We start from the raw sequence: 131871 nt of genomic DNA, 5'->3' as shown, positions 1-131871 counted from the left end.
TGTATGAAGTTTAATTTATAAATCTATTATACCAAATTTAGTATTGTATAGTGTGAGAAGCTTAGGTTATAGATCTATTATAAAACATTTATTATTCTTATAGTGTATCAAGTTTAAGTTATAGATATATTATACCACATTTAGTATTGTTATAGTGTCACACATTAGGTATATAAATCAGTTATACCACAACTAGTATTGCATTAGAGTATCAAGTTGATGTTATAAAACTATTATAACACATTTAGTATTGTTTTAGTATAACAAATTTTGTATGTGAATCTATTATACCACAATTAGTGCTGTTCTAGTGTAGCAAATGTAGTTTATAAATCTATTATACCACAATTAGTATTGCAATAATGTATCATATCGAGGCTATAAATCCATTATAACACATTTAGTACTATTATAGTGTAATATGTTATTATACAAAACTATTATACCACAATTATTATTGTAATAGTGTAACAAGATGAAGTTATAAATTTATTATACCATAATTAGTACTGTTACAGTGTAGCAAGTTTAGCTTATAAAACTATTATACCACAATTAGTATTGTAATAGTGTAACATGTTGAGGTTATAAATGTATTGTAACACATTTAATACTGTTATAGTGTAACAACTTTAGGTTATAGAACTATTATAAAACATTTAATATTGTTTTAGTGTAACATATTTAGTTTATAAATATATTATAACACATTTAGTATTCTTCCAGTGTAACAAGTGTCGTTTATAAATCTGTTATAACACGTTTACTACTACCCTATTGTAACAAGTTTAGTTTCACACTACACTTACCCCCAGTGGCTCAGCGGTACGTCTGCGGACTTATAATACTAAAGACCGCGTTTCGACACCCATGTTGGCCAGAGCACAGATAACCCGTTGTGTAGCTTTGTGCTTAATTCAAAAACAACAACTACGTACACTAGAAGAATACTAAATGTATTGTATTATATTTAATGTATACATTTCCGTTAAGTGATTTAAAACGTACTTTTAGGACATTCTTAACATTATATGTTGTCATACGTCTAATAACACGAGGTACAAATTATACAGATAATTTGAATAATATTATAGCAAATTACGTCGTAAACCTCATTTAATAAAACACACAAATGCTACATTCATATACTTGTTATTTTTCTAAAATTCCTGACTAGCCTAGCGACTGAAATTGTAAACTCGAGGTTTTGTACAACTTTAAGAACACTTTGGTATTTAGTTACTTCCACAACAAAGTATCGAATACATTTCGTTTTTTATTGTGTGAATTTTTTATGTCCGTCACATGTTTTGTCGTTTCCCTGGGGTGACGATACTGTTTTACTTGTTATCAGCTACATGCTTTGTTCTTACTTATATCAAGACAAATGAAGCCTTTTCATTTGATAACGTTGTGATATTTTTCACGAGATCTCACGAGGGTAAACTACGTTTACAAACATATTTAGTAACTCAAGTATAATATTCATGTTATTAACACAAAATGTTTAAATTAACTCCTTACTATTCGTCCGGTAAATAATATTCATATCATAACACAACCTAAAATATAGAAAACCTAAAGAAAAACTTAATAATCACCTCGAATTATTTATTGAGGATAAAAAATAGGTACAATAACAACTGTTCTACTAACTACTCTAACGGCAGGGACTCAACCATACGTCTGTGGGCTGACAGCAATAAGAAACCGGTTTTCGATACCAGTATTGGGCACGGCACAAATACCCCACTGTTTAGTTTTGTGGTTAATCACAAACTAACAAACTACTATATACATGTGTGTGTGGGTATAATATCTCATAATTTACGGTAGTAATATGACAGTTTCACAACAATATATAACCCATTTTGTATCACCACTTCACAAAATGGCATCTGTTTCACTGCATATATAACCCATTTTGTATTACCACCATTACAAAATCAAAGCTGTTTCACCACGGATGTAACCCATTTTGTATTACCACCATGACAAAATCACAGCTGTTTCACGACATATATAACCCATCTTGTACTACCATTTTACAAAATAAGAGTTGTTTCACCACGGATGTAACCCATTTTGTATTACCACCATGACAAAATCACAGCTGTTTCAAGACATACATAACCCATCTTGTACTACCATTTCACAAAATGAGAGTTATTTCACCACGGATGTAACCCATTTTGTACTACCACTTGCAAAACGACACCTGTTTCACGACATGTATACCATTTTCAGTTCAATTTTTTTGATAAGAGAACCAAACAGTTGTTTGGACATGAATATCTTGGTATTGTTACATAGATTGCAGTTTTCATATCTATAAGCATTACTTATTATCTCAAACATAAACACTCTTCGTGGTGTTACATCCAAAAACAAGTTTAATTATTTTCAACATTCATTACTCTACCAGCACCAAAACTGACTCTCAGCCAACGACAGAAATGATGCAACTCTTACTAAACAAAGCTGTCGACAAACACCGTTCCATGCATCAGAAGCAATAAAAATCATGAGTTTCTATTGGATTCTGGGGTCTCACATTTCAAATTATTGATACTAAAAACAATACATCAACCCTTCTGTACTCTACATATCCTTCTATACATATCACCAGCTACTCACACCACAAACAATACATCAACACATTCCTTCTATACATATCACCAGCTACTCTCACCACAAACAGTACATCAACACATTCCCTCTATACATATCACCAGCTACTCACACCACAAACAATACACCAACACATTCCTTCTATACATATCACCAGCTACTCACACCACAAACAATACATCAATACATTCCTTCTATACATATCACCAGCTACTCACACCACAAACAGTACATCAACACATTCCTTCTATACATATCACCAGCTACTCACACCACAAACAATACATCAACACATTCCTTCTATGCATATCACCAGCTACTCACACCACAAACAATACACCAACACATTCCTTCTCTACTTTCAAGAATGTAAAACATTGTTGACTGAAGTGCATTGTTTTATAGTGTAAGACATTGTTGACTGAAATACATTGCTTTCAAGAGTGTAAAACATTGTTTACTGAAGTACATTGCTTTCAAGAGTGTAAAACATTGTTTACTGAAGTACATTGCTTTCAAGAGTGTAAAACATTGTTTATTGAAATACATTGTTTTCAAGAGTGTAAAACATTTTTTACTGAAGTACATTGTTTTCAAGAGTGTAAAATATTGTTTACTGAAGTACATTGTTTTATAGAGTGTAGGACGTTGTTGACTGAAGTACATTGTTTTCAAGAGTGTAAAACATTGTTGATTTAAGTACGTTGTTTTCAAGAGTGTAAAACATTGTTTACTGAAGTGCATTGTTTTATAGAGTGTAAGACATTGTTGACTGAAGTACATTGTTTTCAAGAGTGTAAGACGTTGTTGACTGAAGTACATTGTTTTCAAGAGTGTAAAACATTGTTGACTGAAATACATTGTTTTCAAGAGTGTAAAACATTGTTTACTGAAGTGCATTGTTTTATAGAGTGTAAGACGTTGTTGACTGAAATACATTGTTTTCAAGAGTGTAAAACATTCTTGATTTAAGTACGTTGTTTTCAAGAGTGTAAAACATTGTTTACTGAAGTGCATTGTTTTATAGAGTGTAAGACATTGTTGACTGAAGTACATTGCTTTCAAGAGTGTAAAACATTGTTGACTGAAGTACATTGCTTTCAAGAGTGTAAAACATTGTTTACTGAAGTACATTGTTTTCAAGGGTGTAAAACATTGTTTACTGAAGAACATTGCTTACTGAAGAACATTGTTTACTGAAGAACATTGTTTACTGAAGTACATTGTTTACTGAAGTACATTATTTTCAAGAGTGTAAAACATTGTTTGCTGAAGTACATTGTTTTATAGAGTGTAAGACATTGTACTCCGTTTATTTGTTTTTTGTATCAGGTGTAAAATGTTTATTGTTGTTTTGTATCGTGTCATATCTTGACGAGCATTTTGTTAGTATTCAAAAGTATCGTTTTCTTTTCTGAAATTGAAGGTCTTTATTATGGATTGACAAATTAACATTTTATATTAAAGTCTAGTCTGATGTTAACACGTGTATTTGAAACAAGTGATATAATCTTAAATTATTGAACACTTTATCACAATTATTGTTATCAGTCTGTCTGCTGTAGTTATCACACTTTCACGAGGTTAATAAAATTACTCATCATTTGAAAGCTAAAATAGAACTGTAACAAATATAACTTGTGTTCCAGATTATTCAGTGTACTTGTTCTTTACTGACAATGAAACTAGGAAGTAGTAATAAGCTTGTAGCAGCTGATAGCACATATGGAAACAGTTTGTCGTAACATTCCTGGTAACAGCAGCTGGTAACCAGCGGTGCATTTTCATTAACAAAAATTTAAACATTATAATATTAACAGAATAATATCACGCTTCAATTGGTGAGGTAATCACGTACAAACAAAACTTTAATATTAATACGAGACTTAATACATGTTAACATGGTGGGGCCTCTGTTAACAACAAGACGTTAAAAGTGAGAAGATAACAGACCTTGCTTAAATTAAATATTAACAATGAAATTAGTGAGATAAAAATAAAATATTAATTAAAAATGAAAGAGTCTTATGGTTCTGAAGAAAAAATATTCATGTAGGTCCTGGTAGTCCTTAAATTAGTGTTTGTTTTTAAATTTCGTGCAAAGCTACACGAAGGATATCTGCACTGGCCGTCCATAATTTAACAGTCTAAGACTAGAGAGAAGGCAGCTAGTCATCACCCCTACCGCAAACTCTGGGGCTACTCTTTTACTAACGAATAGTGGGATTGACCGTCACGTTATAACGCCTCCACAGTTGATAGACCAAGTATGTTTGGTGTGACGGGGATTCGAACCCGCAACCTTCAGATTACGAGTCGAGCTCCTGGACCACCTGGTCTTAAATTATTTATATGTTACTATAACAACCGGTCACAACCAATATATATATATATATTTCTCTGTAACAAAATACTTTGTCACTCGTTGAAGGCTGCGGTCAGAGGTTCAAAACGTGCGAAGAGAAGCAAAGTGTTTTAACGTATAGAAATATAGTAAATATTTATTTAGTTTATGGTCTATAGTGTAACGCAATTATCGTAGTTATAAGATGATTTGTAATGTGTTCCATGAAACTAATAAAATTATTTTATATTTTATCTGACACAAAAACGTATATTAAAAGAGGTCTTTATAACATCTGATCAAAATGAACCTTTTATAGCATAAACATTGTAGTTTGAATAAAATGAAATGAAGTGGTAACAACATGAAATAAATTAATAATCTTTGTGTCTGACGTCAACAGATATTACAAACTATTATTTTAACAATGGTTATTGTACATGTTAGATCAATGTTATAAGACACATGTGATTTATTATCTTGAACTTTCCGTCACCTATTAAAGCAGCTGAGCATATCAGATGTTGCAAGTAAAGGATACTCGTTGTTTGGCGACATAAGTAATAAATATTTGCTCTCACAGGGAGGTAAGTTTCCTATTAAATAATATTACAAGTGTTTAATACATTTAAATCCATTAGGTTAATAATACAAATATTATTATTTTATGTTTTTGGATTTCGTTGGTAAAATTCTTGTATGTGCAATTTGATTTGTCCATACAAACCATAAACAAGTTTCACACCTGAAATTGATGGAACTAAGCCCACCAGTGGGAAAAAACTAACTACTGTCTTACTTATCATAAGATGGTACAGTGAGAAGAGACTAATCACTGTCTTACTTATCATAAGATGGCACAGTGAGAAGAGACTAATCACTGTCTTACTTATCATAAGATGGTACAGTGAGAAGAGACTAATCACTGTCTTACTTATCATAAGATGGCACAGTGAGAAGAGACTAATCACTGTCTTACTTATCATAAGATGGCACAGTGAGAAGAGACTAATCACTGTCTTACTTATCATAAGACGGTACAGTGAGAAGAGACTAATCACTGTCTTACTTATCATAAGATGGCACAGTGAGAAGAGACTAATCACTGTCTTACTTATCATAAGATGGCACAGTGAGAAGAGACTAATCACTGTCTTACTTATCATAAGATGGCACAGTGAGAAGAGACTAATCACTGTCTTACTTATCATAAGATGGTATTGTTAGACCTATTTCTTTATTAAACACAACGTGATTCATGTTAAACTCTAAGAATTTTGAAGAATTAGTATAATAGTGATCCAACTAAACCATAAGTGCCATATTAGTATAATAGTGATCCAACTAAACCATAAGTGCCATATTAGTATAATAGTGATCCAACCACACCTTAAGTGCCATATTAATAAAAGAGCGATTCAACCACACCATAAGTGCTATATTAGTATAATAGTGATCCACCACGTCATAAGTGCCATATTAGTATAATAGTGATCCAACTAAACCATAAGTGCCATATTAGTATAATAGTGATCCAACCACACCTTAAGTGCCATATTAATAAAAGAGCGATTCAACCACACCATAAGTGCTATATTAGTATAATAGTGATCCACCACGTCATAAGTGCCATATTAGTATAATAGCGATCCAACCACACCATAAGTGCCATATTAGTATAATAGTGATCCAACCACACCTTAAGTGCCATATTAATAAAAGAGCGATTCAACCACACCATAAGTGCTATATTAGTATAATAGTGATCCACCACGTCATAAGTGCCATATTAGTATAATAGTGATTCATCCACACCATAAGTGCCATATTCGTATAATAGTGATTCATCCACACCATAAGTGCCATATTAGTATAATAGTGATTCATCCACACCATAAGTGCCATATTAGTATAATAGTGATTCATCCACACCATAAGTGCCATATTAGTATAATAGTGATCCAACCACGTCATAAGTGCCATATTAGTATAATAGTGATTTATCCACGCCATAAGCGCCATATTCGTATAATAGTGATCCAACCACACCATAAGTGCCATATTCGTATAACAGTGATCCAACCACGTCATAAGTGTCATATTAGTATAATAGTGATTCATCCACACTATAAGTGTCATATTAGTATAATAGTGACCCAACCACGCCATAAGTGCTATATTCGTATAATAGTGATCCAACCACGCCATAAGTGCCATATTAGTCGTTATATTAAATACATATAACTGTAATAACGGGTCACTAGCAATGTTTAATTTGTTTTCTACTGTAAATCTTCTATAAGACACATATGGCGGTTATTAGTTGGCTTGTTATGGAACTAAACAAATTACATTAAAAGAATATTCTTTCTCTATTGAATTTCGCATAAAATTACTGCTGGGCTATCACCGCTAGCCGTCTTCAAGTGATAGGTAGAGGGAAGGCAGGTAACCAATACCACACACCGCCAACTCTTGGACTACTCTTTACCTACGAAAAGTGTATTTATTTATTTTAAAACAACATATAATGTTCTTTCTGATAATCTTGTTGCTATTACAGTATTCTGTGTCTACTAGACGCTGTTACGAAGAGCAGTTCTAAAAATGTTTACAAACCAAAGTCAACCTCCATTGGACACCGTCGATCATGGCCCTCTGTTGGCTTCTCCTGGAAACAGAGATCGATTCTTAAGCTCTGCTGATTCAAGAATTTCCTTTTCCTATAACAAAACTGCTGAAGATTTACCCACTACACAGAAACTGAGCAGAAGACAGATTGTGTTTGTACTTGTACTCGCTTATTGTTACTTTTCAATGGCCTTGTACTCAGCTGTGTTGGCACCTTTCTTCCCCACTGAGGTAAAGTTTTCCTTTTCTATTTATTTCGTTTACTTTGAAACTTGATTTCGTTGTTTCAAATAAACACAAGCAAGCATTGACTATTAGAGTGTAAAACGTCTTAACAGTCCCATCTGGACACCATTCTTTGTGATATATTATTGCCACTTTAATCAAGATAAATATGGCCTCCAATCGTCCCTCATGTCAAAATATTAGAAAATGATACCATGTTAATGTTACTAGCAAGTGTCTACTAAGAATTATTGTGCTTTGAATGACTGATATAGATATCGTTACTATCTAGTGTCGTTCTCCGATATCTAAGTTGTTTCTTCTAACATATATTGTCCTACAAATGATTTTTATAATGTTCCGTCTACAACTGTGTAGTTTGTAACCACATTAATCTGATGAGTTCTGATTCTTTGTACATCAGGCAAACTCACATTTCTTAAATTATTTTAGTTATTTAATGGGTAATCAATTACTAAAACTGAGTTCTTAATGGGCATTATATGAAACCTACTATGAAATTCGTGATAAGAATGAAGTGGGTTTCTCTTCAAAATAAATCGTATTTTAATCTGGAATAGGGTGAAAAACGAGGCCTGTCCGCCACCCAGTACGGAGCTATTATTGGCACTATCTCCTTCGTCATTTTTATCAGCTCGCCTCTTGTACCAAAACTCGTAAGTTGAAACAAATACAAAAGTCTAACATAGCATTAGATTAAGATAAAAATAAGATAGTGAAGACACTCTGGTTTGTTTGAAATTAAGCACAAAGCTACACAAAGTTTCTGTGTGGGTCATCTATAAGTGATGATAAAGAGCTAGGTCTAGTGAAGACCAACCAGCAATAAAACAGAGTAAAGCACAAGATGGGTCATCTATAAGTGATGATGAAGACCAACCAGAAATAAAAAAGAGTAGAGCACAAGTTAGGTCATCTATAAGTGATGATGAAGAACTAGATATAGTGAAGACCAACCAGAAATAAAAAAAGAGTACAGCACAAGATAGGTCATCTATAAGTGATGATTAAGAACTAGATATAGTGAAGACCAACCAGAAATAAAAAAGAGTAGAGCACAAGATAGGTCATCTATAAGTGATGATGAAGAACTAGATATAATGAAGACCAACCAGAAATAAAAAAGAGTAGAGCACAAGATAGGTCATCTATAATGATGATGAAGAACTAGAGATATTGAAGACCAACCAGAAATAAAAGAAAGTAAAATACAAGATAGGTCATCTATAAGTGATAATGAAGAACTAGAAATAGTGAAGACCAATCAGAGTTGGTGAAGAGTAGAGCACAAGATGGGTCATCTATAAGTGTTAATAAAGACATAATATTGTCTAACACTAAACTGAAAAATATAATCAGGTAATAAATACTTGTATGACACAAATTATTCAATGGATCAAGACTAGTACAGAATGACCCTTGTGACAAACAGTCATTCCATACAGCACAAAGACAAGCATATAGTGGGTACAGTAGGACTTGTTTTGTTTGTGAAAAGGTTTGCTTTTTTCAATGCCACTAGATGTAACGACTATAAGTGGTACACCCAGCACTACTTTATCATCTTCAGAACTTTCCAACAGTTGAACACTTAGGTGCTCGTAAGATACTACAGAGAGTAAGAGAATGTTTTTAGTTTGTTTTAAAATATCCAGAAAATGTATTTAAATCGATTGAAGCACTCTGTGAAGAAAGGGTAGATAAAGGAAATAGCATGATCAACTACATCAGTATTATGTTGGAACCCCACTTCAAACAGTTAAGAAATAGCATGATCAGCTACATCAGTATTATGTTGGAACCCCACTTCAAACAGTTAAGAAATAGCATGATCAACTACATCAATATTATGTTGGAACCCCACTTCAAACAGTTAAGAAATAGCATGATCAACTACATCAGTATTATGTTGGAACCCCACTTCAAACAGTTAAGAAATAGCATGATCAACTACATCAGTATTATGTTAGAACCCCACTTCAAACAGTTAAGAAATAGCATGATCAACTACATCAGTATTATGTTGGAACCCCACTTCAAACAGTTAAGAAATAGCATGATAAACTACATCAGTATTATGTTGGAATCCCACTTCAAACAGTTAAGAAATAGCATGATCAACTACATCAGTATTATGTTGGAACCCCACTTCAAACAGTTAAAAAATAGCATGATCAACTACATCAATATTATGTTGGAACCCCACTTCAAACAGTTAAGAAATAGCATGATCAACTACATCAGTATTATGTTGGAACCCCACTTCAAACAGTTAAGAAATAGCATGATCAACTACATCAGTATTATGTTGGAACCCCACTTCAAACAGTTAAGAAATAGCATGATCAACTACACCAGTATTATGTTGGAACCCCACTTCAAACAGTTAAAAAATAGCATGATCAACTACGTCAGTATTATGTTGGAACCCCACTTCAAACAGTTAAGAAATAGCATGATCAACTACATCAGTATTACGTTGGAACCCCACTGCAAACAGTTAAGAAATAGCATGATCAACTACATCAGTATTATGTTGGAACCCCACTTCAAACAGTTAAGAAATAGCATGATCAACTACATCAGTATTATGTTGGAACCCCACTTCAAACAGTTAAGAAATAGCATGATCAACTACATTGGTATTATGTTGGAACCCCACTTCAAACAGTTAAGAAATAGCATGATCAACTACATCGGTATTATGTTGGAACCCCACTTCAAACAGTTAAGAAATAGCATGATCAACTACATCAATATTATGTTGGAACCCCACTTCAAACAGTTAAGAAATAGCATGATCAACTACATCAATATTATGTTGGAACCCCACTTCAAACAGTTAAGAAATAGCATGATCAACTACATCGGTATTATGTTGGAACCCCACTTCAAACAGTTAAGAAATAGCATGATCAACTACATCAATATTATGTTGGAACTCCACTTCAAACAGTTAAGAAATAGCATGATCAACTACATCAATATTATGTTGGAACCCCACTTCAAACAGTTAAGAAATAGCATGATCAACTACATCAATATTATGTTGGAACCCCACTTCAAACAGTTAAGAAATAGCATGATCAACTACATCAATATTATGTTGGAACCCCACTTCAAACAGTTAAGAAATAGCATGATCAACTACATCAGTATTATGTTGGAACCCCACTTCAAACAGTTAAGAAATAGCATGATCAACTACATCAATATTATGTTAGAACCCCACTTCAAACAGTTAAGAAATATCATGATCAACTACATCAGTATTATGTTGGAACCCCACTTCAAACAGTTAAGAAATAGCATGATCAACTACATCAGTATTATGTTGGAACCCCACTTCAATCAGTTAAGAAATAGCATGATCAACTACATCAATATTATGTTAGAACCCCACTTCAAACAGTTAAGAAATAGCATGATCAACTACATCAGTATTATGTTGGAACCCCACTTCAAACAGTTAAGAAATAGCATGATCAACTACATCAGTATTATGTTGGAACCCCACTTCAAACAGTTAAGAAATAGCATGATCAACTACATCAGTATTATGTTGGAACCCCACTTCAAACAGTTAAGAAATAGCATGATCAACTACATCAGTATTATGTTGGAACCCCACTTCAAACAGTTAAGAAATAGCATGATCAACTACACCAGTATTATGTTGGAACCCCACTTCAAACAGTTAAGAAATAGCATGATCAACTACATCAGTATTATGTTGGAACCCCACTTCAAACAGTTAAGAAATAGCATGATCAACTACATCAATATTATGTTAAAACCCCACTTCAAACAGTTAATTTTCACATGCTTGGTCCTCTCCCTCAGAATAACACTAAGAATAAATACGTTATGGTTGTGGTGTATTATTTCACCAAATGGCCAGAAATATATGCTGTTCCTAAGAAATGCTAGAAAGCCAACCCGTCAATGATTGTTTTATTATTTGTGTTGCCTACAAAACTTCACTCAGGTCAAGGATGGAGTTTTATACCACATTTGTTTGTGACGATGTGTTAAGTTCTTTGGATGAAAAATAACAGGACAGCAGCTTTTCTTCAATCTCCTGATGGAATAGTGAAGGAACAGATCTGTATACTTGTGAATCAGTTATGAGGATGAACGTACTAAGGATACTAAATTGAGACATTTCACTCTTACTCATGAGTTATTGAACAACAAAACATGATGCTACAAGCAACTCACTGATATCTCTAGTGTTTGGTAGATAATTTAATGTGACATTGGACATTTTCCACTCATATACTGGGGAAAATATCTCAACAGAGGACATTATTCTTCTCAAAAATGAATCAATGATAAAATAAAAAGACATAACTGATGACACTACGATATGTGCTACAAAGGACGACGAACTTTGATGTTAAGTAGGTGAGGAAGAGCCATATCCTATGGTAAAAACAATTAGAGATAGAATTTGTAGAATCCAAAAGATCAGGCAGCCCAAGCCAGAAGTCATCCACCATTACAATCTTTGTACGTACTGAGAGAATGGTCAACTGATTACTTTAGTTTATCAGAAATAAGTGATCATGCTGAATATTACAGTCAAAATAGGTCTAGAAAAGAATTTTCCAATGTCAAATCAAACTGTTGAAGAGACCGGTGATCCTGTTAAGACCTCTTCCAAGTGTCACCAATGGTGAGACCATCAGTGTATTCCTTCGATCACTAACAGGACAATAAATGAAAATAAAATGCACTGGGTTGTCCCATCTTGTACTAGAAGCAAGTAATTAACTTATTTTATAAACAGACATTTTTAAAAAGCATATAAGATAGCAAATAAGGTTTTAAGTTGTTAATCATAATTTTGTTCATTTAACATATTTGATTAATGATTTATTGGTGGTAACGTTAATTCATATTATTTTGTAAATAGTAACTTTGTAACTAATTATGTATGTTTAATATTAGAAGTGTCAGTATTGTATGCTATATTTTTAATGTTTAAATTTTGATTTTGTAATGTTTGCTAAAGGAGCCTATGTCATAATGTAATAATAATCTGTGATGTCTGTAAATTTCCATAATTGCTAGATTTGACACGAACACTCAAATTTTCTAGATTGGATAAACAAATTTTAATAATATAAAAACATATGCCAGTTATTTAATCTTTGAATTACTTATTTAGTGACTGGGTTAGTTAACTTAGCGTTTTAAGTTTTTTTAGTTTGTACCGTAGATACGAGAGGAATTTTGACAAGTGACTGTTAAGTTTTATTGGCAGTTAAGTCTATCAAAATCCTGCTCTGTAGTACGTTGTCAAAGAAATAAATAAATCGTTACAAGTTAGTGATATGAATTTTGGTTTCTTTTTTTCCGAATAATCAAAATGAATGTGCTCAACAATAGAAACCATTACGACAATATAAAGGACCATAATTGATTGATTCTTAATTTACCTTGTCCAGTATATGTATCAAACAAAACAACTCACCCATGTTACTAACACATATGTAAACCAATAACGAGTTGGTTTCACATTCATTTTTAACAAAATACTGACGAACAAAATAATTAAATTATACAGCCCAATAATATGTTGACAAGTAAACGTAGGATAATATTATCTCAACGATAGTTTTAATTCTTTTTAACTGTTATTTTGATGGATTAAACATATTTCAGTTTTGCTCGAGGTACGACTAATTAATACACTTTTATTTCCAACTAACCACTATGGGAGCCCAAACAGAAGTCACTACTTTGTAAGAAAGTACCATTTAGCGAATATGAATTAAAAACAATAGAGTTAACCTGAAGAAGGTCGAAACATTGTTCTCTGCTTCATTAGTAAAGGTGTTAATACCCATACCAGTTGTCCTGAAATACAGATGTACAAGTTAAGTCTCTCTTTCTCTACATTATTTACATACCAGCCGTCCTGAGATACAGATGTACAAGTTAAGTCTCTCTTTCTCTATATTATTTACAGACCAGCCGTCCTGAGATACAGATGTACAAGTTAAGTGTCTCTTTCTCTATATTATTTACAGACCAGCCGTCCTGAGATAGAGATGTACAAATTAAGTCTCTCTTTCTCTATATTATTTACAGACCAGTCGTCCTGAGATACAGATGTACACGTTAAGTCTCTCTTTCTCTATATTATTTACAGACCAGCCGTCCTGAGATACAGATGTACACGTTAAGTCTCTCTTTCTCTATATTATTTACAGACCAGCCGTCCTGAGATACAGATGTACAAGTTAAGTCTCTCTTTCTCTATATTATTTACAGGCCAGCCGTCCTGAGATACAGATGTACAAGTTAAGTCTCTCTTTCTCTATATTATTTACAGGCCAGCCGTCCTGAGATACAGATGTACACGTTAAGTCTCTCTTTCTCTATATTATTTACAGACCAGCCGTCCTGAGATACAGATGTACAAGTTAAGTCTCTCTTTTCTATATTATTTTACAGACCAGCCGTCCTGAGATACAGATGTACAAGTTAAGTCTCTCTTTCTCTATATTATTTACAGACCAGCCGTCCTGAGATACAGATGTACACGTTAAGTCTCTCTTTCTCTATATTATTTACAGACCAGCCGTCCTGAGATACAGATGTACACGTTAAGTCTCTCTTTCTCTATATTATTTACAGACCAGCCGTCCTGAGATATAGATGTACAAATTAAGTCTCTCTTTCTCTATATTATTTACAGACCAGCCGTCCTGAGATACAGATGTACAAGTTAAGTCTCTCTTTCTCTATATTATTTACAGACCAGCCGTCCTGAGATACAGATGTACACGTTAAGTCTCTCTTTCTCTATATTATTTACAGACCAGCCGTCCTGAGATATAGATGTACAAATTAAGTCTCTCTTTCTCTATATTATTTACAGACCAGCCGTCCTGAGATACAGATGTACACGTTAAGTCTCTCTTTCTCTATATTATTTACAGACCAGCCGTCCTGAGATACAGATGTACAAGTTAAGTCTCTCTTTCTCTATATTATTTACAGACCAGCCGTCCTGAGATACAGATGTACAAGTTAAGTCTCTCTTTCTCTATATTATTTACAGACCAACCGTCCTGAGATACAGATGTACAAGTTAAGTCTCTCTTTCTCTATATTATTTACAGGTTACCATGGCAAAACCAAAGTCACTGATCAACACTGGTATGTTTACAGCAGGAGTATGTGGTATTTTGTTTGGGTAAGTTCTATTGTCAGTGTCTTATTTAGTTTATATTTGTGTTAACCTGTAAATATCCTCTTTTAAACAATCTCTCCGTTTAAGTTGACAACAACAATTACCATAATTGTGGACTTATTTCGTTTTACTTTTGTAACTAAGAACTCGAGTCACAGATTATTTCTACGGTTATGTTCAAAACATTTATTAATTATCTGTAACGAAATCTCAGGTATTTGAAATATTTCGAAAGAGACTTTCTCTTGAGAAAAGAATTCTTTAAAATGTTAAATGATGTTAAACGCTTTTACATTATAATTTTATTACATTTGTTAATTTATGTAACATTTTTATTTTCTTTATACAAGAATTCACACAATTAAACATATTATTTATAATAAACGTCGTCAGTGAGATGAAAGTGATAATCGCTGAGATATAAGCGATCCTTTGTAGGTTTCTAGACAATTCTCCACCCGGAACAACGCTATTCATCTTGGGATTGGCAGTTCAATTTGTTGCGGGTCTTGGAGCGTCCGTTGTATACAACTTCGGATATCCAATAATGGCCAATGAGGTCGCAGACAATAAAGGAAAAGCTACAGTAAGTTTGGTGTCATTTGGCTTACACAACATACATGGCTTAAATACGACATGTACGTATTATTTGTTTATTGTTAGTGCAAGGTCACACTAATGGTTTCTCTGCGGTTTGCTCATTAGAGGAGTTAAACCTCGAGTTCTAATTCTTTACAGAAACTCTCCCGTGCATCAAAGCATCTGCAGTCGAGCATGAGTTTAATATTATTTTCAAATATTTAATTTAGTTAGTGCCAGAATACCTAGAATATTCTAAATTTTATGTTACGAAACTTCAACACTATGGTCCTTTATTTTATGTAATTAGATTTAAACTGTAAAATTATGTTTATTGATGACACAGAATTAAGGTCTGACCTTGTTATAAGAGGCCTGGCATGGCCTAGCGCGTAAGGCGTGCGACTCGTAATCCGAGGGTCACGGGTTCGTATCCCCGTCGCGCCAAACATGCTCGCCCTCCCAGCCGTCGGGGCGTTATAATGTGACAGTCAATCTATCTATTCGTTGGTAAAAGAGTAGCCCAAGAATTGACGGTGGGTGGTAATGACCTTCCCTCTAGTCTTACACTGCTAAATTAGGGATGGCTAGCGCAGATAGCCCTCGTGTAGCTTTGCGCGAAATTCAAAACAAACCAATCATTCAATTATTATTTTTATATTATTATTATGGACTGAAATTACACGTTTTAGTGGCGGAAAGACAGCAAATTATATACGATGTCCTTTCATAGATTGTTGAAACAGAGTATTCATGGTGAAACTTTGTAGAATGGACAGCAACTGCCTGTGTAGAGACCTGAAGACGAAAGGCGGAAGACTTTCGAAATGTCGTCCTCTACATTCGTGTCTCCACAACAGGCAGTTGCCGTCCATTCTACAAAGTTTCATCACATATACGATGTAATTTGTTTGGTTTTTTTGTTTTATTAATTTCGGGCAAAGCTACACGAGGGGTATCATCGCTAGCTGTCCCTAATTTCGCAGTGAGAGACTAGAGGGAAGGTCATCACCACCCACAGTCAACCCTTGGACTACCTTTTACCAATGAATAGTGAGATTGACCGTAACTTTATAACGACCTCATGGCAGAAAGGATGAGCATGTTTGGTGCGAGTGAGATTCAAATCCGCGACTCTCAGATTACTAGTCGATTGCCCTAACCACCTGGCCATGACGGACCATATGATGTCAATAATTATTTTATTCTATAGCACTAAACAGTTATTGTTAAACCTGTCTTTATCACTCAACAACAAGTTAAACTTGTCTAATTTTGCTCACCAACAATAAACTGTGTAAACAGTGTGCAAAATGCGTTTGTTAGCCAACTTTGTGAAAAACTAAAATCGATTATGAGAACGTTGTCCCTAAAATATTTTTGATGAACCATAAATATTTTACAGTTATTGTACAAAAATGTCTCTTTTGCCCAGAAGTATAGAGTATATATAAATATTGTTTAAAGACCTCTACCACGTATATACACATGCTACTTAAAATATATGTATTATGAAAAATAAACACTGTCCTTAACGTACCTTTGCCAAACAGCAAACTATATGTAAACCCAAAAAATGTATTTGTTTCTCAACAATTAGCAATTTATAAATATTATCGTATACAACACCTTTTGCCGTCGAAGCGCCATCTGTTGACCTATCATTTGTGTGACATTGTGAAAATCCGTAGTATAAATGTTGTGTATAAAGTTATTATACCTATTATTATTATTATTATCCGTCTTTGCGTGATGTAACGGCATAGAAATTTTCGACCATATGACATAATAATAATTCATGCATTGTAAACAAGACTGGTAAACAATTTTAATTTAAAAAGGTAGAATAGAGATTGTCACAAAATATAGAAACAATTTGAATCACAATTCAAAGACTATATTTTCAAGCTTTCAACTAGGGGCACTAAAAAGTGAAAAAAAAAAAAATCCTTATTTTGTGTCTGTGTCTACAGTACGTATCAAGACGTATTCGGACAATATATTACTATTATATTTTTACCGGAAACATGTAGGACCAATAAAGAATTATTATGATATAATGTCACATATTTTATCAATAAACTTATAAACGTTGCTGAAACATTATGTAATGTATAAATGTCGTTAATATCATTTTAGAACCTTGATAGAAACATGTATACAAAATATGTGTATACAATTATAAACAAGGGTATTCATACTGGTAATGAAACTGTTTATTGGTACAACTTAATACAGTTATTTTAATCGCTCAAAACTCCAGTTAATGAGTAGTTCTTATAGACTATTAACTGTCAAATATTTATCTTCTTGGTTCCAGTCTCTACTGGAAATGGCTTATGGTGTTGGAACAATGCTCTCGCCCACTGTTGGAGGTGTTCTATACCAGGTAAATTTTCTTTAATTCTCATGAGACTGAAACCTAACATTCATTTAAACCAGTGGTTCCCAATCTTTTTAATGCCCCGCACCCCTAAAAAATGTTCTCGCACCCCACACAGTAATTATTTATTTAAGAATAAAGGTGAAGGTGGCCAAAACAATTTTTTTATAATTTGGAAAAGGAAAAATATTACAACAAATTAAAAGTTGCATAAACCCTACATGGCCTACAAAAAAATAAATTTTCATCCATGTATGAAATGAAATTTCTTTCAATATGAAATGTTCAAATGTTCATAAGCCAACTTAAATTTAATTACTTTTTTGTTCCTGTTTATTTCTTACGAGTTTTTCAAAGCGTGGCACTTTGAAGTATAGAGATAGCAATCCACAAGTCTGCCTGTGCACCCAAGTGATTTTGTCTTGATTGACAAAAGAGCACTAAATCCAAACTCGCATAAGTATGTCGTCACATTTAGTGCGTTTTCACAAAGTCTTGGAAACATGTCCAAACACCAATATTGTTCCAAAATTTTGCTTTCAAACTGCATTTCAAGAACGTGATTTGTGCGCAGTTCAGTAAGATCTTCCTTTAGTTCATCATCATCCGACATATTATCCAAATTGTAGGAGTATGGATCTCGCACCCCCAAGGAAACCACTGACCTAAACTCTACATCTTAATTACACTTAGATCGAAAATCTCTGATAATGAGAAGTGATAATATACAATACTTTCACATTATTTTAACACTGTTATTGCGACGTTTACAGATGAACAACCCTTCCAAAACAAAAAAACTTAGTTTAATTCTTATATAATTATATAAAACTTTAGATCTGTAAACCTATTCGATAGGAATACCCTTTCTTCGTGGCGGTCCAAAATTTTAAACTTACATGGTGTACATATCCTCAATTTATTTTTAACACCAGTTCGACAGTAGTTACTACTATAAAAAAAATATGATGAATGGCATTTCAACTACATTTATTTAGAAGCAAAACTTTTACTGGAATAAATCTTAGGTCAGTAATTCAAAGTCAATAAAAGAGGATAGAAATATAGGCTAAGTGCTATTAGCACTAGTAAAATAATTCATAACTTTAAATATAACAGCTGAAATGTTGTTGTGGCTTATATTTTATAAAACTTTAGTATTGTCTTTATTAGAGGGAGTTTTCTTTTATATAACATGAGTTAACTTTCGTATTATATTTCTGAAAGTTCAGGAATCTCGAAGATTCGTGAAATAGAGTACAATATGGAAACGCCACAACTGAGTACAATGAAATTAGTTAATCAGCTATGTGTCATTTAAAGTATTTTAGTCAATGTGCATTATATACAGGTATTAAAATTAACTTACAGTAACTCACCAAAAGCTAGCCAACTGTAGACGTCAAAACTAAAAGTCTACGTTGTTTCACTGAGACGGTTCTTTTTAAGGTGAAAATAAGGCTTAAGTCCAGTCCTTGTTACGATAATGAATTAGTCTAGTTCTTTTATAACTTTTTCATAGACCTAATTTCGCATATAGTTTTTTACTTTCAAATCTAACAGATATTTACTCATTAATAGTACTACGATTAAAATAAACTTATTTGTGCAATGTCATGGCTAATCAATGGAGTACCGAATATACGTTACATTCGTTGGTGTCGTTATATGAATGAATTAAAATGTAGAGTAGTGGGGTGAAATTATTTTTTTAAATATATAAAATTGTTTGTTTTTTGAATTTCGCACAAAGCTACTCGAGGGTTATCTGTGCTAGCCGTCCCTAATTTAGCAGTGTAAGACTAGAGGGAAGGCAGCTAGTCATCATCACCCACCGCCAACTCTTGGGCTACTCTTTTACCAACGAATAGATAGATTGACTGTCAAATTATAACGCCCCGACGGCTGGGAGGGCGAGCATGTTTGGCGCGACGGGGATGCGAACCCGTGACCCTCGGATTACGAGTAGTGCAGCAACTGTAACTATATTATAATGTTTGTTGTCGATTTAATTATACAAATTATTCAAAACAAACTTAAATGCAGTGAAATTTTGTCATTATTTAGAGTTTGAAAGCGTGCGACTCGTAATCCGAGGGTCGTGGGTTCACGCCTGCGTCGCGCTAAACATGCTCGCCCTCCCAGCCGTGGGGGTGTATAATGTGACGGTCAATCCCACTATTCGTTGGTAAAAGAGTAGCCCAAGAGTTGGCGGTGGGTGGTGATGACTAGCTGCCTTCCCTCTAGTCTTACACTGCTAAATTAGGGACGGCTGGCACAGATAGCCCTCGAGTAGCTTTGTGCGAAATTCCAAAACAAACAAACAAAGAGTTTGAAATTGATTTATAATACATAGAACTCTTTTTAAATTAAAAGTTCAATATTTGACGATCCAAGTGAGATGACTTTGAAATTTTTAATCAAAATGGAATGGTTGTTTTTATTATGTAAGCTGATTGTGGAGTTTGGAAGATCTGGTAGTTCTTTACCAGATCTGCCTGATACTTGCATATAGTTTGTAAGTGCCATTACACGATCCTCAAACCATAGAAGTAGCTAGTAGTAGGTTTATAAACCTGAATGGATTTAGAAACTTGAAAAGTGATTTTAAAATCATTTATAATTTAACCCGTGCGTCATAAGTTTAAAGTTCATTACTTTTATAACTATTGATATGAAACTTTGCTTCCTTGAGAATTCTGTTTTTTTTAAAAACACAACTTATTTGCAGTTAAATTTGTTTTGAAGTAACCTGTATAATTAAAAACAATCCTAATATTGCTGTAATTGTTGCACTGTATCCTACTCCCTTCTTTATTTTTATTCTTTATAAAATGATGGAACTTAAATTTAGAAAATATTATATCTAATAGTTTACCTTGTTTATAAAAGCTTGCTGAAGATGGAATATATCCTGAACTGTTCAAGAAGTATATGTTTGTTACTGTGCATGTTTCTCGTTGTTTTACTGTTCATACATAAAGCTACATTACAGTTCGATGTAGGCCTGGCATGGCCAAGCGCGTGAGGCGTGCGACTCGTAATCCGAGGGTTCGCCCGCGTCGTGCTAAACATGCTCGCCCTCCCAGCCGTGGGGGCGTATAATGTGACGGTCAATCCCACTATTCGTTGGTAAAAGAGTAGCCTAAGAGTTGGCGGTGGGGGGTGATGACTAACTGCCTTCCCTCTAGTCTGCTAAATTAAGGGACGGCTAGCACAGATAGCCCTCGAGTAGCTTTGTGCGAAATTCCAAAACAAACAAACAGTGCGATGAATTTGTTATTAAATATTATAATTTTAGTACTTTTCGTTAATACATACACCAAAAGTAGGTTAAGTTTATATAAGAGAATTAGAATAATTTAATTAAAGTATACGTTAAGGAAGAAAATGCAGTTTACTACAAAACTAGAAAATTTGAATAAACAAAAAACCAAGACATAATAATTATGTGTATTAAAAACAATCGTTACTGATACTTATTATTCCAATATCCTATCTCACGATATCTGGCCAAATAGTTTCTAAATCTATGCACTCAGTCAGTGATACAAAATAACATGTAACAATATAATTACAATTCAAAAATCAGTGAACAATTTTAAACTTTAAAGTCAATGACCTTTAATAAAATTAATGACTGAATATTTGAAAATGTTATTACTTACAAAGCTATTACATTTGCTATTTAGATCTACATAGTATATTTAGTGTTTCTTGCATTGATAGGTTAAGTGTTGAAGTTGTGGCAGTAATGAACGTTTAGAATGTTACAAAATTTCCTAAGCAGAATTTTAACATTACAGTTTCTTTTTAGTTAATGGCGCCGATAACCACAAACTAATCTTAATTTATGAAAATTAATGATAAACTTGTATCTTACATGTTTTGTTTTTAATTATAATCAGTGATTTACTACTAAATAATTATGTTCAATTTTATTCAAAATATTCACTTTCGTGTTCTTTTTGTTTGTTTAGTTTGGAGGCTTCAAAGCACCTTTCATCTTCTTGGGAGTGGCATTGATAACAGGTTCCATATTAGTTTACTTCTTCCTTCCAGATACAGGTAAGACTACTCATTTTAAAATTTGTTTACTATTCTTGAAGAAGCGAATGATAAAACGTAACTTATGGGTATATATCTCAGTCGTATATAAACCCTTAAGGTTTCTCTGCCATACGCTATCTCGTCTTTTAAAATTTTCTCCGTTAAGCACTATCTCGTCTTTTTAAAGATTTCTCTGACACACGTTATTTCATATTTTAACCATTTCCCTGTGAGACAAGCGTCACGTCGTTTCTTACTGGTTTTTCTAGGGGACCTTATATCATCTTCTAATAGTTTTTTGTTTTTTTTCTGTTACGCGTTATCTTATCTTCTGACGACTGCATTACCATACCTTCTCATTTGTTAGTGACTTTTCGAGGCATATTATCATCTTTTAATTGTTTCTCTGTGTTTTTTATCTGTATCTAAAATACAAACATTGTTTATTTATTTAGATGCTTGTTTTCAAATTTTACTATTTTTTCAACTGTAGATACTGAAAGTGGGTGCTCGATGAAAGACATCCTACACCTATCTCAACATTTCGGGTTTGCTTTAGACATGATTATTTGCATGTTTGCCATATCTACTATTTACTTCAACGATGTCACATTAGAACCACATCTAAGACAGGTATATCTTCTGCCTTACATTCACTTGTCAATTTACATTTGAATATATAAATATTACTTAATATTTTAGATTTTTTTAAGTAGTCACAATTTAGTTAACGTCTTTGAGAATTACTCCCGTGGCATTCAGTCAGTGGCAAAGATAGTCGCATACTTTACAAGTTTCTCGGAAAATGTTTGTTTTGGTCAATTTTAGATATTGAAGCTGTATCAATCAATGCGAAGCGGGAAGGAAGTAAAGAGGAGGTAGCCCCATACATATCTGATAAGCCTAAAGGTGGAGTATCTCAATACATATCTCATACATCTGAATAGGAAGTAGCCCCATACATATCTGATAAGCCTAAAGATGGAGTATCTCAATACATATCTCATACATCTGAATAGGAAGTAGCTCCATACATATCTGATAAGCCTAAAGATGGAGTATCTCAATACATATCTCATACATTTGAATAGGAAGTAGCCCTATACATATCTGATAAGCCTAAAGATGGAGTATCTCAATACATATATCATAAATCTGAATAGGAAGTAGCCCTATACATATCTGATAAACCTTAATATGGAGTAAGCTTAGACATATCTGATAAACCTAAATAAAGAGTAGGGCTATGCGTAACTGATAAACCTTAATAGGGAGTATCCCTGGACATATCTCATAAACCCAAATAGGGAGTAGGCCTGCATTAATTTCGGAGTTTATGTGGAATATTTTATTTACGAAATTAGACCTTGATTGCAGCAAACATTTATTGTAAAAAATAAATTCATTATACTTAGATAAACGGAACTCAGTACTATTTGTATTTAAAAAAAGAAAAGAAAAAAAAAAGTTCAATGGTAGAACATGTCACAAGGGCAGGAAACGAACGGACTGTTAAATTACCGGAAAAGTAGCGATATTATAATTCTAAATTGTTAGATCCACTGGAACCTATAACAAACTAGATGTAAAAAATATATATATAAATATTTTTACAGTTTGAGCTACAGCCCTCCATCGTAGGAATAGTATTCGTATCTGCAGCCTTTACGTACGCTTGTAGCGCCCCCATATGGGGCTGGGTCTGTGACAGATTGGTGAGTTTATTTCAAAATAATTTTAAATCTATGATTGTATACGTATTCAATAATATTTTGATGTTTGATTTTTATATCAAATGAAGTTTAAAATAAGTGACACAATTTGTATATATAATGTATCTCGACCATTAAAAACACACAGCATTAGTCACATTTTGAAAGATCAATTTTGGTATGCTAACATATCATGTTACATACTCATATCTTTTCAGCCTAATATCCGTGTTACGTATCCCGTGGCGACACTCGCTTGTGTGCTGTGTTTTTTATTTATCTCCCCAGCACCTTTTCTTCACTTTGAATCGTAAGTGTTTTGCCTTACTTTCCAAAATACTAGAAATAAGTAACGCACTGTTTGTAATAATTTGATTGCATTATAAATTACATGCTTGTCCAATGCTGTTTGTATTTTTTTTCAGACAACTTTGGGTAATTATTCTCTCCTTGTTAATGTTGGGTTTTGGAGCAGAAGGTCAAACTATTTGTGCTTTTAACAACGCTCTGGTAGAGACCGTGTAAGTTAACCTTTAATCACAAGCTAAAAATGATGATTATTTTAAGATATGATGATAAAATAAAAAACAACAACATAATTTTATTTTTTGCGATAAAAAATAACTTGGTGTAACGTTAACTGTGTGACAAACACTAGTTGGTATTTTTTATTTATGAACATTTATCCCTTGCTTCTGTCAAATTAAACCTAATTTACGAATCGTTTTGTTGCACAGGTCAAGAGGATATCCCGCCAACGTCACAACGTTTTCTATGGTGTCTGCTGCGTTCAATTCTATGTGTGCATTAGGGTAAAGTTTTGGCTTTATTTTTTAGCTATAATCTTATATATAATTAAATAGAATAAAACAGCAAATAATAACCTTAAACGAAAATATTCAAACAAAATCGACTAAAGTGAATAAATGGTAATATTTTTAATCAGATTTTTTCTAATGAACTTATTTACAACTGCTGACGAAAAATAAAGAGTAAAGCTGTAATCTTACTATAATATGAAAGAAATTTATGTGTATGTTTTTCTTAAATTTCATCCTAGGCTTTTGCATTTGGATCCGTAAAGTACGACTTAGTCAACTAGGAATGTCAAAAATACATTGTTTTTCTTTTGATTACTAGGCATAGCTCCATAAATCGGTTAGTGGGGTTAGCTACTGAGGGTACTCATGGGATTTTTCTAGTTCTACATTTCATTGTATAGGGTAATACACAGTCAGTGTACCTTCAGTCATTATTGGTAAATTTGGAACAAAACCATAAACACTATTTGTTGTCATAACTGGTAAAACATTAATTTTACAATTGTTATAAAAATAATAAATGAACCATATGATTTATTAACTTTCATAAACCTCCCATTGGTCACATCGCACAAGTACATCTGTTTCGAAAAAGTTAGGTTTGTTTTGAATTTCGCGCAAAACCCTACGAGGGCTATCTGCGCTAGCTGTCCTTAATTTCGTAGTGTATGACTAGAGGGAAGGCAGCTATTCATCACCACCCACCGTCAACTCTTGGGCTAATCTTTTACCAACGAATAGTGGGATTGACTCTAATATTATAACGCCTTCACGGCTGAAAAGGCGAGCATGTTTGATGTGACGAGGACTCGAACCCGCGACCCTCGAATTACGAGTCGAGTGCCTTAATCACCTGGCTATGCCGGGCCGTTTCGGAAAAGAAATATTCAACCAAACTCTCAAGGTACATGATGAAATATAACATGATTTTGTAAATTATAACAAGTTTTAAGGTTGTTATAATCTACAAAATCAGATATTTCATAAACGACCTTAAAACACTGATTTAAAAAAGATATTTTAATTGAATACTCAACGTTTCTTTTCTAGCATTAAAATGCCTCGTATGTGCCATTGTGTACTGCTTGTTTTTAAGTATATATATATATATATTTATATATGTACTCTTAATTATGGTTTGTATTTTAGTGAAATGCTTCTGAAGAAGTAAAGCGAAACGTTAAGGGTCCAATTAAATAGAAATAATAGATTTTAGTATATTAAGATCGTTTATTTATAGGATTAAATGTCTTTTATACAGCAATGTGCACTACAGAGATTAAATAATTGTGTAAGTGTATGTCCTTTTTATCTTGTCTGATAAGTTTCATTTATTTTATTTGCTTTTCAACCTTTTTCTTTATTATTTTACCTGTTTGTTCTCTGACAACTTTAATTGTTTTAGAAACACTGATCTAAATGTTCAACTTATTAACCTTTAACCGAGCGTCATCCATTTGATATTGTAAGTGTTTCAGGGTGACGGAGTCTGCTGAGTGTATAAGAAATGGACCTCAACTGGCTGTGATTTGTGACTGTAGATTTATTGTTTGGTGAGGTACTCCTCTAAGAAACCAGAACAGGTGCCATATAGAAGTTTGGGAATCTCTTTATTTGCAGGATCGAAGAAAGTCATGTCATCTCCTTTGCAGTGCCTTGAAAAGATGAACTAGATATTGTATCATTCTCGGATATAATAGCACGTATCATAAAGATGTGGCCTCTTCCATTCTCTTGTACAAATATTGACTTGATAACATTAATAAATAATAGTATTAATATTAAATTGAGGCTTGTTGGCGTATTACAGATTTTAGATTAGGCTTAGCGAATGTAACGCTACTTCATTTAAGATTTATTTTACTGGCAAATTTTAATACGGCTAACTATATTAATACATAAGTATTATATTAATATTAGTCGTTTTTCACTTTTTATTTCAAAGGTAAACTTAATTCCTTTAGTAAAAAATAAGGTAGTTATAAAATTAATATATATATTTAACTAAAGTTAGGCCTAACATTTTTGCCAGTAGACTACTTGTATTTATTGCTGATCGTTAATTCACCAAGCTACAATGGTTAAGAGTATAAAAGTATTGTACGTATGAAGTGGTCAGTTTGTAAAGTGTGATGAGTACAATAAGGGAGGTACTTGTAACTGACTTGCACTCTTAACGAGCCCCCCGCTAGTACAGCGGTAAGTCTCCGGATTTACAACGCTAAAATCAGGAGTTCGATTCCCCTCGGTGGGCTCGGCAGATGGCCCGATGTGGCTTTGCTGTAAGAAAAACACACATACACACACTCTTAACTAAGCTAGTAGTTAGGATGTGCAGTTGGCGTGTAGAATTTGTTGGATGGAGGAGAAATTTGAGGCTATTCTAATTAAGATAGATGCAATAGATAAAAAGAAAGTAAACTGGCAAACAACAGCAGAATTCCGAGCATGCAAAGCATTCAGTAACTAATATCGATTTTTAGAGAATTAGAAATAGAACAATTAGAGCTAGAAATAGTGGAATGAATTATAATGAGTATATTCTATTAATTAACAAATTTCAGCCTTTAGAGTGTGTAGTAGGAAACTGTGAAGGAAAACACACAGAAATAGGAAATGAAAAACTAGATGATTATAGTTAAAAATGATTTTTTATTACAGCGTGTAGACAAGATAGTCTGTAGGATAAATAAAAATAACTTGATCATGACACCCAGGAGCAAAACATAATTAAATAAGCAAATGATATAATAAAGAGTACTAGCCGTGATGCAGTTTTTGTGAACATCTATATATGCATGTGATCGAAATAATAAAAACAACAGTGTCCTCTGTTGTGATGAAATACAAATCTCACTGGTAAAACCAGTGATTGAGATTTTGATATATAGCGCCATCTATTGAATGGCAGTAGAGGCTAGTCGTGTAGGATAGGTCACAGGAACAAGTTTATAAGTATGAAGGTTTGATAAAATCATTTAAATAAAAAAACCTTACCAGTTTAAGGGATACTACCTTTTAGTGTCACTAAAGCTGAATGCTAGGCTTTGGATAGTACATAAGGACTAATAGCAACAGATTGGCTGTTTGGAATTGTGAGAAGAGTTTCAGTGGTTTTGGAGTGGAAAGTTGAATTTAAATAAAGTAAGGCTAGTTTGTTTACAACTTTTATCTAAAATTAGACAACAGTTAGAATCAGAATAATAAAGACATTAAAATATTACGAAAAATTGTAAATATAGAAAGAAAGTATAGTAGAAACTTTAATGTTATTGTTGTTTTTGTGATGACAGAAGTGTAAGAAATATAAAAATAGTTTTATAGCATATGTTGGAATGGAGAATTTCGACGTAACTAAAACTTAGTTATATGTAGGAAAATTTGAGGATGTGAATTTCGGTAAAAGTTACAAGCTATTTAAAATAAAAATATGTAAGAGAATGTTTGGATATGTTGAATATGACTTGCATCCAGTTGAAGTTGATAATATAAACAGTTGAGAGCAACAAGCCTGAGTCTGTATGAGTATTTGGTAGTGGTTATAAGGAGACAATGTTTTTAGTTAGAATTTGTTGCAATTCGTCTAATGAAATAACTGAGAGAGAAAGAACTCAGCTTCTATTATGATTATAATTAAGGAAGATTTTAATTTCAGGCAAATAGATTAGGAAATGTCAAAGTCAAGTCATGAAGGAGACAGTTTTTTGTAAACTGTTCAAGATGGCTTCCCTCACCAAACAGTTAGGAAATATTGCTATTTTGAATTTATTATTAATTTATAACACAAAAGTTGAGGGGTCAAGACTGGGAAATTTGTCCTTCGTCTGTTAGATTTAATGTTTTACTGTACATGAAGATTGAGTAATGATAAGAGAATGTGTGTGAGAACTGAGTAACTGGAGATACTGATCAAATGTGGAAAACTTTTCTAATTCAAGATAGGCATCATCGTTCATTAAATCAGGGGCTGCAAGTAATAAACTAGATCGATTTAAAAAGGGTAAATTAAAGAAAAGTATTATAGATTAAAGATGTCAAAGCTACAATGGAAAATCAAAAGGGATATTAGGAAATAAAAAATTATGAAAAAATAGATTGACTGAAAATATAAAACTTAATAGTATTTGTTTAAATACAATATGGTGACCAGAAGGTTAAAATAGAAGTACAACCTTTGTGGTATGATACAGATTCATATTTCATTACGAGTTGGTTGAAGGATGACACAGGTTTGTATTTCATTACGAGTTGGTTGAAGGATGACACAGGTTTGTATTTCATTATGAGTTGGTTGAAAGATGACATAGGTTCGTATTTCACTACGAGATGGTTGAAGAAGAACATAGGTTCATATTTTATTATGAGATGGTTGAAGGATGGCACAGGATTGCATTTCATTATGAGTTGGTCGAAAGATGACATATGTTCGTATTTCATTATGCGATGATTGAAGGAGAACACAGGTTCATATTTCATTACAAGATGGTTGAAGGATGACACAGGTTCATATTTCATTATGATTTGGTTGAAGGAGAACACAGGTTCATATTTCATTACAAGATGGTTGAAGGATGACACAGGTTCATATTTCATTACAACATGGTTGAACGATGACATAGGTTCGCATTACATTACAAGATTGTTGAAGGAGAACACAGGTTCATATTTCATTACAACATGGTTGAACGATGGCACAGGTTTATATTGCATTACGAGATTGTTGAAGAACACAGGTTCATATTTCATTACAACATGGTTGAACGATGACACAGGTTTATATTGCATTAAGAGATTGTTGAAGGAGAACACAGGTTCATATTTCATTACAAGATGGTTGAAGGATGACACAGGTTCATATTTCATTATGATTTGGTTGAAGGAGAACACAGGTTCATATTTCATTACAAGATGGTTGAAGGATGACACAGGTTCATATTTCATTATGATTTGGTTGAAGGTTGACACAGGTTCGTATTTTATTACGAGATGGTTGAAGGAGAACATAGGTTCATATTTCATTACAACATGGTTGAACGATGACACAGGTTCATATTGCATTACGAGATTGTTGAAGGATGACACAGGTTCATATTTCATTATGAGATGGTTGAAGGATGACACAGGTTCATATTTCATTATGAGATGGTTGAAGGATGACACAGGTTTGTATTTCATTATGAGTTGGTTGAAAGATGACATATGTTCGTATTTCATTATGAGAAGGTTGAAGAACACAGGTTCATATTTCATTACAAGATGGTTGAAGGATGACTCAGGTTCATATTTCATTATGATTTGGTTGAAGGAGAACACAGGTTCATATATCATTACAAGATGGTTCAACGATGACACAGGTTCATATTTCATTATGAGATGGTTGAAGGATGACACAGGTTCGTATTTCATTACGAGATGGTTGAAGGAGAACACAGGTTCATATTTCATTACAACATGGTTAAACGATGGCACAGGTTTATATTGCATTACGAGATTGTTGAAGAACACAGGTTCATATTTCATTACAACATGGTTGAACGATGACACAGGTTCATATTACATTAAAAGATTGTTGAAGGATGACTCAGGTTCATATTTCATTACAAGATGGTTGAAGGATCACACAGGTTTGTATTTCATTATGAGTTGGTTGAAAGATGACATGTTCGTATTTCATTATGAGAAGGTTGAAGAACACAGGTTCATATTTCATTACAAGATGGTTGAAGGATGACTCAGGTTCATATTTCATTATGATTTGGTTGAAGGCTGACAAGGGTTCATATTTCATTATGATTTGGTTGAAGGCTGACAAAGGTTCGTATTTTATTACGAGATGGTTGAAGGAGAACACAGGTTCATATTTCATTACAACATGGTTGAACGATGACACAGGTTCATATTGCATTACGAGATTGTTGAAGGATGACACAGGTTCATATTTCATTATGAGATGGTTGAAGGAGGACACAGGTTCATATTTCATTACAACATGGTTGAACGACGACATAGGTTCACATTGCATTACAAGATTGTTGAAAAAGAACACAGGTTCATATTTCATTATGAGATGGTTGAAGGATGACACAGGTTTGTATTTCATTATGAGATGGTTGAAGGAGAACACAGGTTCATATTTCATTACAACATGTTTGAACGATGGCACAGATTTATATTGCATTACGAGATTGTTGAAGAACACAGGTTCATATTTCATTACAACATGGTTGAACGATGACACAGGTTTATATTGCATTAAGAGATTGTTGAAGGATGACACAGGTTCATATTTTATTACGAGATGGTTGAAGGAGAACACAGGTTCATATTTCATTACAACATGGTTGAACGATGACACAGGTTCCTATTGCATTACGAGATTGTTGAAGGATGACACAGGTTCATATTTCATTATGAGATGGTTGAAAGATGACACAGGTTCATATTTCATTACAAGATGGTTGAAGGAGAACACAGGTTCATATTTCATTACAACATGGTTGAACGACGACATAGGTTCACATTGCATTACAAGATTGTTGAAAAAGAACACAGGTTCATATTTCATTATGAGATGGTTGAAGGATGACACAGGTTTGTATTTCATTATGAGATGGTTGAAGGAGAACACAGGTTCATATTTCATTACAACATGGTTGAACGATGGCATAGATTTATATTGCATTACGAGATTGTTGAAGAACACAGGTTCATATTTCATTACAACATGGTTGAACGATGACACAAGTTCCTATTGCATTACGAGATTGTTGAAGGATGACACAGGTTCATATTTCATTATGAGATGGTTGAAGGATGACACAGGTTCATATTTCATTACAAGATGGTTGAACGATGACACAGGTTCATATTTCATTACAAGATGGTTGAAAGATGACATAGGTTCGTATTTCACTACGAGATGGTTGAAGGATGACACAGATTCATATTTCATCATGAGATGGTTGAAGGATGACACAGATTCATATTTCATTATGAGATAGTTGAAGGAGGACACAGGTTCATATTTCATTACAAGATGGTTGAACGATGACACAGCTTCATATTTCATTACAAGTTGGTTGAAGTATGACACAGGTTTGTATTTCATTATGAGTTGGTTGAAAGATGACATAGGTTCGTATTTCACTACGAGATGGTTGAAGGATGACACAGATTCATATTTTATTATGAGATGGTTGAAGGATGACACAGGTTCGTATTTCATTATGAGATGGTTGAAGGATGACACAGGTTTGTATTTCATTATGAGATGGTTGAAGGAGAACACAGGTTCATATTTCATTACAACATGGTTGAACGATGGCACAGGTTTATATTGCATTATGAGATTGTTGAAGGATGACTCAGGTTCATATTTTATTATGAGATGGTTGAAGGATGACACAGGTTTGTATTTCATTATGAGTTGGCTGAAAGATGACATGTTCGTATTTCATTATGAGATGGTTGAAGGAGAACACAGGTTCATATTTCATTATGATTTGGTTGAAGGATGACACAGGTTCGTATTTTATTACGAGATGGTTGAAGGAGAACACAGGTTCATATTTCATTACAACATGGTTGAAGGATGACACAGGTTCATATTTCATTATGAGATGGTTGAAGGAGGACACAGCTTCATATTTCATTGCAAGTTGGTTGAAGGATGACACAGGTTCATATTTCATTACAACATGGTTGAACGATGACACAGGTTCATATTTCATTATGAGATGGTTGAAGGATGACACAGGTTCATATTTCATTACAAGATGGTTGAATGATGACACAGCTTCATATTTCATTACAAGTTGGTTGAAGGATGACACAGGTTTGTATTTCATTATGAGTTGGTTGAAAGATGACATAGGTTTGTATTTCACTACGAGATGGTTGAAGAAGAACATAGGTTCATATTTTATTACAAGATGGTTGAAGGATGACAGCTTCATATTTCATTACAAGTTGGTTGAAGGATGACACAGGTTCATATTTCATTACAAGATGGTTGAAGGATGACACAGGTTCATATTTCATTACAAGTTGGTTGAAGGATGACACAGGTTCATATTTCATTACAAGATGGTTGAAGGATGACACAGGTTCATATTTCATTATGAGATGGTTGAAGGATGACACAGGTTCATATTTCATTACAAGATGGTTGAAGGATGACACAGGTTCATATTTCATTACAAGTTTGTTGAAGGATGACACAGGTTCATATTTCATTACAAGATGGTTGAAGGATGACACAGGTTCATATTTCATTACAAGATGGTTGAAGGATGACACAGATTCATATTTCATTATGAGATGGTTGCATTATTAAATTCTACTTTTTCTTCTCAGTTTTAATAGTTAAGCTTTTATCCACTATTCTTCATCCTGAAAAACTGCCAGATGGAAACAACATGGTCACATTAATTTTGAGCTTGTTATAAATGAAACTGGTCCAGATAATATTTCCCTAAGGGTTTAGAAGTATGTAAGCTACCTGCCAATATTCTTTGCAATTCCTTGGATAGTGGGCAGATGCCACAGAATTACGAGTTGGTTAATGTAACACTTCTTTTCAAGGAAGGTGATAAAACTGATCAGGTAATTGTCAGACTAGAGTCTTGGATCAGTGAAAAGACTGTGAAAGTCTTGTAAAAGTTACTGTAAAAAGTCATTTAGCAAGATTTAGAATTTCATTCACAAGTCTCCATTGTTTTACTTGGAAAACAACTTGTTTTACAAATATTTTGAAATTCTTTGAAGCAGTCACTACTTATGTAGAGGAGGGTACAAATTAAATTTGGTTCATCTGGAGTTTCAGAAACATTTGAGAAGGAACCACATTAAAAGACTTGTAAAACTTATCTCTGCAGGTGTTGGAGATAAGTTAACTAATTGATAGAAGAGTGGCTACATGGAAGAAAGTACAGGTTGTTACAAATGGAGTTCTGTCAAACTGGATTAATGTTACAAGTGTGGTACATTAGGGCTCAGCATTGGAACTTTTGATGTTTATGATTTGTCAGTGACGTAGGTGAAGGATGTTATTTAAATTTCCTGACAGTTTTAAGATTTTGAGTGTTGCTGCTCGTGAGGAAGATGTCACAAAAGGATCAAAATTATTTGGTGAGTCCAATAAATATCGGATGGCTTTTGATTATAATAAATACAAGATAATGCTTATGAGTTATCATAGTTTGAATTATAAATATAATTTGGATGAGAATAACCTCAACAGCATTATAAATATTGGTGTAATAGTTGATCAGTCTCTAAAGCCATCCAAGCAGTGTGCTGTTGCTAATGGTTGTGCAAACAGAATTTTAAAGATAAGCCATTGAATTGTTGAAAAGGGTTCAAAAGAGGGCAAGTAGAATGATACCTGGGGTGGAAAGGTTGTTAGATGAGGGCAGGTTAAGATTTCTGAAACTGGGTTTTCTTGGGTAAGAGAAAAAGAGAATATATCGATGTGTTTAAAATAATAATATTGATGTGTCATTTATTTTCATGATTAATGACAGGGATTAGGAAATAGATATACAAGTTGGGAGAGTGGTTGGACCTTGGAATAGGTTTCCATCAAATGTTGAGCAAGCAGCTAATTTAATGAGAAGGAGTGATGAATATTTGATAAGATCTGACTCGAGTTTTATTTTAAAATTTAGTGGATAGCCAGAATGTACCAAGAAGTCCCTTGTTGTTTATAAATTATACATATATAATGTAACTTTAATCATAGCAAGCTACCCACACAAATAAGATTTGAATGTCTTCATTATTATTTTGAAAAAATGTAAAAAACATAATTTTCATCACAACCTCTTCTACTTTATTGTATAATATATAATATTTATGTTGTTTTATTGTATAATATAATATTTATGTTGTTTTATTGGAAATCTTTTCTAAGTTAGTGTCTCTAATATTTTTAAGTTCACATACTTTTCAATTCAAAACTGATAAGTTAATTATACTGTGTTCTTTAATTACATCTTATTAAAGAGATCTGATTCTTAATTAACCAAATTCTAGAAAGAATTTTGTGCTTAGTTAACACAAATAGTGAAGTTTGTAATTAAAGGAAGTACATTGTGAGTTATGGCAGTTTTAGGCATAAAACACTTCACTAAATGTATTTACAGTAGCAGTTCATCTGAAGCACAATTTATACAGGTATATATATTCAGCTCTGTTAAATTTGTGTTCTTATAACTGCTCTAAGAACCTACACTTTTTTTGTTTCAGGCCATTATCTTTTAAAACTGGCTCAATATCACAAGTTACAATGTTTCTTTTTAAATGAAATCAGGCTGTTATCAAAACCAAGTTTATTTCAGACCACTTATTTTAAAACCAGCCTGCTATCAAAACCAATCATTTCTTTCAGGCCACTTGTTTTACAAACCAGCCTGCTATCAAAACCAATAGTTTCTTTCAGGCCACTTGTTTCACAAACCAGCCTGCTATCAAAACCAATAGTTTTTTCAGGCCACTTGTTTTACAAACCAGTCTGGTATCAAAACCAATAGTTTCTTTCAGGCCACTTGTTTTACAAACTAGCCTGCTATCAAAACCAATAAATAGTTTCTTTCAGGCCACTTGTTTTACAAACCAGCCTGCTATCAAAACCAATAAATAGTTTCTTTCAGGCCACTTGTTTTACAAACCAGCCTGCTGTCAAAACCAGTAGTTTCTTTCAGACCACTTGTTTTACAAACCAGCCTGCTATCAAAACCAGTAGTTTCTTTCAGGCCACTTGTTTTACAAACCAGCCTGCTATCAAAACTAATAGTTTATTACTGGTCACTTTTTGTTTTTCTCACACAGCCTGATATCACAACCTATAATATTTATTACAGGTATGGTTTACATATGATTTACTTGAAGCTTACCGAACTTAAAGAAATCCTTGAAAATTTTAAAATTATTCACAGACTTGACTTTACAATAAAGAAACTAGTGCACTGAAATCATGTTACATTTTTCAGAACAAACTAACAGGTATGGTTCATGTTGTTTGATTTTTGTTTGCCTTCTCATAACTGTTAACAGCTACAATGTTACAAATTTCAATTACCTCACTGTTTTTTGTGCAGAATATGGAAGTACCTTCATATTTATAACTATGAGATCTGATCATTTAACTGTGTCTCTAACACCATGAAGAAATATATACACCAAGACACTTTAATTAATATATTTTACAGGAGTTTCTTAGGAGCCATAGCAGGTGGTTTATTAATTGACCATGTCGGATATGTCTACGGGACAAGCGTCATGGCATTAGTGGAAACTTGTCTTGTAAGTATAAAGTAAATACAAGAACAGTGTCTTAATGCTTTATTAATTACTGAATCTTTGTAAAGGTACCAACAATGTATTAAGAACAAACATATCCCAGTGTTTAAACTGTTAGAAATGTCAGAGTGGTGGGTGTAAGAACCATATTAAATACTTCATGGTGACTTATCTTGTGAATGAAACTGAAAACACAATAACAATGGAATCTCTGCAAACATACCGACAATAGCTTGTAAGAACTGTGAGTAAGTATGGTGTCCTGGTGAATCTCAAGCCATTGAGTCTGTTTATATCAGGAGTAAAACATAACATGACTATTTTAAGGGTTGTAAAGGATAAAATTTAGCTGGAGATTACAACAAGCATGACCCAGGAGAACATTTTGGATAGAAACCATCTTTAGTATATAAAAAAGGAAAGCTACCATTACGACCTACAAAACCATTATGATGAAGCTGGGCATATATATCTGGTTATCATAATTACGTAAGCTTTCTAATATGTAAACGGTTGTTTTCATGATTAGAATTATGGGAATACCATTAGACCATATATTTATCAAGTTCCTGAACACAACTGTAATGAACATTTGTTTTCAATCTGTAAAAATATGATTTGGTGAATGGAAGTCTCAGCCTCAGAAGCAAAACGTGCATATTGAAGCTCAGACTAATATCCTAAACTGTTGATTTTATAGTGGAGTTCAACATGTACAGAGGACTTTTTCTTAGTTGTTTCCTGGCTGTCTCAAACGTTCTAAGTATTGAACCAACATTACTTCATCCACAACACCTGCAGGTAACGTGACTGGTTTAGTGCTGTAGTTCTATTCTTAGCTATGGGTTTGGTAATAGTTCTCATGTGAACTGTGGTTATTTTCTAACACATTTCTTGCTCTTTTAAACTATATATTGCAACTAATCACTTCCTTAACAGCACCATCATTACCTAATGCAATTAATTGCCTCCCAGTGGCACCAGTGGTACGTCTGTGGACTCGCACTGCTAAAAACTGGATTTCGATAGCTGTGGTGGGCAGACAACAGATAGCCCATTATGTAGTTCTGTGCTTAATTCTAAACAAACAATTGCAACTAATCTGTCCCTCAACAACACCGTCTTTACCTAACACAACTAACCATTCACTCAACACCACCAATGCAACCTAATATAAGTAATCAGTTCCTTAATAACATCCCTGTTACCTAACACAACTAACCGTTCACTCAACACCACCAATGCTACCTAATATATGTAATCAGTTCCTTAATAACATCCCCGTAACCTGACATAACTAACTGTTCACTCAACACCACCAACGCTACCTAATATAAGTAATCAGTTCCTTAATAACATCCCCGTAACCTGACATAACTAACCGTTCACTCAACACCACCAATGCTACCTAATACAAGTAATCAGTTCCTTAATAACATCCCCGTAACCTGACATAACTAACCGTTCACTCAACACCACCAATGCTACCTAATATAAGTAATCAATTCCTTAATAACATCCCCGTAACCTGACATAACTAAGCAATTATTACTTAAATGAACTGAAGCATTAAAATAATTACGATTAAACTTCTGATTCATGTAGTCAATAAAAGATGAATTATAATGTAGGACAATGAAACAAAGAGAAGTCTTGGTATTAGAAATGGTGGTTTTGATAAATTTGGGTTACCTCTTGAGTTTCATGTTGTGTTTTGGTAGGAAACACTGATCAGTACATGTTGTTGTTTCTGACAGCATGTTTTTTGGGTTTTATAATTATGTATTACTTTGTTAGTGTGGGATACACAAAATGACAATAAATAACAACTGCTGTAATATATGTTATAAAAATACAAAATTAAGAACTGCTAAACCTGCCTCTCAAACTCATCAAAGAAAGTTAGTTACAGTTAGAAGTTTTCTTATAGAAATGCATCCTAAAATATACTTAACACTGGTGTATAATATCTTGATCGGTCATACTTTATTTGATGTTATATAAACTCTTATTCAACTTATTATTATCATTTCTTGCATTTCCCAAGCAAATTTGTTTTTTACTTACACTTTGAAACCTGTTTCTGATGCTATGCAATTATTTGAAACTAGAGATATTGAAAACCATGAGGTTAATTATTGAATGATATGTATTTCTGAGGAACGTTTACAAAATATATTGTTTTTAGTTGGTTCTAGTTGTTGGGAAACTACTCCTGGACAGGTACAGGAAAACTGGATCAAAAGCCGAGACAGAAACACTTCTCTCAATTTCTGTCAAGAAATCTTCCACGAAATAACTTTAGTGATGTGCTTGTTACGTTTTGTGTTGGGAACACTCGGCTAATGTTTTTTATCCATTTACATGTTGTTATATGAACAGAAATAGTCCAATTAATGAGATGTTTATAAATCTGTCTTTAAAATATCCTGTGTACATGGCTTGAGATGAACACAACCAGAAAAAATATGGTTGTCTTCTTCATATATTAGAGACTGTTGAATGAGTACAGTTATGGTGGAAATATTGCGATACCTGTGACTTTGTTAGCAATACTGTAACCTAACATATACCTTTTTAAGGAATGGATACATGGTGATAGACAACATTGTGACTTTATGATAGTAAATACATATGTTTGGAATAATGAAACAATGTTTTCATTGATATCAGGAAATCAGAACAGGTTTAATTTATCCAAACATTAATTGTCAGTTTGGTTTTGTATTTTTATAAGTACAGAATAAAAAATTTATTTTACTCACTGAACATTAGTTATTGAATGTACATTAATAAGAAGATGGGATTAAACCATTATTTAAAGAAACAAATTTTTATGGACAAGTGAGATTTTCATTGTTTAAGGTAGCTTTTGTTTATGACAGAATAAACAAAAACTGACAAAATGCAAAAATCTGCCATAAGTAGAGGATATATACTCATATTCAAACCATGTAGCCAGTACTGACAGATATTAACAGCTTGTATGCCATCAAATCAATAGCTTACATAATTACAGAGTACCACATTCTTGGCTTGTAATGAATTGTTAATTTCCTGAACATTCTGTAAGTCTGTCACTTCAACATTCTATCTAAAATATAACCAGGAACAACAACAGTCCTATTATTTACCATCATCTACTTTCCTATCTCATGTTCAGAATATCACAAACTTCATAACTGTTCATTCCACTCCAGCAATGCAATAAGCTTCTTTCATTATACCACAACAGAACTGTCGAAACAAAATTACAGTTGGTACCAAATGGTGAAAGATCCAATTAGAAACTGATAAATAGTACCAGCTTTATATAAAGGATACAGTCATTAGTACCAAGTTGGGTTCCAGTAAAGAAATTATCATATTTGTTACATATCATATTTCCACATCTGGCTAGAGTTTGATCTACAATACATACTACTTTGGGACCTGAACACAAAATACTGGAAAAGTATGAATGTCATCACTTGTGTTTGAGCTGTGTAAGTAAATAGTAACAATGTCACAATAATAAAATATGTTACATAACTTTAACTACTGAGTTCTGCGTAAGACAGCTGTCATCCCACACTGTACCAGAAACCGACTGAGCTCTGCATAAGACAGCTGTCATCCCACACTGCACCAGAAACCTACTGAGTTCTGAGAAAGACAGCTGTCATCCCACACTGTACCAGAAACCTATTGAGCTCTGCATAAGACAGCTGTCATCCCACACTGTACCAGAAACCTATTGTGCTCTGCATAAGACAGCTGTCATTCCACACTGTACCAGAAACCTACCAGGCTCTGTGAAAGTCATACACCTTTTTTCAGACAGCTGTCATCCCACACTGTACCAGAAACCTACTGAGTTCTGCGTAAGACAGCTGTCATCCCACACTGTACCAGAAACCTACTGAGCTCTGCATAAGACAGCTGTCATCCTACACTGTACCAGAAACCTATTGTGCTCTGCATAAGACAGCTGTCATTCCATACTGTACCAGAAACCTACCAGGCTCTGTGAAAGTCATACACCTTTTTTCAGACAGCTGTCATCCCACACTGTACCAGAAACCTACTGAGCTCTGCATAAGACACCTGTCATCCCACACTGTACCAGAAACCTACTGAGCTCTGCATAAGACAGCTGTCATCCCACACTGTACCAGAAACCTACTGAGCTCTGCATAAGACACCTGTCATCCCACACTGTACCAGAAACCTGCTGTGCTCTGCATAAGACAGCTGTCATCCCACACTGTACCAGAAACCTACTGAGCTCTGCATAAGACAGCTGTCATCCCACACTGTACCAGAATCCTGCTGTGCTCTGCATAAGACAGCTGTCATCCCACACTGTACCAGAAACCTACTGAGCTCTGCATAAGACACCTGTCATCCCACACTGTACCAGAAACCTGCTGTGCTCTGCATAAGACACCTGTCATCCCACACTGTACCAGAAACCTACTGAGCTCTGCGTAAGACACCTGTCATCCCACACTGTACCAGAAACCTGCTGTGCTCTGCATAAGACACCTGTCATCCCACACTGTACCAGAAACCTACTGAGCTCTGCGTAAGACAGCTGTCATCCCACACTCTACCAGAAACCTACTGAGCTCTGCGTAAGACCGCTGTCACACTGACATCTGAGCATTGTTGTAATGTAAATGCTCCAGCCTTTTACAGCCTACTCAGTTGCCTTGACGATATTTATCTTGTGACACCCTCTACCTCATCCCAGTAATGTATATAAGCACCTTACTCAAGTAATTTTATCACTTTTACAAAATTCATCTCAGTCTCTTATACCAGCTTATTGGGAAGAGAAGTATTACTAACAAAAGTGAGAAAATTATCCATCTATAAAACTTTGTATGCACGTGCATTCATGTCTATATGCTTCTTCTATATGTGTGCAGAAATGCATTTAATTTTTCTCCAATTTAACAGCATGAACTGTAACAGTACATACCACTATAACAGAAAACTGTTTGTACATGCAGCAGTAACTGTGACATAAAGCACACCAAGATTTATTAATATATAGTATCTGTTATACACTTTCAGAATATTGTGTCTTTAAAACAAATTACAAACTTTACAAAAATGCTCTTTGTAGTGTTTCACCTTCATGGTTTAGAACCAGTTATTTGTGGCCATGTTTACAGTCTAAGTAATCAGGTGAATAATAAGACAATTCACTAAGTTGTCTAAATACCACATTTATTAGAAAATATTTCTAACCCATGATACTTGACATTCACAGAGTTTCTGCACCAGGCAGACAGAGAACATTAAATAAATACCAAAATCTAAAAATATAATATATTGTATTAACTACACTTGTAGTTTTTAAAGACATTCATTTTAACATTTAAATACCAGTGAAATATTCTTCCATGTACTACTTAAGAGTTCAACTAGAAATACAAAAAATATCATTAGTGTTAAACTAGTTTCTTATTTTGGTGAAAAACTTAGGTTGTATCAGGTTCAAACAACACACCATAAATAATGCATGTGCAGTAAATAGGTGTTAATATGTTTAATCTGTTGGAAAAGAATCATGTTTACCAACCTAAGTATCTTCTACTCTAGAGTAACTTTTAACCTGAAGTGTATTAAAACATTACTCGATTCTGGCACATATGAATTTCATGACATATCACAGATATGGCCAGGCCAACTTTTTTACTGATGTATATGTGAATAAAACCAGAATCTGCTAAGAGATACATATATATAAATATAAAACTTGTTAAAACATTCATTGAAAATGATTATATGAATGAGATGAAATCTTTAAACAAACACTAATTTTAAATAATGTTCAGTAAGAGAACGTAAATATCCACGACATTGTGTAGAATTAGTTTTAACATATCCAGACACTAAAAAATCTTACTTTTAAAAACAAACCATTTCTGTGAACTAAGCACACTGATAAACTACACCACCTACTAATCACTCAAGCCTTACCATACTAGCACTGAACACAAACCCCATCTTTCTGCAAGATGCGAAAAAGAGCTATGTATTTTGCCGCACCACGAGTGCGAGGGATAATGAAATCCATGCAGAACCGCATTTTGTTCTGAAGAGATGGTTTCAGCTCTTTCACCTGTAGTGTTCTAAGAAATGTCAGAACAAATGTATAACAGTTGTGGTTCTCTTCATCATATCTGTCAAGAAATATAAACAGTTCACTGATTTAATACAAGTAAAGAAATACAAACACTTCACTAAATTAATATTATTCAAGAGCTAAGCTACACAGTAACAACTAAAAGTGCCCACGCTAGTGGTACACTACACAGTGACAACTAAAAGTGCCCACACTAGTGGTATACCAAACAGTGACAACTAAAAGTGCCCACCCTAGTGATACACTACACAGTGACATCTAAAAGTGCCCACACTAGTGGTATACAGCACAGTGAAAACTAGAAGTGCCCACACTCGTGGTATACAGCACAATGACAACTAGAAGTGCTCCCACTAGTGGTATACTACACAGTGACAACTAGAAGTGCCCACATTAGTGGGATACTACACAGTGACAACTAAAAGTGTTCACACTAGTGGTATACAGCACAGTGAAAACTAGAAGTGCTCCCACTAGTGGTATACTACACAGTGACAACTAGAAGTGCCCACACTAGTGAGATACTACACAGTGACAACTACAGAAACCTCTCGATTACCTGCTACAGTCCCACTTTTCTTGAGTGCTTACAACCTGAAGAGTGTAATCCCAGAATTCCTTCCAAGTGTTGTCACACTTAGCAACAACTGGAACTGCTAGACATTCAACCCAGTCTTCATTGTTTCCTGTCAGGAGACCCTCCTTATCGAATTCATAAACAACACCTGTAACACAAAGAATATTTGTAGTGATATCTTAATAACGAAAAACAAACCACTAGAAACCATAAAGTTACTGTAGTAAAAGAAAAACATAAGTTCTAGCCACATAATGAAACAATGGAAGGTGAAAATAAACTATGTGATGTAAACAAACAAATTAATTACTGTATTTCCAGCTTTCACAAATAGAAAAGATGCAAACCAAAGAATATTATCTGAACACTAAATTCTGGGCAAATACTTAATTTCTAACCTAACCAACACCAAAAGTCATTCTTATTGATCTGTGATGTACTATAGTCCTAATAAAGTTCTTAAGACTAAACACCATTTGTCTTCCTCAGCTTACCCAACCAACACCAAGAGTCATTCTTATTGATCTGTGATGTACTATAGTCCTAATAAAGTTCTTAAGACTAAACACCATTTGTCTTCCTCAGGTTACCTAACCAACACCAAGAGTCATTCTTATTGATCTGTGATGTACTATAGTCCTAATAAAGTTCTTAAGACTAAACACCATTTGTCTTCCTCAGGTTACCCAACCAACACCAAGAGTCATTCTTATTGATCTGTGATGTACTATAGTCCTAATAAAGTTCTTAAGACTAAACACCATTTGTCTTCCTCAGGTTACCTAACCAACACCAAGAGTCATTCTTATTGATCTGTGATGTACTATAGTCCTAATAAAGTTCTTAAGACTAAACACTATTTGTCATCCTCAGGTTTAGTGTGTTATTCAGTTGTTATCGAAGTGATTAAGGTAAACTGGATTGTACATATCATACATAACGTGTAACAAATTATTATTAATTAATAACAGATTTTAGTTGAACACAAAAACAATAAAATAATACTGTTGAATTTACTTAGTTACACAGCACTTAAATAGTTACTATTATATTGTAATAAATGTTTACTAAAATACATGTTTAATTTCACATTAATGCATTTATAAGATACGTGTTGAATTACTGATATTAACTGTTAAATTACACACTAACAAAAACTGTTACCACGTTACTTGTTCAATTACACACTAATAAAAACTGTTACCACATTACTTGTTCAATTGCACACTAATAAAAACCGTTACCACGTTACTTGTTCAATTACACACTAATAAAAACCGTTACCACGTTACTTGTTGAATTACACACTAATAAAAACCATTACCACGTTACTTGTTCAATTACACACAAAAATTGTTAGTATGTTCTTGTTGAATTACACACCAATAAAAACTGTTACTACATTACTTGTTGAATTACATACCAATAAAAACCGTTACTACATTACTTGTTGAATGACTAATGTAAAGAGTTACTACATTACTTGTTGAATTGCATGCTATTATATTTAAAAACACATTATTAAATTACTTGTTGGATTACTAAAGTAAACAGTTACTACATTACTTCTTGAATTACTAATTTAAACAGTTATTACTTGTTGAATTGTTAATATAAACAGTTACTACGTTACTTGTTGAATTGCTAATGTAAACAATTACTTCTTTACTTATTGAAGTACTAATGTAAACTGTTACTACATTACTTGTTCAATTGCTAGTGTAAACAGTTACTATGTTACTTGTTGAATTATATGCTAACATGTTTATAAACACATTACAACTCACTTGGGTTAACTTGATATCAGAATTTACAGAATGTCATAGTCTTACAACTTGGCCGAGAATAAAAACCAAAGAAGAAAAAATAGAACATCATATGTGAACTACATACAACGACAGACACTGGATGTGTACGTGAACTACATACAACGACAGACACTGGATGTGTAAGTGAACTACATACAACAACAGACACTGGATGTGTACGTGAACTACATACAACAACAGACACTGGATGTGTACGTGAACTACATACAACAACAGACACTGGATGTGTACGTGAACTGCATACAACAACAGACACTGGATGTGTACGTGAACTACATACAACAACAGACACTGGATGTGTACGTGAACTACATACAACAACAGACACTGGATGTGTACGTGAACTGCATACAACAACAGACACTGGATGTGTACGTGAATTACATACAACAACAGACACTGGATGTGTACGTGAATTACATACAACAACAGACACTGGATATGTACGTGAATTACATAAAACAACAGACACTGGATGTGTATGCATGGAATTACATACAACAAGAGATACTGGATGTACGAAGTATACGGAAAGAGAACAAGAAATGATTCAGTTCAGGAATTTAAACAAATTATTAAACATTTGAATTTCTCCATAAAACATATCTAAAATGGTTTCCACTGAAAACACCAAAAAACATGTTGAAGAGTTACAAGAAAAGTTAAAAACTTATGGTTTATATAGAGAATCATCTACAAATATACAAGAAAAGTTAAAATCTTATGGTTTATATAGAAAATCATCTACAAATATACAAGAAAAGTTAAAATCTTATGGTTTATATAAAAAATCATCTACAAATATACAAAAAAAATTAAAATCTTATGGTTTATATAGAGAATCTACAAATATACAAGAAATGTTAAAATCTTATGGTTTATATAGAGAATCATCTACAAATATACAAGAAAAGTTAAAAAACTTATGGTTTATATAGAAAATCATCTACAAATATACAAAAAAGTTAAAAACTTATGGTTTATATAGAGAATCATCTACAAATATACAAGAAAAGTTAAAATCTTATGGTTTATATAGAGAATCATCTACAAATATACAAAAAATGTTAAAATCTTATGGTTTATATAGAGAATCATCTACAAATATACAAGAAAAGTTAAAAAACTTATGGTTTATATAGAAAATCATCTACAAATATACAAAAAAGTTAAAAACTTATGGTTTATATAGAAAATCATCTACAAATATACAAGAAAGTTAAAATCTTATGGTTTATATAGAAAATCATCTACAAATATACAAAAAAGTTAAAATCTTATGGTTTATATAGAAAATCATCTACAAATATACAAGAAAAGTTAAAATCTTATGGTTTATATAAAAAATCATCTACAAATATACAAGAAAAGTTAAAATCTTATGGTTTATATAGAGAATCATCTACAAATATACAAGAAATGTTAAAATCTTATGGTTTATATAGAGAATCATCTACAAATATACAAGAAAAGTTAAAAAACTTATGGTTTATATAGAAAATCATCTACAAATATACAAAAAAGTTAAAAACTTATGGTTTATATAGAAAATCATCTACAAATTTACAAGAAAGTTAAAATCTTATGGTTTATATAGAAAATCATCTACAAATATACAAAAAAGTTAAAATCTTATGGTTTATATAGAAAATCATCTACAAATATACAAAAAGTTAAAATCTTATGGTTTATATAGAGAATCATCTACAAATATACAAAAAAGTTAAAATCTTATGGTTTATATAAAGAATCATCTACAAATACAAGAAAAGTTAAAATCTTATGGTTTATATAGAAAATCATCTACAAATATACAAGAAAAGTTAAAAACTTATGGTTTATATAGAGAATCATCTACAAATATACAAGAAAAGTTAAAATCTTATGGTTTATATAGAGAATCATCTACAAATATACAAGAAAAGTTAAAATCTTATGGTTTATATAGAGAATCATCTACAAATATACAAGAAAAGTTAAAACTTATGGTTTATATAGAAAATCATCTACAAATATACAAAAAAAGTTAAAATCTTATGGTTTATATAGAGAATCATCTACAAATATACAAGAAAAGTTAAAAACTTATGGTTTATATAGAAAATCATCTACAAATATACAAAAAAGTTAAAATCTTATGGTTTATATAGAGAATCATCTACAAATATACAAGAAAAGTTAAAATCTTATGGTTTATATAGAGAATCATCTACAAATATACAAGAAAAGTTAAAAAACTTATGGTTTATATAGAAAATCATCTACAAATATACAAAAAAGTTAAAATCTTATGGTTTATATAGAGAATCATCTACAAATATACAAGAAAAGTTAAAAATGGTTTATATAGAGAATCTTATGGTTTATATAGAAAATCATCTACAAATATACAAGAAAAGTTAAAAAACTTATGGTTTATATAGAAAATCATCTACAAATATACAAGAAAGTTAAAATCTTATGGTTTATATAGAAAATCATCTACAAATATACAAAAAAGTTAAAATCTTATGGTTTATATAGAAAATCATCTACAAATATACAAAAAGTTAAAATCTTATGGTTTATATAGAGAATCATCTACAAATATACAAAAAAGTTAAAATCTTATGGTTTATATAGAAAATCATCTACAAATATACAAGAAAAGTTAAAAACTTATGGTTTATATAGAGAATCATCTACAAATATACAAGAAAAGTTAAAATCTTATGGTTTATATAGAGAATCATCTACAAATATACAAGAAAAGTTAAAAACTTATGGCTTATATAGAAAATCATCTACAAATATACAAAAAAGTTAAAATCTTATGGTTTATATAGAGAATCATCTACAAATATAGAAGAAAAATTAAAATCTTATGGTTTATATAGAGAATCATCTACAAATATACAAGAAAAGTTAAAAACTTATGGTTTATATAGAAAATCATCTACAAATATACAAGAAAAGTTAAAATCTTATGGTTTATATAGAGAATCGTCTACAAATATACAAGAAAAGTTAAAATCTTATGGTTTATATAGAGAATCGTCTACAAATATACAAGAAAAGTTAAAATCTTATGGTTTATATAGAGAATCATCTACAAATATACAAGAAAAGTTAAAATCTTATGGTTTATATAGAAAATCATCTACAAATATCATTGCACTCAATACAGTTTTTCTTCAACTATCTATAGCAGACGTTTAATTTGTTTGTTATTCTTTAAGTGTTTGGAAACATCATTTCTTTCAAAAACCAAGCACTGAAGTCCAGTGTCACTTTTAGGTTTATTCTGACAACATCAATGACAGAAATGTCTGTAAGTATCAATACAATAATACTTACATAGGTGAAACAGAACTTAAACATTATGATATTCTGTCTCACACTTATAAACACAGCACAACAAATAAACAACTTTAAAATATTAAACAATGAGAACAGTACCAAGAGAAATAAAATACAAAAACATTAATTATTCATGAACTAAAAGATAACAGCCATAACCTAAGAAAACATACAGTAACCTGAAAATGGCCACAAGTGCTCAATATGGAGCAAAGGTTAAATAAAACTAAACAATCCAATCTCTGGCCCTTCATAATTGTGTCTTTGTTTTCCTATATTCTGTAATATGCTATTCACCTAGTAAAAGAATGTAATATACATAAAACAGTTGATTTCTTTATGACTGTCATAAAATAAAAATATTTAATGACATAATCAAGTTTTTCACAAATTCTAATACTTAGAAGAAAATATTTCTATAAACTGATCAAAGGACAAATCAACAGGAACTCTTCAACAGAATAATAAACAGAAATAGTTAGAGTTCAGCAACTGTTTACCATCAAATTATTCTTCTTTGTTGGGGATAACTTAACTAACTGGAAAGAAGTGATATGACACAGAGTGGTGTTATATATAGTAATACTAAATTCAGATTGTAAGTGGTGTACTTCAGGGCTCAGACTACAGAGTGCTGTTATATATACAGTCACACTGGAATCAGGTTGTAAGTGGTGTACCTCAAGACTCAGACTACAGAGTGGTGTTATATACAGTCACACTAGATTCAGGTTGTAAGTGGTGTACCTCAAGACTCAGACTACAGAGTGGTGTTATATACAGTCACACTAGATTCAGGTTGTAAGTGGTGTACCTCAAGACTCAGACTACAGAGTGGTGTTATATACAGTCACACTAGATTCAGGTTGTAAGTGGTGTACCTCAAGACTCAGACTACAGAGTGGTGTTATATACAGTCACACTAGATTCAGGTTGTAAGTGGTGTACCTCAAGACTCAGACTACAGAGTGGTGTTATATACAGTCACACTAGATTCAGGTTGTAAGTGGTGTACCTCAAGACTCAGACTACAAAGTGGTGTTATATACAGTCACACTAGATTAAGGTTGCAAATGGGGTACTTCAGGGCTCAGACTACAAAGTGGTGTTATATACAATCACACTAGATTAAGGTTGCAAATGGGGAACTTCAGGGCTCAGACTATAAAGTGGTGTTATATAAAGTCACACTAGATTCAGGTTGTAAGTGATGTACCTCAAGACTCAGACTACAAAGTGGTGTTATATACAGTTACGCTAGATTCAGGTTGTAAGTGGTGTACCTCAAGACTCAGACTACAAAGTGGTGTTACATACAGTCACACTAGATTCAGGTTGTAAGTGGTGTACCTCAAGACTCAGACTACAGAGTGGTGTTATATATAGTAATACTAAATTCAGATTGTAAGTGGTGTACTTCAGGGCTCAGACTACAGAGTGCTGTTATATATACAGTCACACTGGAATCAGGTTGTAAGTGGTGTACCTCAAGACTCAGACTACAGAGTGGTGTTATATACAGTCACACTAGATTCAGGTTGTAAGTGGTGTACCTCAAGACTCAGACTACAGAGTGGTGTTATATACAGTCACACTAGATTCAGGTTGTAAGTGGTGTACCTCAAGACTCAGACTACAGAGTGGTGTTATATACAGTCACACTAGATTCAGGTTGTAAGTGGTGTACCTCAAGACTCAGACTACAGAGTGGTGTTATATACAGTCACACTAGATTCAGGTTGTAAGTGGTGTACCTCAAGACTCAGACTACAAAGTGGTGTTATATACAGTCACACTAGATTAAGGTTGCAAATGGGGTACTTCAGGGCTCAGACTACAAAGTGGTGTTATATACAATCACACTAGATTAAGGTTGCAAATGGGGAACTTCAGGGCTCAGACTATAAAGTGGTGTTATATAAAGTCACACTAGATTCAGGTTGTAAGTGATGTACCTCAAGACTCAGACTACAAAGTGGTGTTATATACAGTTACGCTAGATTCAGGTTGTAAGTGGTGTACCTCAAGACTCAGACTACAAAGTGGTGTTACATACAGTCACACTAGATTCAGGTTGTAAGTGGTGTACCTCAAGACTCAGACTACAGAGTGGTGTTATATACAGTCACACTAGATTCAGGTTGTAAGTGGTGTACCTCAAGACTCAGACTACAAAGTGGTGTTATATACAGTCACACTAGATTCAGGTTGTAAGTGGTGTACCTCAAAACTCAGACTTAGGACCTTGTGCTTTTTCTGATTTACATCAGTGACAGATGAAACGCTAGTCAATTACTTAAATTTACAGATCATATCAAGGTCTTTGGTGTTGCTAGCTATGAAGAGCATGCTCCTGATTTACAAAAGAATTTAGATTATTTAGTAAGTTGGGTGAATAAATGGCAGATGAGTTTTAGTTGTAATGAATGTATGATACTGCATGTGGATTGTAACAGTTTGAACTGCAAGTATAATTTGGTTGGGAACAGCCTTAATAGTGTTAAGAGGAAAAGAGATCTTGGTGTAAAAGTCAGTCAGTCATACATGTACTGTTGCTACTGGTGTGACAAATAAGACATCCATACATGTACTGTTGCTAGTGGTGTGACAAATAAGATATCCATACATGTACTGTTATTAGTGGTGTGACAAATGAGACATCCATACATGTACTGTTGCTAGTGGTGTGACAAATAAGACATCCATACATGTACTGTTGCTAGTGGTGTGACAAATAAGACATCCATACATGTACTGTTGCTAGTGGTGTGACAAATAAGACATCCATACATGTACTGTTACCAGTGGTGTGACAAATAAGACATCCATACATGTACTGTTACTGGTGGTATGACAAATAAGACATCCATACATGTACTGTTACTGGTGGTATGACAAATAAGACATCCATACATGTACTGTTGCTAGTGGTGTGACAAATAAGACATCCATACATGTACTGTTATTAGTGGTGTGACAAATGAGACATCCATACATGTACTGTTGCTAGTGGTGTGACAAATAAGACATCCATACATGTACTGTTGCTAGTGGTGTGACAAATAAGACATCCATACATGTACTGTTACCAGTGGTGTGACAAATAAGACATCCATACATGTACTGTTACTGGTGGTATGACAAATAAGACATCCATACATGTACTGTTACTGGTGGTATGACAAATAAGACATCCATACATGTACTGTTGCTAGTGGTGTGACAAATAAGACATCCATACATGTACTGTTGCTAGTGGTGTGACAAATAAGACATCCATACATGTACTGTTGCTAGTGGTATGACAAATAAGACATCCATACATGTACTGTTGCTAGTGGTATGACAAATAAGACATCCATACATGTACTGTTACTAGTGGTATGACAAATAAGACATCCATACATGTACTGTTACTGGTGGTATGACAAATAAGACATCCATACATGTACTGTTACTAGTGGTGTGACAAATAAGACATCCATACATGTACTGTTGCTAGTAGTATGACAAATAAGACATCCATACATGTACTGTTGCTAGTAGTATGACAAATAAGACATCCATACATGTACTGTTGCTAGTAGTATGACAAATAAGACATCCATACATGTACTGTTACCAGTGGTGTGACAAATAAGACATCCATACATGTACTGTTACTGGTGGTATGACAAATAAGACATCCATACATGTACTGTTACTGGTGGTATGACAAATAAGACATCCATACATGTACTGTTACTGGTGGTATGACAAATAAGACATCCATACATGTACTGTTACTAGTGGTATGACAAATAAGACATCCATACATGTACTGTTGCTAGTGGTGTGACAAATAAGACATCCATACATGTACTGTTGCTAGTGGTGTGACAAATAAGACATCCATACATGTACTGTTACTAGTGGTGTGACAAATAAGACATCCATACATGTACTGTTACTAGTGGTATGACAAATAAGACATCCATACATGTACTGTTGCTAGTGGTGTGACAAATAAGACATCCATACATGTACTGTTACTAGTGGTGTGACAAATAAGACATCCATACATGTACTGTTGCTAGTGGTGTGACAAATAAGACATCCATACATGTACTGTTGCTAGTGGTATGACAAATAAGACATCCATACATGTACTGTTGCTAGTGGTATGACAAATAAGACATCCATACATGTACTGTTGCTAGTGGTATGACAAATAAGACATCCATACATGTACTGTTACTAGTGGTATGACAAATAAGACATCCATACATGTACTGTTGCTAGTGGTGTGACAAATAAGACATCCATACATGTACTGTTACTAGTGATGTGACAAATAGGATTTTAGGTGGTATCTGTATAAATATTGAATATAAGTCTAACAAGGTTATAACTTGGAATATTGTGTTTAACTTGGACTCCTTACCTTAGGAAAGACACTGAATTGTTGGAAAAGGTTCATAGAAGAATTAATAGAAAGGTACCTGGAATATTACTAAAATGGTACCTGGGATGCAGGGATTCTCATATGAGAGGCTGATCTCTCAAATTGTTTTCTCTTGAAAAAGAAACATTTGATGGGATCTGAAAGTGGTGTTTAAGATTGTACAGAGAATTAATGGTGCTGATACATCATGATTAATAGTGAGAACAGTAGGACTAGAGGACAGAAATATAAAGTCTGACAAGGTAGGAGTCATTTTTAGCTAAGAAAGTTTTATTTTTCTAGCAAATTGAACTACCTTTGCAATCGGTTACCTTCAGATGTTGTGGAAGTAATGAATTTAAGTAAGTTTAAACAATAACTTGATAACCTTCAGAACCAGTAACACCAATATATGCCAGAACCTCCACTTACCTTCAGAACTAGTAACACCAATATATGTCAGTTCTTCTACTTACCTTCAAAACTAATAACACCAATATATGCTAGTACTTCTACTTACCTTCAAAACTAGTAACACCAATATATGCTAGTACTCTACTTACCTTCAGAACTAGTAACACCAATATATGCTAGTACTTCTACTTACCTTCAGAACTAGTAACACCAATATATGCTAGTACTTCTACTTACCTTCAGAACAAGTAACACCAATATATGTCAGTACTTCCACTTACCTTCAGAACTAGTAACACCAATATATGTCAGTACTTCTACTTACCTTCAGAACTAGTAACACCAATATATGTCAGTACTTCCATTTACCTTCAGAACTAGTAACACCAATATATGTCAGTACTTCCACTTACCTTCAGAACTAGTAACACCAATATATGCTAGTACTTCTACTTACCTTCAGAACTAGTAACACCAATATGAAGATCTGCAGAATTACGATAATTGCTGAAATAGAAATTAAGGTAAATTTTAAAATTAGAATTGGTACAAAATATTAGAAATTAAGAACTTTTACATCATATAATAATTATGTTCTTGAGGAATATAAATCTTCATTAAAGTATTCTTGCAACTAAAAAACAAAAATGTATGAAAACATTTTCTGGAAAGTTATGGATTTACAACATTTATCATCTGTCTTCCCCTGTTAACATTCTTGGCATAACCAAAAATAAAACATATTTACTTTCTAACTTAAATGAAAAAATGTTCACATAATATTGGATAACAAACAAGCTGGTGTTATGGAAACCAAGCGTGTAGGTAATGTTTCTTCCGATATTTACTCAAAAATAACACAACTCCTTACTGTGGTAGCATACATAGCCCTCAAGTAGCTGTACATGAAATTCAAAACAAATGTAACTATGGTAAGAAACAGTTAACAAAGTTACAATCCAAGTTTTGACTAGGGAAAAAAACTAACACTGTTACAATCCAAGCTCTGATTAGGGGAAAAAAGAATTAATACTGTTATAATCAAAGTTCTCACTAGGGTAAAAAACTAACACTGTTTCAATCCATGCTCTGACTATGGAAAAAAAGAACTAACTTAAGCTCTGACTAGGGGAAAAAAGAACTAACACTTACAATCAAAGCTCTGACTAGGGGAAAAAAAGAGCTAACACTGTTACAATCAAAGCTCTGACTAGGGGAAAAAGAACTAACACTGTTATAATCAAAGCTGTGACTAGGGAAAAAGAACTAACACTTACAATCAAAGCTCTGAATAGGGGAAAAAGAACTAAAACTGTTACAATCAAAGTTCTGACTAAGGGGAAAAAAGAACCAAAACTGTTACAATCAAAGTTCTGACTAGGGAAAAAAAGAACCAAAACTGTTACAATCAAAGTTCTGACTAGGGGAAAAAAAGAACCAAAACTGTTACAATCAAAGTTCTGACTAGGGAAAAAAAGAACCAAAACTGTTACAATCAAAGTTCTGACTAGGGGAAAAAAAGAACTAAAACTGTTACAATCAAAGTTCTGACTAGGGGAAAAAAAGAACCAAAACTGTTACAATCAAAGCTCTGACTAGGGGAAAAAAAGAACTAAAACTGTTACAATCAAAGTTCTGACTAGGGGAAAAAAAGAACCAAAACTGTTACAATCAAAGTTCTGACTAGGGGAAAAAAGAACTAAAACTGTTACAATCAAAGCTCTGACTAGGGGAAAAAAGAACTAAAACTGTTACAATCAAAGCTCTGACTAGGGGAAAAAAAGAACTAAAACTGTTACAATCAAAGCTCTGACTAGGGGAAAAAAAGAACTAAAACTGTTACAATCAAAGTTCTGACTAAGGGGAAAAAAAGAATCAAAACTGTTACAATCAAAGTTCTGACTAGGGAAAAAAGAACCAAAACTGTTACAATCAAAGTTCTGACTAGGGAAAAAAAAGAACTAAAACTGTTACAATCAAAGTTCTGACGAGGGAAAAAAAGAACCAAAACTGTTACAATCAAAGTTCTGACTAGGGGAAAAAAAGAACTAAAACTGTTACAATCAAAGTTCTGACTAGGGGAAAAAAGAACTAAAACTGTTAGAATCAAAGCTCTGACTAGGGGAAAAAAGAACTAAACTGTTACAATCAAAGCTGTGACTAGAAGAAAAAGAACTAACACTGTTATAATCAAAGCTCTGACTAGGGGAAAAAAACTAACACTGTTATAATCAAAGCTCTGACTAGGGAAAAAGACTAACACTGTTATAATCAAAGCTCTGACTAGGGGAAAAAAAGAACTAACACTTACAATCAAAGCTCTGACTAGGGGAAAAAAGAACTAACACTTACAATCAAAGCTCTGACTAGGGAAAAAAGAACTAACACTGTTACAATCAAAGCTGTGACTAGGGGAAAAAGAACTAACACTGTTATAATCAAAACTCTGACTAGGGGAAAAAAGAACTAACACAATCAAAGCTCTGACTAGGGGAAAAGAACTAACACTGTTATAATCAAAGCTCTGAATAGAAAAAAAGAACTAACACTTACAATCAAAGCTCTGACTAGGGGAAAAGAACTAACACTGTTATAATCAAAGCTCTGACTAGGGGAAAAAGAACTAACACTGTTATAATCAAAGCTCTGAATAGGAAAAAAGAACTAACACTTACAATCAAAGCTCTGACTAGGGGAAAAGAACTAACACTGTTATAATCAAAGCTCTGACTAGGGGAAAAAGAACTAACACTGTTATAATCAAAGCTCTGAATAGGAAAAAAAGAACTAACACTTACAATCCTAGCTCTGACTAGGGGAGAAAAAAAAAAAACTGTTACAATCTAGGCCTGACTGTGATAAAACAAGCTAAAAAATGCAAGTTTTACTTTTATTGAACTGTTTTCTTATTGTATGTTAAATTAGATTATCTTGTACAATTCCAGTTTCCTTATTATAATGAGTACACCAAAGACCTTGATAAAAGAAAACACAACTCAAATAAAAATATCTTAAAAACATGTCAAATAAAATACTTGAAGAATTCAAGTTTTGGTCACATACACATTCGCAGATGAAGTACTTCAAATTCTAATTTTTGGCTGAGAAAGAATTCTTCCTAAAAACTAAAGATGGCATAAAATTCATAATGAAACCTAAAATCCCAAACTTGTTTTTATACCATTAATGGTTATAGGGTCCACACATGGAGCAGTTTTATGTTTTAGCATATTATAAAATAAAACAATCTTACCAATTACTTACTTCCTGTGTAAAACACCTCAGCAGTAATTACTAGTAATAACTGTAACAATGATAAACCATTATTTAAATTCCATTTTATTTTGGATATGACTCATAATCAAGGAACACAATCATTAACACCAACAGAATAATCAGGAACCCCAACGGTACTACAAAATTAAAGAAAAACGATTATGTTTAATCTCTGCAACTGATGTTGTGAGGTTTGTCATCAAAGTTTCCAATTTAACATGTGTCTATCAAATATGGACCAAAACTACCTAAACTCTCAAACTTTTGTAAAGTCATAAACAGCAAAGAAGGAAAGACATCACAGAACAATACAGTCCAACTTCTTTGTTACATCTATTTACTAAACAGAAAACTATTTTTGATGCAACTGTCTACAAACACATACATACACTGTCTTGTAACATGATTCATGTAAAAGTCCTTAAATATACTCAAAGTATAAGCATACATTTATTAAATACACAGACGGAAATGAAGTACCGTGAATTAAAGAAATATTACAAGTTATTAGAAACTAAGTATTACCAAAAATCAATGTGTCAAGAAACAACAGACAAATTGTTCAAAGGATCACATTGATACCAACCAAAATGTGATGATATAAAATACCAACTTACAAAGTGATTACAACTGTCAACAGTTGGTAAGCTGTACGTCAACCCCTAGAGTTGTTTCATAGAAACCATTAACTGGTAAAAACTGATAAAAAGACCTTGATTCAACAATAGAAACAAAATATACCAGGCACTAATGGGGAAATTAAAGAGCAAGGCTTAGAGTTTAGCAGTAGATGCAGTCATACTCAGAACAAAGACAACACCACACTGTCATACTCAGAACAAAGACAACACCACACTGTCACACTCAGGACAATGGCAACACCATACTGTCATGCACAGAACAAAGACAACAATACATTGTCACACACAGGACAATGGGAACACCACACTGTCACACTCAGGACAATACACTGTCATACTCAGAACAAAGACAACACCACACAATCATACTCAGAACAATGGGAACACCACACTGTCATACACAGAACAAAGACAACACCACACTGTCATACACAGGACAACAATACATAGTCATACACTGGACAAAGACAACACCACACTGTCACACTCAGGAAAACAATATACCATCATACTCAGGAGAAAAATACATTGTCATACACAGGACAATGGGAACACCACACTGTCATACTCAGAACAAAGACAACACCACACTATCATACTCAGAACAAAGATAACACCACACTATCATACTCAGAACAAAGATAACACCACACTGTCACACTCAGGACAACATTACACTGTCATACTCAGAACAAAGACAACACCACAATGTCATACACAGGACAACACCACACTATCATACTCAGAACAAAGATAACACCACACTGTCACACTCAGGACAACATTACACTGTCATACTCAGAACAAAGACAACACCACACTCTCATACTCAGGACAACACCACACTGTCACACTCAGGACAATACACTGTCATACTCAGAACAAAGACAACACCACACAATCATACTCAGGACAACAATACACTGTCATACACAGGGCAATGGCAACACCACACTGTCATACACAGGACAACAATACACTATCACACTCAGAACAAAGACAACACCACACAATCATACTCAGGACAACAATACACTGTCATACACAGGGCAATGGCAACACCACACTGTCATACACAGGACAACAATACACTATCATACACAGGACAATGGAAACACCACACTGTCACACTCAGGACAATACACTGTCACACTCAGAACAAAGACAACACCACACAATCATACTCAGGACAATGGGAACACCACACTGTCATACACAGGACAACAATACACTATCATACTCAGAACAAAGACAACACCACACTGTCACACTCAGGACAATGGCAACACCATACTGTCATACTCAGAACAAAGACAACACCACACTGTCACACTCAGGACAATGGCAACACCATACTGTCATACTCAGAACAAAGACAACACCACACTATCATACTCAGGACAACAATACATTGTCACACTCATGACAATGGGAACACCACACTGTCACACTCAGGACAATGGCAACACCACACTGTCATACTCAGGACAATGGCAACACCACACTGTCATACTCAGAACATAGACAACACCACACTGTCACACTCAGGACAACAATACACTGTCATACTCAGAACAAAGACAACGCCACACAATCATACTCAGGACAAAGACAACACCACACTCTCATACTCAGGACAACACCACACTGTCACACTCAGGACAATACACTGTCATACTCAGAACAAAGACAACACCACACAATCATACTCAGGACAACAATACACTGTCATACACAGGGCAATGGCAACACCACACTGTCATACACAGGACAACAATACACTATCACACTCAGAACAAAGACAACACCACACAATCATACTCAGGACAACAATACACTGTCATACACAGGACAACAATACACTATCATACACAGGACAATGGAAACACCACACTGTCACACTCAGGACAATACACTGTCATACTCAGAACAAAGACAACACCACACAATCATACTCAGGACAATGGGAACACCACACTGTCATACACAGGACAACAATACACTATCATACTCAGAACAAAGACAACACCACACTGTCACACTCAGGACAATGGCAACACCATACTGTCATACTCAGAACAAAGACAACACCACACTATCATACTCAGGACAACAATACATTGTCACACTCATGACAATGGGAACACCACACTGTCACACTCAGGACAATGGCAACACCACACTATCATACTCAGGACAATGGCAACACCACACTGTCATACTCAGAACATAGACAACACCACACTGTCACACTCAGGACAACAATACACTGTCATACTCAGAACAAAGACAACGCCACACAATCATACTCAGGACAACAATACATTGTCATACACAGGACAATGGGAACACCACAATGTCATACTTAAAACAACACCACACTATCACACTCAGAACAAAGACAACACCACACAATCATACTCAGAACAACAATACACTGTCATACACAGGGCAATGGGAACACCACACAATCATACTCAGGACAACAATACATTGTCATACACAGGACAACAATACATAGTCATACACTGGACAAAGACAACACCACACTGTCACACTCAGGAAAACAATACACTGTCATACACAGGACAATGAGAACACCACACTGTCACACTCAAGACAATACACTGTCATACTCAGAACAAAGACAACACCACACAATCATACTCAGGACAATGGGAACACCACACTGTCATACACCCAAAAAAGACAACACCACACTGTCATACTCAGAACAAAGACAACACCACACTATCATACTCAAGACAAAAATACATTGTCATACACAGGACAATGGGAACACCACACTGTCATACTCAGGACCATGGCAACACCACACTGTCACGCTCAGGACAATGGCAAGTCAATGACAGAACAGCTACATATGTACATCTTTGTTATAACCTGTAATAAATGACTAAACATTCAGTACAGTACATTAACTAATGATTCAGCAGTAACTTACTTATATTTAAACATGCAGTTTAGTTTACACTTGTTTCTGTTTGTTATCAAAGTTTCTTTAATCATTGGTTGTCTTTCACTAACAGTCTTTCTTTAGTACCACTTGGCCACATGTTGTATAGCATTAGATAATTTCTGTTTCTGACATGTGAATGATTTTTTACATCCTCAAAGAGGCACTGACCTGTCAGTCAGATATAACAGCTTATACATTTGGAGCACTGGTATCACTAAATTATATATTTTTGTTACTCAAAATAAATATATGGATTATTATTGATCTGTTTTTAATGGTTCTTATTCTAATTGGAATAGTTTTATCCTACATAAACCAAAAGAAAATTTTGTTAAACTTTTATCTATGGCATTTTAATGTAATTAGTTACTCACAATTATTTAAATAAGTAAACAATGCAATATTACTTCTAAACAAAAATGCATTTCTACATATACTTTAGGAAAAAGTTTATTAAAAAAATGAATGAAGCTTGCACTCCTAAGAAACAAAATTAAACATGTATTAAACAGTTATACATTATTAAACATAGTTATACATTATTGGTTGGTTGGTTGTTTGGCATTTAGTGGTGCAAAACAACTGGGCTATCAACACCAAAAACTAGTAAAAATATGAAAAAGTAAGATTGTTAAAATACATAAAAAGGAATCATGCTAAAACAAGTTACAATCTTAAATAGAGTTAAAAAGATCAATAGCCCTTAAAAATTTAAAATCACAACAGAGGTGGACAGTGTCATTGGTGATAGTAATAACAATGGTATGACAGTAAAATGTGGGCTATTGTGACCTCAGTGTCACACAGACATTGATGCATCAGTACCAGATAAAAGAAAGTGACGAGTTAAACACTGTGACCAACATGTAGGTTAGCCAGAACAACTTCCTCGTTCCGATCCTCACAGAAGCAAGACGACCAAAGAGCAATAGAAGGTTTGATCTGGAAAAGCTTGTTATCATGTTGCTCACTCTAAGCAAGCCAACTGCCAACTGATGTGCAGCCAAACCTTGAATACAGAACTGTAGTCTGTGATCAAGCCTTGAATACAGAACTGTAGTCTGTGATCAAGCCTTGAATACAGAACTGTAGTCTGTGATCAAGCCTTGAATACAGAACTGTAGTCTGTGATCAAGTCTTGAATACAGAACTGTAGTCTGTGATCAAGTCTTGAATACAGAACTGTAGTCTGTGATCAAGTCTTGAATACAGAACTGTAGTCTGTGATCAAGCCTTGAATACAGAACTGTAGTCTGTGATCAAGCCTTGAATACAGAACTGTAGTCTGTGATCAAGTCTTGAATACAGAACTGTAGTCTGTGATCAAGCCTTGAATACAGAACTGTAGTCTGTGATCAAGTCTTGAATACAGAACTGTAGTCTGTGATCAAGCCTTGAATACAAAACTGTAGTCTGTGATCAAGCCTTGAATACAGAACTGTAGTCTGTGATCAAGCCTTGAATACAGAACTGTAGTCTGTGATCAAGTCTTGAATACAGAACTGTAGTCTGTGATCAAGTCTTGAATACAGAACTGTAGTCTGTGATCAAGTCTTGAATACAGAACTGTAGTCTGTGATCAAGTCTTGAATACAGAACTGTAGTCTGTGATCAAGCCTTGAATACAGAACTGTAGTCTGTGATCAAGTCTTGAATACAGAACTGTAGTCTGTGATCAAGTCTTGAATACAGAACTGTAGTCTGTGATCAAGTCTTGAATACAGAACTGTAGTCTGTGATCAAGCCTTGAATACAGAACTGTAGTCTGTGATCAAGTCTTGAATACAGAACTGTAGTCTGTGATCAAGTCTTGAATACAGAACTGTAGTCTGTGATCAAGTCTTGAATACAGAACTGTAGTCTGTGATCAAGCCTTGAATACAGAACTGTAGTCTGTGATCAAGTCTTGAATACAGAACTGTAGTCTGTGATCAAGTCTTGAATACAGAACTGTAGTCTGTGATCAAGCCTTGAATACAGAACTGTAGTCTGTGATCAAGCCTTGAATACAGAACTGTAGTCTGTGATCAAGCCTTGAATACAGAACTGTAGTCTGTGATCAAGCCTTGAATACAGAACTGTAGTCTGTGATCAAGCCTTGAATACAGAACTGTAGTCTGTGATCAAGTCTTGAATACAGAACTGTAGTCTGTGATGAGACAGTCATGACAGTGATAGCACCAGAGCAGACAGACTTAACTTAGATGTCAGCGAGCTCATTCATGCAAATACCAACATGACCTGGTATTCAGAAAGACTGGACAAAAGTAGATGTTAAAGAGAAATGGCTCAGTTGGTTTTGAATATCAGCAAGAACAGGGTGTGAACTAACATGAAGTGATTCCTGGGCCAGTAGAGAGCTAAGCAAGTCAATATAAATAGTACAGTTCATGTACTGCATAGATTCTATGTGAGCCAGGGCAAGAGAAATGGTGTAAAATTCACCAGTGAACACAGAAACTGTAGAGGGAATTCTGTGTGCAATAACCAAACCACAAAAGAGCCCACACAGTCACCCGATTTTAAACCATATAAATGGAAATGAAAGTATGGTTCAAGAGATGTTTGCTAAACAGAAGGCAATAATTCCAATCAGGAGTATCCATCTTCTTCAGGTGACTCAAAGAAAGGTCACATGTAGGGATGGTAATTAGCTATGATAGGATGTGCTGATTGGTGGATGCGCTATGTTGTCCAAGGCCAAAAGGAAGAATGGCAGATTGTCTATTCTGAAAAAGCATGGTCCACTGTGGAAGGAAAACACAACTCCAGGTGAGATGCTGTGGTAAGAATTGAAGTTTTTGAAGCATGCTATTGAAGACAGTTTCAAATGGCAAAGGTATAGAGGAGGTTCATGAGACTCAGTGTACAAACTCTGGACTGGAGAAGTGCAGAAGGCCCCTGTGCAGAGCCAAAGACCCTGATGGTGAACAAGATCCAACATCTTCAAGGCCAAGGTCCTGGCAGAACCAAAGACCAGAAACCCATAGTCCAATTTTGATCGAATAAAGGCACAAAAGACTTTTAGCATTGAACATTGAACTGCTCCCCAAGAGGCGGAATAGAGGACACGGAGGATGTTCAGTGCTCTTGTACACTTGACACGTAGCTGTTTAATGTATGGAATAAAGGTCAGCTTACAATCAAAGATAAGCCCCAAGAACTTTGCCTCAGGGACCACGGGAAGCACCTCTTCTCCAAGACAGAGATCAGGATCTGGGTGAATACTCCAGTGGTGACAGAAGTGCATGCAAACAGTTTTGGAGCAAGAAATGATACAATTGTTTGCTGTGGTTCACTTAAATAAGTGGCTGATTGCAGCCTGTAGCTGCCATTCAATAATCCTCATGCTCGTTAAATGACACAAAATGTGGAAGTCGTCGACACAGAGACCATTTGCAACTGTAGGGGGGAATTGTCTATTGATGGCATTAATCTTTATAATGAAAAGTCTAACACTCAAGATAGCCCTGAGAAAAAGAACAGGAAGGTGTCAAAACCATGTGGACTTGAAATTGCCAGTTCATTAAAAAATGTTCAATAAAAATGGATAAATGGCCACATAACCTATACTAGTGGAGGTCTTACAAGATGCCATACCTCCACATTGTATCATAAGCTTTCTAAATGTAACAAAATACAGAAACATGATGCTGTCACTTGAGAAAGGCTTCCCTGATTGAGATTTCAAGTTGAATCAGGTGGTCCACAGTGGAGGGCTGTTATAACAACCCACATTGGGTGGGTTAGAGGAGGTCATTCGATTTGAGGAAACAAACAAGATAAGCATCCATCCTCTTTAAGATCTTACAGAGACAGCTTGTCAAAGCAATTGGACGGTAGTTCAAAGGAACCTTGGAATCTTTCCCAGGCTTAGGAAAAGTGAGTATAATAGCATCAGGAAAACATTCTCCTGCCAGATCTGGTTAAAAACAACAAGAAGGATAGCAAGAGAGGCAGTAAAGAGACAGCACAGCCTTTTGTAATGAATGTTATCGTGTACAACTGATGTACTGCCAGACCAATGAAGGGCAAGCTTGAATTCCACCAACATAAAGGGGAAATTATAGTCATAGAGATGATCAGCCCAAAAGAAAAGAGACAATTGCTTTGCCCATGTCTTGATACCTAAGAAGGTGAGGGATGAAGCAGAAGAGCTAGATGCAAAAGAAAAGGTTTCACTGAAAGTATTAATGATGCTCTGAGCATCAGCAACTTCACGACCATTAGAGAGCAAGATCAAAAGGGGGGCTCAGAAGTATACTCTCCACTGACCTTTCAAATCTTGTCCCATATGACTTTGCAGCTGGTGGTAGAAAAGATGCTTGATGTGTATTTAATCCAAAATTCCTTGTCGTTTTGACATCTGACTTACCAAGCATGTGCACAGGCCTGCTGAAATGCAATGCAATTTAAAAGTATGGGATACTTATGAAACATATCCTTAGTCTGTTTGAGCATTTCTTGCCATGTGGCAGGCAGGATTCCATCATAAAAGAGGATACTGTGGAAAGCATGTTGAGGTTTTAGGAATACAATGAGCAGCTGCCTGAACAATATGGTCAGTCACTACTGCCATGCAGTTGTCTATCCATGGCTGACAGACGAGAGCAGGATCAAGTCCTAAGATACCACTGAAAGAGGGCCAGGTGTCCTGGTCCAATTTTTATCAAGGCACGTGGGTCAGGTGGCATTGACCATGGTCAATCTCGCTCAAAATGATAGGAAAATGATCACTGCCTCATGGGTTATTGTCAACCCTCCAGGAAAAGTAAGAGAAAAGTGAAGAGGAGCAGAAAGAAAGATCAATAGCAGTAAAAGACTGACTAGGTACATGAACATAAGTATAAGAACCAGTATTGAAGAGAGATAGGTTGTGATCCAAGAGCATATGTTCTATGGAGCAACCAATCCCATCAATATCAGCCACACCCCTGAGGAGATTATGTCCATTAAAATCCATCAGGATTAAAAAAAGGAGATGGCTACTGTTCAATGACAGCATCAAGATCTGATTGATCATAGGTCTCTTCAGGAGTCAGTTAGAGAGAACAAACAGTAATGGTACGACCCAAGGAAGTACAGATGACTATAGCCTCCATGAGTATCTCAAGTGGCAAGGACAGGGTGGGCACGTGCTGATCAACCAGCAGTGCCACCCCACCATGCACTTGTCCATCACACAACCTGTCATTTCAAAGAAAATTGCCAAAGAGTAACTGTATCGGCAGGTTTCAGAAACGTTTACTGTGAGGAGAGACACATGGGATGGTAAAAATCAATCAAATCCTTAATGTCATATATATTTGAACAAAAGCTCCAGCAATTCCATTGGATCATAGTGGCCACATTTATTTATGTGAAAAAGAGTGTTGTGAGGAGCTCTCCTGTTTCTGACCGTTCATTCCTTTATTGAATGAAGATCTATCAACCTCCATGGATCCTGCCCTCGGTTAAGTAAGCATGTCTCTGTCTGTGGACAAAGATACCAGCAACTGAGGGGATGAATGAATAGTCATTTTACTTCTTGAAGCTGCAGAAGAAGATGGACCCAAGACAACACCCAAAGCCAAAGGAAGTGGAACCAAACAGGCACAGGAAGGAGTGGCAGGGACAGAGATGGAAACAGACATAGAGTTGTCAACTCTTTTAATCATGGAGGGCAAAAGACCATTCAGATGTTTTGCAACTGCTGAAGGCACTATGGAATGGAGTGCAGCAACATATGACCAAGATGGAATTAGGGACAAAAATTTCCAAGTCTCTGGGTAGGAGATATTATTTATAGTCTTCAGGCATTGCACCTCTTTCTTCTCTAGTTAAGGCAAGAAAGAAAGTAAGAGAGGTGTTGACCACTACAGTTAACACAGCATGGTTCCAGCTTGCACTCGTAAGCATTGTGGTCTTTGCTACCATAACGAGTGCAGGTTAAAGAACCACAATATGATGTTTTTAATGACTGAACCATTGACACTGGAAACACCCAAGAGAGTTGGGAATGTATGGCTGTACCATACAGTTCAGATAACCATCTCTGAATGTGGCAGGAGGACTGATGATGTAAACGTTAATATCAGAACATGAGTAGGCACCATAATTCCATCTTTGTGAGTGGAGATTCGGCACATCACAGAAACACTCAAAGTCAGGAATGTTCTTTAAATCCCTCTCAACTATAACTCCTCTGGAAGAATTTAAAGTTGTATGTGGAGTTACATCACTGGGTATATCCCCAATGGCCTTCAATTTCAAGAAGAGTTTGATATGTTGTGGTGAAGATATTTCCACCAAAATGTCTTCAGAGTGCAACGTCTTTACCACATTAGGAAAGCCAGCAAGCCTCTCTAATCCATTTTGAATAAAAAGACATCTGTCCTAAGGATTTCTTGAATAAGAAATAGATAATTAGAAATTGAGATACAGAATCTGACTATGATGTTGACTGTACAACAGAGTCGTCCATTCATGGTTATTTTCCAATAATGTTTTTTTTTCAAGTTTATTTATTTTTTTCATAAATGAAGGTATCCATAACAAAGATGCTACATAAAGTACCCATCCCCATGATGTCCTATAGGGGATGCACTACAATGCCAAACAAGGACACTGCAGCAATACGAGGGTTTCATTAACACTATACTTGAACACCAGTATCAAACACAATGTCCACAACACCCACTGAGAACATCCAACACTGGTATTTGATTGACTCTAGCTCAAATGGATGTGTAGATCTCACAGGAGGTAAACAGAACCTTCTCTGAAAGGTCACCTCACCACATACAGAAATCCACCTCAAGGAAGTTATACATTTTCAAAACCAGTTACACATTATCAAGAACAAAATTGTTTTATCCTTATTCAGCTTTCATGGTCTAAAAAGTAAAAAACAATAGAAAAGCTATATTAAAATTTACCTACTAACTAGACTGAAGATGACCTAAGAAAGTTGAAACATTGTTCTGTACTTTATTTAAATAAATGTTTTAATACACATACCAGTCATCTTGAGATACACATTTAAACCTTCATAAAGAATACGACTATTTTTTAAAGATTGCAACGTTCAACCATTCCATTGTAATTTATTGGTATAAAGGTGGAAGTCATTACACTGGACCAATGGTACCATGTCTCTATGACAGTATAAAGGTGGAAGTCATTACACTGCAGCAGTGACACCATGCCTCTATGACAGTATAAAGGTGGAAATCACTACACTGGAGCAGTGGTACCATGTTGCTATGACAGTATAAAGGTGGAAGTCATTACACTGCAGCAGTGACACAGTGTCTCTATGACAGTATAAAGGTGGAAGTCATTACACTGCAGCAGTGGTACCATGTCTCTATGACAGTATAAAGGTGGAAGTCATTACACTGCAGCAGTGGTACCATGTCTCTATGACAGTATAAAGGTGGAAGTCATTACACTGGAGCAGTGGTACATGTTTCTAGGACAGTATAAAGCTGGAAGTCATTACACTGGAGCAGTGGTACCATGTTGCTATGACAGTATAAAGGTGGAAGTCATTACACTGCAGCAGTGGTACCACGTCTCTATGACAGTATAAAGGTGGAAGTCATTACACCGCAGCAGTGGTACATGTCCTATGACAGTATAAAGGTGGAAGTCATTACAGCAGTGACACCATGCCCCATGACAGTGGTGGAAATCACTACACTGGAGCAGTGGTACCATGTTGCTATGACAGTATAAAGGTGGAAGTCATTACACTGGCACATGTCATGACAGCATAAAGGTGGAAGTCATTACACTGCAGCAGAGGCACCATGTTGCTATGACAGCATAAAGGTGGAAGTCATTACACACCATGTTGCTATGACAGCATAAAGGTGGAAGTCATTACACCGCAGCAGAGGCACCATGTTGCTATGACAGTATAAAGGTGGAAGTCATTACACTGCAGCAGTGACACCATGCCTCTATGACAGTATAAAGGTGGAAATCACTACACTGGAGCAGTGGTACCATGTTGCTATGACAGTATAAAGGTGGAAGTCATTACACTGCAGCAGTGACACCATGCCTCTATGACAGCATAAAGGTGGAAATCACTACACTGGAGCAGTGGTACCATGTTGCTATGACAGTATAAAGGTGGAAGTCATTACACTGCAGCAGTGGTACCATGTCTCTATGACAGTATAAAGGTGGAAGTCATTACACTGCAGCAGAGGTACCATGTTGCTATGACAGTATAAAGGTGGAAGTCATTACACCGCAGCAGAGGCACCATGTCTCTATGACAGTATAAAGGTGGAAGTCATTACACCGCAGTAGAGGCACCATGTCTCTATGACAGTATAAAGGTGGAAGTCATTACACCGCAGCAGTGACACAGTGTCTCTATGACAGTATAAAGGTGGAAGTCATTACACTGCAGCAGTGACACCATGCCTCTGTGGCAGTATAAAGGTGGAAGTCATTACACTGCAGCAGTGATACCATGTCTCTATGACAGTATAAAGGTGGAAGTCATTACACTGCAGCAGAGGTACCATGTCTCTATGACAGTATAAAGGTGGAAGTCATTACACTGCAGCAGAGGTACCATGTTGCTATGACAGTATAAAGGTGGAAGTCATTACACTGCAGCAGAGGTACCATGTCTCTATGACAGTATAAAGGTGGAAGTCATTACACTGCAGCAGAGGTACCATGTCTCTATGACAGTATAAAGGTGGAAGTCATTACACTGCAGCAGTGACACAGTGTCTCTATGACAGTATAAAGGTGGAAGTCATTACACTGCAGCAGTGACACCATGCTCTATGAGTGTGTAAAAAACATTAATGTAACGTATCATCATGATTTTACAACTTCTAGTCAAGTGGTGATTCAAAAAACCAGTTCAAAGGTCATTTGAAAACCCAATAATTAAAAAGAACTAAACAATTATACAGAATTTGATAACAAACAGTACAAATTCTGAATAAAATCACATGGTCATGTAAGCAAGCTATCGGTAGAACTTTAAGATTACAATACCTGTTCACAAAAGGTGTTCAACAACACATAAACTACTACAACAAAGGCTATTACATTGTACATGCATTTAGTTTACACTTTAAAAGCATTAAATATATACAATAGTAGGGTAACACTAATTTATTAGTATTATTGTAGTAAATTGTTACACTGGCCTATCATAAAATATTAATATACAGATTTTAAACTTAAAAACACAAATTACTTATTTTTATTCCCTACTTACCACAAGAAGTTTCCTGTTGTTGGCCTGATCACAACACAACATGGAACATTTTTGGCAGATATAAATGGATATGGGACACGAAATGGTGGTATTCTTAGCTCTGATGTTTCAAGATCACCACCACATAAACGACATGTTTTAGGCAGTTTAAAACAAAACGTTTTCACTTCTCTTTTGCAGTGTTGGAAACACAGTATACATGGATCTCCGTGCATTCCTGTTTCTTAAGTAAAGATCTCGGTACTTTTTAAGGCTGTTACCACATCCTACCCCATAAAAGTCATACTTAATTGTATGTATAAAAATAAGACAATCTGTCGATATAAATGACTTTGTACGAACTGACGGTTAACTTTACGAACATGGTTACGAAGTCTACTATTCTTCTAACGCTAGGTTATATACTGCCGATATCTGTCCACCACAATAACGACTTTTAAACACTGACTGGGTACGATGTCAATCACCGTCAACATAAAACTTTGAGATACGGCTTTTCATTCCTCAACCGAACATACAAGTTTTAACTGTAACTTAATACATGTGCTGTTTTTTGGCTTTGTTTATTTTGAATGAAAACTTACCTGTGAAATTAATCCTAATACTCAACTGTGAGCTCTATCTCCATAGGCCTGCTATGTTACTGACTCGACACAAGAACACGAAATGTTACCTCAGCCCAATTGCCCCTAAACTTTAACTTAATTGAGGTCACCTACTTATTGTATCCTTATTCTGAATGCAAAAAAAAAAGAAAGAAAAGAATCTTGTATAATTATTCTGTCTTCTCAATGACTAGCCTGAAGCATAATAAAATATTACACAGACAAACCAAATCATGCCACGTCAAACAATTGTACACTGCACATCATCACTCCTCGATATCTAAGGGTAAACACCCGGAAGTTACCTAACTTGACTGTATTTACCTTTCTTAGGAACAAATACCAAACCGTCAACGGTTACACCAGAAAAATAGGTCTAATGCACACCTGTGTTCTTCTTGCTCGACGAAAATTTAAACAAAATCACGATTTTAAGAGATAACCCGTTTACCGTGTTAAAATATGCATTAAGTAAATTATAACTGATACAAATATTAATTACGAAATAATAATATACATAATAGCAAATTGATAAATAACGATTTATAAGTGTTATGAAGTTTTATTTTTTAGAATATTTCTGAATAAGAAAGACTAGTATTCAATCCAAATGTGTAATGTTTCTCAAAATAAACCACTTCATTATGCTTATAAGTCGTTCTTTGTCAGTTTATTACTATATTAAGATAAAGTCCTTCCATCATAAAACATTATAAATACTGGTTATGTTTTAAGCAACAACAACAACACCAAAATAGATGTTGATATCAACAACCGAGAATAAAATTTTAAACTAATGATTTTAATAGTTTAAAAAATGTAATAATAAATTTGTGTAAGGAGTCATTTTCAATGACATTTTTAATGTGATTTTATGTTTTGTTTTTTACTAAATCATGAACGATTATATTCTCATTCCAGTAGCTCTGTTCTAATGCGTACATACTGCGTATTTTAATAAACCATGTTAAATTTAAACAGAACTGATACTTTATCGTATATTATTACAACAATTAGGAAAAATAATAATAATTTAATTTTGCTCAAGAAATATACTTGTGTACAGACCTTGGACGCCACTGCTCAAAGTCTTTACTCTAAAGAATGTCTTGATATAGTGTGCGTGGCTTAATGATGATTATTTGTAGGAAATGATATAAACAGCATACCACATCCTTCATCTCAGCGGTCTAACTTAGCACTGTCAGACTACGACATTCGCCATTTTGACCAAACATATCAATATTCATGTGCGCGGCGAAAAGAAAGTACAGTTTCTGAACGCCTCACGTTAAATTTAGTTTTCGGACCCCAAAAAGTTTCTACGTTAAGATTCGATAGAATTTTTAAATAAAATACCTGACAAGATTGAATAACCAGCACAAAAATGTGAATGACATTACAGTGTTAGTGAATTTGAGTTAAATCAGTCAGTTACTTCAGTTCTGTAAGGTTTGTAGCTGTGACAAAGAAAGTAAGATTCGAGACAAATGTCGTGCATACAAGGGAAGTTATCATAGATCATTTACTTTCTAGATTTACAGGATACGACTTCTTCTCTTACATTATATTTAAAAATAACTGCTTATGTATGGGGTTGTTTATGTTCTGCCCTCCTCGCACATCTCAGGTCATGTTGATGTTTTATATACTTCTTGTGATGTAGGAACATACCTTTGGTTTCTGTTTGTTTTTAGCAATATAATAGTTCTTTTGAATATATTCTTGGTTTTGAATATTGCAAAGTCTACATAACAAGAAAACCATTAAGTTGGTTTTGTTTCAAGTTACCTCATAAGTTGATAATACTTGTTACTGCCTGTGGAGAACATTGTTTATTGTGACCTTGTGGAAGGATATTAATAGAGCTGTACATGTGATAGAGTCACGTGATAATACGTTTCATTAGATAAATCAAAAGTTTCTTTGAAACTAAGTCAGATGGATAATGTTAAGTTGAAAACAACTAGAAGTAATGAAGCTTTAAGTGTTTCTATCAGGTCATCCCTTAAGTAATGTCCGATTTTAGGTTCAGAAAAAGAGAAAGGATTTCAAATGCTTTTAATGTTACTTAATCAATAATGTATGTTCCATTATTACTAATTACTTCCTGCCAACGATTCACAAGCTTCTGAATGCCACTTCCATAAAATTCTTGGAGTTTGGAGGAACAGAATGTATATTGTATGTGTTCCAAGCTCTTTTCCATCAAGATAGTTCTGCATACTTTGAAATAGAAGATAATCAGATGGGGTAAAATCTGGAGAATAAGGAGGATGTGGAAGTTTTCTCACTCTAGCTCTTCAGTCTTTGCAGATGGGATCCTTGCTGTATGGGGCCGTGCATTATCCTGGTGTAACACGACACCTTTACAATTGATTAAAGCAGGTCTCTTTTCATTCAGCGCTTTAACTATTGACTATAGAAGTCTGGTGTAATTGTTACACTGAGTGGCAGCAACTCAAAGTGAATCACACCAACAATATCCCACCAAACGCTTAAAAGACTTTCCTAGGGTGGAGTTCCATTTTGGGCTGTGCTTTACCCAGTTTACCTGCACTGAGTCATTGTATGCAATACTTAATATTTTTATAACATATCCATTTTTTAGCTCCAGTAACTAATCTGTCCAAAAATGGCGAGATACATTCATGAGAATGCAAAGAAGTGCAAATGTCCACTCTTGCTCTCTGGTTGGCTTCTGTCAAATCATGGGACACCAATTTTCCAAGATTTGAGACCCTTTCAAGCTGTTGTAGATGACGATGGACTGTGGAATGGGTTTGCTTAAGCTTCTGTACTAGTTCTTCAACTGTTATAGCACAATATTCATCAAGTGCAGGTAGCAGCAAGTCATCATTAAACTCAACAAGACAACCTAAATGTGGCGCATCACTTAAGCTGTAGTCACCTGATCTGAACTTCTGAAACCACCTTCGACGTTTTCTTTCATTAAGAGACTCCGCACCATAAACATCTTGAATGTTTCGAGTAGTTTCTGCTGCACTATTGCCTTTTTAAACCCATAAAGCTTTATATACTTTATGTGCTCCTCACACACATCCATCTTCATAAGTGATTATTTGATTAATGATGTGAAATAGTGGAGTTATGTTAGTTTCTTTTATTTGTCTGAACGTTTGTATGCACATCTTACTACATATTTTAGTTATTAAAGCCTTCTACAAAAACAGAAATAATGATGCACTTTCTGCATTACATTTTTGGACATTACTTAGGGGATGACCTGATATTTTATATTAACAAAAATTAGCAATTGTATTCCTATTTGTCTAGTCTTATTATTTTGATTAATATTAAACAATAGCCTGGGTTAACATTCCATAAAATTGTATTTTAACATAAAATGAAGCACATGAGGAGAAAAGTCCAAAACATAATTTTACACTTAATTCGGATATTCGAAACTCTCTTCACTAAGTTTAGATTTCATTCATTGCTTCCTAAAACTCACGACACATTTACCCAAAAATATCCTTGAAAATAATTGTGTGTAGAAGTTAAACTCAGTGTGGTAGATGTTTCAGTATAATAATAGTAAATTATTCATCAACTGTTGTTTATAAATGTATTTATTGTTCCATGTTGTTCACTGTGTTGTTTGTCAAATACAAAAAAAAAATTATGCTTGAACGATTTATATTCTTGTATGATTTTATTATTTCGCTTGAACAAAGATACAAACACACTTTTTATTTAAGTGACGTGAGAAATGTGCAAGAAGTTAGTAAAATCTTCATTGTTAGTGATAGTGATATTAACGTTAAATGACGACTTAGAAAGAACATGAGGTGGGAAAGACAGGAAAATATAGTTCAAAAAGATACCATGGGTTTCTCCATTTAAAATATCATAATGGTTATCCTGAATTTATTTATCTGAATATGTGCAATTTTTACACTGTCAGAAAAAAACATTAATCTAGTTTTGTTTCAACTTACCTTTGTTATTCTTGAAGTTAGTAATACCGGTTTCCACCTGTGGACAACATGGTTTGACCCTACGTAAACGACTAAAAGTCAAAGTGTGCATTGTACCAAACTTATCCAGTGTGCCATTCGGCGTGCTATTATGCATTTAATGTCAAAATCATTCATATGATGGTACAAAATGCAGACAGAAAAAGTGAAATTAGTAATTAAGCTCGTGACAAACCAAAGAATCAATACATGGCTGCTAGTAAATGATCTGTCAGATTAGCAGCGAGAGCTTAATTTACAAGAGGATACAGTTAGGTGGGAAGAACAAACCCGATACCAGACATACGTTCTATAAAACAACAAACACTATAGTCAGTGCCAAAATAGACTGGACACCAGTGTATTAAACTGTTTGATCTTCGCAAGTATTTATTATACTGACAAAAAGATGATGTGAACCGATCTCAGGGGGGTTAAAATATCAAGATATCTTACTTCTGAAAAGTTATGATACGCCATAACCAAGCCCAAATGACTAGTGAATTTAAACTTAAGAAAATGGGGCTTACCGGGCTCTTTTCATACCAATATCAACAGAAAGCAAACAGAGGACCAACCTAAAGAGGGTCTAGATGTGCTTTAGGTGACTTAAGTCCACCCGTAGTCATCACCCAAGGTTTATATGATCTGAAATCATGTCCTTGCTGTAGAAACAATGTATCGTTTTAATCAATTATAATGTGGGGTTTTGTATCTCAAGACGGCTGGTATGGGTATTAAAACTTTTATTAAAATAGAGAACAACGTTTTAACCTCCTTAAGTCATTTTCAGGTTAATTGTTTTGAATTTCACGCAAAGCTCCTCAAGGGCTATCTGCGCTAGCCATCCCTAATTTTGCAGTGTAGGACTAGAGAGAAGGCAGCTAGTCATCACCATCACCGCCAACTCTTGGACTACTCTTTTACCAATGAATAGTGAAAATGATCGTCACATTATAACGCGACCACAGCTGAAAGGGAGAGTATGTTTGGTGTGACGGTGATTCGAACCCGCAACCCTTTAGATTACGAGTCGAGTGCCTTACGCACCTGACCATGCCGTGCCTGTCAGGTTAACAAAGAGAGTTTGCAATTAACCGTTGCAGGCACGTCTTACAGAGGAGTGTCAACGGTTACGGGATTGTAGGGGGCGTTGCAAGTGAATGTTAGGTTATTAATTAGTATAGAGTTGTTCCTTTATATTGGTTTTAGTTGTTGTATATGTAGGGCTTCTTTGATTTTACGTTTGTTTATATTTGTTTCTCTACTTAGTATCCGAGTGTTTTCTATAGTTATGTTGTGTTGTGTTTGATTTACAGTGTTCAAAAACGTCTGAAGGAGGTTTTTTGTTGTTGTTCTTTGAATCTAGTTTCCATTTTTCTCCAATATAGAAGTCGTGGCAGTTGTTTCATTGTATTTTATAAATTTTGTTGTGTTTGTCAGTGTAGTTTGTACATAGTATGGGCTTTAGTTTTGTACCTGGTTTTTGAATAAATTTGTTTACTGGAAGGTTGTGTTTTGTTATAAGTTTTTTTTTGAAATGTTGGTTATTTTTTCACTGATGTCGGGAACATGTGGTATACAACAGTGAAAGGTTTTGTAGTTTGTTGTATCTTTAGATTTATTGTTGTTTGTTTGTTGTTGGTCTCGGTGTGTGCGTATAACACCAGTGGGAAAGGAGTTAAAATGGACCATGCAAGAATATGTGACCTGTAAAACAACATGTTACACAAATTATTTAATGTTGACAAGCTAGTTCAAATGACAGTTTATTTTTACAGATATGAATCTAGTCTACAATTTTACTTACAGAAAGTAATTTTTCTTAGTTATCAAATAATGTACTAAAGCATTATTTAAATCAACTTGAATGTAGGCTCATCCACAATTAGCATTGCTATCATTCTGTATGAGCCCAAACATGTTTGTTGTCTCTTTCTTAAAGATATCAACAAGAGATATTTCCTGCTTAAACCAAACAAAATTTTTCTCAATGGTCTTTTGTTGTAGATTTACAGAAAAACAATTAACACACTTTGTAACCAACTAAAACTGACTATTTTACACTCATACAGAAAGGTGTAGACATTGTTTTGATACAAACACATTTTACTCAATATAAAACCACCATAAAATCCATAAAACAATGGAAACATGACATTTAAAAATATCAACAACTCTTCATAAAAAAACTTCATCTGGGAAGTGTGAAGAAACAGTTACCACTTTGAATAGTCCACCTGATAAGTGCAGAATAGTAAAAGTTACACAACAAGCTATCATTCTGTTGTTCATCAAATGATTCAGACACTCATCTGAAAGTGTAAAACACAGTATGATACAATAAACCCAGTTTATAAAGGTGATGACTGTCTTTCTGTAAGACTTACTTCCACCAATTTTCTCTGTTACTGACATAAACCTATTATCTTCACAACTGTAAACTTCCAACAAACTGAGTTACAAAACAAAGTTGCATTTGACAAACAGCAATTGAATTTTTAGGAAGGTAGTTTTTTCCTCTGATAACTTATTACTGAATGTATTTACTGTTTCAACAACTGAGCTCAATTTGTTATTTATATTGTATTTACCTACAAAATGGTCTCTTGTTAAAACAGCCACAACTGTCTTCACATTTTCTTTGATAATACTACAACTGATTGATTCAATTACAAATGAAACATTCCTTACTACTGGTTGTCAGTTAATACAATTATTTGGTTCTCTCTAAACAAAATATGACTGTCATAGAATCAAAAAAAAATTAATTTCTTAAAAAGTGAAGTTTAAAACATGAGTTTCCCAAGTGCACACAGATCAATTCATCATCCTGGTTCTAAAAATATTCCTTTCTAGTACCAATCGTTATCCAAAAAGAGATCGGACAAAAACAACGCTGCTAGTCTGGTAAAACTTGTTATCAACTCGTCTCTGGTACATCTTCAACTTCTCCTGGAAAAAGTGGAAGAAGATCACCAGGAACAACCCCTGTAAAGTCACAATGTATGGTAAAGTCATGTTTAGTTCTACAAAACCCCATGTATACTGAAACAGTAATGATACTAAAATTTAAAATAGTTACCTTTTAGTACTATAAACAAGCTTTTAATCCAAAAGAAGTTTCCTATTTAATATCATGGAGTATCAACTATTTCTATGACTAACAATTTACCCCTTAAAATCAACCCAACATAATTATAGTTAATTGTACACTATACTTATATCTGCTTTTAAAATGTTCCAGATTAAATTTGCTACAATGTTACAGTATTCTACTTGTATTATTCAGAAGTGTTACTAAACAAGAACAATACAGACACATCTCTATATGCTATTCTGGTTGTTAGATGTCTCACACCATTGTTTATTGTTTACCATGCTGCTGAACAATAACAGTACAGACATCTCTATATGCTATACTGGTTGTTAGATGTCTCACGTCATTGTTTACATTGTTGTTAAACTAACCTACGTTTATACTGTTATTGTTCAACTTTACTTTTAATTACTGCAATGTTTTATGTTATGAATAACAAAATATTTAACATCTACAATTGTATTTATTTGTTTCAATGTTTAAGTATATAATACACTTTTAGAGAATTTACCTGCTGCATATTGTGAAGCTAAGATACCTCGGCCAAGTCCAAGAACTGGACTTTGTTGGGACATTTCTCCCAAGATTTGTCCTGGAAACATCCTTTCATCAGCACCTTTCAACATATCAACTATCAGTTTATTTATGAACAGTCCTACTTTTCACTTTCTGATGTTAAACATACATAAATTAAATTTATGCTCATAAAATAGTTAACCACAATAACAGTAGTACCCGTAAACCTCTCCTACCTGCAGGCGTCCAAGAAACTCCCCTTCCACGAGCAATCCCCAATAATGCTTCTCCTCCAGTAAGAGAAGAGTTGTTCTCTTGAACTTGTTCACTGGACTGTGGATCACAATTCAAGGTACTTTTTCCAAATATATTGGCAGCAATACGCCTGTTTTGTGACGGAACACCTGCAAGAAGTATTCACAATTAAAACATGGAACATCATTTTTGTTGTTATAAAAAAAATGAAACATAATATCCTACATTTTCCACTATAGTTAACATTCAAAATTTCTCATTTGTCCACTCATATGATCAGAGTTACAGAACAAAACTTATCATATCTATTACTTTAAAAACAATTAACTTTTAACATGAAAACAATCAATAAATAATAACTCTTGTATATCCAACAACATGCCTATTGGATTTGCAATAACAACGAATACTCTCAACTGAAGAAAGTCTTCTGCAAAGAACCACTTGATTGTGAAGCTCAAAGCTACACAAAATAAAATGATTTTCTCACCCATAGTATCAAAACCTGAATTTTTAACAATATGTCTGCAGACTTACTTTAGAGCCACTAGAGGGCTCTCTCTGTCTCTACAAATTAATATGCACAAGACAGAAATTGTCCAACCAGGAAAAATGTCAATAACAATAATAAAAGAATGGACAACCATTAACCAGAGTTGAACAGTAAATGGGTGAAATTGTACCTCACAGTGATGACAGTAGGCTTACTTCCAATGTCAATAGGGGCAGGAATAGTTCTACATGTAGCTAACATGAAATTTGGAGACATCACTAACAATTTTCTGTAATAATGAAGCTTGTGGACTTAGTGAGTTATTATATAGAACACACACACAAAACTATAGATTACATCATAAGATAAAATAACATTAACTCTTTACATCCAAACCTTTAATGAAAATTAAATGTAATATCATACAGAACACTAACAACAATGTAGCTACAACACAGACATGTATCACGTAGATACACCTCAAAGTGGGTAGTTATACAATGTTTCCTGGTTTTGGAAGTTCTGGCAGAAGTAAGACCCAAATTGTATTTTAGGTGCACCATCTATTCAGTTCAATTTCAGTATTGCAGGCCTCACAAACTGGGATACAATGCATAACTACCCACCTTATACTTTGAAAACCCAGGAGATATGTATCTGCTTTGTAACTGCACTGTTTTATGATGAATCTTTATAGAATGGATGGCAACTGCCTGTTGTGGAGATAAGTAAAAGTCGGAAGACTTTTGAGAGATTGTCCTTTACACTTGTGTTTCCACAACAGGCAGTTGCCGTTCATTCTAAAAAGTTTCATCATGAATACTCTGCCTGAACAATCTGTCAAAGAATGCACTGTTTTATGTTCTCCAAAATGTTACAATATACACACACAAGAAACAAACCCAGAATTACAGTTAACCTCTCAAATATTTGAATTATATTCTGTTGCTGAAAAACAAGGGATAAATGAAGTGACTTTAGAAGAAGGGTAACCATACAAAAACTTAATTTGATATTTTAAATAGCAGATACAAATATGAAATACAGGTAATTATAAAATTACCAAAAATTTCATAAACAGTGATTATAAAAATTAACTGTTACAAAGGTGTACCAAAAAAGGAAAATAAATTTATAAATTACTTCTATAAAATAAAACTTGAATAATTTTGTTGATAAACATAAGATATTAAAAAAGGGGGTTTACTTGTGTATTTCATAAGAACCTTGAATCAAAAGATTAAGGAGTTATTATTGGAAACAAGAAGATATCCATATTGGAAAACATTCCACTATTTCAGAAAAAGCATTTATAGAAGTTAATAAAAAAACAAATACTGAACATTTATATGATATTCTAGACATTATTGAAACATTTGTTGTTTTCACTTATTATCACTTTATACCATACTCCCCTGAGTTATCAAGAATGATTTTGAATTTATTAAAAAGACTGCTAAACAAAATAAGTCAAATTTTTGTCTTTTTTTAAGACATGGCAGTTTTGTATCCAAGTGTTAAACACTGAATATATACTTAAAGCTGTAGAAAGTTTTTTACATAAATGTAAATAAAACCTTAAAACCTGGCATAAATTATCTTACAAGGTTTAGATAGTGTTTAAAATTGGTTTTTAACTTGTGAGAAAATATTTCAAATATTTGGTACAGAAATGGGCAAATAAGCCACTTAAAACACATACTAGTATAACATTGTTTGAATAACAATTATCAAACCTAAAAAATTATGTCATTTTTGAAGATAATTAAGCCCTGTCTTATTTTTTGGACTTAAACACATACTAGTATAACATTGTTTGAATAACAATTATCAAACCTAATTATATTTGAAGATAATTATACTTCATGAAAAGAGTTATGAGTAGAAAAATCTTAGATGATTGTTTTGTAACATGGAAGGATGTTATTAGTAGGTTGGTTGGAGTTTGAAAACAATAAGGAAAATTACGTTAATCTTTCAGAGACATAATAAAGCATTGTTATTTATAGATACACTGCTGACCAAAATCTTCAGGCCAATAAACAAAGAAAAAATAAACATTTTGTGTTCTTAGACTCAACCACTTATTTAAGTTGAGCTTCGAAAGATGAAAATAAAAATAAACTTTTCTAGTATTTAATACGGAAAATGAGAACACTGAAATTAGCCTAAATACTAGCTGGTCAAAAGTTTAAGACCATGTCAAAAAGAAGTCCTAAACAAAGTAGGAAATGCCCAACAAGAGGTCTCAGTAGAAAGTTGCACAGCCATCATTGTGAATAACTGGAAACATTCACTTTGGCATGGTCGCTATAAGCATTTGCAGAAGGCTGGCTGGAATGTTATACCAAGTGGTGAAGATGGCTTCACGAAGATCATGCACTGTTTGGAATTGACGTCCATTTCTACTGACTTCCTTTGCCATCCACCCCCAAACATATACAATGGGTTTCAGTTCGGGCAAACATGCTGGATGGTCCAAAAGAATCACATTATTTGCTATAAAAAAGTCCTTTGTCCTGTGGTCATTGTGGATTGCAGCATTGTCCTGCTGAAAGAGACAGTCATTTCCACACAAGTGAGGGCCTTCAGTCAATAAGGATGCTTTCTCCAACATGACAATGTTGCCAGCTGCTGTTTGACGCCCCTGTATAACCTGACGCTCCATTGTTCCATGGAAGGAAAAAAGCACTCCAGATCATGAATTAACCTCTTTCACTGTGTCGTGTAGTGTAGAAAATGTCTCCGGTGGGATATCCTTATCGTGTCAGTAACGTTAGAAGCCATCTGAACCATCAAGGTTAAATTTTTTTCTCATCAGAGAACAAAACCTTCATCCACTTTTCTACATCCCATGTTTGGTACTTCTCAGCAAAGTTTAACCGAACTGTTTCGTGGTGTGGAAGGAGGCGTGGCCTTTGAAGATGTTTACGGTTTTTAAAGCCTTTGTCTCGTAGATGCCCTCTTATTGTTCTTGAGGTGCATTCTGAGTCCGTAAGGGCTTTAATCTGGTTCGACGATTAGCTGGTGTCTTGCCGGACAACCCGTCAAATCCTTCTGCTCAATGCTGGTGAAATTTTCTTGGGCAGACCACTTGAAATTCTCATTCCGTATCCCTCACGGTCTTTTAAGAAATTTGCAACAGCAGTTTTAATACGCCCAATCTCACCAGGGATGGCACGTTGAGAGAGACCTTGCTTTTGCAACTCGACAATTCTGCCACGTTCAAACTCTGAATAAAAACGTGGTAAAGGCTAAAAAGATGACAATGTAACAGAGGATATGTCAGTGGGAGATATTGACAATGCTAATGCTTGAACACAAATGACTAATGTTTGTTACAAATTATCGATTAACGCTTCGTTTCAGTAGGGTCTTAAACTTTTGACCAGCTAGTATTTAGGCTAATTTCATAGTATTCACATTTTCTCTATTATATGCTACAAAAGGAAGGACAATAACGACAGATAATTTCTTCACAACAATGACACTTGCCAAGTACCTACGAACAAAAAGAACAGGACTTGTTGGAACCATACGGAAATCAAGAACCTTCCTGCCTCCCGAAATAAATGCAAAATCTAGAGAGTTATCACCAAAGTTTTTCTACCATGACGACATCACTCTTCTCAGGCACTCAGACAAACCAGGAAAATATGTGCTACTACTGAGTTTTCAGCATCAGTCTGTTGAAGTAGAAGAGAATGGAAAGCCCGAAATTGTCAATCTTTACAATGCAACGAAGGCAGGTGTCAACACTCTCGATCAACTGGTGAGATATTATACAACAAAGAGGCGATCAAAGCGCTGGTCAGTCTGCATATTTTATAACATTCTAGATCTTGCTACATACAGTGCTTTTGTTCTATACTCGACAAAACATCCAGAATTTCTTCATCAACATAAATCAAGAGCCAGAAGAGAATTTATATGGCAATTGGTGCTTGAAATCAAAGAAATTTACTGCAAAGATAACGACAAAACAAACTCATGTGAACCGCCTGCAAAGAGGGCAAAAAGAGGACGATACCATTTGTGCGGCAGATCAAAAGATAGACAGTCGAAAATTGTTTGCTCAAATTGTAAAAAACATGTTTGTCAGAGCCATTCTAAAGTTGTTTGTAATGAATGTTGCTAAATCAGTGTGTTTCTATTGGAAAAATATATGGGGCCTGATAGGCCCCAAAATCACTTTAGTGGATGTAAATATTTTTTTCGTAGGAGTGTTAAATTATACAAGTTAACTCAATATGGATCTGATTAATTTGACCAACCACATGACCTATTTACACTAATTTAAAGTCTTTATAGATATAGTGTGTATATCTTCACACATAAAGGCTATTTTAGTGAAGTATTGTTAATGAACTAAATATTTGTTCATGAATAAAGTGTTATTTCAAAGGTCCCATTTGAAGTACCATTTAAAATGGTACTGTTTCAATTATTCTGTTAATATTACTAATATATTATGTTAAACATCTCAAGTTACCTTTATGTAATTCCAAGAAAAGCTCCTACATATATTTCAAAGTTTTTTTTCACAGTACATAACTTATATTTTACCTAATTCAAAACAAGATGTCAATTTAAACAACATAATAATCATTTCATGCTATATAATTGGTATAAAACACAAAAAAGTACTTGAATAAAAGTTTGAATGCAAAACTGTCATATGTACTGAGGGGAATACACCTGGGGATAGAAGACAAAATAAGAAACGTGTCACACAGGAATGAACGACCAATTAAAAATTAAACTGTTCACAAACTAGATTACAAATCTAAGAATAAGAGTATATTGTTAATAAGTTGTATATTAAAGTCAATGAAATGAAATACTATCAATATGTAGAGCGTTTAATATGTTTATATAAATGGTGATTTATTAAAGTGATTTCAATGAAAATAAAGCCTTCACAATCACTTCATGTGAATATTATTTTATGCACTGAAAACCACACAGAAAATATTTAATTAAACACTATATTCAGCCAACTGGTTGATGGAACAAAATAAGTCTAATGGTACACTCAAATACTTAACATGTGTAACCCTGGTTAAAGAGAAGTTTGACATCTAACACGATAATTCTTACCTCGACCCATTCCAATGTTACACATCACTTGTGATTCCTTCTTCTGTTGCTGATGAAGAGCCTGAATGTTTTTTGCAACAGAATTATTACACTTCAAACACAAACAATGAATTACAAGTTTTGCGTTATATTTTCTTAATTTTTTACATTTTTTTTACATTTAAAACCAGGTACATATTGAAAAAATTAAAGCAAACTGATAAAATTAGTTGTTTAGCATTAAGTTTGATTAATTATTTGAATATTTAAGTTCTTTAGAAGCACATTACAAAAAACTAAAGGAAATGAATGAAATGATAATACATTAAATGAGTAAAATTAAATATATAAACTACATCAGTACAAGTAAAACATCCTTACAGAGTTAAACAAGCATGTGAAACCAGAGAAAAGATGTTCGCCACTTTGTTTATCAACCAGATATTTTTTGTCGTCAACTGACGTACTGAGGCTGGGTCACGGTCCACTCCGTTTATCAATCCGATCAATCCAATGCTTTTGTAGTTTTTAGGTCACGTCCACTCGGTTTATCAATCCAATGCTTTTGTAGTCAACTGACATACTGAGACTAGGTGGGTCACGGTCCACATACTGAGACTAGGTCACGGTCCACTCGGTTTATCAATCCAATGCTTTTTGTAGTCAACTAACATACTAAGACTAGGTCACAGTCCACTCCGTTTATCAATCCAATGCTTTTTGTAGTCAACTAACATACTGAGACTAGGTCACGGTCCACTCCGTTTATCAATCCGATATTTTCTGTCGTCAACTGACGTACTGAGACTGGGTCATGGTCCACTCCGTTTATCAATCCGATATTTTCTGTCGTCAACTGACGTACTGAGACTGGGTCACGGTCCACTCCGTTTATCAATCCGATATTTTTTTGTCGTCAACTGATGTACTGAGACTGGGTCACGGTCCACTCCGTTTATCAATCCAATGCTTTTTGTAGTCAACTAACATACTGAGACTAGGTCACGGTCCACTCCGTTTATCAATCCAATGCTTTTTGTAGTCAACTAACATACTGAGACTAGGTCACGGTCCACTCCGTTTATTAATCCAATGCTTTTTGTAGTCAACTAACATACTGAGGTTGGGTCACGGTCATATTCGTTTATCAATCTCATATTTTCATCCTCAACTTGCATATTGATTCTGGTTCATGGTCCACAATTCAACTTGCTCATTAGTGTGAACAGAGAAGGGGGTTTAAAAGTTTACTTATTGGTCAGATGGTTTGACCAACTAAGTTCAAACAGTTATGGTAGACAATTACCTTCATTTGTTCAATATTTTTATAAAAGTGTAATTGTATTAATAAGTATATCACAATAATCCTTTACAGTTTTTAGACATAAAAGGTTCACTTTTCAGTGGATAAAGAAGCATCTAAAAAGTTAAACTACATTAACATCCACATTATACATTATGTTTTTAAAAGAAAATTTAAGTAAATGTTCCCCAAACACATAAATAATCTGTTGTTGTCCAATACTTAATGTACTTTCATTTAATCTAGTAGCTCAATTGCTCCAAATCAAATATGAAATAACACAAAAAGGAAGTTACTTTAAGGATGCACCTTAAAATCTCCTTTGTTTAATTACTGGAGATCCATAATCAATCTACTTACAATTTCAGGGATTTTGGACAGTATTTAACATCAATCGTTATATTTGTTTTTACAGTCATTATGGAACTACAAGAAACTTAATGTTTTTAATCTACTATGCTTCAAATTCCTGGATAAAACAATCCTAGTTTTCTGACTTTTGTTTGAAAAATATATGTCATACCATTACTCAAAGAAATTAACACAGGCATTTTGTGTTACTTGTTACTACATAACAAAAATTGTAGTGGGTAAACCATGATGAGTTGACTGTTCAACAAGGAAACCTTAAAGAAATAACCTCAACACTCTAAAACTAATATTAGTTAGCAAGCCAAAACTTGATAGCATTTTGTTTGTTAGAAGTTGTTACTTCTCATAAATGTTTTCTACATTACCAAAGGTTTTGAATGACACGATCTGTGTATCTGACCAAAGTTAATTCTAATGAAATAAGCAACTTCTGTACCTTTACATAACAAATTCCTTACTAATTGTCACAAGTAGAAAATATCTTGTATTCCATCTAGATGTGTTGCATTTGATTCAGAATAATCAAATATTGTAGTCTGACTTGGTATTTAATCTATGATGTCATATTCACGGTTACAGTGGTGAATATTAACAAAATTAGTAAATTTAATTTTTTGTTTTTAATATTTGTATGATGACATGCTTACATCTTGTTTCCATTACATCTGTATTGTATAATTCCATCATAACATGTGCCAAGTGTTTTCTTTCCTTTCAGGTTATGATATAAAAAGATACCATGGAGGTGAATAAACCTACTTCATATAAATGCTGAAGGGAAGAAGATAACATTTCCTAGTGTATTATTTCAAAGACAACAAGAAACTGCTTTAGCCTTCCCATCAGAAGTTGGAGAGACTAGACTATTGAATGTTGTTAAAGGAAGGTAAAAACTTAAATAGGTAGGTTGAGTTCATATCGCCCAGACTTTCTGATGATCAACTGTCTTATCATATGGTATAAAACTTGCTAATGTACATTCAGAGGTGAATATATGTTGTAATGGCTGAGAAAGCAATATTTATCAATATATCAAACAGAAGTTGAAAGAGCAAGCCAGAAGTGCAGTTCAACTCTCGTTCAATCTCAATCTGTGTGTTTATCAAAAATAAGCCAGTAATTAATATGTAGTTTTGAAACATTCAATTTAATGGAAAAGATAATAAAGTTAGCACAAGAAGATGTTACTATGAGAGTGGCACTGTTGACTATTGAGGGGAAGTTTGACTTTCAGTGTTGGGTAGAGTTTCAGAGGAGGATGGGGAGAGGTCAGCAAGAGACGATTATGATAAAAATATGAATGAGCTGTGTTTGGATATCAGGTCTAAAGTTGGGAAAAACATGTGTCACATGACAAAGTGCTTAAAATAAAATGTTATCAGGACTATAGACACTTCTCTTTTAACTTGTCCAGAATTACCAGTAGTAACAGTTAGATCAGTTCTATACAAACTATACCTGTCAGTGGATCACCTAGCTAGAACGACTGAAGTCGACAGTATCCACGTCAGCATATCACATAGCTAGAATGATGGAAATCAACAATGTCTATTTTACAAACCAGTACTTATGTTTTGGGGTAAACTTCCCATTTCTTAATGCTGCAGACAACAAATCTTTTGGAATACTGCCAACCCCTGTTTTCAGCAGTATTTCACACTTCTCTGAATCATTATGGTGTTAAGACACGATATGCCTACAAGTGGTATGCACAAGAATATATACAAACTCTCTGAAACGATTCTTTCAATGTTTTGTAAAGACTGCTGGTATGGATATTAAAACATTAATTAAAATAAAGTACAGGATAATGTTTAGACATTAGGTCATTTTCAGGTTAATGGGTTCTTTCAACATGTTTTTGATTTTCTACTATTTGTACAGAGCTATGACCAGAGGTGTTTCAAAGACCATTCTAATCTTCATATCTGCATGAATCATTTTTAGTAATACTAGAGTCTGATTATCCACGATTGGTTGGTTTCTTGGTACAAAGCAACTAGGCTATCTACACCAAACAATTGGTCAAACCCTCAAATACAAAATGTTATAAAATGAAACAATTATTCAAGTTTAATAAACAAATAAAATCCTAAAAGTCAGATAAAAAACTGAAATAAAATTTTAAAAGCCTGTGGCCTGCAAAAAGCTGAAACAATAGTCACACTGGACAGTGTTATTATCACCAATGATACTATCCAATGTCAGGGAGCAAACTTATAGAAAACATGTGTAGAAAAGATTGCCTTCTTTTGCAGTAATAACAATGACACAAAAGCCATACATAGGCGATTTATGTATTGAGTATCAACAAATGCACACATTGTTGTACCAGTCCTACATAAATGATGTGACCAATATGTACCCCAGACAACACCCCCATATCAATCATTACAGATAGTATATGGCCAAATAACAATAGTAGGTTTGATCTGGAAAAGGTCGTTGAAAGAAGCTACTCAACAAAAGTCGACTGCCAAAAAGAAAGAAGCCTGGCTTTAGATACTGAACAACAGTCCACAAAGATGACAGTACCAGAGCAGATGGGGTTAGCTGTGGTGTCAGCAAGTGCATTCCTGCAAACACAAACATGGTAATGTATCCAGAAAAACTGGATTCAAAGAGAAGAGACAGAAAAGTGAGCTAGTCATTTCTGAATATCAACATGAACAGGGCAAGAACTTACATTAAACATTTTCAAAGCCAGTAGAGAGCTAAAACGTTAGTGTAAATAGTACAGTTACATGGTGGACCAAATCCAGCATATTTAAGACAGAGCCTAGCAGAACCATAAACCAAAGACCTATAGTGTAGCTTGGATAGCATGAGCACATGATAGATTTTCAACATTAAACACAGAATTAATCCTAAAGAGGTGTAAGAAAAGACATGAAAGATGTTCAATGCCCTCACACAATAGACACAAAACTACTTGATGCAAGACACGAAAGTAAGCTAATGGTCAAAGATAAACCCCAAAAACTGTCTTATGGACCATGAGAAGAATAAACTCATGAAAACAGAGCTAAGTGGGGTGTAAACTCTGTTACTGGCAAAAATGAATGTACACAGTTGTGGAGAAAGAAAAACTGTTTGCTGTGGTCCATTTTAACAAGCAATTTAAAGCAGTATGAAGCTCCCTCTCAATAAACTCCAGATTAGATTATTGACACAAATGTGAAAGTCAAACATAGAAGCAGTTTGGAGAGAAGAGGAAGTGACAGTATTGATCCTGATACTGAAAAGAATGACACACAAGACACAGCTCTGAGGAGCTAAGTTTCTGCTTGAATAAACAGGAAAAGTTCAACTTCACATGGACTTGGAACAATCTGTAACATAAAACATTACAAAAAAGGGGTGGGGTAAATAACCATATAACCCTTAAGAATGGAGGTCCCATAAAATGCCAAACCTCCATGTAGTGTCATTAGCCCCTTCTCAAGTTTTAAAAAGGCAGAAACAAAGTACTCTCTCTTTAGTAAGGCTTCTCTGATCAATGTTAATTTTATGTAATTAAACAAAACCACACAATGGGCTATCTCTGCTCTGCTCACTATGGGTATCAAAATCTGGTTTCTAGAACTGTAAGGCTGCAGATTTACTTCTGTGCCACAGTGGTGATCGAAATTCATTTGAATAAGGTGGTCCATAGTGAAGCACTATCAACAAAACCATTGAGTGGTCAAGAGGAGGTCATTTGATATGAGGAACTGAACAAGCCAAACATTAACAATCCTTTTTAAAACATCAAAAATACAACTAAATTTATCTTTGAATCTTTTCAAGGCTTAGATAAAGATAGAACAGTAAGTCTTGCACCAAGCAACAGGAAAAACCTTCTCCTGCCAGATCTGGTTAAAAACAACCAGTAATCCAAGAAGGAGAGAAATGGCACAGCATCTCAGTGTGAATATCTTCAAGCCAAACTGATGTGTTACTGGACTGATGAAGAGCAAGCATAAGTTTTACAATTGTTAATGAGGCAATATGTAATGATGAGAAATTCACATGAAGTAAAAACGTATTCTCAAGATAACTGGTATGGGTATCAACACTTTAATAATGTGTTTTTTGTTGTTGTTAACCTGAAGATGACCTAAGAAGGTCAAAATGTTGTTCCATACTTTATTTTAATTAAAAGTGCTAATACCCATATCAGCCACCTTCAAAATACATAATGAGGCAATTATTGTCACAGAGAAAATCAGCCCAAAAGGGAAGAAGCAAATCACCCTGACTGAGGCATGATGGTAAAGAAAACAGAAGTGATGAAGAAATAAGAAAACCATTCCAAGAGTATTGGTACATAAGCAACATCCTAGCCATTAGACAGAAGATGGAAAGCATTCTTCCTATTGACTTTCCATAACCCGTACCACAACTCTGGAACTGGAGGTAGAAGGCATACTTGTGGTGAACTTATCCAAGATTCCTTTTGGCTTTGACATTTCACCTACCAAACATGGGTATAGGCCCACTGGAAATCACTGCAGTTGGAAAGAGTGGAATGCCTTTAAAAATTATCCTTGGTTACTAGTTGGTGGTAGACCACCATAAATGAGAAATATCATGGGACACATGATGGTTTTCAGAATAAACAGCTACATAAATTATACAATCAGTTACTTCTTGTTAGTAGATGGAAGATTAACAACAGCAGGATCTAGTTCTAATAGAGTGGTGAAGAGCCAGTCACCTTACTTCAACTTCCACCACGGCACTCAGGTCAGGTAGCCCGGCCAACCTCCCTCAAAACTATGGGAAAATGATCACTGCCCTGTAGGTCACTGGCAACTGTCCAAGAAAAACGAGACAGAAGTGAAGGGGAAAAGATAGACCAATAGCGGTAAAAGACTGACTAGGTGCATGAAGATAGCAAAAAAAGTCAGTACTGAAGTAAAAGGTTGTGATCCAAGAGCAGATACTCTGTATAATAATCCTTCCCATCAATATCAGCATTATCCAAAGTAAATTGTGTCTAATAAAGTCTTCCAAGAAGAAAAAGTAACCATTCTATAGGATCAAAGCTTTCCTGAAGACAGGTAAAGAAAACAAACAATGATGGTGCAAGCCACAGAGATAACAACAACTAAATTAAAGATGTAAACAGGAAAGACTGGCTTGCATTGGCCAGTCAACTTGTTTCAAGTACATAAATACTGTACTTTCCTCCACCCCCTTAGGGCAACATCATACACAAAAGGCGAAAGAACCACCACAACTGATGATTTGAGAGTCCAGTTAACCCTTGTAGGCATCATGGATTTTGCTACCCAACAATTACATATCAAAAAATCACTACAAGATGCCTTTGAACTAATAAACTATTTCATATTTTTCTAATCTGAAAGGTTTGGTACACGTGGCCATACGTTGCAGTTCAGACAACCTCCCTTGACAGTGGTAGATGAACAATGTAATGTAAATATCAATACAAGAACATTGGTAGGCAGTATAACACTTTATTAAAGTGGAGATATGTTACACAGCAGAAACACTTTGATTGGAGAAACAACCAAGAATCAACTTAGTGATTTTTCATAAATCCCTCTCAACAATCATGCCTTGAAAGGAATTCAAAGTAGCATAGGGAGTAAACCCTAATAGGGTATCCCCAAATGGCCTTTGAATTCAGGAGGAGTTCATGGTCTATTAGTGTCTCTAGAATGTCAAGTCCTCATATCATTTTGAAAAGAAAGCAGGACCCTCTTATTCCTTGTGAATAAAAGAGGAAGACAGTTACCCTAAAGGTTTTTCTAACAAAAAATGCATGATGAAGAAATAAGGTACCAGTACACAAAGGTATGCAGACTGCTGTTCAGAGTCTTCCGAGCATAGTCACTGGGGGTGGGGGGTCCACTGGGAATAGGATCTGAGAAAAAGGAAAAAAACTTCACTGAACCAAACAAGGAGGTGCACCACAAAGATGACCATAGGTAAATAAAATGCAGAACCTTCCCTGAGAGATTCACTCCCCACATACAAGAACCCACCTTGATAGATGTGTCAGGATTTCAAAAAATGAGATGTTTGCAAATCTGATTACTTGATCACTATTATCACTGGAAGAGAAACATTTTTTCATTAGTTAACATACAAATATGCCTGACGGTCCAAAGTTTTTCTAAACAGTTTTATAATATGTTCTAGATCTGGACATTTAGTTGACAGGTATTATGAAATCAGCTAATTTACATAAATAAACATGTTCTAGACAAACACACAGATTGAGATTGAATAAGAGAGTTGAACTGCACTTCCCTGGCTTGTTCCTTGATAAATATTGCTTTCTCAGCCATTACAACATACATTCACCTCTGAATATACACTAGCAAATTTTATACCATATGATAAGACAGTTGATCATCAGAAAGTCTGGGTGATATGAACTCAACCTACCTATTTAAGTTTTTACCTTCCTTTAACAACATTCAATAGTCTAGTCTCTCCAACTTCTGATGGGAAGGCTAAAGCAGTTTCTTGTTGTCTTTGAAATAATACACTAGGAAATGTTATCTTCTTCCCTTCAGCATTTATATCAAGTAGGTTTATTCACCTCCATGGTATCTTTTTATATCATAACCTGAAAGGAAAGAAAACACTTGGCACATGTTATGATGGAATTATACAATACAGATGTAATGGAAACAAGATGTAAGCATGTCATCATACAAATATTAAAAACAAAAAATTAAATATACTAATTTTGTTAATATTTTCACCACTGTAACCTTGAATGACATTGTAGATTAAATACCAAGTCAGACTACAATATTTGATTATTCTGAATCAAATACAACACATCTAGATGGAATACAAGATTTTGTTTACATATGATTAGAGTGACTAAGGACAAATACAAAAACAGTATCTTGCCATTCAATAACTTTGGTCATATAGAAGACATCTGCAAGAGGTAACAAAATATTCCACACGAAGTGTACTTCAGGATTTTGGTTAGCTGACTATAATTATAGTTTTACCAATTTATAAACAAATAAAATGCTATAAAGCATATTTATTGAGTTCAGCCAGCCACGGTTTACTTTGGCTTATACCTCTTGGTTTCCAACATTTCAACGATCAAATTCAAGTGACTTCAGAATTTCAATTACCATTCAAGTTTTAAACTGTAAACAACCTTACCGTTCCACTAAAGTTCTATAAAGTTATTTATTGCTAGTAGTATTATTGTTATTATTATATATAACTTTTTTTTCCCACTAAAGAAGTTGAATAAGTTATAAACTAGTTTTAGCCATAATTAAACAGAGGAAAACTATGCACCAACCAGATATAAAAAAAACTGAGACAACTGTAACAGTGAAAAGCTGATAAAATATTTAAACTCTAGACACACCTCAGGCTGAACTCTTGGTTGGCGCAATCCTTTTGGTTTTGTGACGACCTCTTCTTTCTTAAGATCCACCTGTGATCTGGAAAGCCCAACAAAAGTTAATTCTTACTTAAACAATATCTACTTAATTAATGAACTATGTTAGAAGGTTTTTAAATATCTTGTCAAACACACACTGAAAACATTCTGAATATTTTATTTTTTATGTACTCGTTAATTCACAAACAAAAAAAGAAACCAAAAACTTTGTAGAACCAATGCTACATAATATAAATCACGTTTTCTACTAACCTCCCATTTCTTTCAAAACGAAGATAAATTACTTACTTCAGAGCTGATTCAAGAAGTTAACACTAAAAGTACACCATACATCACAAGATTTGTGAAAGAAACCACAAGATACCCACAGCATGTGGATTCAAATAGAGTTGAAACTGAAGGAAAGAAGTCAGAGATGAAAGTTACTTACCTGAGAAATTCATAGGACAAGAGATCTTCTGTCAGCTGACAGGGTGGATTCAAGACAGACACACAGAGGCTAGCAGGTAAGTTTATAAAACAACAAAGATGAAAACTTGAAACCAACTGACTGGAGGGAAGGGATATGATCATAGAGATAAGATAACAAAAAAAAACTGTTTTAAGGAGAAGACCATAATACTTAAAAAACAAACAAACCAGTTTCTGTAAGAAATCTGAGGATAAACTATAGTATCACACAACGTACTCTTAACACTAAAGAATGATAGTGAAACAATATAAGATCTAGATTTTGAAAAGATGACTTACAGTTGCTGTGACAAATCTGAAAAGTTGTTAAAGCATTCAAATATGATTTGAGTAAGAAACACTACAATCTCTTATATTATATGAAAAGGGAACACTTAAGACTAACAATCCACAATAATCACTATACAGTGAAAAACAAACTAGCTAGTTTGAACAAGACAACAGAACAATCCAAAAGTGTAAACAAACCTTACTACAGCTTATGGTAAACATACAGTAAAACAAAATCCTTCAACATAACAAAATTAAAACTACACCACCTCTTTACATGATCAAGCAACCAAAGAAAAATCCAGGTTATCTTAATTGAGTGCAGCTGTCAGTTGTGATGAACAAACTATAAAATCAGAAGTGTTTAATGTAAGAGATAAATAATTCACCCCGTAAAACTAAATTTAAGTCATCGTCAAAGCTACAAACACAAGTCAAAAGTTTGTTGAATGTTTTTTTCCTGGATATTTTCTAATGTTTCCATTTTGTTCAAACTCCACTGAATGTAGATCAGAGTAATGACCTCATTATATATAATTAGTTCAATACATTACAAATCTTCATTTAATCAGCAATAGCCTAATAAGAAGAAATAATTATAGAAGATTAGTTTCAAAAAGTAAAGACAACAAGACTGTCCAAATTAAGTACTACATTCATGATGAGAGAAACCAACAAAACAATGTTTTGACCTGAAGTTAACCTGAAGATGACCTATGAAGGTCAAAACTTTTTTCTGTACATTATTTTAACTACAGTTTTAACACCCATACCAGTCATCTTGAGAGTACATTAACACCACGTTAAACAACCTGGGTAAGATTACATCAGTTACTATTAGAATACAGTAATACAACGTTAAACAACCTGGGTAAGATTACATCAGTTACTATTAGAATACAGTAATACAACGTTAAACAACCTGGGTAAGATTACATCAGTTACTATCAGAATACAGTAATACAACGTTAAACAACCTGGGTAAGATTACATCAGTTACTATCAGAATACAGTAATACTACGTTAAACAACCTGGGTAAGATTACATCAGTTACTATCAGAATACAGTAATACTACGTTAAACAATCTGGGTAAGATTACATCAGTTACTATTAGAATACAGTAATACTACGTTAAACAACCTGGGTAAGATTACATCAGTTACTATTAGAATACAGTAATACTACGTTAAACAACCTGGGTAAGATTACATCAGTTACTATTAGAATACAGTAATACTACGTTAAACAACCTGGGTAAGATTACATCAGTTACTATTAGAATACAGTAATACAACGTTAAACAACCTGGGTAAGATTACATCAGTTACTATTAGAATACAGTAATACAACGTTAAACAATCTGGGTAAGATTACATCAGTTACTATTAGAATACAGTAATACTACGTTAAACAATCTGGGTAAGATTACATCAGTTACTATTAGAATACAGTAATACTACGTTAAACAATCTGGGTAAGATTACATCAGTTACTATTAGAATACAGTAATACTACGTTAAACAATCTGGGTAAGATTACATCAGTTACTATTAGAATACAGTAATACTACGTTAAACAATCTGGGTAAGATTACATCAGTTACTATTAGAATACAGTAATACTACGTTAAACAATCTGGGTAAGATTACATCAGTTACTATTAGAATACAGTAATACTACGTTAAACAATCTGGGTAAGATTACATCAGTTACTATTAGAATACAGTAATACTACGTTAAACAATCTGGGTAAGATTACATCAGTTACTATTAGAATACAGTAATACTACGTTAAACAATCTGGGTAAGATTACATCAGTTACTATTAGAATACAGTAATACTAATGTTAAACAATCTGGGTAAGATTACATCAGTTACTATTAGAATACAGTAATACTACGTTAAACAATCTGGGTAAGATTACATCAGTTACTATTAGAATACAGTAATACTACGTTAAACAATCTGGGTAAGATTACATCAGTTACTATTAGAATACAGTAATACTACGTTAAACAATCTGGGTAAGATTACATCAGTTACTATTAGAATACAGTAATACTACGTTAAACAACCTGGGTAAGATTACATCAGTTACTATTTGAATACAGTAATACTACGTTAAACAATCTGGGTAAGATTACATCAGTTACTATTAGAATACAGTAATACTACGTTAAACAATCTGGGTAAGATTACATCAGTTACTATTAGAATACAGTAATACTACGTTAAACAATCTGGGTAAGATTACATCAGTTACTATTAGAATACAGTAATACTACGTTAAACAATCTGGGTAAGATTACATCAGTTACTATTAGAATACAGTAATACTACGTTAAACAATCTGGGTAAGATTACATCAGTTACTATTTCCATACAGTAGAACTTTAGTCCTCACACTTACTCTTCATTAGTTACTATTACAATACAGTAGAACTTTAGTCCTCACACTTACTCTTCATTAGTTACTATTTCCATACAGTAGAACTTTAGTCCTCACACTTACTCTTCATTAGTTACTATTACAATACAGTAGAACTTTAGTCCTCACACTTACTCTTGATTAGTTACTATTACCATACAGTAGAACATTAGTCCTCACAATTACTCTTCATTAGTTACTATTTCCATACAGTAGAACATTAGTCCTCACACTTACTCTTCATTAGTTACTATTTCCATACAGTGGAACTTTAGTCCTCACACTTACTCTTCATTAGTTACTATTACCATACAGTGGAACATTAGTCCTCACACTCACTCTTCATTAGTTACTATTTCCATACAGTAGAACTTTAGTCCTCACACTTACTCTTCATTAGTTACTATTTCCATACAGTAGAACTTTAGTCCTCACACTTACTCTTCATTAGTTACTATTACCATACAGTAGAACTTTAGTCCTCACACTTACTCTTCATTAGTTACTATTACCATACAGTAGAACTTTAGTCCTCACACTTACTCTTCATTAGTTACTATTACCATACAGTAGAACATTAGTCCTCACACTTACTCTTCATTAGTTACTATTTCCATACAGTAGAACATTAGTCCTCACACTTACTCTTCATTAGTTACTATTTCCATACAGTAGAACATTAATCCTCACACTTACTCTTCATTAGCTACTATTTCCATACAGTAGAACATTAGTCCTCACACTTACTCTTCATTAGTTACTATTTCCATACAGTAGAACTTTAGTCCTCACACTTACTCTTCATTAGTTACTATTTCCATACAGTAGAACTTTAGTCCTCACACTTACTCTTCATTAGTTACTATTTCCATACAGTAGAACTTTAGTCCTCACACTTACTCTTCATTAGTTACCATTTCCATACAGTAGAACTTTAGTCCTCACACTTACTCTTCATTAGTTACTATTTCCATACAGTAGAACTTTAGTCCTCACACTTACTCTTCATTAGTTACTATTACCATACAGTAGAACTTTAGTCCTCACACTTACTCTTCATTAGTTACTATTACCATACAGTAGAACATTAGTCCTCACAATTACTCTTCATTAGTTACTATTTCCATACAGTAGAACATTAGTCCTCACACTTACTCTTCATTAGTTACTATTTCCATACAGTAGAACTTTAGTCCTCACACTTACTCTTCATTAGTTACTATTTCCATACAGTGGAACTTTAGTCCTCACACTTACTCTTCATTAGTTACTATTACCATACAGTGGAACTTCAGTCCTCACACTTACTCTTCATTAGTTACTATTACCATACAGTAGAACATTAGTCCTCACACTTACTCTTCATTAGTTACTATTTCCATGCAGTAGAACTTTAGTCCTCACACTTACTCTTCATTAGTTACTATTTCCATACAGTAGAACTTTAGTCCTCACACTTACTCTTCATTAGTTACCATTTCCATACAGTAGAACTTTAGTCCTCACACTTACTCTTCATTAGTTACTATTACCATACAGTAGAACTTTAGTCCTCACACTTACTCTTCATTAGTTACTATTTCCATACAGTAGAACTTTAGTCCTAACACTTACTCTTCATTAGTTACTATTTCCATACAGTAGAACTTTAGTCCTAACACTTACTCTTCATTAGTTACTATTTCCATACAGTAGAACTTTAGTCCTCACACTTACTCTTCATTAGTTACTATTACCATACAGTAGAACTTTAGTCCTAACACTTACTCCTCATTGTTGTATCCTCGTTTGTGCATTTCCCGATAATATTTCTTCCTCTCGGCAGGTTTTAATCCACATAACGACATGTCTGGGAAAATTCCATTTTTGTTTGCTTGAGAAGGATCATATCCTGGGGCGTGATCATCGCCAACTTCTGAAATGAATACATGAACCGTCTGAAGAAACTCCTTCAGTTTAAAATTATTGTTAATTACATTGTTTTTTTTTTTTTTTTACTATTTTACTTTAATAGGTAATCTTCTCCACAAAGAAGTTTTTTCACTTTCACACAAAACCAAAAAACGATACCTTCAAGAGTTGATGTTTTTTACAATTACACAAAATGGTTTTGTTACTTTCAAACTTTCAAGTACAGTTAACTGCTGATGGTAGATAGCATGTCTCTCTGATGGAAGTTTTATTTTAACATTGTATTATTAAACACTTTATTTTAGTTCAGATCTGTGGAGTTGTGTTATGTGCAACTAACCTTTATAAAACACTACAATCAAATAGAAAATCAAGAACAGTTAAATTTTTTAGCCATTGTGTCTAAAGACGGCTGCATGGAGTTACTATAACTTATTGAACTATAAGTCTAATGGAGGATGAGATGAATGATACACTTAACACTTTGCAATACAATAGCACCAACGAATGGTTTGAAAAGACAGATCAATTCAATAACCCAGTCCTGGTCTGAATAAACAATCTGGTTGGCCAGCAGTTTCCCCACAACCTCGTCCTGGTCTGAATGAACAATCTGGTTGGCCAGCAGTTTCCCCACAACCTCGTCCTGGTCTGAATATACAATCTGGTTGACCAAACTGTAGATCTTGAAAGCCAATTATTTCTTAAAAGAATGGTACTACTTATAATTTAAAAACATTAGAGTAGAACATAAAAGTTGAACTCTGTTCATCAAGTCATTTTGATGTCAAGACAAAACAGCACAATGAAAACATTTTCTCATACAGGAATTCACAGAAAAAGTAAATTAATAGAATTAGTTTTTAAAGAACTGTTCATTTTCCAAATTTCTTCCATGAAGTAAAAACACTACAATTAGCAGCTGTTATCACCTATACTAATTAATAACCTAACATCCACCTGCAATGCCCCATTTATACTTTCACTCCTAAGACGTGCCTGGCAATGATCAGTTGCAAACTCTTTCTTAACCTGAAGACGACCTAAGAAGGTAATACCCGTACCAGCCTTTCTAAGATGCAGATGATAGCATAGTTACACCAAACACTACTGCTACATCAGCTGAAAATTGTTCAAACTCAGTGTGAAGAGGCCTGTTTACTTTATGACAATAGATCAGGAATATAATGCCAAACCACTGCTAACAGAACCTTAATGAAGACAAATTCATACTGTTTAGGTGTTTATGTTTAACCCTGACTCAAATATCAACTGGTCTACAAGACTGTCTTTGTCCCCAATTTTGTAATTAATACACAAAAATGAAGTGTTCATAGGACTTTCACTGTAGTCAAAACCAAATCCCTGCAAGATTGGCAGCAAAGCCAGATAGACATAACTGAAAATACAAATAAAAATTACACAAAATTTTTTTGTAAACAGCCACACTACTCCGCAGCATCATGTGGACTACATTCTCCAAGTTTGAGTTTTATCCAGTTGACATCAGAACCATATAAATCAAATAACAGTAATATTCACCACTGTATGTGAGGGACAAGTACCTGTGGTTTCACAACACACCTAGATGATAAACAGGTGTAGAGTTCAACTAGTTTTATACATTAAGCACCTTACTGACCATTGTATGTGAGGGACAAGTATCAGTGATTTAATACCACACCTAAATGATAAACAGGTGTAGATTTCAACTAGTTTTATATGTGAAGCACCTTACTAACTATTGTATGTGAGGGACAAGAACCTGTGGTTTCACACCACATCTAGCTATTTCACATGTATGAAATACCGCAATATATAAATTGAAAAGAGAAGTTGAAAACAACATTTTGTATACTTATCAAAAGAATGAGTGTTTATCATGTTTAATAGTTAACCAGAAAAAACAAACCAGACATACTGACTGTAAAACAGACACTTGGCAAGTCTACAGATTTACAATCAGGGGTTCAATTCCCCTCGGTGGGCTCAGCAGATAGCCTGATGCGACTTTGCTATAAGAAAAACACCAATAAAATGTTACCATTATCCCAGTTCTCAGTTGGCACATGTTGAATTGTGGAGTGATAAGGTGGTACACTTGCATTTCCTCTGAATCTATTATCTTCATCATCTATGAAATGTAAACAATATTATAAGCAACCAATGAAAATGGGAAAACAATCTTTACCTCAAATTTCAACAACAATGGCTTACAAAGTTATATTATTGTCGAAACAAGAAATACATCAAGATTTAAGAAGAAATTCACTGGTAATAAGTGGAATTTTTAGATTGTCTCAGTAATATTATTTGGATTGTATCCACAAACTGTCTTATACACCCTTTACTTAGCACATTAGAGACATGTTTAGTTTCAAGTGTTATCACTAGTTAATGATGCAAGTCTTGTGAAATAATAAGCTCACAGTAATTACATTCAGTGAGATTTAGGATAATTTTGTATTAAGTACATTACGGTACTTTAGTAACAGTTAAAAAATATTTTGTTGCACAGTGAAAGAAAAACTTGACATTATGTTATAAAAGGTGTTGTAATAAAATTATTTCAGCATTGCATAAAAATTGTGAATTACTCACAAGATATCAAAACATGGATAAAAAATGAATTAAAAATACAAAGATTGCCTTTATATTTTCAAATTAATTTACAAGACTGTACATGTGTATACAAACCATTCTTTAATACACAATGAAATAAAAATTAAACTTGTATAATAGAATTTTTTGTTGTTAAATTAGCTCGTGATGAGATCGTATATGAAACTAATGTATAATATTCAGTACGTTAAAAGCTAATACAGAATACACGTGTATATATCAGAGTATTATTTATGCTTCACTCATTTAATATTTAAAGAAGTCAAGGAAAATGTGGTATAAAAGTTTGTTACCATTAGCTGATATTGCAATTTCTCGGTCCACTGGTGCTCGATCTGGACAATTCATGATATGATCTTGTTTTAATTCCTTCTCAATACGATGCTGAGCATTAAAAGGACATGTTTCTAGCTGCCGATCTTGATACAGCTTGAAAAAAGTAAATTTATTAGAAAACCATTTCAAATACAATAAACACAGTTCTCCTTCAAGGACCATCCTCAACCAACATAATCTTAAATGTAATAAAGTTTAATTATTTACTCAGTACCTTATGTTTCAAATGTTAATCTGGCAAGAACTGCTCTGTGAAGACAGTAACAAGGATCAAAGACAGTTTCTTCTCGATAGGCTGGTGTGTGATGGAGTTTCCACAAATAGAGCTTTAATGAAAATTTATCTGAATGCTTTCAAAAGACGTACATTGCTGGCCAAACTCTTAAGGCCAATCAACATAAATAAAAATATGCATTTTGCATTGTTAGACTCAACCAATTATTTGAGTAGAGCTTCAAAAGATGAAAATAAGAAAAGGGAAAATAAAATATAAACTTTTTTGGCATTTTATAGGGAAAATGTGAAAACTATGAAATTAGCCTAAATACTAGCTGGTCAAAAGTTTAAGACCACACCAAAAAGAAGTCCTAAACAGGGTAGGAAATGTCCAACAAGAGGTCTCAGTAGCGAGTTGCACAGCCATCATTGCAAATAACTACAAACGTACCCTTTGGCATAGTCAATGTATGCATTTGCAGAAGGCTGGCTGGAATGTTATTCCAAGGGGTGAAGATGGCTTCACGAAGATCATGCACTGTTTGGAATTGACGTCCATTTCTCTAAACTTCCCTTGCCATCTACCTCCAAACATTGCATTGTTAGACTCAACCACTTATTTTAGTAGAGCTTGGAAAGATGAAAATAAGAATTGACGTCCATTTCTATAGACTTTCCTTGCCATCCACCCCCAAACATTTTCAATGGGGTCCAGATCGGGCGAACATGCTGGATGGTCCAAAAGAATCACATTATTCGCCATCAAAAAGTCCTTTGTCCTGCAGTCATTGTGGATTGCAGTGTTGTCCTGCTGAAAGATCCAGTTACTTCCACACAAGCGAGGGCCTTCAGTCAACAAGGATGCTCTCTCCAACATGCCAATGTAGCCAGCTGCTGTATGACACCCCTGTATAACCTGAAGCATCCTCTGGTGGGATATCCTTATATTGCCAGTAATGTTATAAGCCATCTGGACCATCCAGGTTAAATGTTTTCTCATCAGAGAGCAAAACCTTTGTCCACTTTTCTACGTCCTACGTTTGGTGCTTCTCAGCAAAGTTTAACCGAGCTGTTTCGTGGTGTGGAAGGAGGCATGGCCTTTAAAGACATTTATGGTTTTCAAAGCCTTTCTCTCATAGATGCTGTCTTATTGTTCTTGAGCTGCATTCTGCATCTGTAAGGGCCTTAATCTCCTTCGATGATTGGCTGGTGTCTTGCTGGACAACCCGTCAAATCCTTCTGCTCAATGCTGGTGAAATTTTCTTGGGCAGACTACTTGAAATTCTCATTCTGTATCCCTCAGGGTCTTTTAAGAAATTTGCAACAGCAGTTTTATTATGCCCAATCTCATCAGCGATGGCAAGTTGAGAGAGACCTTGCTTTTGCAACTCAACAATTCTGCCATGTTCAAACTCTGTCAACGTTTTAGCCTTTGCCATATTTTTACCCAATGTAACATAGAAGATGTTGACAATGCTAATGCTTGAACACAAGTGACTAAATTTCATTACGTGTTTACCGATTAACGCTTCGTTTCAGTATGGTCTTAAACCTTTGACCAGCTAGTATTTAGGCTAATTTCACAGTGTTCACATTTTCCCTACGAAATGCTGAAAAATATATACGTAAAAACAGCTCATTTGGGTTGAGAAAATTTTTTACGTAGAGGAGCGAACAACGTTTCAACCTTTTTCAGTCATTGTCAGGATCTCAAGGAAAGGATGAGGTAACTGACCAGAAGCTGATCACATGTTTGAAAGGGGGGGTTGTGTAACTGAGTGTTGGAATGTAGAGGGCATGCTTAGATGTTTAAATATATAAATTTATTTTTATTATTCATTAAAAATTTTCTTAACCCAAACGAGCTGTTCTTACATATATATTTCTCTACAAGTGGGTTTTCTCAACATCACTGATTATTATTTCATCAAATGTTAAAAATGTTTTTTTTATTTTCCCTTTTCTTATTTCCATCTTTCGAAGCTATACTCAAATAAGTGGTCGAGTCTAACAACGCAAAATGCATATTTTTTCTTTATGTTTATTGGCTGTAAGATTTTGGCCAGCAGTATATCTAGGGGCGAAATTAACTTTGCAAGACATTTGCCTTAGAACATGAGGGAGATAGTCTTGACTCAACACCTGTACCAGATGTCATCTTTCCTTGCCCAACCAAAACAAATTGCCTTATCACTACATAAGTTTGTTGTAACTGTTTATGTATTATTTAGTGAGAACTGATGGTTGTGTTGGTTGTTTGGTGGCTATTTTTATGTGTACTCCTGACATGATGGAATACACCAAGACTACATCTGAGAAACAATATAATGACGAAAAAAGGTTACTCTGCATTTTAAATGGCATTTAGAACTGTCACACTCAAGTTCCTGCTCTTTTATTGTTCCCATAGAGGAGACAACAATATATTCAGATTATACAATTGTTTCACTTACACGAGTCAAAAAACGTGGTGTTGTAAGTTGGAGTTGTGGTTTTAGTTTCATTTTTAAATTAAAAGGCTAACATACAAGATTCTTCCTATTATGAAACAAAAGTTATGTTACATAGAATAAATACAGAGCATTTCTTTACATTTCCCTGTGTAATAGTGTTGAGCACTGGGCATTTCATATTGTGCTAATATATAATTATCAAAATCAATCATTTAATATTGGAATAGAATGAAGTACAGCATTTGACATATTTAGGTATAATTTTTTTTTTCATAAAATGTACCAGAAGAGAATCATTTTGTACAAAATCAACTTATAATGTTTATTAAAATCACATCATGAAGTTAAACATTATTAATATCCTGTGAATCACACATAAAACAAATATTTAAACATAATCCAGTCAGACATTATTAATACCGTGTTTCTCCGATAATAAGACCTACCCATAAAATAAGACCTAGTGTGATTTTTGGGGATAGTTTTAATATAAGCCCTACCCTTAAAATAAGCCCTAGTTAAGAGTGGCAGGAAGAGAAAAGAAATAAAAAAAAAAATTAATTTATTAATTAGTTTAATAGTTAGTTAATTAATTTGTTTAGGTATTAATCAGTTAGTTTAATAGTTTAATAATAGTTTATTTTAAATGGTTAGTTTAATAGTTTTACTTTGTAACTTCATTTTTTTAATATATCAAAATAAGACATCCCCCAAAAATAAGCCCTAGTGTCATATTTTGGAGTGAAAATTAATATAAGCCCTGTCTTATATTCGGAGAAACACGGTATCCTGTGAACCATACATATAACAGACACTTCAACATAAATACAAGGACATAATTAACTTTAGGGACACTTAACAAATGCACTAAGCAGTTAATCTGGTTTTATACTCACTTTCTTACATTTCAGGATGTGGTTCTGGATTCGGCTTCTGGATACACGATGTGCCTTGTTATAAGGACAATTTACCATAGGGTCATCTCGAGTTTGAAATGTTGCCATCTTAACCTTCACCCCCAAAACACTAAATATCACAATTAACTTAGCGTTATATTTTGTAATAATTACTTTATGTTTTTCAAAATAATTTGAAATACTACAAAAAAATTTGTCACATAAATAAAGTTTATACACAAACACGCACGCTAAATAACATTTTACAGCACATATGTACAAGTCACCTGATTACTTACAAAATGTTTCTCTTGAGTTTACTATTACACAGACCTGTTATGTTTTTATTGTCTAGAAAGTTGTGCTCGTGTTAAAGTAATCACTGTCTGCTAACTTTCAGAAGGATATATATTTTCCTCTATCACAGAGTTTTCACAAAATGTCATATGTATTTTTAAGTAAGTGAATCATTTAAAGTCAGGTCACTCTTTTTACGTAAGCCAGTTCTTCACAACTGCTGGTTATAGATTTATCTCGACCAATCACAACATGAGAGTCCCATCGATTGTTCTAGAACTCTAATATAACAAACATAACAAAAATTGTTCATTATGGAAAAGGAATAATTTCTTCCAAGTACATTTTTACTTCAGTTTTTTTTAAATTCTTCCTGTGATTGAAAAAAAATAAATTTTATGTTTGAAATCTACATAAGCAAGTTATAGCAAATTTATTATTAAAATCAAAATAGCTTTTATGAAGTTTAAATTCACAGGTCTGTGTTATTTCTATTATTATTGTGTGAAAATACACTATGTAAAGTATTTCAAAATTAAAGATACAAAAGCTACAAGTTTACTGTAAAAAAAAAAAAAAAAGCAAACAAGCCATCATTGTACTAAAACTCCACAAAGTACGTAATAACAGAAGTAAACAGATGAGGGTCCCATGTACTCCACTTACCAAACACTAAAAATATCCAAACCATTAAAATAATTACATTTTATATTCCACAAACTTATCTGAATAATACTTACAATAGGGTTCTAGTACTGCAACCTCAATCAGTCATTGTTATGGTTTAGAAACATAGCTATAGTTAGTTTAATATCATATAATTAACATTGGTTTGAGATGCACTGAGATACTACTGTTCTGTGTCTTCCTTGAACTAATTTTGTACCCCAATGGGGTATATATACTCCAAGTTGAACCCCAAGTCTATAAGATTGCCCAACCTAACTCTTTCAGTAACTTTTTTTCTTTTATAACTATATATTAATCACCACCACACTGTATATCACATTTTGACTCTTAATCCACTGGTTCTGGTTTTTCTGTATGTGCTAACCCTTGATAATTTTCTTTTTCCTCTAATTAGCTCGTGTATCAACCACCTAGCTAACTACTTAAATGTAGTCAATTGTATCTTAGTCTTAGCTGACTTCTGGAAAGTGTAGAATTCACTTTGACAAATGTATAAAGCTCCTTTTACCTTTCCATTTTCTCACATCTGATTTGTATTATTTTTGTGTTGATCCAGTTTATTGTATGCCCTTCTCTCATACGAGGGGAAACTATTGTGGAAAGACCAGTATTACAGTTGTATATATTACACTCCTGAATTCTATTTTTTTTGTATATCAGAATCACCTGCCCAGGGTTAATGAAAATTACACCTTTTATCTACACTTCATTGTTCACCTGATTTAATGTGTATTAACTGGAATCATATTGTTGTATAGTTTCTTAACACAAGTTTACCTAATCTAGGTTTTCAGAGAGAACTTCAACACTAGGAAATATTGCTTCATGTGTGTAATTTCTTCCTTCATCTTCTTTGGCAAGTGCTCCGAGTATTAAATGTTATGGAGGACTCTAGTGATTTGACTTTTCACTTTCTTATACATTACAAGTCTTGTTTGCATTTGATATTAGACAGACTTTCACACCTGACATCCATTGGACACCTATCTTTACAAAGTTTATAGGGTGTAATTTATAGTTCAGATATTCATCCATACCACAGGTTTCCCATAAACATTGGTGGTATGCAAGTTGTGTATTTGTGATGCTTGTTCCAATGAATGTAGATTTAGAACAATATTTTATCCATACACATGAAACTGTCCGAGAGGTTGGTGGAAACTGTTAGCAGGCAGCAGGTGTGGGTGATCGAACTTCCGACTGGCTCCACATCGGACGTTGAATTAACAGACCCGCAGCCAACCGCCCGGGCACTTGTCGCTATGATTACCGCTCCCTCCCTCATCAATGCCTAACAGCCTCACGTGTTCCCTACATGTAGATTTATAACAATATTTTATTTGTGAACTGTGCTGCCAAACATGGTTTGTTCTGATAGTTCCCAAATTATTGGTACTACAAAGTTTACATTTCAATTCTCTGAACTATAAACTTTAGTTATTCTGTAATCTTTATTTTTTATAGACTGCAATTTGTTTTCTGTGGTTGTTGTTACAATTAATTTCTTTACTGCATAATTAGATTCCACTGTGTTCCAAGATTTTTAATTCTCCATTAAGATATAACATGGTTTGACTTCTAACTACTTTATCAACCTGAAATGATTATAAAGTTTCCACGTATGTCCTTAAAATTTCTTAGAAACAATATTAAATAATGAAAACTCTGATTTTGAACAATAAAATTTGCAAAAAATGTACTGAAAATGATTCTTCAATACATGACAATAAAATTGACCAAAATGGTTTCAATAACAAGTGATGTGCATTCCAAAAGTAACACAAATATGTCAGTATTGATGGAAGAATCTAATACATAATTGAAAGTTCATATTATATGGATTGATTTTAATTAATACAAAGTGATTTATGTCTTACAAAGTAAATAAAAGCACATTTTAATTTGTTTTGTTTTTAATTGATTTATTAATAGTTTTAGTTTAGAGTACAAAACAGATGAGACAGACCAATAGGTCCCATGTTGTCCTAAAACATTATATTAAAACCATTAACACTGGCTTGAAATTATTTCAAAACTAGTATGACCTAGTTGAAAGCAGCCTGATTAAGAGAGTTACTGGACAAAAATAGTATTTACTTATAGAACCAAAGAAGAAAGTTAAAATGTAGAAAGTAGACAATTTATTGAGCACCTTAAATAATGGAAACAGTGTATGTATACATTGATACATATATTTTATTGTTGGACATTCTGAAATAATTAGTTATGTCAGGTGTAAAGACATGTAAGTCATATGTTCACATACACTCTCTTGATCTCTCTGGAAATACAATACAACAGTTTGGAATTTGTCAAACTACTGCTCCTTAAAGAACACCTTTTATATACACCATTCCTGGATCTACCTGAATTAATTTGGTGAATAAACTGTTTGTGCACAGATTTTCAAGAGTCTTTGGAAGTAAAAATTAATACTAATAGTGATTAGCAGTATTAATTATGAGGCATAACATTTTTAATCTTTAAACCCAATCTTAAATGGTTATATAAAATATTTAAAAAAAAGATAGAAAAGCCATAAATTGTCTTAAGTAGTTCCTTCTCAATTTATATCATTAAAATTATTCTAAAAAACAAATATATAACCCTCATGTCTATAATACAATCGGTGAGAAATCCCACTCAATACAAACTGGTACTAGTAGTAAATAATCACGTTAAATTCAACACATCTGGGCTGAATCTACTAGTTCGTTAACAGAAGATTGTCTTTTACGAGTTCCATACGTATGTACGGTTTCAACTTGAGATTACAATCACTTGTATTACCTTATTATTATTGTTTGTTTTTTAAAATACTGTTTGTGTTTACAGAGATCTAAACAGGTTGGAACTAGTCTGTAATAGCTCTCAGTCGTATCACCCATTCACTCCTTTTGCTATTACTCCTTTAGTAACATTAGTATTAATATTAACTGATGTAATACTACTAACCCTATATTAATATTCTTCAGTTGTTACAAAATAATATCTGCAAGAAGAAAAATACAATGTTATAAGTATCAATAAACTTCGAAATTATTTTAATATCGTTGTAAATAATGTTTTAATCTTACCTGCTATTACAAGCAGTCACTACAGACAACTTAGGCTTAACAAAAGTAGACAGGCCTCTTCCACAACTTTCTCAGAAATATGCCAGTTTTTCACGAAAAAAACAAACAGAATTCTACTATTTAAGCATGTGATGTATAAGAGTAACGTAGATGGCGTCAGTGCAAAACCAAAACAACTCTTGTTGTCGTTTTATTTATTCGTAACAGAGAAATTTTCATGTTAATTTATTTGTTCAACATTTCGATTTAATTCTTAATTACAACTTTACGTTATCTGAAGTTATAACCGTTACATGTAAGAATTAAACCACGTACAAGAATATAATATGCATGTGATAATTTCTGTTATTACAAAGCTCGAGGAAAGTGCATAAACAATAAAAGAGCTATTACCGTAAAAGGAAAGAACATCTTACATTTCAAAATAGAGTTCTAAATAGAGAAGTTTTATAAAATCAGATAAACTAAGTAAATAATTTTTAAGCCATTGTCTTCAATTTTATTTATTTATTGAAAGTGATTCATAATATTTAGACCTAAGAATATATGGTCGAATTTTATGATAATTTAAAATTGCTGGGCTAACCGTCTGTGTTAAACGATGTTTTCAGATGTAATTAGTTCTAAAACAGGTAAGGTGTTATTGCAGTCGACGAACTAACACATCTCTTATATATGCAAAAACGGCTCGTTTGGGTTGAGAAAATATTTTACGTAGAAGAGCAAACAACGTTTCGACTTTCTTCGGTCATCGTCAGGTTTGTAAAGGTTTGAGAATTTTTAAATTGATAAGAAAATCTCTAAGTAAGTTTGGATGTTTGAATTTCGCGCAAAGCTACAAGAGGGCTATCTGCGCTAGCCGTCCCTAATTTAGCAGTTTGAAATTAGAGGAAAGGTAGCTCGTCATCACCACCCACTGCTAACTCTTGAGCTACTCCTTTAGTAACGAATAGTGGGATTGATTGTAACATTACGACACCCCCATGACTGAAAGAGCGAGCATGTTTGGTGTGACAGGGATTCGAGCCCGCGACCCTCAGATTACGAGTCGAGTGCCTTATCCACCTGGTCATGCCGGGCCCACTAAGTAGGAATGTTCCAGACTGAAAAAACAACAACATCATAATAAGTGGTTGAGTAGTTTAACAATGCAAAATGCATATTTTTTCTTTATGTTCATTGGCCTTAAGATTTTGGTCAGCGATGTATATATATATAATAACACAGACACACAAACACACACAAGACAATGTCATTCTGTCTTAGGGCAAGCGCATTTCTCACGTCACTGTTGGTCATGGTTCCTGAATATATCACGTGACCCACTATTGGGAAAAATTGCAGCTTACTTGTGTAGTATGTTAATGTAAAACCGACTTATCTATACGTATAAGCTTGATAATCCCGCTAAGAACTTCAGATTCGATCAAGAAGTAAGGAAAACAATAGTTATGGTCAGACCCACACGCTGATTAGCTGTTTCAAATGCTTTGGGGAGTGTAACAGAAACGTCATAGTTACACGAAGTGACATTAAAGGATGTGTTGCTAGCGGCATGTTGCTAGATGTGGTATAGGATAATTAGGTTATCTATGATGAGTACACAGATAGTTCAAGAGTAGGCCTCAAAAGAATGATGTGATAAACAGAAAATAATGTGTCATCAAAGCCGTTTTACAAATATACTGGAAACCAGGTTTCCATACTCCTGGTAGGCAGAGCACAGTTAGCCAGCCTAATGTGTAGCTTTATGGCTAATTCCAGACAAATACAAATATACTAAATTATCTTTCACAGTCCCTGAAAAAGGACCGAGGAAACATTATAGTGAGACTTACCAGAGAGCATGATACTAGGGATGAGCGTTGTCACAAAGATGCTATAGGCAGACCGATCACAGTGTTACTGTAGTTTGATAAATCAAGAGGTCATCAAATTGTATACAAACCTCAACGTTTCTTAATTTATGTTTACTGTACGACTTCTATATTTATTTTACTTTCAGAAGTTTCTACAATACCTATCGTTTTTCTTTTATATGTAAAACTAGAGGCAACTACGTTAATAAATGATTTATGTGTATCGTAAAAATTGAGTAATTTACAATTAAAACCACTATCGTAATGAAACAAATATCATAATATAGCCGATAATCTGTATTTCATATATCACGTAAAAAGATTTGTCTCACATACGCGTAATTTAAGTAAATCCATTATTTAAGCATCCAAATTTGACAGCATAACCAATAATTTACCTTACATACATTATCTAATATTTTATGTATAAAAAACCTTATTTATATCGCTAATTTATTAGTTCCATATTTTTATTTTCTCTAACTTATATATGTCAGGTATAACATACAATTATCTGACATGAAATATTCTGGCATTTTATTTATCACACTTAATGTTTTATTTTTACAAATAAAACCATTATTTGGCTAGACAATTATATTATAAATAAACAGGTAGGGGCTCAATTCCAGAGCTCAGGGTTTTAATAGAAGTCCATTGATAAATTTATGCTACATAGGATGTAGAACCCACACAACCTTAAATCTGCCAGTGTACTTATTATTCAATTCCCAGTTGTATTATTTACGTATCAATTTAATACACATTTAATGTACTGAAATAAATCATTATAAGTTGTGTTTTTCTTTTCTTGTACCAAAGCCATTTCGGACTATCTGCTGCGTCCCCTATCGGAAATCGTTGTAAATCTGTAGACTTACCGCTGTTCCAACTGGGTACTATACTTTTAACTTCTAATTAAATTTATATGTCATACATTTTACATTTTCTGAAGTTTTACTCGTAAAACACTAATTAATATTGCTAATTTATTTGTTTTATGATTTTTATTTCTGTAATTAATATGTTGTATGACATAGGTTTAATCTAATCACCTTTAAAATGTTTCTTTCTCCAAATCTTTAAATAATTGATAAAAATGTAGAATTATTTAAATTTCATGTTAAATTTTATAAGTTAATTTACATAGTGAATAATTAAAGTTTAAAACATTATATAATACCATACGTTAATAATTTAACCATTACTATTGTAGAAGTTAAAAACTAATATTTTTACCTTTATTAGATATTTCCGCAAATCTCTGGTCATATGCTCACAGAAATCTTCTAAATCTAATTGTATAAAGATATTCTTTCCACTTTTACCTTAGAATCATAAATATTGAACGTGAGTGGTCCGAATATTAACAAATTCAATCTCTAGACAGTGTGGATACTTTAACTTTATTGGATATTCAGTCTGACTCATCACAGTTCATGCGGACACTTTAACTATATTGGATATTCAGTCTGACTCATCAAGGTTCATGTGGACACTTTAACTTTATTGGATATTCAGTCTGATTCATCACAGTTCATGCGGACACTTTAACTTTATTGGATATTCAGTCTGATTCATCACAGTTCATGCGGACACTTTAACTTTATTGGATATTCAGTCTGATTCATCACAGTTCATGTGGACACTTTAACTTTATTGGATATTCAGTCTGATTTATCACAGTTCATGCGGACACTTTAATTTTATTGGATATTCAGTCTGATTCATCACAGTTCATGCGGACACTTTAATTTTATTGGATATTCAGTCTGATGATCACTTGTATCCAGATGTCCTCTATATGCAGCTAAACATCAAACTTAATAAAGCGATGATCACTTGTATCCAGATGTCCTCTATATGCAGCTAAACATCAAACTTAATAAAGCGATGATAACTTGTATCCAGATGTCCTCTATATGCAGCTAAACATCAAACTTAATAAAGCGATGATCACTTGTATCCAGATGTCATATGCAGCTAAACATCAAACTTAATAAAGCGATGAACTTGTATCCAGATGTCTTATATGCAGCTAAACATCAAACTTAATAAAGATGTATCCAGATGTCCTCTATATGCAGCTAAACATCAAACTTAATAAAGCGATGATAACTTGTATCCAGATGTCCTCTATATGCAGCTAAACATCAAACTTAATAAAGCGATGATCACTTGTATCCAGATGTCCTCTATATGCAGCTAAACATCAAACTTAATAAAGCGATGATCACTTGTATCCAGATGTCCTCTATATGCAGCTAAACATCAAACTTAATAAAGCGATGATCACCATCCTGATCAGTCATGCTTTCACTGTATCATTTCTCAATCTGTATTCTTGAACGTTTCATTAAGATTAAATAGTGCCACATTCTAGTCTTAGAAATAAGATTGAAATGCTGAACTATAGAAGCTTTTGTTTCATTGTATGTAGTAAATGCTTTGTTCCTTGTGATATAACACTCTAGTAGTAAATTTTGTTCTTTCATCGGTTGGAAGTTTACAAGGCTGTCGATCTCATTTTAAAATCTGCTCAAAGGCCTTTACGAGTGTCGTTCGTTTCTTATCTTTCAATGGAACATAACAATGTTTAGGGATAACAAGGAATCTGTTGGTCGATCTCAGCTGTCCCAACCTGTAAGCCAAACTAAAGAAGAAATTTAAAGCAATTCCTTATCATTCATATATCTGTCAAGGTTTCTTTTGCTACAATAAGAAAGTCATTAACATATCTGTCAAGGTTTCTTTTGCTACAATAAGAAAGTCATTAACATATCTGTCAAGGTTTCTTTTGTTACAATAAGAAAGTCATTCATATATCTGTCAAGGTTTCTTTTGTTACAATAAGAAAGTCGTTCATATATCTGTCAAGGTTTCTTTTGTTACAATAAGAAAGTCATTCATATATCTGTCAAGGTTTCTTTTGTTACAATAAGAAAGTCAGTCATATATCTGTCAAGGTTTCTTTTGTTACAATAAGAAATGACAGGATGTGTTAGAATATAAACAAAGTATCTATAATTAAGAAACCTGGAAGCAAAAAACACCTCCCTGTCTACAGCAAAAGACATATTTACAACAGACTTTAATACCCTACCATATCGATATCAAAGTTATTTATTTATATCATGAGGGGCTGGCCCTTTGTATATAAAACAGTTAATATTGTACACATTATCACTGTATTTTAAGATGTATTACCACTTAGTTGCTTAGTGTAGGGTACAACTAGAAGCAATAAAACCCAATTTGTTAGCAATATGTTACTAAATTATCCTTATATTATTTACCATACATCTATTTTGTCGATGGTTTATCTCAAAATGTTCGTGATTACGTACAATCCTAAAAGCGATTTTTTTTTTAAATTGACGATGTTATGTGTGAAAGTGGAGAAAGTAAAGGAGTTTCCCGACTTTTATATGTGGAAGTCACCGTCTAAATTTATCTATGTTTTATATTGTAGATAATCAGTATTTTATAATACATAGAACCTATTTCAAGAGGGTGTAGAAATGCGTAACATTAGTTTAAACTCTCAATACATACTTTTAAAGTGTGAGAAACAAATATCATCTGAACGTTTTAGTGATACAAATGTTTCCAAAATGTGTCAGATACAAATGTTTCCAAAATGTGTCAGATACAAATGTTTCCAACTTGTGTCAGATACAAATGTTTCCAACTTGTGTCAGATACAAATGTTTCCAAAATGTGTCAGATACAAATGTTTCCAAAATGTGTCAGATACAAATGTTTCCAACTTGTGTCAGATACAAATGTTTCCAAAATGTGTCAGATACTTTGAAAAAACCTATCATGATGCAACTTGTACTCGTTTGGATACCTACCCACTGATTTAAAACCACGAACTCCTGACCAAGTGATATATACCCGCACATTGTTATGACTTTGTCCGTCACAAATACTGAAGGGTTTTATCTGAAAGACTGGCCACGTGTTATTAAAGAACTATCATTAAAATCTTTATACAGTGGTTATACAGGTGAACTTTTCTTTAAAGAACTATTTTTCTATCATAGGCAGTTTACAGGCAAGTTGAATGGGTGAAAACCATTTACAGAATATAATGGAGTCATCAAATATGTCTATTTGTGAAAGTAGTTACGTTGTTAAGACAGCTGTGTTTACCAAGGTGATTGGAAACATTTACCTGTTGAGAAGTGTCCTTCAAATTCCTTGCTATAATTTGAAGTCAGTTGTTTGTGTCCGAGTTGATGAACTTTGTATGTTGACTTTACACTGTCCAGTTCATAACAACTCTTATCATTGTGGTGCTCATTAAGGGTAATGTCATATTTAAATTGATTATAAGAGATTTTATAAACGTGTGTGTAACTAAATAGATTTATGTGTTGTTATATACTCTTTTTCATCATTTATTCATCATGATACTTAGAGTTAAATAACACCCAAAGGTTTGCTCTTAGCACTAACTAAAGCTACACAAAAACAAACTAAAGACGTCATTGCCAGAGCTAACAATGGCTTTATAACTGGTATTTGTGAATGTTCTTTACATCTTATAAAGGTTAATGCTCCCATGAGAAACACAGAAATACATGATGGTTGACGTCACATCATGATGTTGTACCTGAGAGCTGTTCTAACTCGAGTGGGTAAAAACATATGTTGGATATTTTTCAACTTATAAACTAAATAAACTTATTTTCCTTTTGTTTTTATCAAAATGATGTGTATTCATATTTCCATAACATAATAATATGGCTTGTAGATAAAACAAGACAAATCACATAATAGAAAACTATGTTTACGCACCTTACCTTCACATGATAGAAAACTATGTTTACGCACCTTACCTTCACATGATAGTAAACTATGTTTACGCACCTTACCTTCACATGATAGTAAACTATGTTTACGCACCTTACCTTCATATAATAGAAAACTGTGTTTACGCACCTTGCCTTCACATGATAGAAAACTGTGTTTACGCACCTTATCTTCACATGATAGAAAACTATGTTTACGCACCTTACCTTCACATGATAGAAAACTGTGTTTACGCACCTCACCTTCACATTATAGAAAACTATGTTTACGCACCTTACCTTCACATGATAAAAAACTATGTTTACGCACCTTACCTTCACATGATAGAAAACTGTGTTTACGCACCTTACCTTCACATAATAGAAAACTGTGTTTACGCACCTTACCTTCACATGATAGAAAACTATGTTTACGCACCTTACCTTCACATGATAGTAAACTATGTTTACGCACCTTACCTTCACATAATAGAAAACTGTGTTTACGCACCTTATCTTCACATGATAGAAAACTATGTTTACGCACCTTATCTTCACATGATAGAAAACTGTGTTTACGCACCTTATCTTCACATGATAGAAAACTATGTTTATACACCTTATCTTCACATGATAGAAAACTGTGTTTACGCACCTTATCTTCACATGATAGAAAACTGTGTTTACGCACCTTACCTTCACCAATAGAAAAGGTTCTCATTTCTAATATTTACATTGAACAGTTATTAACTGATCTTTCTAGCAAGTTTTCAAAAGGTTAATGGGTACATATTGTAGTTACTATTGACAGAACATTATGTTTACTTCCGTCTTACCAGTGTTCTCTCATACGTCTCTACATGCTACGCTACATCACGGATAACGATAAACAGTTAAAGCACGCTGCTCCTCTCCTCCTAATAAAGGTCACAGATAATATATTAAACGGAAACAGTCAACATGAAGTGAATTATTTCATACTTTAGTGAATCTAAGAGCAATAATTGCATCTCTTTATAATTCTTATGACTAACCCATGTGTGTACATTTAGTGAAGAAGGTATTACCGTTTCGCACGTGACCTACCTACATATATGAGATGAGGGTAGGGTTATTTTGTTACATGTATAACTAATTAGCAGTGACTCACCACTCTTAACAAGATTTACAACGATCGTTGAAAGGGCTAAAGGCACAATTTGTTTGAAATTAATGGGCTATCTGTGCTCTGACCACCATACATATCGATAACCGATTTCCAGCGTTGTTAAGTTCACACACACAACATTGCGCCATTGGGAGCTTATGGCTAAAGAGATATTTGCATTTATAATATTGATTAATAAAAAACACAATTTGTTTAAATAATTTGTAATTCATGAATAATTATAATTAATTCTTTAAGTATCTGTATTCCTAATTTAGTAAGCCTATTTAAATAAGTTATTTTTAATCCATTTATATTCTCATCATTCAGTTCTTACTTCTAATACAGCACATAAAAAAATAAACAGCTGCTGTTTATTAATATTTGCATTCTAACAATGAGATACGAAGAGAGTTGACCTGCTGACGTTCTGGTCGTAATATCTGAACAACCATTTTAACGTGTGAGATTCTATTTCATTACAAACATGCTAACTTATTGGAACCACGCTGAAATATACATCTAGTGAGTCGTTGGTTAAGTTTGGTATAATTAGTGTCTGCAGAGACATGGTTGTGATTTTATTACCATCCATAGTATTAAGAACTAATCTCAACAAGTACATACACTTGTATTACCATCCACAGTATTAAAACCTAATATCAACAAGCACATACACTTGTATTACCATCCACAGTATTAAGAACTAATGTCAACAAGCACATACACTTGTATTACTATCCACAGTATTAAGAACCAATCTCAACAAGCACATACACTTGTATTACCATCCACAGTATAAGAACCAATCTCAACAAGCACATACACTTGTAATCCACAGTCTCAACAAGCACATACACTTGTATTACCATCCAATTAAGAACCAATCTCAACAAGCACATACACTTGTATTACCATCCACAGTATTAAGAACCAATCTCAACAAGCACATACACTTGTATTACCATCCACAGTATTAAGAACTAATCTCAACAAGCACATACACTTGTATCACCATCCACAGTATTAAGAACCAATCTCAACAAGCACATACACTTGTATTACCATCCACAGTATTAAGAACTAATCTCAACAAGCACATACACTTGTATTACTATCCACAGTATTAAGAACCAATCTCAACAAGCACATACACTTGTATTACCATCCACAGTATTAAGAACCAATCTCAACAAGCACATACACTTGTATTACCATCCACAGTATTAAGAACCAATCTCAACAAGCACATACACTTGTATTACCATCCACAGTAATAAGAACCAATCTCAACAAGCACATACACTTGTATTACCATCCACAGTATTAAGAACCAATCTCAACAAGCACATACACTTGTATTACCATCCACAGTATTAAGAACCAATCTCAACAAGCACATACACTTGTATTACCATCCACAGTATTAAGAACCAATCTCAACAAGCACATACACTTGTATTACCATCCACAGTATTAAGAACCAATCTCAACAAGCACATACACTTGTATTACCATCCACAGTATTAAGAACCAATCTCAACAAGCACATACACTTGTATTACCATCCACAGTATTAAGAACCAATCTCAACAAGCACATACACTTGTATTACCATCCACAGTATTAAGAACCAATCTCAACAAGCACATACACTTGTATTACCATCCACAGTATTAAGAACCAATCTCAACAAGCACATACACTTGTATCACCATCCACAGTATTAAGAACCAATCTCAACAAGCACATACACTTGTATTACCATCCACAGTATTAAGAACCAATCTCAACAAGCACATACACTTGTATTACCATCCACAGTATTAAGAACCAATCTCAACAAGCACATACACTTGTATTACCATCCACAGTATTAAGAACCAATCTCAACAAGCACATACACTTGTATCACCATCCACAGTATTAAGAACCAATCTCAACAAGCACATACACTTGTATTACCATCCACAGTATTAAGAACTAATCTCAACAAGCACATACACTTGTATTACCATCCACAGTATTAAGAACCAATCTCAACAAGCACATACACTTGTATATTTATCTCTAAACTGCCCTTTACAATTCCTTTTCCTTGGAACTTCACCCATGACCAGTAACTAGAGTAGCGGTTGTGTGGCAACCAACGACCTTGTTCTGGTGACACAGTGAAGACGTGCTCTATACAGATCCCTTCGCAAGCAGTTTCAGCCACGTTTCTGTTCAAGGTTTAAAATAACAATGCAGCTGCATGTGGTAAGAGCGACACCTTTCTTACACTTGAAAACGATTAACCTATCCTCACCCATTTTCACTTCGTTTTGTCTAAGCAGCACACAACTGCTTCATTAACTTTCTTAGACAACGTCCATTGCTGCAGTAAGAAAACAAAAATAAAGAAAAAAGTTTATTTTATATGTTTTCTTACGTTAATATTTAACTTATTTCATTTATTAATCTTACTACACTGATACAGTGGTACGAATTCATGAAGTTATTAGACATTTTTTTTCCTTTAATTTTCAATTCATTTCATGCGTCTCTATTAAAATTAGCATAGAAGTTACGGGGAAACAAGAAGTTGTTAATCCATCAGTGCTGTGCCACCCACATAAAAAATAATAAATCTAATTATCAAACCTTTCCTTAAATTTACTGTATCCGCCATCTCTCAATTCAATCTATTCCAAGGGCAAACTACCTAGTTAAAGAGGTAAAACTGTCTTATCTGAAGATACGTGCTCTCTGACAAATCTTATATTTGTATTCTCTTATTCTACATTTAATCCGAAAAAAGGATTACACATCTATAATAAAGGATCACACATCTATAAGAAAGGATTTCACATCTATAAAAAAGGATCACACATCTATAATAAAGGATCACACATCTATAAGAAAGGATTTCACATCTATAAAAAAGGATCACACATCTATAATAAAGGATCACACATTTATGAGAAAGGATTACGCATCTATAAGAAAGGATCACACATCTATGAGAAAGGATTACGCATCTATAAGAAAGGATCACACATCTATAAAAAAGGATTACGCATCTATAAGAAAGGATCACACATCTATAAGAAAGGATTACACCCCTATAAGAAAGGATCACACATCTATAAGAAAGGACTACACCTTTATAAGAAAGGATTACACATGTATAAAAAAGGATCACACATCTATAAGAAAGAATCGCACATCTATAAGAAAGGATTACACATCTATAAGAAAGGATCACACACCTATAAGAAAGGATCACACATCTATAAGAAAGGATCACACATCTATAAGAAAGGATTACACATCTATAAGAAAGGATCACACATCTATAAGAAAGGATCACACACCTATAAGAAAGGATTACACATCTATAAAAAAGGATCACACATCTATAAGAAAGGATTACACATCTATAAGAAAGGATCACACACCTATAAGAAAGGATCACACATCTATAAGAAAGGATTACACATCTATAAAAAAGGATCACACATCTATAAAAAGGATCACACATCTATAAGAAAGAATTACACATCTATAAGAAAGGATTACACATCTATAAGAAAGGATTACACATCTATAAGAAAGGATCACACATCTATACTATCAGTTCTATTAATAATCTCACTCAGATCCTCTCTAACTCTTCTTATACATGAGAAAACAATTCCAAATGGTTCAAACTGTCGTTGTATATAAAATTTCCATCCTATATATCATATCAAGTAATCTTTGAACTTTTTCTAACAATTAAATGCTGTGTTTAAGGTAAGGATCCCAAGACTCTATCCAAATCTGGCCTAACCAGTGGCCCATATAATATAATAGTCCCTTTATCCAAATCTGGCCTAACCAGTGACTCATATAATATGATAGCCCCTTTATTCAAATCTGGCCTAACCAGTGACCCATATAATATGATAGTCCCTTTATCCAAATCTGGCCTAACCAGTGACCCATATAATATGATAGCCCCTCTATTCAAATCTGGCCTAACCAGTGACCCATATAATATGATAGCCCCTTTATTCAAATCTGGCCTAACCAGTGACCCATATAATATGATAGTCCCTTTATTCAACTCTGGCCTAACCAGTGACCCATATAATATGATAGCCACTTTATCCAAATCCGGCCTAACCAGTGACCCATATAATATGATAGTCCCTTCATACTGATATTCAACATTACTTGAAATAAAACTCAAAATTATATTTGCACATCCGCTGTCAACAGCACACTGCTTGGAGAGCATGAGAGACTGACCAACCAAACAAGCTAATTCTTCATAATACTGTAGAATTTATTACAATCACAATCATCCTAATAATTCAAATTATGATAACCCACTTGCATTAACTTACATTTATTATAATAAAAAAACTCTTTTAGTTATTCCCTCAACTCTTTATCTTACTCAAATGATCTAACTCCTTTTGTAAAACAGCAGTATACAACAGTAAGCTATAATATTGTGATTGTTGTCAGCTAGAGAGACCTGTGTGCTTTTGATGAAGTAATGTGATATTAAGTTCACGCCAGCTCTACTATAACTTTTTAAAATAAGGCTTAGTAGAAAAAAAAACACGAGCCGTCGAGATGAATGGAGTTATTTGATATACAAGTTATTTCAATTTATAAAATTATTTTTAGTGTTTCTTATCGCGCTATGTTACACAAGTATTCGTTAATTTGTATTTAAATTGTGTTGAGCAATTCGCATGGCTAACAATTAACAAGTGTTCAACCTTGTAACAACGTTAAAAGACTTTATTGTAACATTATTCCAGTTTGACCGAACCTCGTTCATAGAAAGCTTTTGTTTTCTCACTGCGAGTCATTTTTCATTTCAAAGAGATAAGTATGTTAATTAGTTTTTGAGTAGTATGGCACTTTGTTAAATGTTTTCTGGAAGTAAAGGCATACTTTTACCTTCAATGTATGTAGAAACATCTATAAAACTGTTAAAACTTAATATAGAAACAACAGTAGTTCTTTATTTACATTCAAAGTATCGTCAGTTTCTAACCTTCTCCATTTTTCTTTTTATTTTAACAAGCTCAGAGTAATGTTATAATCTTCGTATTCTATCATGTTTCCCTGTAACAACAGTTCAATTATAATCTTGTTATTCTATCATGTTTCCCTGTAACAACAGTTCAATTATAATCTTGTTATTCTATCATGTTTCCCTGTAACAACAGTTCAATTATAATCTTGTTATTCTATTATGTTTCCCTGTAACAACAGTTCAATTATAATCTTGTTATTCTATCATGTTTCCCTTTAACAACAGTTCAATTATAATCTTGTTATTCTATCATGTTTCCCTGTGACAACAGTCCAATTATAATCTTGTTATTCTATCATGTTTCCCTTTAACAACAGTTCAATTATAATCTTGTTATTCTATCATGTTTCCCTGTGACAACAGTCCAATTATAATCTTGTTATTGTATCATGTTTCCCTGTAACAACAGTTCAATTATAATCTTGTTATTCTATCATGTTTCCCTGTGACAACAGTCCAATTATAATCTTGTTATTGTATCATGTTTCCCTGTAACAACAGTTCAATTATAATCTTGTTATTGTATCATGTTTCCCTGTAACAACAGTTCAATTATAATCTTGTTATTCTATCATGTTTCCCTGTGACAACAGTCCAATTATAATCTTGTTATTCTATCATGTTTCCCTGTAACAACAGTTCAATTAAAACTTGTTATTCTATCATGTTTCCCTGTAACAACAGTTCAATTATAATCTTGTTATTCTATCATGTTTCCCTTTAACAACAGTCCAATTATAATCTTGTTATTCTATCATGTTTCCCTGTAACAACAGTTCAATTATAATCTTGTTATTCTATCATGTTCCCCTGTAACAACAATTCAATTATAATCTTGTTATTCTATCATGTTTCCCTTTAACAACAGTTCAATTATAATCTTGTTATTCTATCATGTTTCCCTGTGACAACAGTCCAATTATAATCTTGTTATTCTATCATGTTTCCCTGTAACAACAGTTCAATTATAATCTTGTTATTCTATCATGTTTCCCTGTGACAACAGTCCAATTATAATCTTGTTATTCTATCATGTTTCCCTGTAACAACAGTTCAATTATAATCTTGTTATTCTATCATGTTTCCCTTTAACAACAGTTCAATTATAATCTTGTTATTCTATCATGTTTCCCTTTAACAACAGTTCAATTATAATCTTGTTATTCTATCATGTTTCCCTGTGACAACAGTCCAATTATAATCTTGTTATTCTATCATGTTTCCCTGTAACAACAGTTCAATTATAATCTTGTTATTCTATCATGTTTCCCTTTAACAACAGTTCAATTATAATCTTGTTATTCTATCATGTTTCCTGTGACAACAGTCCAATTATAATCTTGTTATTTTATCATGTTTCCCTGTAACAACAGTTCAATTATAATCTTGTTATTCTATCATGTTTCCCTGTAACAACAGTTCAATTATAATCTTGTTATTCTATCATGTTTCCCTGTAACAACAGTTCAATTATAATCTTGTTATTCTATCATGTTTCCCTGTAACAACAGTTCAATTATAATCTTGTTATTCTATCATGTTTCCCTGTAACAACAGTTCAATTATAATATTGTTATTCTATCATGTTTCCCTGTAACAACAGTTCAATTATAATCTTGTTATTCTATCATGTTTCCCTGCAACAACAGTTCAATTATAATATTGTTATTCTATCATGTTTCCCTGCAACAACAGTTCAATTATAATCTTGTTATTCTATCATGTTTCCCTGTAACAACAGTTCAATTATAATCTTGTTATTCTATCATGTTTCCCTGTAACAACAGTTCAATTATAATCTTGTTATTCTATCATGTTTCCCTGTAACAACAGTTCAATTATAATCTTGATATTCTATCATGTTTCCTTGTAACAACAGTTCAATTATAATCTTGATATTCTATCATGTTTCCCTGTAACAACAGTTCAAGATGGGGTGGGCTGTTTAAACGTTACGTATTAAAACTAAAGACAACGTGACATTCAGTAGTTCAGTCATCTCATAATAATTAGAAACAAAACGCTTGTTATCAGCCATCAAAAGCCTTACTCCCATTCGAACATTTTACTTTTTCTTAATGTATTGCCCGCCATGGCCAGGTGAGTAAGGCACTCGACTCGTAATCTGAGGTTCGCGGGTTCGAATCCCCGTGACACCAAACATGCTTGCCCTTTCAGTCGTGGGGGCGTTGTAATGTGCGGTCAATCTCACTCTATTTGTTGGTAAAAGTGTAGCCCAAGAGTTGGCGGTGGGTGGTGATGACTAGCTGCCTTCCCTCTAGGCTTACACTGCAAAATTGAGGACGGCTAGCAAAGATAGCCCTCGTGTAGTTTTGCGCGAAATTCAAACCAAACCAAACTAGATAATCCGTGATGACGAAAAAACCCACTTGTGGAGAAAATTATGTATTCAAAAATGGCTGGTATGGGTAGAGAAGTTACTAGTAGAGGAGCAAACAACGTTTCGACCTTCTTCAGTCATAGTCAGGTTCACAAAGAAAGAAAGGGTTACTGACCAGTAGCTGACCACATGTTTGAAGACGGTTGTGTAATGGAGTGTAGGAATGCAGAGGGCGTGCTTAGATGTTTGATTATATTTATTAATATAGGTATAAAGGTGTTCCTTGTATTGATTTATTTTGGGTTTGAGTTGTTGTATAAGTAAGGCTTCTTTAATTTTGCGTTTGTTTATGTTTGTTTCTTTATTTAGTATTTGAGTGTTTTCTATGGTTATGTTGTGTTTATTTGACTTGCAGTGTTCGAAAACGTGTAAAGGTGACTCTTTTGTGTTCTTTGAATCTGGTTTCCATTTTTCTACTTGTTTCTCCAATATAGAAGTCGTGGCAGTTATCACATTGTATTTTATAAATAATGTTGGTGTGGTGTTTGTCAGTGTAGTTTTTACATAGTATAGACCTTAGTTTTGTGCCTGGTTTTTGAATAAATTCGTTAATAAGTGTAATGTCATATTTTGTTACTAGTTTTTGCCAAATGTTGGTTAATTTTCTGCTGATGTCGGGAATATATGGTATGTAACAGTATATGGTTTCGTGATTTTATAATTCGTGGGATATATTTACTTTTGTTGGTTGATTTTGCTTTTTGTCTAGGTGTGTGCGTATAATGTTTTCTACGGTTTGTGGAGGAAACTTATTGATGTTGATGAAGTATTGTTTTATTTTGTCTAATTCATCGTTAATTTTATCTGGTGAACATAGTTTTATGGCTGTGTTTATTTGGTTTCTTAGTATGTTGAGTTTTTGTTTTGTTTCATGTGCTGAGTCCCAAGGAATGTATAGTCCAGTATGGGTGATTTTTCGGTGGATTTCTGTTTTGAATTGTGTGTCAGTTCTTGTAATTTTGAGGTTAAGAATTGATATTTGATTGCTTTCTTCCTGTTCACATGTGAAGTTAATGTTGGGATGTATAGAGTTAATGTGATTGAAAAAATTAAGTATGTGTTCAGGAGATTTGAATCCCGCAACCGTGTCATCTACATATCTGTACCAGTATAGTGGTGGATGTAATGCTGTGTTAATTGCTTGTGTTTCAACTTGTGCCATAAAAATATTGGCTAGAACTGGTGATACTGGGTTTCCCATGCTTAGGCTATTTGTTTGTATATAGTTGTGGTTGTTGAACATGATGTTTGTCTTTATTGTGGTGAATTCTATGAGGGTTGCTAATTGGTTACTGGGAATTTCTATAGTTGGGTTAGGGTCTCGGATATAGAATTCTAAGGCTATCTTGCAAGCTTTAGTGGTTGGAACTTCTGTAAAGAGGAATATAACATCGAAACTGGTCATTAAGGCTTTATTGTTAAGTTGATTAATATTAGATTTGAAATTGACGAATGAGCTGTCTGATGTGAACATTATTGGTTGTGGAGAACAATCTGGTTTATGAGGTTTGGGGATGCCGTATATTTGCGGTGTGCGTGAGTCAGTTTTACGTAGGTTGAAATAAAGTGTTTGTGAAATTGTGTTGGCTTTTTTCATTTTTAGTAGTATTTGTTTAGTTGCGTCTCGTGTGTCTTTGTTGGATTTGTGTGTATTGGTTTAAAATTGTTTAGTGTCTGATAGAATGTTCTTCATTTTTGGATGTATTCATTTGTGTTCATTATAACTATAGCGTTTCCTATATATACTTTTATAATTTTTATGTTTTTGTCTTGTTTTAGGTTTTTAATGGTATTAATGTCTCTTTTTGTAAGGCTGGTGAGAAAATATTTCGAAAAAATCGTTTAAACAAAACCATCAACATAAGTTTTATTCATCACATTATTGCGAACCAGATGTGACAAGCTTATGAATAAGTTCGCAGTTAGATCTATTGTCTAATTAGAAAATAAATATGAAATGTTTCAGTTTTTGTCAGATGTGTAAGTAGCCTCTCTAGACCTAAAGAGTTCAACAGCAATAATTTCTGTTATACTTACATCCTTGTTCAACCTACGATGATTATGGTTATATTTAGATCCTTGTTCAACCAACAATGATTATGGTTATATTTAGATCCTTGTTCAACCAACAATGATTATGGTTATATTTAGGTCCTTCTTCAACCTACGATGATTATGGTAAAATTTAGATTCTTGTTCATCGAACAATGATTATGGTTATATTTAGATCCTTGTTCAACCAACAATGATTATGGTTATATTTAAATCCTTGTTCGACCAACAACGATTATTGTTATATTTAGGTCCTTCTTCAACCTACGATGATTATGGTAAAATTTAGATCCTTGTTCAACCCTCAGCAGACAGCCTATGTGGCTATGCTATAAGAAAAACACAAACACACCTTGTTCAACCAACAATGATTATGGTTATATTTAGATCCTTGTTCAACCAACAACGATTATGGTTATATTTAGGTCCTTGTTCAACCAACAACGATTATGGTTATATTTAGATCCTTCTTCAACCAACAACGATTATGGTTATATTTAGGTCCTTCTTCAACCAACAACGATTATGGTTATAATTAGGTCCTTCTTCAACCAACAATGATTATCGTTATATTTACAACATCCTTCAACCAAAAATAATTATGGTTATATTTACAACATCCTTCAACCAACAATAATTATGGTTATATTTACAACATTCTTCAACCAACAATAATTATGGTTATATTCACAACATTTTTCAACCAACAATAATTATGGTTATATTCACAACATTTTTTCAACCAACAATAATTATGGTTATATTCACAACATTTTTTCAACCAACAATGATTATGGTTATATTCACAACATTTTTTCAACCAACAATAATTATGGTTATATTCACAACATTTTTTCAACCAACAATGATTATGGTTATATTCACAACATTTTTTCAACCAACAATGATTATGGTTATATTCACAACATTTTTTCAACCAACAATGATTATGGTTATATTCACAATCTTTTCACTTTTCGACGAAGACATTGTACATACATGTACTGCCAAGGGAAAAACTGGCACAATCAGGGAAAACTTTGTTATATAATTGTGGGTTATCTACTTTAGAAAATCACTTTAGGTATAGTTCGTCACCTTCTAAAAACTTTGTTATATAATTGTGGGTTATCTACTTTATAAAATCACTTTAGGTATAGTTCGTCACCTTCTAAAAACTTTGTTATGTAATTGTGGGTTATCTACTTTAGAAAATCACTTTAGATATAGTTGGTCACCTTCTAAAAACTTTGTTATATAATTGTGGGTTATCTACTTTAGAAAATCACCTTAGATATAGTTGGCCACCTTCTAAAAACTTTGTTATATAATTGTGGGTTATCTACTTTAGAAATTCACCTTAGAGAGAGCTGGTCATCTTCTAAAAACTTTGTTATGTAATTGTGGGTTATCTACTTTAGAAAATCACCTTAGATATAGTTGGTCACCTTCTAAAAACTTTGTTATATAATTGTGGGTTATCTACTTTAGAAAATCACCTTATATACAGTTGGTCACCTTCTGAAAACTTTGTTATATAATTGTGGGTTATCTACTTCAGAAAATCACCTTAGATATAGTTGGTCACCTTCTCGAAACTTTAAAAAGTAATCAATGAGTGTTTGCCATTGTCATTTCTTCACCAACAAAACTGATCCATATATGTTGGCTAGGGCCTAGCACGTTAAGGCGTGCACTTCGTAATCTGAGGGTCGCGGGTTCGCGCCCGAGTCGCGCCAAACATGCTCGCCCTCCCAGCCGTGGGGGCGTTATAATGTGACGGTCAATCCCACTATTTGTTGGTAAAAGAGTAGCCCAAGAGTTGGCGGTGGGTGATGATGACTAGCTGCCTTTCCTCTAGTCTTACATTGCTAAATTAGGGACGGCTAGCACAGATAGCCCTCGAGTAGCTTTGTGCGAAATTCAAAAACAAACAAAGCATGTTGGCTAAAGAGTAAATGTCATGCTTTTCTACAATTGTAGAATCTAACTTTAGCAGACTGTTAATGTAGGTTAAGAAGTTAACTTTAGCAGACTGTTAATGTAGGTTAAGAAGTTAATTTTAGCAGACTGTTAATGTAGGTTAAGAAGTTAACTTTAGCAGACTGTTAATGTAGGTTAAGAAGTTAACTTTAGCAGACTGTTAATGTAGGTTAAGAAGTTAACTTTAGCAGACTGTTAATGTAGGTTAAGAAGTTAACTTTAGCAGACTGTTAATGTAGGTTAAGAAGTTAACTTTAGCATACTGTTAATGTAAGTTAAGAAGTTAACTTTAGCAGCCAGTTAATGTAGGTTAAGAAGTTAACTTTAGCAGACTGTTAATGTAGGTTAAGAAGTTAACTTTAGCAGACTGTTAATGTAAGTTAAGAAGTTAACTTTAGCAGCCAGTTAATGTAGGTTAAGAAGTTAACTTTAGCAGCCAGTTAATGTAGGTTAAGAAGTTAACTTTAGCAGCCACTTAATGTAGGTTAAGAAGTTAACTTTAGCAGACTGTTAATGTAGGTTAAGAAGTTAACTTTAGCAGCCAGTTAATGTAGGTTAAGAATCTAACTTTAGCAGCCAGTTAATTATGTTAAGAAGTTAACTTTAGCAGCCAGTTAATTATGTTAAGAAGTTAACATTAGGAGACAGTTAATGTAGGTTAGGAAGCTGACTTTAGGAGACATGTATTTACTTGTGTTTAAAATATTAATGTTCTTATATCAATCAGTTTGTTCAGGGTTAACAGACTCATTAAAAATACATTTCACATTCCCTATTGCTCCTTGGATCAAAATGTAAGATATGCTGTACTTCATGACTCCGTATTACATGAATGAACAAAGTATAAGATATGCTATACTTCATGACTGCGTATTACATCAATGAACAACAAATGACTAGTTGTTTTTTTTTTTAATCTCCTGATATTTTGATACGTATAGGTTTCATTTTATTTGTGGTATGGGCCTACAACCTGTGCAGATGTGTTACAAATATCTGTGGAAGGACTTCAAGCTAGTATGGTATGTACCTGCAGAACATAAACAACTAGGTTCTTGCTGGACAGGACCATATCTTGTTTGTTGATTTGTTTACTTGCTTGAGGTTAAGCAGGAAACTGCACAATAGGCTATCTGTACTCGACCGATACTGGTATCGAAACTCGGCTTCTAGCGTTGTAACTTCCAAACATATCGCTGTGCCACTGGAGAGCCTTGTTTGTTAACAATTCAGTGAAGTGAACTATGAGTTAAAATGGTTAAGTATTTTGCATATGTACATCAATAAGTTAAAATTTACATAACTGATGAACCTATTAAGAACTGGTTATTCCAGGATTCAAAGTTGTATGAACACGTTGACTTTGATGATAACAGTACATGTCATATGATCTTGTATCAATTGATGATGGCCAAGCGTGTTAAGACGTGCGACTCGTAATCTGAGGGTCGCGGGTTCGCATCCTCGTCGCGCCAAACATGCTCGCCCTTTCAGCCGTGGGGGCGTTATAATGTGACGGTCAATCCTACTATTCGTTGGTAAAAGAGTAGTCCAAGAGTTGGCGGTGGATGGTGATGACTAGCTGCCTTCTCTCTAGTCTTACATTGCTAAATTAGGGACGGCTAGCACAGATAGCCCTAGAGTAGCTTTGTGCGAAATTCAAAAAAACAAACAAACAATCAATACACCGACAGCACTAATTTTTCAGTTAATGATAAACCATAATCAGGTGAGGGATGTAAAAATCTCTACTTAGACATAAAAATAGCATTTCAGACAATATTTCGTCTCTAATCACCGAACTGACGAATTCCGGTATTCGACCAAAGATCTTTTGGATTTGGACAGTGATTTAAAGGACAACGTGATAGCAGTATTTTTATGTGACTGTCATATGGAATCAGAAAAAGACAGATTGAGAGAAGTGTGGGAAAATATCAACAGTTTATGTGGTTTTTATTACACATTTTAGTGATAGTAATCACTAAGTTTCTCATGTTCCTGTAACTTCCTTGAAACACAAACTCTACGTTTATGAAGTTACAGTTAACGGACAAAACAACAAATTCACCAATCATTAATAATGTCTAACTTGAGCTTCAGTAAAATAAAGTACACATGATGAAAGGTACTTGCTTGAAAATTCGCTACATAAAATATATTTGTATCCATTTCAAAGTTGTATTTTTACAGCAATTCCATTTGTTTGTGTTTATCTCTAAACGTTTTGCAGACTCTATTTTTTTGACAAATAATATTTAGCCACTCCTTAATTAAGATATCTTAATGTGTAATTCTGTGTTTAACTATAAACGGACAAACAAAACAAATATTTCATTTGGTAATCCCAATCATTTTTAGAAAACTGAAAGTGACTAATGTGACGTTAAAACTTCCTCTAGACAAACAAAAATGAGTTTTTAAACGCAAAGAGCACAGCGTATAGAAATACTTTGATGTAATTTAATCCGTTTGCATAATGGTAATTTAAAATTCTATATATTTCTATTGTTTAATTGTAATTTAAATACTACATTTCCTTCAAATAATGCATAGATATAGATTCATTATGGCGAGTAAAAAAAAACTAAAAGCCATCTTCAAGATTATTCCACTGTTATGAATATTATACTATAATGGAACTCTTACTTATATGATACTAAAAGAACGTTTTTATTATGCGATGTGCAACTCCCAAATTCACAAAATATTTATTTTATGTGCATGTAGATTTGTAATAGGGGTCACGATTTTTCCGTTCGCCTCTATTTCCCGTCACGGAGAACTTTATTTTTTTTCCATTTCAGGGTGCAAATATGACGTCATGGTTACGTCACATGCGAATTCAATGCACTAGCAACACGGGTAATCGGCTAGTTACGATAATTGTAGTATTAAAGCTGCTAAGTAATTCATGTATATTACTGGGTAAGTTTACGAAAATCTACATTATTTTCACTTCACATATGTGGTATTTGAGAAAGAAGTTTTACCCGTTTAATACTTTAACACAGTGTTAGCTAAGTTGTAGGTGAGAAGATAACTTTCGATGTCTAGCGAGAAATGAAATAATACTTAATAATCAGCTACATTAGAAGTGTTCAAGCGTCAACTATTTAAATCCATGTTTACTGGGGTTAAAGTACATAGATTAAACGTCTTGTGTTTAGTATGTTTAAATCGCTCTGACCTTCCAAGGCTGTTATTGTAAAACTAGAATGTTATTCTTTCCATGTAACGAGAGAAAACTGGTTTAATCTTTTATTAATGTTTCTATAAGCTTCCTTTATTTTGTTATTAGCTAACACTGATGCAGATACTCCAATGAAAGTCCAGTCACTGCTTACTGTCTACTTATATTTATATCCGTACTGTCTACTTGCTGATATTTTGTGAAGCCTATCAATCATTAATATTCTCGAGTATTCTAGACCTTATTTTATCTTAATATGACGCCCTCTTTAGCTAACATCTAAATTGTAACATTAAAATTATAAGTTAGAACGATATGTATAGTGTTTTAATTGCCTTTTACACATGACAGTAAACCAATATTTATTTTTTAGTGCGAAAACGAGAGATAACAGAGCGACGCAAACACCTAACTTTATTGTAGCATATTTGTATTTTGTCATAACTTGGTCGCTTTACGTATTCTTACACGTTTTTTGTCAAATCATTTCCCGCTAGTACAGCGGTAAGCCTTCGGATTTACAACGCTAAAATAAGGGGTTCGTTTACCCTCAGTAAACAGTGCAGATAGCTCCATGTGGCTTTGTTATAAGAAAACACACATTTAGTTATATTAGTAATAAAATAGCCCATTGAGTAACTTGCACAAAACACAATAACTTCCTATATATAAATAGAATGAATTGAAAATGTTATTGAATCAGTTTTAAGTTTAATTTTTATTTCTTTTCCTAGTGTTTCATTTTCGTTAGCGCACCCATGGCTCACAACCATTTATGTTATAAGAGTGGTAGTCAAATCATATTAGTCAATCAGAGTATCCCAAGAGTTGGTGTATTTGATTAACTCTCTTCCCATAGTATGCCTATTCAAAATTAGAAACGACTAGCGCAGGTTGTACTTGGATAACTTTGTGTAAATATTCTAAATAAACAAGCCTTTAATTTATATTAACATTATACTGTTTTCACAAGACATATTTGGAAGCAAAGTGCTCAATTTTATTAGTATTACAACCTATTTGTATCTAAAGATGCAACGGTCTAAGCAAAACGTCGCTACAAAAAGGATCATACACTACACAAATTATTAAAAAAAACAATAGATATCCAAAATAAAACTTTCAAATAGCTATAATACAAATTTCATCATTTACAGAAAAGAATCTGTAAACCCATGCCTCTGGCCGGGATTAGGTACAAATGATAATAAACAATATAACATAAATCATAATATTATTCATGTCAATAAATATGAAAGGAGTTGCAAAACCACAAACTAGAAGAATAAAAAAACAACAACAACTAATTCACAAGAGAATAATCATTTCAAAATAGAAAGAACAGTCTCGAGCTACAATAATTCTTTCTGTTTCTCCTGATCAAATTCATGTATGTGTATTTGCTTATAGCAAAGCTAAAATCGGGCTATCTGCTGAGTCTACCGAGGGGAATTCATTTAAGATCAAGTATTCGAAAATTTGCAGTGTATACTGGAGGGATTTACACGTTTTAATATGCAGTTATGCATGCTAACCCTGAAGAAGCTACTAAGGCGAAACGTTGTTTTAAATTAAAATGCATTATTTTATATTTATTTGGAGTTTAAGGTTCGTTTTTTCTTAACTTTTAAAACCAAGGAAGGATTTTTATTTAGTAGACAGACCACGAAGATAACATCTCATGTCAAACGCTATTACCACACATCTACATGATCTTTCACAAGATTAATATCTGTATGTCATTGCTAGAAGCTTGTGTTAGTTTTATAAAACGTAGGTTACTCAAATTCATGTGGTGCAAATAGAAGGTGAGTTAGAGCTTCT

At 33.7% G+C, this 131871-nt stretch overlaps 3 protein-coding genes across 6 annotated transcripts; 1 reads left to right on the top strand and 2 right to left on the bottom strand.

Annotated features, from left to right (window-relative positions):
* The first annotated feature begins 5484 nt into the window (after nucleotides 1-5484).
* Nucleotides 5485-38674, top strand: LOC143246781 (MFS-type transporter SLC18B1-like). Of its 3 annotated transcripts, XM_076493932.1 has the most exons (14): nucleotides 5485-5562; nucleotides 7539-7837; nucleotides 8413-8508; nucleotides 14989-15062; nucleotides 15498-15645; nucleotides 17959-18027; nucleotides 22002-22089; nucleotides 22565-22704; nucleotides 23688-23786; nucleotides 24002-24093; nucleotides 24209-24304; nucleotides 24521-24595; nucleotides 35815-35908; nucleotides 38094-38674. In XM_076493932.1, the coding sequence occupies exons 2-14, from the start codon at nucleotides 7583-7585 to the stop codon at nucleotides 38202-38204; spliced, it is 1437 nt and encodes a 478-aa protein (XP_076350047.1). In that variant the 5' UTR covers nucleotides 5485-5562; nucleotides 7539-7582; the 3' UTR covers nucleotides 38205-38674. The 3 variants fall into 3 exon arrangements, with proteins under 3 accessions (XP_076350047.1, XP_076350048.1, XP_076350049.1); XM_076493933.1 differs by lacking the exons at nucleotides 35815-35908; nucleotides 38094-38674 and adding an exon at nucleotides 26083-26480; XM_076493934.1 differs by lacking the exons at nucleotides 35815-35908; nucleotides 38094-38674 and adding an exon at nucleotides 26075-26480.
* Nucleotides 38675-41101: 2427 nt separating this feature from the next.
* Nucleotides 41102-69675, bottom strand: LOC143246780 (MKRN2 opposite strand protein-like). The gene is made up of 4 exons (XM_076493931.1): nucleotides 68762-69675; nucleotides 53084-53133; nucleotides 42604-42769; nucleotides 41102-42081 (listed from the first exon to the last, which is right to left on the bottom strand). Exons 1-4 carry the CDS (start codon nucleotides 68974-68976, stop codon nucleotides 41883-41885), a joined length of 630 nt encoding a protein of 209 aa, XP_076350046.1. The 5' UTR covers nucleotides 68977-69675; the 3' UTR covers nucleotides 41102-41882.
* Nucleotides 69676-75099: 5424 nt separating this feature from the next.
* LOC143246779 (uncharacterized) lies at nucleotides 75100-107673 on the bottom strand. 2 transcript variants are annotated; one of them, XM_076493930.1, is made up of 11 exons: nucleotides 107534-107638; nucleotides 104507-105767; nucleotides 103470-103599; nucleotides 99862-99997; nucleotides 98991-99080; nucleotides 96803-96950; nucleotides 91828-91903; nucleotides 82811-82871; nucleotides 77199-77366; nucleotides 76958-77062; nucleotides 75100-76337 (listed from the first exon to the last, which is right to left on the bottom strand). In XM_076493930.1, the coding sequence occupies exons 3-11, from the start codon at nucleotides 103575-103577 to the stop codon at nucleotides 76270-76272; spliced, it is 960 nt and encodes a 319-aa protein (XP_076350045.1). In that variant the 5' UTR covers nucleotides 103578-103599; nucleotides 104507-105767; nucleotides 107534-107638; the 3' UTR covers nucleotides 75100-76269. The 2 variants fall into 2 exon arrangements, with proteins under 2 accessions (XP_076350045.1, XP_076350044.1); XM_076493929.1 differs by lacking the exon at nucleotides 104507-105767 and having other exon boundaries at nucleotides 107534-107673.
* Between the last annotated feature and the right edge of the window lie 24198 nt (nucleotides 107674-131871).

This window comes from Tachypleus tridentatus, chromosome 3 (assembly GCF_004210375.1).
Source record: "Tachypleus tridentatus isolate NWPU-2018 chromosome 3, ASM421037v1, whole genome shotgun sequence".
Classification (NCBI taxonomy): domain Eukaryota; kingdom Metazoa; phylum Arthropoda; class Merostomata; order Xiphosura; family Limulidae; genus Tachypleus; species Tachypleus tridentatus.
The sequence above is the reverse complement of the archived record's forward strand: the minus strand, read 5'-3'. Positions and strand labels throughout refer to the sequence as shown.

Bases quoted from the DNA above. Each gene is read 5' to 3' on its own strand.
- LOC143246780 (XM_076493931.1), bottom strand. From the start codon at position 68,976: ATGCACGGAGATCCATGTATACTGTGTTTCCAACACTGCAAAAGAGAA. The intron at 42,770-53,083 runs GTAAGTAGAAGT...TTTGTGTTACAG, and splicing joins TGGTGTTACTAGTTCTGAAG to GTGTTGTTTATGAATTCGAT. The intron at 42,082-42,603 runs GTAATCGAGAGG...ATTTCTTGACAG, and splicing joins GAAAAGTGGGACTGTAGCAG to ATATGATGAAGAGAACCACA.
- LOC143246779 (XM_076493929.1), bottom strand. From the start codon at position 103,577: ATGGCAACATTTCAAACTCGAGATGACCCTATGGTAAATTGTCCTTAT. The intron at 99,998-103,469 runs GTGAGTATAAAA...ACTTTTTTCAAG, and splicing joins ACATCCTGAAATGTAAGAAA to CTGTATCAAGATCGGCAGCT. The intron at 82,872-91,827 runs GTGTGTCTAGAG...AAAAACATTCAG, and splicing joins AACCAAGAGTTCAGCCTGAG to GCTCTTCATCAGCAACAGAA.
- LOC143246781 (XM_076493932.1), top strand. From the start codon at position 7,583: ATGTTTACAAACCAAAGTCAACCTCCATTGGACACCGTCGATCATGGC. The intron at 15,063-15,497 runs GTAAGTTCTATT...GATCCTTTGTAG, and splicing joins GTATGTGGTATTTTGTTTGG to GTTTCTAGACAATTCTCCAC. The intron at 24,596-35,814 runs GTAAAGTTTTGG...TATATTTTACAG, and splicing joins AATTCTATGTGTGCATTAGG to GAGTTTCTTAGGAGCCATAG.